The sequence below is a fragment of the Micropterus salmoides genome, unplaced genomic scaffold (genome assembly GCF_014851395.1).
Source record: "Micropterus salmoides isolate LMB-PRFRI ecotype aquatic unplaced genomic scaffold, ASM1485139v1 Ms_hic_scaffold_3, whole genome shotgun sequence".
In the NCBI taxonomy this organism is placed as follows: Eukaryota; Metazoa; Chordata; class Actinopteri; order Centrarchiformes; family Centrarchidae; genus Micropterus; species Micropterus salmoides.
Genome location: NW_024042261.1, coordinates 26,273,902 through 26,394,317, shown reverse-complemented (window position 1 = coordinate 26,394,317; position 120,416 = coordinate 26,273,902). Strand labels below are relative to the sequence as shown.

General features: G+C 40.6%; 3 protein-coding genes across 3 annotated transcripts; 2 read left to right on the top strand and 1 right to left on the bottom strand.

The window, feature by feature from the left end:
• Positions 1-17,066: 17,066 nt before the first annotated feature.
• Positions 17,067-33,584, top strand: LOC119883463 (probable G-protein coupled receptor 149). Its single transcript, XM_038694111.1, has 5 exons — positions 17,067-18,462; positions 19,851-20,031; positions 20,195-20,697; positions 24,279-24,422; positions 31,546-33,584. Exons 1-5 carry the CDS (start codon positions 17,494-17,496, stop codon positions 32,056-32,058), a joined length of 2,310 nt encoding a protein of 769 aa, XP_038550039.1. The 5' UTR covers positions 17,067-17,493; the 3' UTR covers positions 32,059-33,584.
• Positions 33,585-37,045: 3,461 nt separating this feature from the next.
• Positions 37,046-65,061, top strand: dhx36 (DEAH (Asp-Glu-Ala-His) box polypeptide 36). Its single transcript, XM_038692292.1, has 26 exons — positions 37,046-37,574; positions 38,146-38,303; positions 38,514-38,627; positions 38,783-38,990; positions 39,774-39,812; positions 39,969-40,139; positions 40,835-40,914; positions 47,547-47,621; positions 48,487-48,653; positions 48,776-48,857; positions 48,991-49,131; positions 51,011-51,116; positions 55,669-55,756; positions 56,761-56,816; positions 56,934-56,998; positions 57,555-57,698; positions 58,080-58,197; positions 59,223-59,321; positions 60,105-60,278; positions 60,435-60,521; positions 60,600-60,683; positions 60,831-60,930; positions 61,082-61,172; positions 62,435-62,555; positions 63,922-64,074; positions 64,153-65,061. The coding sequence occupies exons 1-26, from the start codon at positions 37,326-37,328 to the stop codon at positions 64,384-64,386; spliced, it is 3,204 nt and encodes a 1,067-aa protein (XP_038548220.1). The 5' UTR covers positions 37,046-37,325; the 3' UTR covers positions 64,387-65,061.
• LOC119882292 (rho guanine nucleotide exchange factor 26-like) lies at positions 64,863-94,767 on the bottom strand. The gene is made up of 15 exons (XM_038692294.1): positions 94,541-94,767; positions 92,589-94,122; positions 91,854-91,905; positions 91,573-91,715; positions 89,373-89,429; positions 88,677-88,837; positions 84,439-84,591; positions 84,109-84,238; positions 83,512-83,586; positions 83,123-83,212; positions 81,847-82,001; positions 76,735-76,944; positions 67,099-67,169; positions 66,798-66,902; positions 64,863-66,457 (listed from the first exon to the last, which is right to left on the bottom strand). The coding sequence occupies exons 2-15, from the start codon at positions 94,023-94,025 to the stop codon at positions 66,315-66,317; spliced, it is 2,982 nt and encodes a 993-aa protein (XP_038548222.1). The 5' UTR covers positions 94,026-94,122; positions 94,541-94,767; the 3' UTR covers positions 64,863-66,314.
• Positions 94,768-120,416: the final 25,649 nt, after the last annotated feature.

Sequence of the window (120,416 nt, the reverse complement as noted above, 5' to 3'; positions counted from 1 at the left end):
CTGCAGAGAATAAATGACCTAATTCCAGTAGATTCAAGGGAGTTTGGCAGACAAGAAGTTATTGTCCTTGTTTTCAGTGGCTGATCGTATTCATGCACTAAGCTGATGTTCATTCATATATTTAGGTACAAAACATTTTGTTACATATAGTTATGTTTTACTGTAAGTGGGGTGTGGTACACATGTGGTAAAAGATACATTGTTTGATGACACCTACATAGGCTGTTATTGGGAGACTGCAAACCATGTCATGTGACCCTTAGACTCCATCTCTGCATATGCTCTCATTACAGCTTTATTGTCAATTATCTACTCTAAACTTAAAAGATAAATGCTTATGCAAGCCTCTTACTGTCACCCCATCATATCATCCATGTTTCGTTGCTTCTGATAATGAACAGCATGATTCCCCTCCAAGAAATTTCCATCTGTGTGTTTATCTTTTGAATATCTGTGAAGTTGAACTGACAGCAGTTTTCACAGTGGCTGCCTGTCACTGTATCTAAAGGATGTTCACATTTGCCGCTAGTGCAACATCTGTGATCATATTTTCCATCATTTTGTTGCTGGGCCCTTCAAATAAAACCCCTCACCCCTTGGTTGTTGGCCATTTTAACTCTGTTCACTGTCAGTAAACCTGGCATGTTATGGACTCCTGGAGAGTATTGGATTTTAATTTTTCTGTGCCTGGGGTGACAAAGGTATTAAACAATCCTTTTTTGCAAAAGTAGGGTCATTTTTGCAAACATAGACACATATACAGACTTGAATGCACTCGAATGCAATATTTCTCAGTGAAACCAACCAGTGCCAAACATCGTTACACAGATACACCGGCCAGTTCTCTTTCCCAGGTTGTCAAATTCTGATGTTTTGCCACACCCCTCTGTGTCTAATACAGACACACTGTTTAGCGTCTGTATTAGATGCAACAGGCTTTCTACTAACTCCAATTTAACACATCCTCGTCAGGTGACAAAGTGCACATAAGAAGGATGATAGGGTGCATGGATGGGTCAAAAAAACACAGGATTTTCACCCATGTGAAACCAAAGTCAATAATGACCAATAATAAGTTTTAAGTTACGTAACGTTATGTAAGTAATATAATGTAAAGGAGAGTTACTCCCCTGACAGTTCCTGAAGGAGGATAGTGATAGAAAAGCCCAGCTGAATGACCTTAAACCTTCAGTTGAATTTATCCTCTGATAAAAAAATAACGTCCTGAAATTGTGACACACTTGCTGTTCTGTGTTATTCACAAGCATATGTGGACCAAATGCAGAACTGCTTATTAGTCATGGTATTTTCTTCCTTGCAATGCCAATCCTCTGGAACACATTGTTCATGTCTTGGAAAATGGTATTCAGCAGTGGATCCATTAATAACTTGTGTCACATACGGAACGTCACCACTTGCATGAACCCAACCTATGATCTTTTCCTAAACCTAACCAAGCAGTTTTGGTGCCTATACCTAACAAAACTGCGACCGTTTCACAAAACTAACCTTGTGTAAAAAAAGCATCTCATATAGACGCACAAGGTACTCTTGAGCTGAGAGGAGTGACAAAGCAACCTTGGTATTTGATGAACTGGGATGAAAACATGTTGCATACACACATGCATCAAGTAGCAACATACACATTGCAACATTTATATTTAAACCATGCCTCTCAGAATTACAAGATGTGGTTTAAATTGTACCTTAGTACACTGTAAAAAATGAAAATTTATCGTAAAAAAATGGTGAAATGGCTGCCAAACAAAAAACGTAAAATTAGTGTAAAATATCCTAATTCAATTAAAGCTTACAGACACTTTTCATTAAAGGATTCACAGAGAAACAGAAATACAGATTTTTCCTGAATTATTCCGATCTAACACCTTCAATAAAAGCACATGCTCAAGATTTTAAAATCAGCTTCATTTCATCATTTCATTTGAAAAATAAAGTAATTGTTAAAATTTTACAGAATTACAGTACAAACCTTAAATAAAGTAACAGTTAATATAAACTAGTGCACCAATTAGCAGTAAAAGAGATTCTTCATATTGTCATAAAATATAAACTTAATAATAAATACAAATACAAATAAAGTACATACCACTATTGATTCTGAAACAATTGTATTTAAAGGTCCAGTGTGTAAGTTTTAGTGACATCTAGTGTTGAGGGGTGCGAATTGCAAAAAAAATGTTGAAATATGTATTGTAATAGGGTGTATATTAACTTATTGGGAGAAAACTGGTAGATCTATGTAAAATCAGATGCTGAGCACCCCCATATCGCATAAATGGCCCGATCCTTGTTTCGCTGCGAAGCTTTGACTGTGAGATTGACAGTCGAATCAGTCTCCGCCCATCGAAGCATCGAATCTTTGACTATTTGTCAGTTTTTTTACATTAATGTTACTTGTTCATTAATAAACAACAGCCACATTAAGAAATGAAGTGCTACAGGATGTTTCATACTCCTGTAATACATTATTTTACAACTTGGGAGGGTTGGCTCATCTGGACTAACATACCAAAGTAAATGAAGAACATCTCAAAAACTATCACATCTAGTGCGTCAAGTATGACCACTGACAGATAACAGGACAATGTAAGCCTCACTGTTTCTGCACCACAGTCCATTATAAACCACATAATACATGAAGTTTACAAATGCATTGTCTGGTGAGGATCAAGGCTCCTCTCATTAGATAAGCAATCTGCAAATCTTACCAAAATATCTTTTTTAATTTTTTTAAAATACAACAGAAACACAAAGTAGGACAGCCATAATTTCAGCTTGTGGTAAAACGGTGCAACGTTTTTAAAGGGCATTTAGCACGTGAATGTACAAATTACACATTTGTGTGCACAGTGGCAAATCAATATCCAAAAATAATTCAGAAAGTAGTCATTATTGGTCACTTGATGGGCACAGGGTCTTGTTACATATCACCATTAGCAGTAAAAAGAAATACATGTTTTCCACCAGAGCAGTAAAATGTAAAGGTTTAGCTGGCTGATCTGAACTTCCAGCTGTAAGCTACCGTTTTAATTGCAAAGCCAAATCAGAGCGCTGGAGAGAGGGTAACTACATGAAATTAATCCAAGTAAAAGTTTAGTTGGATGATGCTTCCATGTTCTAAACTAATGTTACGGTTTTACTGCCAATTAACGTTACTGATCAGCTGATTGTCTCACTAACATAACCAGCAAAGCCAACCCATAGGCTGGAGAATAAGTAGGTGACATGAAATTAATGCAACTACATTTTGACAGGGGAAACACCTCACCCCTCTCAGTGATTATAGCCAGCTTCTAGCTAAAGCTATCAAACAACAGCTTTCATTTGCATCGCTAAAGTCTGACAAACTTAAATTAATTACCTGACCAGCAAAAAACATTCAACTTCAGCACCGCTTTGAAAACATCTGTCCCACATTATAGCCTTCAATCTGGGAAAATCCACAGCATGCGTGATTTCTGCCGTCAGCTATCTGTATCTGTCCCAGTCTGGCTTCATGGTATAAAGATCCACAGGCTGTCAGCTCTCCTGCTAAATAACACGTGTGTGCTCGTTCATTTGTCCAAATGTCACTTCTCTTCTTACTTCTAATAAACCAGAAGACTACTCAGAGAATATTATTATTGTTGTTGTTGTTGTTGTTGTTGTCATTATTATTTCCTCTTCTTCTTCTATGGGCGCATTTAATGTAGTGACAGGCGTCGACACTGCCGAAATTAAACAAGGAGAAGAAGAACGCAGTGATGACGAAATGCGCTCTGTAGCACTGTTTGTCCATTGTCGGCTATTGTAGAAACATGACGACAAAATACGGTGACCTCCATAGAAGGGTAATAAAAACATAATGGTCTTTATACAACACTGAAAGCATAGTTATATTAATACATATAGTAATATACATATATTAATATTATATTGTATTTCTGTCTGTAGATCCTCAGAAATATTACACAATGAACCTTTAATGTATTCAGATGTAAGTTTACAATATTAACAGATTATCCACAAGCAGTTCTTCAGAGCCCCCAGGAGGAAGTGAAAAACTAAAAGTGTCACTCCTCAATGTGTCTAGCTTGTCTGTTGGGGTTTCTGTGATGATGAGGTCATGAATTAACCCTAGAAACAGAATGTACAGTATCTCTTCAAAGAACAAACATTTCCGTGCTTACGTTAGATATGATTTATTGTAAGAGTTTTGAGTGACACCCTTGTGTTGTAATTAACAGATTTACTGTTGACTACCACCTTCTAAGACATGATTAATGTGTTCCAGATAACTGGTACTGCAAGGAAGCAAACACCATGACTAATAAGCAGTTCTGTATTTAGTCCACATATGCTTGTGAATCACACAGAACAGCAAGTTTGTCACAATTCCAAGAAGTATTTTTTTTTTTTTTTATCAGATTGTAAATTCAGCAGAAATATAATTGTTAGGGGGTTGAAGGTTAGATCAAGGTCAGGCTCATAAGGGCTGTTCTATCAGCACCCCTCTTCAGGAACTGTCAGTGGAATAACTCTCCTATCAGCAACATATGGCCTGTCCAGTTCTGCTCAAAGTCTGCTTGCAATGCACATAAACACACACATACATACACAATCTAACACCAAAGTACAGAACCATACAGACACATCCACACAGGCGAGGATTCAGATATACTACACACACATTAATAACCTCACTGCTGTCACTCAGAGAGATGGGCTTTCAGACCGAGGTTTGTGCCGGTCATGGGGCAGCAAGAAGAGGAACACAGACAGAGAGATAAGGAGAGGAAAATGGTTAAAAGTGCCAATTTACCCAACATTCCCGGACTGGCACAGACAGTTCAGGAGATTTTTTTATGTACTTTTGTTATCTGTGAGGAATTGGATGTAGGAATATAATCTTTTTTACCACAAAGGTATTTCATTGATACTTGTGATAATGCTCTTTGTATTCACTTGTTTTATGTGACTTAGTATGAAATACAATGAGTGATAAAACATTAGCTAAGTGTACACATGCGAGTCGGTCTCAACATTGAAGCAAGGCTGGATGATCAATTGCTTTTTTTTTTTTACACACATACACACACAAACTTGACTTTGTCACTTGACACTGGCAGCTTTTTGTACCCACATGGGACTTGAGTCCCTGTATTGTACTATGCAGCTGTTTGTCCCCAAAAGGTGATTAATACATTTTACACACACACACACACACACACACATAAATACATAAACTTTCTAATATACACCTGCGTTAATGATTTCATGATTATCAGTTTAGTAGCTGTCATGAACAAACTGACACTGAAGAGTTCGGTTACTATCCTCTTCTCTTGCCTACATTTACTTTACCATAGTGAGTTGGTATCTGTAGGAATCTGCTGATGTGGAGAGAAATGGCAAGTGATGTAGATAGCCTGGTTGGAGAATTTTCCATGTAAAAAAATATTTATTACTAAAATATCAATAATTCTACATTGAGATGTATTTTGAGATACATTATACATGTACAATGCTGTGCCCTCATCATGCTCATTGTGCTGTGTCACACACTTGTCCATTCTCCTGAAATGTTTCTTCTAACAGTCCACTCCACTGCCCTCTCCTTTCATCTTACGCATGCCAGTACACTTCATTCAGAAAGACAATGTATTTCTTTACCCGGCATAAAGTTTTCATGTCTTGTGTATCCACCCAGCAAATGCTGCTATATTCTTTGCAGTAACACCTAAATAATAATACCTTATTCCATCATACCTTTTATTTAAAACTGCACTAATGGATGTTTTTATAATAACACTGGATCAACTATGAGTAATGTAAAAGAGGTCACTTGTAGTGATGAATGCACAGAGAATTATCACCCACTCTATACATGGTGTTTTAGCATCTTTCAGTTTACTGTTTGATTTACACAGCCATTAGTTTATTTGTTCACTCTGAGAACTCTCATCTGCCCGATTTCTAACCTCTGCAGGCTTTTTCAGCAAAAAAAAAAACAAACTCTGATAAACCCATTGGATGCTACCTGCCCAGCACCAAACAGCACACAGACAAGGTTAGTGATTAGTAGATGAACATACTGCAGCATTTATAAGCTAAAAATGCCAAATATTTTTCTCAGAAGTTGGTGAAGACCAAAACAGAGCTAAAAAAGAGTGAACAGTGGACTTCAGGAGACCAGAAACATGACAATGAATGCTAATGTTGATCTGTGTCTGCTGTATGTGTAAATAGGCAACTCTTTGCTAACACAGTAGCCATAAAAACTTCATAGGAGGATTATTAAGAGGAATGGGTAGAAATAGGGGTGTCACAATATACCGGTATTGATGATAACCGTGTTATTTAAAAAAAAAAAAAGATATTGTCTTAATAATACACATACAGTTAATATCGTGTAAATAATCCAGAGCTTTTTAAATTGTTTTGGGTTTTTTTTGTTTAACATAGTAGGTGGCGCTAATGCAACACTGGTTGCCATCTACCATAAAAAAAGAAGAAGAAACATAGTAAATATCTAGCAGACTAGTACCACACAATGTGTGGCGACTACCGATGCTCAAATTACATCATGGCGGAGCCAGAGGACATGGCAGACAAGAGACACTCTACCCACATCCAAAAAAAGTTAACTCGTCAGTTTAGGAGTTTTTTGGATTTCGTAAAAAGGACAGGTTGTTGGTAGACACCCCAGTCTGCAAGAAGTGCCATCATCACTAACCACAAAAGGGGTCGATACCAATATCACAAACCTGTTCACCCACCTTCACCTCCATCATCCTGCAGATTTTACTACGGTAGCAGTTAGCTTGCTAGCCCTGACACAGGAAACATTTAGGTTACAGTAAGTTCTTAGCTAGTTGTGTTGTTTAGTTGTTAAAGCTATGTCATGGCATGACAGTATTTTCTGTCTCCTCCTTATTAAGGCAGCGTCAAATAAGCAAGAGAGACCCAGGGATTCAGGTCAGCTAGATCACATAATCGTGAATTCTTTTGGCCATGATAATCTTGAAGTGAAAATCTGATATCGTGACAGACCTATAATAAAAGCAACACATACAGCAACGATTTTCACCAGGACTGCCTCATTTTTCTACAAACGAAAACTTTTCCCATCACAATAATTTTAAAATTCTACATGTAGTAGTAGTAGCTGTCTTTCTTTCGATACATGAGAAGCATCATAGCACTCACTCACAAACTAACTCATTCACATTTAGCAGGCTGCAGACTCTCCACAGGGGGAGATTTTTTGCACAAGTCAATCTAGCAAGCTGCTGCTGATGTTGTTTTTCTCGCCAATTGGGGGCACAGGTTGGACTGGATTTTCAGGTCTAAAACTGAGGCTCTGAAATTGCCGCTCTGTGGTTGGGTGACATAGGGGTGGCCAGGTGCTAAACATCAATGACAGTGAGTGTCTTTGTTTATTCCAATTCTGAGTTTCACACACACATCCACAGAAATGTAAACAAACACTTATACACATACTCCTCTCCCTCCAAAGACTCTCACTTGCTGACAGCTGAAATTCAAGTAGATCAAGTTGATTTCTTTGATCTGAGACTTAGAGTGATAATATGTCCTGGACTGAGGTCTGCTTGCTGTACCAGGGACAAGACTGCTCTGCTTTGAAGAATGTGTCAGTTCCAGTTGTATTTATGTGTAATTGGTCCCAAATCTGGTCCCTGCCATACTTGTGGTGAAACATTAAAACTTATGAATAGCTCTCTTGGTCTTAATTGTTTTCGATAGGACACTTCAATGTGTGTGCATTTTCTTGTGTGTTGTTGTGTTCATTCATGTGTTCGCCATTCTCAGTTGGTACGATCTACAACTACAAGAATGCTCTTTGATGGTTCATCTGTCATGGCCACTTAGCATGCCTTCTCTTGAGTGTGTGCTTTTATCCCCTTGAACCTTTGTGCCAACTTTTCGGTTGGCAAATTGTGAAAAATATCTGATTGGCTGATGACCACTAACCACCCAGAAAAGAGTACCTGAACCGTATTTCATTCATTAACAAGTTTGTTGGATTATCAACATTTATAATAGCATTATAACAGAAAGGAACACACAAGCTAAAGGGATTTTTCACAACCTTGCAACCAAAAAATTAGTTCTTATTATTCTGATTAATGGGCAATGTGTTTTCGGTAAGCGTTAATAAAATAATTATGAACCACAAATTAGTTACAAATTATAAACCCATGTGAAATGGTACTTAAAAGACAGTGGTACCAAACCAAAGTGACTGTATATACTACATCCTGACCATAAGCATTTCATTATGAATATCCGCCAATGTAGTTCAGTGACGTCTAAAGCGATGCTGTCTAAAGTATGTTTTCTTTGTAAGAAAAACATCTACCTCTTTTATACCTTCCCTTACAAGGAAAGGAGATAACAGCAGGATGACATGCACAAACTTCCTGATGTAGACGTAGCAGCACAATCTATATGCTACACTACAATGCTTCTCTTTTCAAGTATAACTGATTTTAGAATAAACTCTATGTACATGTAAGTAAAAAGAAATCATCATTTGAACACAGATTCTGTTCTTTGTCTTTTGTCTTTTGTATTTGTTGTGTCATCACACCACATGTTTCAGCAGGAATCTGGGCACGGCATTATGTGGGCGCATAACAATGCAGATGCAACAGTGGGATTCATCCTAATCTTGGTACTAAAGGCAAATATCACTGAAATCAGCCACTGATCAAAATGTAAGTAAGGATCACAGTGCAGTTTTTTTCCTTAAGTGACACTGTGGTATTTGGGTTTTGGCTGTGTGACTAACTACTGCACTTTGTGACAAATGTGAACAGCATTAGCTCATGTGGTCACCTTTGTGTGGTATTCTGTTTTCTGTGAGCAGACATCAGCTGTTTCAAGCACCTCTATTTGGGTTTATACCCCCCCCACACACACACACACACCTTGTCTTCCCTATGTCCTAAATAGTCTGACAGGAAATGTTTTACTCTATTTGACTTTGAACAGTCAGCACAGACACAGACATATTGTCCATCTTTTCTTAATTTGAATGCATCAGAGGACTACTCCTATTTCCTTCCTGTCTTTCTCAAAGTTTCAGCAGCAAGAGGCCACATGATGAGTAGAGAAAATTATGCAGTAAATAAGGTCAAGGCAACATGAAGGTGAAACAGAGCAGACTGCACACATAGACTTCTTAACACCAACTACTAAGAGCTCCCTACCTCTCCGATTTTTTTCAAAGGGTTCTGGTTGATCTGGAAGCCACTTTGGTGCTTTATGTAAAGCCACTGCCCTCTAATGTTCTGTAATGAAAGCACAGCAGCGTCCACTAGAAGTTGCAAACCCCTGTGGTGAAACACGCTTGTTATGTTTAGAGATGTTCAAAAGAAAGATTTTTTACACCAGTCAAATTTTTCAATCTGCTCATCTCTGTCTGAGATGTGCACTGGATTGGAAACACCAAGATTGAAAACATACTTTCCCAAGATAAAATCTTCTGCCAGTTGACTTGCCAGGGAGTTGCAACACTTCCACAGTACAGTTTTGAAGAGCGCTCTGGTGTGATGACATGCTTGCTTGAAAGGTTTTTAAAAGTTTGCCCAGCCATGCTTGTCAGCACTGTGTGGATGGTGGTCAAGCTAGTACACAGATGTCAGTCAAGAAAACCTTCAGACCAGGACTCAATCCAACATGATCTGTTTGTTTTGGATAATTCAGATAATACACTCTTAACTCAAAATGCCTAATGCACAAATGTTTATTTAATGATAATGATATTTCATAATTTACTTCAACCACTTTGGCTTTCTGCCTCATTTCAAGTTGATGTCTTTTCTGAACATCCTATTTGATGGTTGAGTTCAAAAGAGTCAGTTTATTCTAAAAGTGATGCCAGACATATTTCAATTTGCTAAATTCCTGTGACAGTGAGCCATGTCTGTTGCCACTCTCTGTCTGCCTCACTATAGTTATTGCATCAAAGGAATGAATGAGAGTGCAGTGGGGAGATGGGGCCCTGAGGGAAAAAGAGGTACTAATGGGGCCTTAATGAAAATCTCTAGTCTGCTCATTAATGTAGAAATATACACACATCATGCACATGGGCTGGGAATGGAAAACAAGACTCAGCGGTTGCACACACACACGCACAGACACACACAAACATGCAAAAAGACACACACACACAAGCAGATGTGTTTGTCATGTCACCTCCTTATTATGCTGTCCTTTTATCTCCTCTCTCCTCTGTCACATGATGCTATATGTATTTCACTCTAACAACAAAGAAAACAGATGATAGATTATCATCATCGGTTTCTATGTATTTATACTCAGACACACTACACAGGTTTGCTTCAATGTGCTCACTGTAAACATCAAGGTAAATTGCTCTGCGCTAGTGGTTTTCTTGCCAGATCTTTTCTTCTTCTACAAGTAATTGATTCCATTAAGCCAGGCATGCTGGAGGAATTCATTATGTTGATTAGTGTGGTGCAGGTTGTTGGGATGAAGGTTTGGAGTTCATGATGAGACATGGTTAAAAAAACAGAGAGCTAATTTGTCACATTTCTTCACAATAAGATGCGGTGATGACTTATTTTCCTGTAGGGCTGTGACAGTGACCCACCTGAAGTCGCAATGGATCGTCTGCAGTCAGGAGTTGCAAAGCGACGGTGTCCCCACTTAACACTAGCAGGGTTATAAACCTCCAGGAAAGCAAATGTGAGCTTAGGGAACAAACACATTGTTGTCTATCTCTGTTTCGGCTTACTGGCTTGGGGTAATACTGTTTCCTCCTGAGAGATCTATTATCCAGGGCTATGTGTGACTCTGGTCCAGTGTACAGTCCAGCTTTTGCCGCAGTACAATAGGTCCATCTGGTGGACAAATTAGAAACTTTTTGTGACCTGCTAATACATACAGGATAGGTTCACAATAGTCAGGTGCACAGAAAAGGTTTAGGCTTGCTGTAATAATTCCTCCTTTTCATAGTGGCCCTTAAGAGACCTCTTCCTGATGTACTACGTTAGTGACTGGGGACAAAATCCATTCCTTGTTCTGTGCAAAAATATATTCAACATATGAAGCTAACATGGGGTTTCAGCAGCCTGACTTAGACAAATTAAGCAAATATCTCACAATATTTATAGTAAGAAATGTATTTTTTGTGTTACTGTCCCTCCACTGCAGATCAGCAAGGAAATACAACCCAGAAAAGACAAAAAGGGAATTCTGAACTCAGCGGTTACACACAATGTTTAGCGCATTATGAAATGTAATGTACGACAAAGGAGACCCTGAAAACATTCAACTTAAAAGATTACAGCAGTTGGTCTCTTCAGGTCCCAGAAGCTTACAGAGTGCTGTTAAAAGAAGAGGTGATGCAACCGAGTGGTAAACATGACCCTGTCCCAATCTTTTTGAAATGTGTTGCTGTCATCAAATTCGAAATGGGCATGTAATTTTCCAAATACAATAACATTATCAGTTTCAAGATTTGGTAAGTGGTCTTTGTGCTATTTTCAATTAAATATGGGTTTCAATTTTATACACATCATCACATTTTGTTTTTATTTACATTTTACACATCATGCTTTTTCTAGAAACAGGGTTGAGAACAGACTTTCACATTTTGTGTCAATGTGACTAAATGGGACAACATTTGATAGCACTTGCTTAGAGACTTAAAGTCTGACTGCTGTAGCCTCACATTAGCGTTTTTAAACTTTCAAAAATCCTCGTATTGTGGACTGTGGATTACATCTAATGCATGGTAGGAAAAGTGCTTTAATTAAAATACTTACAAATTAATAAGTTAAGTATTGATACATTCTTAGAAACGGAAACGAGCAAGTGCAGTCTGAGGGGTCCTGAGGTGGTTTACTGGATATGAAAGCAGAAAACATATTTCCAAAAGTTGACATTGGTTTGTTTAAAGGAGTCATTTTTCCTTGCTTTAATCATTCCCCATGTTCATTCAGGCCATTAAAGCCCATTCCACACATATTTACATGATATATTCATTAAGCCAGGGTGACCATGGCTCAGGAATGACATGTTGTCCTTGTTTTCACCATCTTAATCTTTAACAGCAGCATGACAGTTATTTCAACTCAATGATGAGGAAAAGGCAAATGCAAATCACTGCAAAACTAAATCTGAAATTTTTTTACTTACTTGTAAAGTGTTACTTGTTATAACTTCACCTCAGTTAAATTTGCATAAAAGTATTTATGGGAGGTAGGCAGTGAGTCATCATTCCCGTGAGTACTGACATTTTTTGGAAAAGGTGTAAAATAAATATTCACACTGAACATTAGTATGGAGGGGGGTGCCTGTGTCAGAGAGAGAAATAGAGAAGGCAAAAGGTGTTTGTGCATGTCATGACAATAAACTCCAGTCAGTGGAAACAAGCGCTGTGATATACATGTGGCCTGATGTAACTTTCTGAAGGCTAGCTTTGACTTGGTTTGGAATTGCACACATAAAAAGAAACAGATTATTACACTCAGCACCACTGTGTTAACTTCATCTGCCATATACAAAAAATAAAAATATCCGTACATACTGGAAACATGCTCAAAGGTATGGCCTTCAAACATGTTGCCTCATGTATTATAGATAATAACTATTGATGTGCACAAAGACATGTGCTAACTCACACACACTTTCACAGACACTATCAGTTACAAAGCAGGTGCATGCAGACTTGTGCTCATCTGTGCACCTAAGAATTCATGCCCAAACGTATTGTGGAAGAGTTGCCAAATGTGTTCAAATCTTATGCTCTGAATTTGAATTATGCATTCAGAATTTGTACATACATCTGTGAAATTAAACATGCTTATTTATTTAATATTCAGTGACTTAACTGAAATTTAGATGCTGTAACATTTGGGTGTCCTGGTATCTTGGTTGGTTACAATTCAAATGTGACTGCAACATCCCCAGGTTAGATTCCCTGAGGGGACCTTCATTGCATGTCAATCCCCTCTCCCTCTCCTTGGAATTTATGCCTTTATCTCTACTGTATCCATCAAATAAAGAAAACAAATTCCAAAAAAATTGTATACAGTACAATATAGATTCCATGTCCCTGAGAGAGAATATAGCAACTTGAAAATGCATCAGTCAACGTTTAGCCACTAGGGGGCAGGAGACATCTAAACAAGCTGGCAGACACATAGGCACCATGTCTGTGGCTTACAGAAGAAGTTGTTTGCAAACAGCTGTTTACTTTCACATCCAGCAGACACAGAGGCACATTTATTGTGGTGGTTAGTTTTGTCTAATGAATTTAAGTCAAGTATTCACTCTCCTACACAGGCAGAGACAATTAAGAGGCTAATGCATTTATTATATACTCACATTATTTATATATGCATTTATGAATAGGCATATACATTAGGCTATATATTTATATAGCCTATATTATAAAAAACAGTTTGCGATGTGTTATCACACAAAGACAACATCCTTCTATAAGCAAGGAATGTCTGTATGTTTGTATGTATATTAGCTGTTAAGGTCAGTGGAGGTGATGCAGAGAGACAGGGTGATGATGACCCCAGTCATGTTGATGACGAGGGAGAGAAGAAACCGGAGGAGCTGCAGAAGGAGGATGAGGAAGTCAATGGAACCAGAAACAACAGTGACGGGTACAGGGGCAGTGTGCAGGACTGGGTAGGCAATCATATTATTCATAGATAGAATTAGAAATGGATTATTGTTAGTCAAATATATTACTGATGTTTTTCTCCTGCATATGTAGCTGTACAATCAGTTAAAGCAGAGTGGGGCCCAGCACAAAGTTGAGCCAGGGAGAGGCCTACTCAGAACTGAATATGAGAGAGTTGATTTTTATGCACACACATACATACACACTGCTGTATTTTATGGGAATGCATTGTAGTTTTTGAGTATATTGAAGTATTTTAGCACTCTAACTGACTCAGGCTTGCCTGACCTGGTCTTGTTCAGTGCAGTGGTGCCTTGTTTATACAAACTGAGGAGGCAGGTGTCATCCTGAAGTTTCATGAAGATCTTCAGCATAATCTGACTAACTGTATACAACAAAAACACTGATGTATTAAAATAACTGCAAAAAATATTTCTGCGCACCCCCAAAGGGCACTCGCATAAAAGGCCTCTCCGTCGCAAAGTCCTGGGCTAAATTTCAGTCGCTGTATACCCCTGTATGGCACTAACTATTCGCCCACCTTTTCTCATCCAGTTTTACCTCTCTCTTTTATGCAAATATAATCTTCCATTCTGTCGCTGTATGTCTGTGTCAAGTGCTGCCTCATTAATATTTGATGTGACTTAGGATAATGATGCACTTAGACTCTGCATACACATGCGTGTGTGGGAGAGAGGGATTGGGGGGAGGGGTAACCCAGCAGTTCTGCAATTTAAAGTTATAAACTGTGCTGTGCTGAATTTAAGATGCACCACCAGGGGCCAGCAAGCACCAGAGTAATGGCAGTGTAATATGTGCAAATATGTATGTAGATAAATGAGCATAATGTACAACACAGTACATTACTAATGTACTTGAAGGAACGTGAACATATTACAGTCATCTATCATTGATTAGCTTCTTCCATTTCATGGTCCAGATGAATTGTGACAGAGACACAATGAGGTTTTCCTTCATAGCACTCTCATGGTATCATTTTAATTTAAGCCAATAATACAAACGAATGATTTATTAGATGTTGTAAGATGGCTGTTATTCTCAAATCAAACTCGCGCTTCATTAGTTTTAATGTAATTGCGTTTGACTTCATGAGAGTCCATTAAATGTTTGTTGAAGTAGACAGGAATACAAGTAGACAGTGTAATGGAAAGGTCAGGTTTTAGCAAACACCTTTTCTTTGTTAACACAAGAACAATATCAGTCATCATAACAGGCCTAATTTAACCGATTTGATGTACCATAACTCCCTGCAAAACACTCCGCAATCTAAAAGGAATGGACAATTCTGTTAGTGTTTACCAAACAGGTTTGCACAGGGTAAACTCTGTTTATCATTAGAGCTTTGTGTATCAGCAGACAGGAATATCTGATGTGTGTCAGTGTGCAGTTGGAGAAATATATTTCTTTGATCTAATTTTATTTAGGTTGTGATTCTGCTGCTGACATGTGATCAATGTCTAGAATTTTGCATTTAAATGGGACACGTCTTAGGACTACCTAGAGGACCTTCATTTAATCATTAGGCTTACAGCCATGGCAAATTGGCCACAACTGTAATAAAATTAAATGCAAATTCTGTTTAATAATTTCACTATGCATTTTTATAACATGAATTGCTAAATCTGTTTATACTGTAAGAAATATTCAAATATGTGCTTTTTGTGTTTTGTTTTGACAGTGCTCATCTAAACTGACACTTTCTGTATATGGGGGATTTTAACAACTTACACACTTATTTGTCTGTGATTTTGTACCTCATCCTTTCCTTCTCACTGTCTACCTACCTTGATATAAAATGTATTTTCAGTCTTTCCTCCGTGATGATGGGATGCGTTTTGACAGGAAGTTAGCTTTTCATATTTTCAGATCCCGTTTCATTACACTTACTCCATTCCTTACCAGTGCACCTTTACAGAGCTGCACTCTCACCTTGTGCCTGTTCACATGCACACATAGACAAACTATTGCACGCAGCACACACAAAGTAGGTCACCTTGATGTGTGACGCCGAGCTCAGCTGGTGTATCTGTGTGTATGTTTTTTGTGTTTATACACCCTCGTGGATTGTGTTTTGTCCTCTTATGATCCTCTCTGTGTCCTCTTAGCTCCATAGAGAGTCTAGTCATTAGATTGGCTGTAAGTCACTTAGCCCAAACTCTAATTCAATTACAAAACCTGTAGTCAGATGCACTTACAGTCATGTTTGCATTCACATATGTGAGATGTGTTGCACAAAGTAGAAAGAGGTAAGCCTCCAAAGATATATTATATTTTAGATATGGTGAGGGAGAACATAATAGAGTAGGGTGTAAATTAATAAGCATGGGCTGCTATCATGTAGATTCATGTTTGCATTTACATAAAGGGCATTTACATTCAGAGTCCAGAAATCTATCAAAAGTAATAAACAACACATGGAGTATTATTTCTATCAATGGGCCTCTGTGGAGATAAATGAACACCCATGAACCATCTAAACAAACTGTGGAGTCCTTCAGCTTGAAAATCCTTGAACACAACAGTAGAAGGACGAGACAAGGCCAATTCCACACCAGGATATAGGATTTGCACACACATAAAGACATGGGCACACACATCAGCCTCTGTCCAGCCACAGGGTCATATACTGTTTAATTGGCTTTTTTCTCTAGTTAGTTGCATCTGCAAATGTTGTCCCTGTAACCTGATTTACTGTGACATCTAATAAAACAATCAGACTGTTTCAAATACAACTTAATCATTAAATATAATCACTTAAAACTCATGCCTCCGGTGACAAATAAGTGTCCCTTTGGATGAGTCAAGCAAGGATTTTCTTTCTTTTAAAGTACTTCATTGCCATGAATGTGTCCTTTGCCCCCCTTCTCATCGCTCATGAGAGCTGCTCCACTCAGTAGTGTGACATGCAGGGCTAAATGCAAAGAGACACCATGCACAGTAAAATAGCCTTACTCTGTTTTCAGTCTGTCTTAGTGAGCAGCTAGCATACACAATCACAAGATACCACTCAAATATTATCTATTTATTTTCTCTTATTATTTCATTCCTGGCATATAGTTTCCTGACTCAATTAAGCAGGGGCTTTTAAAACAGAACAATGAAAGCCAATCTGCTGAAACTGCCTGTGGATGGACATTTTGGTTTCCAAATGGAATTAACCACAAAGTGATGGGCCCCTTACACAAACACAAATTAGCATTGGCAGGAAACAATCCATAAAAGGTTATTCTTTTCTCATTTGTATTCAGTTGTAACGGTTGAGTTGAGTTGGGGCGGGGTGGGGGTAGAGCAGTGGGAGAAGGGATAGGGAGTGTTAGTATTTGGACCGAGGAAAGGGTCTATCCAAACGAAAACGCAGCCTGATGTATCGGAACAGTTCTACACAGAGAGAGTAGTAGTAAGCTGCGTTTGGCCCAACCCCAAATAACTACTGTGAGAGGAAACTATGATGACGACAGCTCGTAAATCGGCAGCTGGAACCTAGAGGTGCCCTGGTTGCGCGATCTGAACGGTGAGCACAAGTGCCTGCCAGTACTGTAACCGGAGGCTCCACATTCAAGGTACTGGAAAGCTTGAGTTACGCGTGCGTTTACAGTTGGATCGGAGAAGGATATTGTCCTATGTCTCTCTCATCATCTGTACTGTCTGATTTTTTTGGAGATGCCGCGCATCTTGTGCCATCCTCAGATCTGAGCAGCGTGGTAAACTTTAAAGGCTAATGGGTCAGATTTGACCATTTAAAAGTCCCAAAAAGAGACAGAGAAGTTAATTCACAGAAAATGTCCACGACGCACCTCAGCTCTCCGGCACCCAACCAGAGCTACCTTTCCACGGCCACCTACGACAAGACAGAACCCGCGGGGGTGGAGAGGCAAATACGCCTGCTACTTTTCGGCTTGTGCGTAACCATCGCCACTGCTACCTTTGTCGGAGGTGTGTATTCGCTGCTCTCTTTCCTCCGGATGAGGAGAAAAACCTCCCTGTGTCTCATTGTGGCTTCCATGTCGGTGGACGACCTGCTCAGCGTGGTCCCTCTCTCCTTGTTCATGCTCCTACAGTGGGAGACAGATGGAGGTGGAGGGTCCGGCAGCCTGTGCACTTTATCTGGACTTCTGTACGTGTTCCAGGGTGTTTCCAGCAATATGAAGGCTTGCCTTATAGCAGCCTACACTTTTTATGTCACTAAGAGATTTGGAGTGCTTCAGTCTGTCCGCCGGCCCCTAAGAGTGATGTGGGCCATTGCCGGTGTGTGGGCGGTCAGCCTAGCCGTCAGTGTGTTGCCTTTGTGCGGATGGGGCAGCTTTACGCCGGCCTCTCTCGGGTGTTTCCCAGGGAGCGACAGTTTTTACATCATGCTGCTTTTCTCTTTATATTCCCTGTGTTTCTGCGGCTTGTTATTCTTCTTCATCCCCCTCACCTACCAGCTGCTGTGCTCCAGAGAGCCCCAGAGGACTTTACTGTACCCCGACTATTTGGAGATGGCGAGGGGACTGAGTGGCTCCGCTCCCCTCTGTGACCTCAAATCCTTTTCAAGGGACAGTCTTAACAAAAGTTTCGGTGCCTACAACGAGCTGACCCCAAGTTCATGCGGGACCGAGCTCAGGGAGAAAGAGGACAGCTGCATGTCCCCAGTGTCTGTCAACGGGCAGAGGACGACTGCAGTCGAGGACACACCAGTGGTGTTTGCACAAAAACGCTTCTCCATGATCCTGGCAGTTGTCCGAGTTATTTTATGGATGCCAATAATGGTAAGCAACGTGATAAAAGGAAATGCTACAGTAGTTGAAGCCAAAAACAACAGCACAATGTCTCCTTTCACTTCCAAACACCATGAAAAATCATTTAATCTAATTGGTTCGAAATGATTTCCTTGTTTTCAGAAAACACTTGCTATCCTTGAGTTTTGTTTGTAGGCCTACTTATTTCCAACTTGTTTCCAGATCCAAGAGTTATTTAGTTGAAATGGTTTGACCTATTTTGCACTGATCTAGCAAGTTGTCTCACCTTAGGGAGCAACAAAGAGATGCCAAATAAGCACCAGAAAAGTGCTTAACAGCCAACTAGAAAGTCATGTATGGGTCTCTAATGTAGTAATGTAAATGCAAAACATCCCCAAATCAAACCAACATTTCTGTTGTGATCTGTTTCTGTTTGTTCTTATCTGTCAAAATAGAAGTGTATTATTCTCTTAAAACCATTTCCTGTGAGGAAAAATAAAACATTACTTCAGGAAACACTTCATAAGTTTACAGGATGTATTCAATTAATTAATAATATACGTTTAGACATCACATGCACATGTCATGGTTTGTGGTCTCATTATGTGTATATACACACACAATTTTTGTTTTGAATATATATATATATATTTTATAAATAATACAAGCAATTGTTAAGCTACAGCCAGTGTCCTATTACAGTAGCATTTCCTAAAGGCCTGGAGGCAGGTTTTATTGCATGGGTTGCATTGTAAAACACGGTAGGCCTACATGATTGCCACACAATGAGTTTTGCTGTTACAATATTTGTCCGTGCTCAAAGAAAATAGGTGATATATAGCTGATAATGATAGGCAAACAGAACTGGCATTACAAACTTGACATTGTGTAGTACAAAATTTCACAGATCAGAAGTAAAATTCACAATGAGTTTTGTTTCTGTGGATGTGAATTTGTTTTGAATTTAAGAAACAAACCAGTCCGAATAAACATGTCTTGCCTAAGGTTGTTTCTCTTTAGGTATATATTATTTGTATCTGTGTTTGTATTTACTAATGTAATGTATAAAAATGTAAAGATGAATATCAGCAAAATGCTGAACTTGTTGCTGGGCCACAATGGAGTCATTCAACACTTTTTTTTGAATATGCAAAAAGAATGGATACGTTTAGTTACAATTTAGTATACCCATACATGGAACAATAATGCAACTCTCTCGTAATGTTGCAGTTTGGCTCGAACTGCATTGACATGTTTTAATAACAAAGCAAAAGACAAGAAGAGCAAAAAGGCTCAGAATGGGTCAAGGATCTTTGTAATTATTTTCCATTCATGTGTCCTCCTTCTCCCCACTTTCTCGTGCGTACTGAATCACTGACTCCCCAGTGAATTAATTTCCCCTTTCCCTTCATTCACAGACTTTGGTGCTGGTACGCCACGCACTGAATGCACGCAGCTCATCCCTGGAGACTCTGAGCTTCTTTCTCACTCTGCTTGCCCCTGCGGTCACTCCATTGTTCGTGCTGTCTGAGCGCTGGATCCACATGCCATGTGGCTGCTTCATTAACTGCGAAAGGGATCCAGCGCAGCAGCCCTCAGGTAAACCATGACAATATACAAATTGACCAACAATGTACTATAATGTGTGTTTCTACATAATGAACTCCAGTACAAGTTTCCCCAATGTGATATAGAGGGTACTTTTTATTCTTTTCTGGCGTGAGGGTGTTATAAAATCATTCTCAATTACGTTTTTTCACAGTGATGAAAAGAAGATTTGAGTTCAACCTTTCCTTCCAACAAGGCTATGGAGTGTACAAATTGTCACATGCCACAATGTCTCATAACAGTCTGCCCCTTGAGAATCCTGCCTATCATAGCCTCTTTAATTGTGACTTCCCAAATACCCGCCTTGATGCACTAGAAAGTGGCGGGCCCTCCAGCCTGGGGCCCGATCTTGATCTCAGCACCACCTGCCCTGTGGACAGCTCCTCGCATGCCGACCTTCTGTTGGAAGCAGTAGCCGGTGGAGGAGAGGCGCTGGCTGATTGTCCTTCACTCCCTCATGAGAACCATGGGGACGAAGGTGACTTCCGCTGTGTCCCTTCGCTGCCTTCTCATCACCGGGAGCAGGATCACAATCTCACTGACACATCGTCTGTGTTCGAGGGGACAGAGAGGAGGCTGTCGCACGAGGAGTGTCGGAAAATCGAGCTGACAGACTGGGAGTGGTGCAGAAGTAAATCAGAGAGAACACCCAGACAGGTACACCACTGTCCAGGGTATTCAGTTTATTAGCCTGATTTTGGTCAAATTAAGTCATTAGTATCTGTCATTCTGTGATTCATGGCTGCCATTAATTGATGTTCCACATTTGCACTCTGTTGTTTTCCTAAGCTAGTCAAACAACTGCTGCATTTGCATGCAACATATGGTAATGTTCTCTAGAGATGATCGTTTTAATGAGATTAGTGTCTCGGGCTCATAGAATGGATGTATTTTCAATCTCCCTTTCTGTGTTTACATTTTCTACAAAAGGAAATGAAATGCTATCTTATTGCAGTGCACATGTGCATAGATACAGAGACATACAGCTGCACTAGAATGCAGTTTTTACATAGCCAGGCCTTAAAGACGTGAGTGAGTATTTGCACGTTTTTGTCTGTCTGACTGCCTTTCAGACTCTCTGTTTGTTGGTCTCTGTGGGGAGGGGTTCTGCATCTTTGAATGTGCCTTTTTGCAATCAAGCTGACAGACTGGAAGCTGTGCATGTGATTTAGATAAAATGGTTAAAATTGCCTCTCCCTTAGCCTCTCGCCTCTCCTCCCCTCCTCTCTCTCTGCATATCTTTATTTGTGCTAAGCCTCAATGGACAATAGAGCAATTGATCAAGATACTATCAGCTGCATACCATTTTAGTAACAAATGTCAGCCTGTCTTTTAAAAGCAAATATTCATTCATTGTTGCTGCACAGACTCTCTAAAATCAGACCAACTCTCAAGGCTCAGCTCTATTCATTGATTTGGTCTTGTGGTTAGAGGGTGTTTACAGTTTCAGATCAGTATTAATGAAATTATTCACTGATAGGTAGCTCCCTTTTGTGTGTCTATGAATGTCTTTTCTGCATACCCGTGATTTGGTATGAATTTGGAATGAAATTTTAATGACAAATTCTTCACAATCCATTTTTGATTAATGTTTTAGTTCAAGTACAATCAAATCATAGTGTATGTATATATAATGCAAGACCCAAAATTGTGCTCATAAATGTATTATTTGCTCAATAGTTGCAAAGTCAACTATTGAGCAAATAATAGTAATGTAAACAATGGTGCTCAAGACAGTTTGCTACAGGTCCATGAACGGCAATCCACTAATCCATTTTTAATCCATTTCTTTCTTTGTTGTTGACATCCTGTGCTCTTGTAATACCAAAAGCTTAATTCTCTCTGTGTTTGGTTGGACCCAATTGAATTCTTAAACAAGGACAAAACAGTAAAGGCTTAATGATTAATGTATCCTACCCTTAGAGATACCAAACACAGACGAGAGAACAGCCTCACAGCCACAGGCATTACTTTTTATACTCAGAACTAACTGGGACATGAACAGATGCAGGGCCATGTATGCATACATGTGTACACTCACAAACACATGCACACACTTAATTGCTGTCTCGCTTCCTCTCTGTCTCTGCTCTACTTATAAGTCTGAAATGTTTTGGTTTGAAATTCACCAGAGGGTGGAAAATCCATGGAGCATGAATCTACAGCTTGGCTTTGGCACTCACTTTGCATCATGGATAAGTCTGAGATGCTCACTGCTAGCTGCTGGCTTGTGTATGTGTGTGTGTCCTACTTCTCAGCTTCTAAGTAGCAAACTCTGTATATTATGCTCCCTTAGACCTCATTCATGGATTGGAATAAGAATATACAAGCATAATAGCTGTATTTATATGAAGTGACACACAACATCTACAAACAAACAGTAAAGACAAGCTAAATAATATCAAGATCCCAAACACAGTCACAAAAGATCAAAATTTGCTCACAAACACATATACATACTGTATACACACAAGAGATGAAAGCAAAGCCTAAATAGTTTGCGATTTATAGCATTTCCTGGCTATTTTTTATTTCCTTGTTAGCAGGCTAGATGTCATTATCCAGCATCTGTCCTCCTTACTGTCAGCCCTTCTGGCCTTCAGCATCCACTGGGAGAGGTGGAATTAGAGCTTAAAGACATCTTTACCCTCTCTGTGACTTTATACTCTCTGTTAGCAAGCACAGAGCTGGCAGTGCATTCACAAGCCTTCTCCCAGAGGGGAAATCTAATTCGCATTAAGATGTAGGGAAGTGAAACCTGTTCACCCTTCTGAGAACACATCCAAAACTGTAAATTAGTGTTTGAAAACAAACAATGATATTTAACTATTGATTTGGAATGGACATAGAACATGCTAGGATCTGTAGGCATCAGTAACATGTGCCATGTGTGTTGGCATACTAATATTTGGTACTAAGTACATCTAAGGCTGATGGGAATGTCAGTAGTGTTGCAGGTATTTGGTCACAAATCACAGTTTTGACTGAATGATAGCGCTAGATAAAAAGGGAATCACCAATTCATCCTGAGGGGAATATCTGTACCAAATTTCATGCCAATGCATTATCAAGATTTCTCTGTCTGGACCAAAGTAGGCAACCGGCTTACTGACATTGCCATCTTTAGAACCATTCCTGTGTACTGCAGAATACTGTAAAAGCAAGGCAGAATGGAAATGCTTGCATTCATGTCATGCAGGTTTAAATGCTTTATATTGAAATAAATAAGATAATTGCAACACATGCATGTAGGTTTAATAAATAAGTCATCTGAATATACCCAGAACACACACACCATCTGTCAATGTACTTCCCACAGTGATGGGTTCTGAGCATCATTTGAATTACTTGACAATGTGTTTTCAGCTCAACATTGTGGCCTCTCTCTCTCTCCCTCTGTGTCTACCTCCATTCACAAAGATGCAACGACAATGGCAGGAAAACAGACAGAGTCAGGGAGGACAAGAGATTGACATCCTCTTTGTTGCTATTTTGCGTCATATTCACAATCAGATCATTACATTGAACTAATCTAGGGTTTAATGAGACCTGCCACAGTCTCCCCACTCTCACACAGCAGGATGCTTTTCCTTTCCCCTGCCAGCAATATGCATTTTCTCAAACACATCATGTTAACAGAGGCTCACTTTGATGTTCTGTTTGGTGAAATCATCTCTATAAAAAAAAATATAAAAATATGACTGGAAAACATGAAAAGTGACTAAAAATGTGAGTGATATGAAAGAGCCCAGTAATTGAAAAAAAGATGTCAAAATTATACGACATCTAGAACAAACTTGACTGATGCTTTATACACGGAAAATATCCAGATTAAATTAGTACATAGAAAATCCTGATAACAGCTAAATAGCTTATAGATCATACTTCTATGTTTTCTCTCTGGTGGCTTCTAGATTCACAGAGCCTCATGAACATGTGACAGGGCTCTGACAGGTAAACGTCATTTACTCTTAAAGTGGAAATGGTTGGTCAACACATCTCCCTGTTCTTGACATCACGGACACAATCTAAGCTCACAAAGTTTGAACTAAGGGAGCGAGACACAAAAAGACCTTGTGTGCTTTGTACTTCTTGTCAATAACACGATATGGAGCCAAGATGGAATATTTATTATGGTATTCTCATAAGACCTGCTAAGTTTATATGTAAATAAATATATTGTGCTAGATGGCCGTTGACTCAACATTATTTGCTCTTTCTTTGGTTTTCCTATGCAGCGGTCATCAGGTGGACTGTCAGTCCCCCTGTGCGCCTTTCAGGGCACTGTATCATTGCACGCACCCACAGGGAAGACCCTCTCCCTCTCTACCTATGAGGTCAGCAGTGACGGACTCAAAATCTCCCCCAACAATGCTAAGAAGGTAATAGTGCAGTCTCTGTCTTTAGGGTTCAAGTCCAGATAATTTTAAGCAATTCATCAAATGAATTGTGAGACATTTTTGGCAATAAACTTACTGCTTCCTTGCTGTGAGTTAGATGAAAAGATTGATATCACTTTCATGTCTGTGCATTAATGAAGCTTGAGTTAGGACACAGTTATCTTAAAAAGACTGGAAGCAGCAGGAAGCAGCCTTGCTCAAAAAATACACAAAAAAACCTACAGGAGGTGGTTTTACACTGAGGTATACGTGCTGTAACTTTTTTGTTGGCCAGTGGTGCCTGTAAAACCACAACTTGTTTTATATATATCAGTTTGCACATGAATTAAAGAAACAACATATAACATGTTAACTGTGCTGTTAAGATGCTGGTAGATGGACGTTTTAGCACTGGACACAGCCAGACTAGCCGTTTCCCCTAGCCTCCAGTCTTTATGCTAAAATAAGCTAATCTCATCCTGGCTCTAGCTTTATCTCATCTCATCAACTCTGCAAAAAAAGCAAATAATTATAATACCCAAATGGTTCAGTTTGTAATATTTAGGAGGATCAATTGACAGAAATGCATTATAATATACATAACTATGTTGCATAAAGTGATGCATAAAGACCCTACATAATAGAACCATTATGTTTTTATTGCCTTAGAATGAGTCATTTCTATCTAAATAGACCATTGGTCCCCTTTACATGGAAGTCATCATGTTGTGCTGCCATGTTTCTACAGTACCCCAAACGGACAACCTGCTCTAGAGAGCGCATTTTGTCACTATGTTGAATACATATGAAAAGAGTAAGAAGAAGTAACAGTAGAAGTAATGGTTGTCTGGTTTATTAGAAGTAAGAAGAGACGTGAAATTTTGACAAATGGAGGACCATACGTATTATTCACTAACAAAGACCACACCTACGAACGTAGAAGGTTAACAATGGTTTATTGCTTGTAATGGAGCCGAGATAGATTGTATGAAAAGAACGGATCGAGTGCCCGAAGGGTGGGCTGAGGGATGTAGGGATGGGGGAGAGGGTTGAGGAATGAGTGGTAGGGGTCGAGGTGTGATGGATGAAGGGTTGATGGGAAGACAGGTGGGGGATGAAGGGGAGGAGTCGGATCCGCGCCAATTAATGCATGAGTGAAGAGCAGACCGGTGTCTACTGGCGAGAAGGTGTGCGGGAACTGGTGGAGTCGAGACTCGGGGTGGGGGAGCTGTCTCTTAGTCCGTCGACGTGCGGAAACCCCCAAAAGAACTTCAGATGAAAGGTGTGCGTGAGCGTTTCTGATATCGTTCGGTCATAACGGATGTAAGTGAGGTATGCTGGTGAGGACCAACGGCCGAGGATTTGGTTATGTTGGCTGGGATTCCCTGCCTGGAGATGGGGGAGGCGGCTCTGATGCGGAATGGATGCCCAAGTAGAGTTTGGGGGTAATGCTGGATTTGGATAGAATTTGGCGGAGGAGTTGGTGACACCAGAAGAGTGGCTACTTCCCTGTCTCTGTGACGAACAGAGGATCTTGGGGGGACTACGTAGAGTTGTATGGTTCGTATGGACTGAGGTAAGAAATCGAGTCGGAAGAGGTAGATGGGTTGCGGCAGACCGGATTGGTTAGTTTCGCTGCGTTTGGTGTGATGACGGAGTGTGTCTGCGGATGGTATGGAGACGCGGGCCATGTGGCGTATAGACTCGGATGGTAGTTGAGGCTGGAGGTGGTGGACTCCGGGCAGCGTGAGAAGCCAAAAATGTCAGTAGGAATGTGGATTCTAGGACTCTGCCCGCGTATGGAGTAAGGTGGCCTGATCTGAGCGAGAAAAAGAGTGTTGGCGATAGTGTTTTCGTGGCCTGGGATATGAGAGGCTTGGATGACGAATGGCACTATGCTGAACCAAGGTGCATGGATTGCATTATGTCTGGACAATGGGATCATCCTCTGTTAATTGTGTCTACCACTGCACTAAGTCTGAGTATATTGTGATAGTTTTCTTAGACAGTTTAGACCCCCAAAGAATGGCTGTGATAAACTGGGTAGGTGTCGTCGATGGTAGGGGAAGGAGGGAGGGCTAGAAATTCAGGTGGCCAGTCCGCTGCGAACCGACTACCGCCGTAGTAGCCGAAGACGACAGGAGGGGCAGCGTCTGTGGAGGGCTCGATGACTTCTTGCTTGGTGAAGTGGAGAGGGAGATGCCGTTCCAGAATGAAAGAAAACGTAACTGTGTGGAGGCTTCATGTATGCGGCGTCTGGTTTGATGTGGTGATGGAGAGATGGGACGGAAGCGGCTATGGAAAGGAGATGTGACGGGAAGGACAGACCTTGTGGGATGGTCCTGGTGGTGTAGGTAAGTGGCCCAGTAATGAGAGAAGACGGCGTTTGGTGCAACGGTGGCCAGAAGGAAATTTGAAATTAGCAAGGAAATGCGATGGGTTTTCTCGGGGGTGAGGATGCCTGAGTGACCCTGGGACTCCGGGTTGGAGGTGTGCGGAAGTCGAGATGTTGAGGCCATAAGATGGTGGCGTAGAGGGTGGCAAAAAGGTGAGGAAGTCATCTGTGACGTTAATATATGTTAAATATATATTATTCAATATATTTATTAATTAATTTAAGCAATCTAGTTACAAGAGAAGGCGTACGTGTCGACTTAAGTACTGTATTGACTGGAGACGTTATGATTATGTATGATGCCGGGCTCCGCCCTCTACTGGACTCTATGGGTACTACCTCTCCTCCTATCACACGCACGTACTCACCCACTGAAATTTTGAATACTGTAAGTAGCCGACCAATTGGACGTCGCTACTGTACGTGCGTACCGTATAAATGCCCTCACTGCTCAGCATCCTTTTTCTTCAGACAGACAGCGAACCGCCCACTGACTTTCACCTCCACGGATGGAGTCGCCGCTCCTTGAAGCTCGCCTTTGCCTGTCGTGCCCCGGTCTGATCGCCGGGGTAGACACTCATCGCTTCTGCTTTGAATGCCTCGGCAGGGACCACGCCAGAGATGGCATCCGCCAACCGCCAGCAGCGCTGGGAGCATTTCTGGCAGTGTGAGCTCTCCCTCATCTGCGAGGAGAGTGAGGAAGACGCCGGCCCGGATCCCCTCCCTGCCGAGGAGGATGCTCCGGCCCCCGATCTACCGCTTCAGTCGGCTTCACGCTCCCTGCCGTCCCTGCCGCCGCCGCTGATCGACGATGATGCTGACAGCCTGTCATTTGCATCAGCCACCTCTACTGCGGCCATATCGGCCGTGTCTAAAGTGCAAATTAATTCCTCTTCAGTCCATTACGACTTCCCCGCGGTTATGGCTATAGCGGCGGGGCGCGTCGGGCTAGCACTGCCCCCCCCCCCATCCTGCCTAAGCTGGTAAGTCGGCTCCGGGAAGGGTTCTACGGGCTGCGACACACTCCGCTTCCGCGCCATGACGGCCGAGAAACGAGCCGCTCTTGCCGTAGAAGCGGCACAATGCAGCTATCTGATCCTAGCTTGCATTCCTAGCGCGCCTACGTGAACCCGCTCGGGCGCACTGCTAGCTCGGCAGTGTTTTCGTGCCACACAGACATACACGCTAAGCTGCCGAAAACTGCTCCAACGAGAGGTCGCAGCGCATCACGGAGTATCCGTGGTAGTAGCAGCCTAGCCCGCTATTGCCGGAGAGATGCTGTCACTAACCACGTCTCTCCCGTCATAGCAAAGCAGGGAAGATTGCTCGTTGCCTCTGCGAGCGGCTCGCTGCGCCGTTTGGCCGCAGAGGGAGAAGAGAGCTCCCCGGCCCGTCACTGCTCCTCTCGACAGTTCTGCTGATAATGAACGCATCACCGTAGACGCTACGACAACACTGTCGCAGGCAATGACGTCAACGGAGCGACCGGCCGTGGTGCGTTCAGGACACCACAATCCACTCGGGTTTTTCGAGACTTTGGCCGTGGTGCGTTCATGGTCACCACGGCCGGTTTGGCCCTTTCGATTGCGGCCCCCTTTGGGCCAAACTCCCATTTATGGAGGGTTTGGCGGCGGTGAGGGCCGAGGAAGCTTTCCAGCATTTCATCCACAACGCTCCTCAGCTAACAGCACGTCCCCTGACTCATTTCCACACGGAATGGAGACGCTGCTGCAAGCCAACAGACTGGATGGACGGCACATTGAGGCGGGGTTACTCCCTACAATTTTGCCGTATCCCACCGTCTTTCCAGGGCATCAAGGAAGCCAACCTGTCCTCTCAGGAGGAGGTGGACTTCCTGGCCACAGAGATTCAACAGCTCCTGCAGAAACAGGCTATCTCTGTCGTTCCAACCCATGACACGTACAAGGGTCTTTACTCCACGTACTTCCTGGTCCCCAAGAAGACTGGAGACTTCAGACCCATCCTGGATCTTCGCTACCTGAACCAGCATATTGCACGGAAACCGTTCCGCATGCTGACACTCAGGAAACTGCTAGAGCTAGTGCATGTCGAGACTGCACCCCGATATAATACAGCAGATCTGGTCTCGCTTCGGGACGGCGCAGGTGGACCTGTTTGCCAGACGGCACAACACCCACTGCCCGCTGTGGTTCGCGATCCTACCACAGGACAGCCCGCCCTTGGACGTGGACGCGTTTGCACACGTGCCATGGCCAAAAGGGCTGCTGTATGCTCCCCCCCCACTCCATCTCATCCCCCCCCTGCTGGAGAGGGTGAGACAGGAAGGGTTGTCAGTCATCCTGGTAGCCCCCAGCCGCAGATCGGCGGGGTGGTACGCAGAGGTGACGCAGCTGGCAGTGACGGAGCCCTGGCCTGTGCCTCAGGTCTGGGGGGCTCTGTCACAGGAGTCAGGCACCATAGGCACACTGCCGGTGCTCGGCCAACCTCTCCAGGTTTGGCTCCTGAAAGGGAGAGGTTGAGACAGGCTGGGCTGTCCGCAGAGGTGGTACATACCATCCAGGCGGTGAGGGCAGGCTCCACCACTTCCTGCTACAAAGCTAAGTGGCTGGGCTTTTGTATCTCACAGGTCTACGTGCAGGTGGGGAAAGACCCACCCTCGGTGGTCTGGGCTCACTCCACACGAGGTGTGGCTGTGTCAACGGCCCTCATCAACAGGGTGAGCGTCGAGGTGATTTGCACAACGGCATCGTGGTCTTCACCATGTCCATTTGTGCGTTTTTACCTCTTGTATGTGTCGGGCTCCTTCTCAGGATCTGTGCTCGCAGGTGCGACTCAGGATCTCTGAGGAAGGAGACTGGTGTCTTCCATAGACTACCATTTTTACACTGACTGTGATGTCCCCTGTAAGGGGTCAGGACAGTTCAGGTGTTGGATCTGACTGGATCAGATCCATCTGGTCATGCCAAACCCCTAGCGGTCTAGTGACCTTTCTGAGGGGTGGCCCACTGCCCCATCACTTAGGATGGAGGCAGCTTAGGGCCTGTGGCTGGTGACCTGTGGCCGATCGTGTCAGTGAGGTGAGCTGTGGCTTGTCGCGGCTGGGCGGACAGTCATCGGGCTCCACCCACTGTACCCATAGAGTCCAGTAGAGGGCCGAGCCTGTGTGAGATAGAACGAAGGTTACGATATGGTAACCCTAGTTCTATTAGCACAGGCGGAGCCCTCTACGATGGAGCCCTGCCGCTCCACCGCCGTCTGCTGAAGGGTTGGTTGTATGCTGAGCAGTGAGGACACCACTATTTATACTGTACGCACGTACAGTAGCAACGTCCAATTGGTCGGCTACTTACAGTATTCAAAATTTCAGTGGGTGAGTACGTGCGTGTGATAGGAGGAGAGATAGTACCCATAGAGTCCAGTAGACGGCTCCGCCTGTGCTAATAGAACTAGGGTTACCATATCGTAACCTTCGTTTCTGCTGTACGTGACCAGCGGCTTGAGACGAAAAGAGGACGTGGTAGATGTGCCGGCAAACCGCGAGGCCAGGTCTAAGATTGGGGACAGGTAATCGCCCAGCTCTGACCTGCGGTCGGGGAAGATTGAACTTGTATTGTCGAGGTACAAAGAAAAAGGGGAGCGAAATCCTGCTGGTGTAAGTACTTTGGATCGGGTAGAAGGTGGTTGCTTGAGTTTGGTAGGGCTGAGAACAGTTGCGTTTCCCTTCTCTGTGGAGAAAAGGGATTGCGTTAGAAGAGAGAAAAGTCACATTTGATTTATTTGGAAATGGGGAGGGGGTAGGGGGATGGAGGGATGCATGTGTTGATAGTGATGCTTGAGAAGTAGAAAATGGATGAAAAAAGAGGTTGGGGTGTGTTAGAAGAGAGAAAAATTGCATTTGATGCGTTTGGGATATGGGGAGAGGGAGGAGGGGAGGGGAGGGGAGAAGGGAGGAGGGGAGGGGGAAGGGAGGAGGGGAGGGGGAAGGGAGGGGGAAAAATATAGACAGGAGGAATAGTCTGGTCGATGGCGTTTTCGTATATCTCGCTGTGGTTGCCGCTGGTATCAGGGTAGGAAGGACCGATGGTGCCAGAGGAGATGGGATAGGGAAAGGGAAGAAGAAAGGATGCGGGGATGGAGAGATGCATGTGCTCTGGTTGATAGTGACATTTGAGAAATAGAAAACGAATGAGAAAGAGATTGGGGTGTATCTGAATTTGATACGACCTGGCTCTGTGTGGGGGCTGATGTGGGGTTGTCTTGCTTCAGCAAACGGCGGCTAGTCGAGGCTGGTTGCTCGGAGTGCCGAAGCCGGGATCTTCCCCCTGGAGCTGCTGGCGGGCGAAGGCCCGACAATATTCGAATTGTCGGGGATCGTAGGCTGAGATCGCCGGGGAATATAGTATGTTGCAAAGGGAGGTGTGAGCTGTGAGTGAGTAGTTGGTTGCAATTTGCAACCCTCACCACTAGATTCCACTAAAACTTACACACTGAACCTTGTCTTCAGTTATAACATTTACTGTAAAAAAAACAACAACTATTGACTCACAGCAACTGTATATGTTTTATATGTCTTTTAGTTTCAGAAACATATGTAATGTGGAATTACATTTGACCCTGTATTATTTATTACATTCACATTTACTTATTTAGCTGATCTTCCCACACAAAAGGCACATGTCTTATTCACTGCAACATTACCACACCACAGGTACTAATAACTTTAATGATAAATCTCCCTCTGCTTCAAAGGTGGAAGTGTACCGCTCCAAATCAGTTGGCCACGAGCCCAGTGCAGATGACAAAGCATCAGGAGGTCAGGCTGGAGACGTGAATGTCAGCAGCATAGAGATGGGCATGGAGATCGGGATGGAAATGGGCATACGAGCTGGTGTGGGTGACACCAATGTCAAGATCCACCTTGAGGTTCTGGAGATCTGTGACAACGAGGAGGCCATGGACAGTGTCTCCATCATCTCCAATATCAGCCAGTCCTCCACCCACGCCCGCTCGCCGTCGCTGCGTTACTCACGTAGGGAGAACCGCTTTGTCTCCTGTGACCTGGGCGAGACAGCCTCCTACTCTCTGCTCATCCCCAGCGGTGGCAACCCAGAGGCAGAGACCATCAACATCACTATACCTGACACTGTGGAGGCTCACCGGCAGAACAGCCGAAGGCAGACGCAGGAGAGCTCAGGATATCGTGAGGAGATACAGTTGCTCAATGAGGCCTACAGAAAGCAAGCTGGGGAGAGGGAAGAGTGACATACATTAATGCGAAAGTGTCTTCGAGGAGGAGGTTGAAAGAGTGACAGCAAAGGATGAAAGACAAATTTCCTAATCATTCCATATTTACTTCTTTCTGATCACCACTCTAATAGAACTGACAGGTGACCCAAATAGAGACTTAGCTCAAGACTGTTATAACAATATGTTTGCCTACTCTTGTACTTAGATAGCATCATGAGAGCACACGCATCACCTGTCTGTAGAGTACACAGAGATAGATTCATCTGTAAAGGAAGAGGGATAGCAGTACATTGTGGTAAACAAGCGCGAGAGAGAGACAGAGACAAAGAAAGGGGAGGGTAGGAGAGCGAAAGAGTATTCTAGCAGAGCATCTGTATTCCTTGCAAGACTTTCACCATATGGCAGCCTGTCATCATAAAATAGATACAGCCAGAGAGAAATTCACTTAGACGTGGAAAGGAGGGGCCACAGTCTGGTCACATGTCTGATAAGAAGCTGATCCTGTAGAGTACGTCAGCGGTGACTCAGCTGTGAGGGGAGGGGTCACCTGGCCTATGTGTCTGACTCATCCCAGTGTGTTGTTGTGCATTTTTGTGTGTGAGAAGTAGCCTTGCCCTACAAGGATGGAGCTCTATGTATGAGAGTAATGCTTTGTGATGTTAGCTGCCAAAAGTATTTAGATGTTTCCCCTATATGAATGTGTCTGTTCTGCATACATTTCTTTAAATTAAGGAGTGTTTTCCTTTGCTTCCAGCTGCCAGGTCCGCCATGTATTACACAATTAATGCTGCTCCTGTCAAATGAGAGAGGGAATACTATCCATGCTAAAAATCTGAAACAGGTGGAGAGAAAAAGGAAAGGAGAGGCTAGCATCTGAGGGAGCGTGCAAGTGATTATTGGAGAAGGGGTCAATAGAATACTTATGCCAAGCAGTTTCCTGCCTAGTGCAGATTCAGTACAATCTAATATTTGTGCATATTTGACTCCAGTATAGGCAGCATATGAATGTACATTCCAGAGCCACTTTGGGGGAACATCTCTCTGCCTGCTTCGTTCACTACCCATCCAATCAGTGAGCCACCGGGCCTCTCACTTTCTCTTGAATACATGCATAAATTCAGGACTGGAATAACATTTACATGGATAGTATTGTGTATTTCAGTGCAGTTTTTGAATAGTTACATGGGATATGGACATAGATCAGAAGCATATAAATCTTTATTCTCTTTCACAAATAATATGAGTATATCCTTTCCTATATGCACATTTACATATACATGTGTGTGTATACAATTGCAGTAACATAGTAAAATAGGTATTTTAGAGTGACTTTAGAATATTTATTATTTTTAATATTTATTTAGGTTTGTTTTATGATGGTGTCCTTTATGTGCTTGGTTGCTTGATCTGCAGAACAACATTGGCACTTTGTAGACTTCATTTGCAGCTTTTTGAATTGTCCTTTGGCAAGCCCACTTCATCAGCTGTGACACGTTCCATCCCCCTGAAGAATGTTGTCATTAAAGATTCATACCAGAAAATTGCCTCCAACAGGATTGCTATGCATTTCGATTTTCAATGCTCCTGGGCAAAATGTAAAAGGAAATAATGGACAGGCGTATGAATCATAATGAATGTAAAGTTGTATTCAGTGTCAACCATTTCAGCTGTTAATGGTGCCTGAGCTTCCACTCTGCAGACTAATAGAGTGTGAGAAATTCGCTCAACTGCTTATTCTCTCTTTTAAATTTGACAACCGTTCAGCTTCTGGTCAAGCGTTCTCTTTAAAATAGTGATCAATAAATTGTGATTTGCCTTGTTTGTGAGAAATTGGGAATTGCACGTCAGCTTCACAAGTGTTTGCATATTACTTATTCATGTCAACAATCTGGACCGATTCGTAACACAAAAATTACTCAAATGGAATTCTCTATTACAGAAGAAAAGCAAAGAAAGCACAATAATTAACTACTTAAGGGACTGACCTAGATAGTAGTCCTCATTGGTTGTTTTACCCCTAGGATGACAGTAATGTGACTAATCCACAATAGCTGTATGGTATTTTTCATGTGATCTTATCAGTGCTTGAGCTGACATGAAATCATGTTATTGTGTTTTAGGACGTTTTCTCAAATTATTCATTATATTTTATCTGCATATACATGCAGATATTTAGAGGTGTAGTCTTTGAGGGAGAAAGACCAAAAGAAGAAGAAAAGTAGAAAAAATGTAGCATCACTGCCACTGCTTGAGATCTCTTGTTCAACACATGCACCATCAATGAGTACAGCATGCATTACTGAAAATGTAATCAGAAAAAAACATATGTTAAAATGTTGAACTAAAACAGCAGATTTTCATCTTGGTTAAATTATTTAATGATGTAGCCCTGGGGGTATAAAAACAAGGTGTACAGAAGAATCATTTTCACAACCCCTTCACTACTCAGGGTTATCTCATATTTCTCCTCTTTCTCACACATCTCAGCTTCCTTCTCAGCATTTTTTTTATACTTTCCTTCCCTAGATTCTTGCTATTTTCCTGCATTGCTTACTCTCTGATTCCAGCTCATTTCCAATCATTCACCTGTTTCCTTCAGAGCTGCCTGCTGAGATATTGATAGTGCTCAGATATTTCAAACTAATGACAGAGATAAATGTATTGGCAGTTCAGGCGAAATCCTTTGAGGCCCTCCTAATTCACAGTTGAGCCCTACTTAAAGACGAGACTAAATACATTTCTGTCATTAAAACATTAAAAAAAACAACAGCGCCAGAAATTGATTTGATAGGAGAAAGCTGATGAAAACAAACTCCTCAACATACAGACTGAAAAAAATCAATAATTAATTTCATTCATATGAATGAATTTCTGGAGCTCTTCTTCTGTTTTGTCTGTTTGGTTGTCTGTGTGGAGAGCTGGATTTCCTTCGTTACAAAATGGTTGATGATGAACAATGAATGTTGACATGCGGCACACATTTCAATTTCACATTTTATAAAATGAGACATATCACATCCTCGAATATATCACTGCTATGATGACGTCAGCACAGGGGATGCATGATATTGCATGGCAGCCAAACCGAGCTGAGGGTAGGATCTACTCTGCAACCTCTCATCATCCACAAACGCCATGAATGACTCCCTCACATCTCTTGTCTCTGCAAATTAATTCATGGTACTAATTGGGTGAATATTCCTTTTATTTTGTAAGACAAAGGCAGAAGGGTGTGCGGGTAGAGAGGGAGAGTATTAACATTGCAAAACACAGAATCAGTGAAGGGTGAAGTACTGAAATGAGAAAACAGCGTGATTGCAAACCGCCACATAATTCAGAAATAAGAACAAAGCAGGACCAATTATTGATTGAAAGGAGTCTGTTACCTGCTAATTGTGTCTCGCTGACTTTAAGATTGCCATGTTGTTTTCAGACTAAATATTAAAATATATTCAGCCCTACGTGAAGCAAATCATGGCATGTCAAGGTTATAATAAAATGCAAGAGAAAGGCTGTGCTTTAATGTTATTAATCCAGTGAATTTTCAGTTAGAGGGTGACAGATTGCCATTATTTATTAAACTTAATTGGAGTAGATACATCACCATCATATATTAGAATGGAATAGATAAAAGTGTTAAAAGAATAAATGTAAATGTTAAATGCTTTGATTCTGCTGATAGATGATGTTCACCACAATACCCAGAGTACAGCAGAGCCAGAACTGTTAAGGTGATGCGGTCTATAGTAGTCATGGTAGATCTTTTTCATTTGGCTGTAACCTTTAAGGCCCAGACAACAGGTAATTCCCTGAGGTTCCTTTGAGCTGGGAGCAGGATGAGCCAGTTACAGCAGTTACAATGACAGCAAAGACAGTCTCTGCATATATTAGAGCTTTAGGATGCTCCCCTCCAATCCTTGCTTCTTCAGGGACACAAAATGGACTTGCTCCTAACTGCTGACTAGGTCCCAAGGGTAAACTGAAATGTCAGGGGTTAGGGAATAAATAGCCAGAGGTTCCTCACATTTTGCTTTTCTTTTTTGCCTGAACTATTTACAGAAATCAAACAGTCACCACAATACAGTCGCATAATAAAATAAACCAGAGCAACATGACTCATAGAAAATTCATGTTAAATGAGGAGAACATAAAATATGAAAATAATACAAAATGAATTGGGTACACCTAATTAAACTAATTAAAATACCTTTATAAGGAAGTTCATTTTCAATCATTTCAAATGCAGGTGACTTAGTAAAGTGATATTTAAGTAAAAAAAAGGTATTGTTACATTTATTGTCACTTATCGTTTACAAGACATTTTATGAGCCATATTTAAAGGAATTGTAAGCAACGTTCACAGCCACTTAATTACTATTAATTACTATTAAATTACTCTACTATCTTTAGTGGTTTGCTGCTATAGCCTATTAATATTCAGAATATCATATAAAGAACCTTTAAGGTGTCGACATAACATCAGACTAGAGTTAATCCTTTTTTTCTAATGGAGATCCTTTCCTTTTGAAGTAAAAGGAAATAGTAAACATTTGGCCACAATTTTGATAATGTCACAGCAGCTCTAATTACCATCTTAGCTACATTGTTTGTCAGCAATGCTGACAAACAATGTAGCTAGTAATATAGTATAGTATAGTATACAGTATATACTATATAGTATAGTAGGTTGTCGTTACTATACTTTACGTTTTATTTGCACACAAAACAAGAACCTAACCTACAACAACTCCAAAGCAAATGAGTTGGGGCTGTCCTATGAATACGAATATGCTATTACACAATGCTGAAAGATTAACTTTTCAGCAGAATGTTTCCATTGTTCATAATAGCTTCTACCACGGACTGTAAAACGTCTCTGTGTATAAAAAGGATAAAGGTTTTTATGTAGCCTTCTGATAACTGCACAGAGGATTTGAGATGGGCGAACAACCAATCACAGAGCACGACGACAAAATCAGGCGACTGAAAAACTCTGACGTCGTTACTGTGCGACTTTCCGGATGGAAATGAGAAAGCTACAGCAGCACCACCTGAATGTATCTGTTTTATGAGTTAATTACTTAGTGGGCCACGATTTAAGTATCACATGCAGCTATCCAGAAACCAGCTGTCACGAGCTACGGGAGTGTAACCTAATCTAGTATCTTTAACTTAAGCCTCTGGTCCACGAATCCGTCCAGCACGTCTAGTGTAACGTTACCGGTTGACGGATATTCTGACAGAGTTTGGTGTCACCACCACCGCTTGTTTCTGACGGGGAGATGAGTTATGGATATGGCGGTGGGGGTGGGAGAGGCAGGAGAGGAGGTCGAGGGTACAGGGATGGAAGCAAAGAAAGATGGGACAGGGGAGGTGGAGGAGGCTCGAGAGGACAGAGTTCCGACTTTGACCAGGACCGAGGAGGAGGTGGACAGCGGGACCGTCCTCCTCCACACCTAAAGGGCCGTGAGATAGGTCTGTGGTACGCAAGATACGGAGCCGTGAGGAGGAAACAGGCTGACCGGAGATCGGTAGGGTTCTGTTTGGTTGCATGCTCTTGCACACTGTGTTGAGCAGGGTAGTTTGTCTGCAGCGTGCCAGTCTATTAACGTTAGAAACTTAAATCAGGACATTCAGTACGTATATGAGAGATGGCTAGGTGAGAATTCCTTCCTCACTGAGATATTCTGCTAGAAAATACGTCTGCCCTCTGAACTTAACTGCAAAGTTAGCTGCTGATCTGTGGGCACAATCTTGCACATAGGTGGTAAGGCACCAATTTCCTGACACATCTCATAGCCTCATAAATTTAGTGGGTAGGTAGACATTGGTCTAAAAACAATAGATACAATGTCCCTGATCCCTCAGCTGTCACTAAAATGCAACAACGACCAAACTTGAAATTACATGACAGAAGCAATGTGTATCTCTGGTACATGGATTTCACTGTTTCAGTGAGATTTTTATAGTTGGACAAAAATAAAATAATAAAAACATTTGGTACAACACCAGGAAAAATTGCTTCAAGTCAAACTCCAGTGTCACAATTGGTTAGGTTAACTGCCAGGTTATGACTGAACTTTCCCCTTTCCATGTGCGCAGCGGGCAGTGGTCCAGATGGATGAAGCCAGAGAGCAGCACATTACCAAGCTGCTTAACTCGGTCCAAAATGATCAGCCAGATCCATGGAGAGACGGCAGGGATGCAAGAGCTTCTACATCTGGAAACTGGTCGACATCTGCCAATAGAGGCGGTCATTGGTAAGAACAACTAGCATAGCCTTTCCGTTTGAGTAGAAAACTACAAGAAAGTGGCAAAAGCGTGATAGGATCAAAGTTCCTGAAGTGTAAGTAATTTTTCCAGCTGTGACTACTGAAACAACCAAGTCCAGTTGCCCTTGATTTTAACTTTCGTTGGACTGCTGAAACAAGTGTGACTCTAATTAACGTATTTTTGATCCGTTTATGCAGTTACTTTGATGGGGATGAACCTGAAGAGGATAAACAGAAGATCGAGGTCAAATCTGTGGAAGAGGAGGAAACCATTAGTCCGGGCCAGGAGAAAGCAATTCACAAATCTCAACGGTACCTTTGCAAGCAAATCAGAGGCATGCTATGAAATATGTGACCTGCTCCAGAAATATAGGTTAACATTTGATGGTTTAACCACAGAACAACCAAGTTTTGTCTGGTGACCCACTACATTGAGCATATTAACAATTTTGAACCTTTTTGTTTAGTTACTTCTCTCCAGCAGTCGCTAAAGATGAGCCTCCAGACACATGGGATGAAGAGGAGCAGCAGGAGGAGGGGAAAGAGAAACTGAGGAAGACAGACAAGGATCTTGAGTTCTTATTTCAGGAAGTAGTCAGAGACAGTTCATTGGATGACTCCTTAAAGAGAGATCTGCGGAGCAAGAAATCAGATCCAAAGTACAAAGAAATGTTGGTTAGTATAATGCTTCAACAAGCCTACTTAAATAAGCCAAATGACCTTGGTGGTTCCTGGGTTGTATTTCTCTGACAGTTCATTATGTTGAATGAAATTATTATATCATTTGTCTACATGTATCACAATGCCAACTTTGCCATACATTTATTGTTGATTTATTTATTTTTTTATAAAATTTCTTTAAATAAGATGATATGATCAATGTTGCGTGGTGATTTTTGTGGGGAAATTTGATTACTTAAGCACTGAAGAGTGGAGTTTAAATAATGATACTACAAAAGGGAGATTGAATTGGAGATGATGCATCTGTGTTTTGATAAATTATAAACACATGCCACTTGGTTTGCGAGAATGTGTTGCTATATTGGTTACTCTGAGATTCACTGGTCAGCAGATGTTTATGTTTACAGATCTAAATAGGTTAGTACAAGGCCTTAATGCAGAATACGGTTCTGTAATGTAGTGAATTAATATCTCAGTAATCTCATGGATATTGTCCCAGTGATACTTACATATGCAAAATAACGTTAAATATTTTAAACATTCATTTAAAGAGCAGATTAGTCACAGTGTCGCAATATTATAATGTCATATTATTCCACTGAGTGAATATTGAGCACTTACTGAATTATTGCTAAACCATTACACAGAATCTGTTATTATAAGAATGAAATAAAATGTTTTGGTATGTTGAAACTGTACCCATTATCAAGTTATGAAGATAAAAGATCTTTCATTTTATTCAGTGTTTACAAATGTTTGCTCTTTGTTTGTCTTTAGAAATTCAGGGAAAAACTACCATCTTATGGGAAAAAAGAGGTACATTTTTGATTTCATACACTCTATTCACAACATTTCTGCTGAAATGAATTATTTGTATTTTAAATCTTATTATCCTCTATCATCACCCTTCTCTTCCTCATCTCGTAATCCTTCCATTTCCTCTCACCTGCTTCCATCCATTTCTGTCCTCAGGAGCTGGTGGAGCTGATCAACTCGAACCGTGTCGTGGTGGTGAGTGGAGAAACGGGGTGTGGAAAGACCACTCAGGTCACCCAATTCATCCTAGATGACTATATCAACAGAGGCATGGGCTCGATGTGTCGGGTGGTCTGCACGCAGCCTCGTCGCATCAGTGCCATCTCAGTATGTACTCTTTGTTTTTTCGGGTCTGACTGTGTTGGATTTAGGGATGGGCAATAAAACAATAACGATAATTATCGCAATATTATTTTTCTCAATGACAATATAACACATGTACAATAAATGTTCAATAAATATTTGATTTCATTTATCTTAATAATGAACAAATTAGTCTTCTATTAAGATATTTATTTTGTTGAGGAAAAGGGACTGAAAAAGGATTTTAGTTTATTTTACTGCATATTTGTTGACAAAAGATTTTATCATATTTTTTATCTTAACATTGAATGTTCTGAAAGTGATCCACTGTTTGGCATTAAGTGTTTGTCTTGTTCAGACCATAAAGAATAGTTTAAAACCACAATTAACCATCTACTTTCTTCAACTTTCACTCGAGCAAAAATCAGCCTTTAAACTTGAAAGAAATAATAATTTGACATTTATCGTGATAATTATTGATATTGTGTGATATGAATTTTTTTTATCGTGATAACATTTTTGGCCAAATCGCTCAGCCTTAGTTGGATTGTATGTTGCTGTGTGCACACTGATGATAGATTTGGTTTCTAAGGTGTGTGATATGATGTTTAGGCATTGCATGTGTCTTTTCCTGCATCAGTCATGTAAATGTGATGGCAATTTTTTTTCACCAGGCTGATTGTGTTCTTAAAACTTTTTGTATGCATGTGCTTCCTCAGGTAGCAGAGCGTGTAGCATCAGAGAGGGCAGAAAGTGTGGGGAATGGAAATTCTTGTGGTTACCAAATCCGCCTGCAGAGGTAAAAAAGACTTTTTCAAACATATTGTTGTATAAAATGAAATTACAGTGTGTTTAAATAGCTATTAGCAGTTGGTTTAGTGGTGAAGGAACCAACAGAAATGCTGTATGATTTGTGGTCAAGGAATGACATAAATCTGAACATCCGCATTAAGACAATTACAAATTTAGCCTACCATCTTAAGAATGTATCATAACTCTGGGGCTTAAAAATATATATAATATACTATAAAATAGTATATGTTCAGTAGGTTGTCTTTACAGGTCTCTAAAAAGTCGATCAGACCGATTCAGAACGCTACTGCTGCTACCTTAGTTTTTTTTTTTGTTGTTTTTTTTACTTATTTATTTATTTATTTCATAGGACCTAAGCCTACATTTCGAGTGGTTATGAAGCTGGTGGAACTGACTTTGGGGGGCCATTGGTCTGGCCGCACCGGCAGTTCAGCGGTGCGCACGGTGATTAGTCGATAGACACCTGTTGGCGAGCCGCAGGTGTGTTATACTTTTGTCGTCCACATGCTGGCACGCTGTGTGTCGTGTGGCTGTCCTGCCACGATTGCTTTATCCATCAAGAGAGCCCTGGGTCAGGGCGGGGTCAGGGCGGGGTCTGGCCGCAGCATAGCAGGTATGCTGTTACGAGGAGAGCCCCATGTAACGTTAGGGGTAGGCTAACTGCGTAGTTGATGGGATTTCTATTTCTTTTATACGTACATGTGTTCAAAATAATATGAATGCAACAACTGAATAGAGTTGTGATTTGTTTTGTTTGGGTTGCATGTAGTGAGTCACTGTCTTGGTGGTTTTCTTTTCCTTGTTTTGTTCTGTTCTGATGGTCTGGCTTAGTGCTCATCCTGTGTGTGGGATAAACTTGCTCATTGACTGCGAGCTCCCCTTGCCCTGGGTTAACGTGTCTGCTGGCATGTCAGCTAGTGGGTGTTTTATGGGCTCACTGATATCTCAGCCACCCTGTGTCTTTGTGCTTCACATTGTTTTAATACCTTTCTGATTAATATAGGTTTAGATTTTAACGTAAATGCTTTCCAGTCATACTTGCCTTCAGGGTTCAATGACATGTTTGTGGCTCCAAGGGGGGCTTACACTATCTTCCAGTTTCTTAGCTGTCCATCCATTTATTGTATTTCACCTCCATGCACCTCCATTTATTGTATTTCACCTATTTAACCATGAATGATAGAGCTAGAGACTGATGTAATGAATTTCTTGGGGCCACTGGGTAGTAGGATTAGGGTAGTTTGCTCTTAGGGTTTTCTGAATGTAGGTTAGAAATTATACTGTAGATTGCATGTGCTTCATTTATTTATAGTATTTATTTAGACAATGTGTTAGTACTTCAAATATATATTTTCTTAGTTTTTGGGCCCCTATGTACAAGCTTCAGATAGCTTAAAAAGGGTGTCCCTTTTCACAAATCTGCATTATTTCTAATGATTGTACTTGTAGTTTAATGTTTTGTGAAAAAACTAAACTTAACTGTGCTTGGCATTCTGCAGCATCAAATACTAAAACTGAAACTTATAAAAACTAAACTAAAAGTAAGCATTTTCAGAAAATAAAATCTATACAAATAGCAAACCCACGTTAAAAAAAATAAATAAAACGCAACAAAATTGAAAACGAAAAGTCAAAACAAAATAAAAATAAAAACCAATGAAAAATCCAAAACTATAATAACCTTTGTTGCGGCAAGCAGAGACATTGTTTTCCTTCCCTGATTCTGTCTTTCTTAGACTGGTTCCAGATTTCTGAATTCTCAGATGTTTACTAGTGATTGACAAAGCTCTGGTGTTTCCAGGTTTCATGCATGGCTTTCCAAGGGTTAGACTGAAGTTGGTGGTGTTACCTGGCTTTGTCAGAGGCAGATGGGTTTGTACATCTTAAAAATAGATTTAGTTACAGTAGTAACACGGTAACACTTTAGTTACCGTAGTTATACACATGAGGTCATCTGCCTGATCCATGTATCAAGACTGTGCATAGTCTTATTTTCTTATTTAAGGGAGTTTCTTGATGGATGGGCTGAATTAAGATGGATAAGTGTATGAGATGAATTAGTACCACAGGATATCAAATGTTTTTGAAGGACAGGAGATATAAGGGTGAGTAGATGGGAATAATTATGTGAGACCATGCACATGGAAAAAAAAATGGACAAAGGTGGGGTGAAAGGCACTTGAGTGGTATGCAGACTGAGCGAGCGGCGATGAGAGGGTGCAGTAATCTAAAGTGAAGTATACACTATGGATTATGAGATTGGATGAGATGTACAGTCCCCTCCAAAAGTATTGGAACGGTAAGGCAAATTCCTTTGGTTTTTGTTGTTCACTGAAGACATTTGGGTTTAAGATGAGTATGAGACAAGAGTTCAGAATTTCAGCTCTCATTTCCTGGTATTCACATCTAGCTGTGTTAAACAACTCAGCACATACCACCCTTTGTTTGAACCCCCCCCATTTTTCAAGTGAGCAAACCTATTGGAACATGTGACTGACAGATGTTTCTTGTTGCCCAGGTGTTGCCTTTTAGGTTGATTGTCCAAACATTAAATAGCTCTGCATGACTAAGTTTTCATTCTTGGTTCAGACCTATAAAGACTGCATTTCCTGTTAAAGAGGATAAACCAACATGAAGACCAGAGAGCTGTCTATGGGAGAAAAGCAAGCCATTGTCAAGCTGAGAAAAGATCGAAAATCGACCAGAGCCATTGGACAAACACTGGGCATAGCAAGCACAACAATTTAGAATGTCCTGAAAAAGAAAGAAACTACTGGTGTACTGAGCAACAGACGTCGACCAGGTCGGCCAAGGAAAACAACAGTAGTTGATGACAGAAATATCGTGAGAGCTGTGAAGAAAACCCCCAAAACATCAGTAAGTGACATCACTAACGACCTCCACAGTGCAGGGGTGAAGGTAGGGCTGGGCGATATGGCCAAAAAGTTATGTCCCGGTACTGTTAAAAAAATAAATAAAATATATATCGGTATTTTCTGCTAAGCGGGCTGTCTCTTGATTTAAGTTAAAACTTTTCAACATTACTCAGAATGTAAAGACAGATAAGACGGAGGTCATACGAAATAAATACCTGGTAGCAGGTACAAGTACAAATTTTACACAATGGAAAACAAAAAGAAGGCAAGTCGAGCTGGTACCGTGCAGTGGAAAAGGGGCTTTATGGTCTCTCTCTCCCTGTATGTCGGCTTCGGTGACTTTCTCCATCAGTAGTAGGCTAGGCTGTATAAAGTCACCGAAAAAAAAACCAGAACTTGTCTTCTGGACTTTTCCTCCAGTGATTCCGTTCACAGCAGAAGCTGAGCTGCATGTTGAGGAGGCGTGTTGACGACGTAGCCTATCAAAACAAAACCAACGTGGTAGCTAACTAATAACATCTGACTAGTGTGTATCCAGTGTCGTGACTTGTAACGTCTCTGATAAATGCTATAATGTGTCGCCTAACCTGGGCGGCCCGCTGAAGTAAGGCGTATGTGTGGGAAACACTGAATGAACCGTGCTTTTGTTTTTACAAGCCAGTTCTTTAACAGTGTCAACCAGCACGCTCTCCCTCCATCTTGTTGAGAGTTTTTGAGTAGACTGCTGCGTGCAGACGCAGACGGAGGGGTGGGGCTACGCGGTGAGGAAGGGAGAGAGAGGAGCAAACGCTGGCAGGACTTTACGGAAACATGTTAATTATCTAAACATCAAACTATACCGGTATAAACGGTTTTGTCAAATTTCATATCTCTTTTGAAATTATATTGGTATACATTATTAAATACCGATATACCACCCAGCCCTAGGTGAAGGTATCACAATCCACTGTTCGAAGAAGACTCGGAGAGCAGAAATATGGAGGCCACACCACAAGATGCAAACCACTCGTCAGCAGGAAGAATCGGAAGGCCAGATTGAAATTTGCAAAGAAGTACAGAGATGAGCCGCAGAAGTTCTGGAACACAATCTTATGGACTGAGACCAAGATTAATCTCTACCAAAGTGATGGAAAGGCCAAAGTTTGGAGAAAGAAAGGAACTGCTTATGATCCGAAGCATACAAGCTCATCTGTGAAGCATGGTGGAGGTAATGTCATGGCTTGGGCCTGCATCGCTGCTTCTGGAACAGGCTCATTAATATTTATTGATGATGTAACTGATGATGTTAGCAGCAGAATGAATTCAGAAGTGTACAGAAACATTTTATCTTTTTTTTTTTTTTGACCTTGAGGTCATCAATTTAGGGAGAAATTCATTGAAACTAATTGGGAGGAAGTTTATCATGCAGCAGGACAATGATGCAAAGCACACAAAACAAAGGACTTCATCAGGGGGAAAAAGTGGAAGGTTTTAGAGTGGCCAAGTCAATCACCTGATCTTAACCCAATAGAGCATGCATTTCACCTCATTAAGAGGAGACTGAAGGGAGAAACACCCCAAAACAAACAAGAACTGAAAGAAGCTGCGGTGATATGAATGGAGACTGCAGCAGGGGATGAGAAAGTAAAAACATGGACTGAAAAATGATTACTGAATGTTGAATTGTAAGATCACTTTTCACACTTAATTTGGTGCTTTTCTCGTTGATGAAGTTACTGCAGTTGTGAGTCACAGCTCTCCTTAAGGGAGAAAAACAATACCCATGTTTGTATCAAATAACTTCAATAAAGTTTAGACAGTTAAAGGGAAACAGTGTATTACTTCTAATACTAGTCTACACAACTCAGACAGTTATGATCTAAATGTTTTCTTTCTGGTGCTGATATTGTGCAGCAAATGGTGGTTATAACGAATGTAAAGTAGGAAACCGTTTACAGCCAATAAAGTTAATAGACAAAACTGTCAAACAGCCAGAGGCAATGGTGAAATTGTTTGGATATCTGGAGAAAATCACCTTATAGACCATATTCTGGTTACCTCTCGCCTCGATTATTGCAATGCCCTCCTAGTGGATCTTCCAGCTTGTGTGGTGAAACCCCTACAAATGGTTCAGAACGCAGCAGCGCATCTGGTTTTTGATCAGCTCAAAAGGACACATGTCACTCCACTGCTGTGTGAACAAGCTACCACACGCCATCAGAGCAGAGGCGTCCCTCTCTAACTTCTAGGAACTCTTGAAAACTCATCTCATCCGAGAACACTTCCTCTTATAACACCTCTAACTCCTAACCTCTAACATGCACTTCCTGTGCTCTTCTTCTTATATCCCCTACAATTATCTTGTATTGATTGCACTTTTTGTTAACTCTAACTTCTTTCCCTAGGTATTTACCCCATTGATGCAATATGTGCCATTAGCGCTTACTAGTATTTACTGCTGCTTTTATTATGTATTGTCAGTTGTAGATCTCGTGATGTATTTTATGCTCTGTTAATGATTGTATGTTGTTCCTCAAATGTAAGTCGCTTTGGATAAAAGTGTCTGCCAAATGAGTAAATGTAGTTTTTAGCTTCTCAAATCTTGGATTTCAGAATTTATGAAGTGCTACTGATCACTGATCACTGACTGAATTGTACTGAATGAAAGCCTACATACACCTTTTAATCTCTTATGAGTTAACACAACCTGAGATTCTCAGCCTCAATCCAGTTAATTATTAACTATCTACTTGAAAATGAAAGGTGATTGGACCCTCTCAGTATGTACAAGGTTGGATTACCAACCAGGCAATGCAGGCAAAGTTTCTGGGAGCCCGGAAGCTCAATCCTTACAGAGTGTCTACAGTTTTTTCCTAATTTGATTGAAAATTTGTAAGTGGATATGCACTGCTGAAGTACAACATGGTGTTGCTTTATTACCTGACCTCCAGACAGTGTCTTAATCCAATAACCACTCTGCAAATCTATCCCCAGGTAGTACTGCAGTATAGAAAAACTGTACATGTTGCACAGAGAGTGTGAGAGATCAGTTAATGGAGGCCCTGCAGCTCCTATTTGCCCCAACTTTTTATCAGGGTTAATACAGCCCACTCTTTATTAGTTTGTTTCACTGCTCTGCTTATTTACTTTGTTTACATTGTGTGTCTATGTTGTAAAATACTTTGTAACCTTAAAGTCCTTCATACATTTATAATTTTATTGATATTAGTGTTATTTCTCCCAAAATACGGTGAAGCCTTTAATGTGGTTCCGTTGTCAATGAAATGCATTTTTGAGATGTCATAAAAGATAAGTTTCTGCTGGGATTATTTGGGATGAAAATAAATGAGAATTAATTTCATGGTTTGGTATTTCATGGAGAAACATTTCATCACTAACTAATGCCTATGCAAAGTATGAAATAAAGATTTGTGTGAACACAAGTGACTTATGAACCAATTACATTACTACATCAGCAGCAACATCAGTCTCTGCTTTATGTACACTCCTCTGTACAGGCTGAGCATTAAGATATTGCTGCTATGAAATAATCTTAGAGCAACCAACTTTAAAATAAAAGAAATGTGTGTGTTGAATCCTCAAATGGAACGTGGAAATATCTGTAAGAAAATGGAGTCTTTAACAGTAGCATACCCAAATGTAGGAAGAAACCCAAGACGACCTCTGTTTTCACGTTATTCTGTCCTTGGTTAATTTGTGTCATTTGAGAAATGTAATTTTTTTTCTCTTTCCCATTTCTCAGCCGGTTACCACGGAGACAAGGTTCGGTCCTGTATTGCACAACAGGCATTATTCTTCAGTGGCTTCGCTCAGACCCGTGAGTCCTCCATCCCCCCAATCCCTGCTTCCTCATCCTCATCACATCTTCTCCCAGCATTTCTTCTTCTCTGCTTTTCCTTTCTGTGTCTCTGTTCCAGCTTTCCTTCCTGCGCTCTCATATTCCCCCTGTGTTTAATCCTCTTTGATTTGTGGTTAACTCCACTGTCTGTGGAAGATGCATTAGTATGGGTCCCCATTCTCATAGGCAGAGAAATGAAGACACAGACACACACACGCACGCACACACAGCTTATGTTGACTCATCCCTGCGTGCTCATCCTTGCATTCTGAGTGAAAACCACAGAGACCAAGTGAGTGTGCCAGCTTTTCCTGTTGTCTTCTTCTCTTTCAGAATTGGCACAGCTGTAGTTAGTCATTTTAGGACCACAGTTGTCTGACAAAATGCTGCAACTTACAGTCGACTTACAAGCTCACAGTCTGTATGAACTGCAGCTGTATACATTTGTCAGTGTTGGTGTGACTGTTTGTCTCCAGCCACCACATTTGTGATGCATTAACCTTTTCACTCCCACAGACCCTTTCAACTCATCATTACAGACTTCTGCTGTACAGATGAGTCGTAACAGTATTGTGGATTTTTGTTAATTTCTAGTTTAGATCTCAAAGATAGTGAGGAAAAACAAATATTAAAATTAGTGGCAAGTCTCATTAGGTAGAAATGGGTGTGGCCTCTAATTAAAGCTACGACTTGAACTTAAGACTGCGAAAATGCAGCAAATTGTTTTTTCTTCTTAGCAGAGGTAGCAAATACAGCCAAAATAGACACATAATTGCCATTTTCTTTGGACTAGTGAGGACATAATAAATCTATATAATTTTGTTGTTTTTTTCTTGGGTGTCAGATTTTTGTCCAGTATCAGCCACCTGGTGCTGGACGAGATCCATGAGAGGAACCTGCAATCTGATGTTTTGCTCGTCATTGTGAAGGACCTACTCAACCTCCGAGATGACCTCAAGGTCATCCTCATGAGTGCCACGCTCAACGCAGAGAAGTTTTCAAGATATTTTGGTATACAACCCACAAATGATATACTTAATCAGTTTTGTTCGGCATAAATCTTGCAGTTTAATTGGTTAAGATTGTTTCCCCTTCTCACCCCTGCCCCTTTTCTTGTGTCAATCTCCCTTTAGACAATTGTCCAATGATCCACATCCCTGGTTTGACTTTCCCAGTGGAAGAGTTCCTCCTTGAGGACATTGTGGAGATGACCAGGTAGAACACACACACACACACATACAAAAACAGTCACATCCTTAATATGCACAGACACAAATATAAATGGAATCACTGTATCCCTTTTGTTTTAAAAGGGTGTCATATAAACTAGTTGATGTGTGTCTGCCAGGTATCGTCCCCAGAATCCGGACCGTCGGCCCTCGTGGAAAAGAGGCTTTTTGCAAGGGCGCAACTCCAGACCTGAGAAGGAGGAGAAAGAGGCTGAATACAAGGAGAGCTGGCCTTGTTATGCACGCACACTGCAGGGCAGGTGAGTTGGTGAAAATCAGGGTAGTTAAAGGTGGGGAATGCGATTCTGGTGAAAACTTGTTGATATTTGACAGCCAAATAAATACACTCATCCCTTCAGTGCTCCTTCAGAATCATCAAACAAACAACATGCTAACGCGCAAACACAGCATCCAAAGTGTATTGGATTGGCTTTCTCCAGAATCGCATATACCGCCTTTTAAATTGGTGGAGGAGCTGCCAGGTTGATAGATGTGTTGCTTAGGTGGGAAATGGGAGGATTTGGCTATGCGACACATTTTAAAATAAATAACTCCCATTTCTTTGAGAATTTGGACTTCCAAGTTAACACCCGTGTGTGTGTGTGTGTGTGTGTGTGTGTGTGTGTGTGTGTGTGTGTGTGTGTGTGTTAAAAAAAACAACAAGCTGAATATAGAGCATGGTGATTGCTTTGAAACATCTGACCCGTTGATAGATTTGTCATGTAAACACTGATTTATACAGTTGCACTGAAACCGATGGCTAGTGTCTCCTAAAGTACAAAAAGGCAATGTTGTTGTTTAGTTGCTCCTCTTCAAATATATAATTGCATAACGGTAACATGAACTAGACAAACACTGGAACTGCCACTTTGCACTAAACCTTTTTGATGCAGTTTTCCCTGCTGCAACTGCTTCAACCATTTTGAGGGGACCAGCTCCATTTAATATGTCATCGTCTTCTCAATAACACTCAACAAACATTCTTCTTAATTTAGTACAGCTATTTACAGTGCAGTCCCTCGTCTTTACCACCATTATTACTGCTCTGTGTCACAAAGTGAATGCAGGAGAATGTAAACATGATTACTTCTGCTGTACTGTACCTGTAGAAAGTGTATTCAAGCACTACGTGATGGCACAGCACTACGATCATGTTATGACAGCACCACAAAAATCAATTTGGCAAAGCTCTCGGCAGAACTGTAGATCACTTCCTACACTGCTCCTACACTGTCTTCCCACACTGTATGCAAGTACAGTAAGTCCTTGATGCTGAAATATAATTAAGGTAAGGGCCCATTTAGCGCAAGTTTTTCTTAAAACAGTAGTTGGGTAGTTGAACATTGAAACAGGTTTTTCTTCATATGATTCCTCCTGTTGCTGCAGTCTGAATTGGTATGTTCCAAAGTTACAGTCTTTTTAGAACATCCCTCTATGTGTTTCTTTGGACAGTGCTTCCTCGCTGAGATGCTTTGGAGGGATAATGGCACAAAGAGAGAATTCTGTACAAAAAGACAGTAACTTTGGAAGCTATATGCGCTTGATTTGTCTATCTTGGACAGCTGAAGCTCTATATTTTAGCTTCAGATAATAAATTTTTTCACAGAAAGAGGGCTGTGGATTTTTATCCCCCATCACTTACATTGAAAGCACATTAAGAATTAGGATGAATGATTACAGCATGCAAAAGTGGTTTCATTGCTCAAATGGGCACGCACTATTGTTTTAAGACAGACTTGATCAAAACATATGCAAATTCTATTTTAATGATATTTAATTTGGTGTTATGTGCAGTGCATTTTTGTTTGTGCTGATCCCTGACTGACTTATGCTTCACATGCACTAAAATGATTCAAAAGGAAACACCAATTTTGTTTTGTATTTGTCAAAATATGAGTCAAAGCAGTTTTCTGCAAAAAACATCTTCAACATCATACAGAATTATGCTTTGATCCTTTACACAACATCAGGAGAAAAACATCTGTTTGTATAAATATATAAATCTCTTACAGCCAGTACCCCGGAGTGACAGCCAAAGCAACAAGTAAGGGAACAGTTGGAAACTTGGGAAGTTTGTTGCTGTGTTAAAGCTCGGAAGATGCTGTATTTATTTGTTTGTCTGTGTCCCATGTTTTACAGATACTCTGACAACACCATTGAGGTACTAGAGATGTTGGACAATGATGAGAAGATTGACCTGGAGCTTATCCTGGCACTGATTCGCCATATTGTGCTTAAGGATGAGGTGAGTTTAACCTTGAATGTGCAGGGCAGCTGTCTGAAAGTGGCCAAATTCAGGTTTCTTTGCCATTTTAATGAAGTACATTTGGACTTGGGAAAATGGGATTCCAGGGAACATGTTCTGTGGGTCTGAACAGTCTAAAACCACTGAGTCCTTGTGTCACTGTGTCAGATCAAATAAAAGTTGATAAACAGACGAAGGTAGTTCATTCCTAGGTAGAGCAGATGGAAAGAACAGGAAGGCTGGCTTCCAAAAACAGAGTGACATTAAATCAGAGGAAATAACCCAGGTCCTGGCAGCAGATCTGTGCTAATGAGTGGCAGAACAGATGCTCTTCCAACGCACGCCTCTTCCCTTTTTTCTCTTTCCAGTTCTTGTTAAATTTCTTAATTTAAGTTTTCTGATTTTTGTGAATTAACTTTTTCAGTTGACCATAACTATGCCCATACCAGGAGCTAGTGCGCACGAAATGAAGGCAGAGCAAACATTTTTATATATATATATAGTCAGTCACTATTTCAGTAACGTTACCTGTTCGAATTTGTGTGTGCCGTATTTTACAACTGTTTCTGGTCACACAGTCACAAAGCCAAAATGTGTGAAACAGAGCTGCACAGTGGGATAGAATATCATAATCAATATCATTCATTGCAGCTTATTGTCACTGTTAAAAGGAGATTAATGAGGTGAGGACACTTTTGGAAATTAAGTGCTAGATTAGAAGGGTGAGGGGAAATAATTGACACACTTTGCCTCACTTGTCTTGATGAATAATGGAAGTGGAACTAGTTTAACTTATTTGTTAGTTTGTGGCTATCTGTGAGGAACACAAGGCCCAGAATGAGGTGTCAAATGTAGATAGACAGAATAATTATCCCTTCCCATATGAAGCCGTATCTCTATCAGTCATGGCCACCCTGAGCCAGTCGCCCAGCTGATTCGCCACGGTATTGTGAAACTGCCGAGAGGGAACTGGCTGATTTGCCGTGACGGCATTCTGAACTGAGGATACGGGCTGTCTGCCAGGCTTTCAACTGTGATGATTGGTTAATTATGTTGCAGGGGTCTGTGATTAGACACCTAGGGGGCTGACATGCAGGCATTAATGAACACCTGCTGGGTGTAACTGTGTGTGTGTGGGCTTGTGTGTGGGTGGTTTGGTGTGTGTGCGTGCTAAATCATAGGCCAAAAGAGCTTACTGTACTGTTACTTGATTTTTAGTTGGAATTAATCGTAGCCTCTTTCTTTATTGCATGTGTGTGTGAATATGCATTTCTGTCATGCTCTAAGTAGGCACACTGCCTGCATCTCTCCCCGTCTCCTCTCTCTTCTACATACACATGCACAAACATTAACACACATATACAGTCCCATGTGGGTGCCAGTGGTTGACCACTGGTAATAATAATTAGCTTTAATTAAAAGGCAGTGATGCTCAAGGCCCAGAAGCTACTTTTTATGGCTGTTCTTCATCTCCCATTCATTCCTCTCAGTAAATGAACAATGAGCACAGTTATTTTTAAAGAGTGGGTTATATTATACCAGCATAATATTATCCTAAATTTAGGTCTTTGATTTTGTAAAATAGCATTACATTACAGTTGGATTTTGCTCAGGTTTCCAAAGTTTAGAGCTTTTTGAATAATTTTTAGTCTGTAGTTGATATATATGCCTTTAAAAAAATCATCAAAGACACATTTGCCATTTTATCTATCTCTGACCCTTTCAGCATGGTGTATACAACATTCTTCTTAGATGCTGCTCTGGACAGCTTTGTACAATCTGATCTGCACATGTATGTCATAAATTGCAGCCTTCATATTTCTGTCAAAGGTTAGGCTCATATTTCTTAACACCTTTCAAGATACCCTGTTGCTTTTGTTTTTTTACTTTTATTATATGAGTTAATAATTCTAGAGCCTGGCATCAAACCTCACTACATTTTGAGTACTGATTGAAATATCTTTGTAGCATTGACTATTAAAAACTGCCAGCATTGGCATCAGAATCCTGATCTTGATCAGATAGACCCTGCCCTAAATCACGAAATGAGAAAACTCTTATAATTTTAGACAACATTTTATAGTGATGCACTGATTAATCAGGTCGATATCTAATATTTTGAGATAATCTGCATTGGCTGACACCTGCAATCACAATATACAAAAAATGTCTGCAGAAACAGCTGCAGGCAGCCATGTCAGTGTGGCTGCTGTGGAATGATGTTAGCACTCCCCTAGTTTTGGGAAGGTGGTGGAAAAAGTTGGTTTGAAGCTCTAAATTTCCTCAGTCACCACTATCATATTTTCTAAATGCTAACACTAAGCATTACTTACTAGCGTTCAATATATATTGTTATACTGTAGAGAATAATGCAGTAATTACCAGCTATGTTCAGCATGCTAACCTCGACAAATATATATACTGTATATATATATTTTTTTTAAACACACACAAACACACACACGCTTACTGTTTTATTTATTTTTAATATATTTTTATTTTTTAACACACACTCAAACACACACGCTTACTGTTTTATTTTTATTTTTTAACACACACAAACACACACGCTTACCGTTTTATTTATTTATTTTATTTTTAATATATTTTTATTTTTTAATAAACACACACAAATACACATGCTTACTATTTTATTTATTTATTTTTTTTAATATCATTTTATTTTTTAACACACACACAAAAACACACACGCTTACTGTTTTATTTATTTATTTTATTAAAATTTTTAATATTTCTTTTTTTTTTCTTTTTTTTTTAACACAAACACACATACGCTTTGATTACTTGTTTAATGAAATGTATGGGGCTGATTGTTCTTATGTTGTATGTATGATGCTTTGGCAATGTTGTTGTTACATTCATGCCGAGAGAGAGAGAGAGGGAGAGAGAGAGAATATATATGAGCTGTGTGCAGCTCTGCAGTCAAATACAATTTTAAATAGGCCTAGTAGGGAAAAAAAATGAAAATCAATATGTGGTGGTCAGCGTTGACATTGTGGTGTGTCGCCACAAATAATTCAATGTATGGAAAAACCCAAATCAGTCAACCTCTAGTATTTTATTTAAAGTTATTGGCTGCTTGTGTTAAGACAAACAATGATGCTTTGATAATAATTTGCATTTGTAAATCTGTTCTGTATATCTGATAATGTGGATGCCTGTTATGGTAGTTGAATATAAAAGAGGTCATATTATGCTTTTTCCCCTTTCCTTTATTGTGTTCTATATCTCTTTTTGTGCTTAATAGGTGTGCAAAGTGAGAAGTAGTAGTGTAATCGAAGTGCAGCCGTTACTTCCGTAACCTATTTGCGTCACTTTGTAACCCGCATCATAATGCTCGCCTAGCAGCTAGTCAGGCACCCTGTCAAAAACACCAGTGGAGAAACACGCCGAACTGCCCTACCGAACATTAGGCAGTCAATGGACATGAAGTTGTTACCGTTTTGTTGTGACAGTGCACAGTTAAAATGTTACTTACAAAAGATGAATTTGTTACAAATTAATAACTTATCACACACAAGCTGGTTCGGAACCATGTACAGCTGAATCAAAGCCATGGTTATGGGCTTGTTAGGACCCGCCCTACTCAGCTTCTGATTGGCTTAGTAGCCTTTACAAGGTACTGCGCATGTGCAACTCCAAACAAAGATCAAATTGAAGTGAGATGCTTCACTCTGTAGCTAAAACGGAGCGGCCAAGACACAGGGTGAAAAGAGATACTGCAACAATGTGCAGTATGACAAAAATATGGTGGTTTTGAACCTATTCTGGTATAACCCCTAAATAAAATTAGGAACCTGAAAATGAGAAGAATATGACCACTCTAAAAGCATCCATTGAAACCTGTAAACATCTTTTTAAAATATTCTGTTTAGCAGTCTAGTTCGATTCATTGTATTATTATCTCCATCCTATTCTTTGCTCTTCATTAGTCATTAAATGTTTCTTTATTTTATTTTACCATTGTCGTTTTCTGTGGCTTACACACACTGTACGTTAAGTGGTCAGCCATTAAAAGCCATTGTCTGACAGCTGATATGCTCAGACTGGAATACCACCAACTCCATTAGCCACCATCATCTGTTATCCTGCTGATGTTTTCTCAGCTTGCATTTGTGTGTCTCTGTATTTTCCAGGTGACTAATTGGTTTTCTTTTTCTTTTCTTTTTTTTACTGCTTTGAGAGAATCAAGTCTGTCCTTGTATAAATGTGAAGCAGAGGCTGTGCTGTAATTGAAAGATGTTGTTGTCATAATGATGTTGGCAGGCAGTGTCAGGGCATATCGTGCGGGCTGAATGTGGAGGTCGGGAGCTCAGGGCAAGTCGTCTCTATCTGCCTCAGCTCAGCTACTCCAAGGACACAGGCACCCTGCTTGCTTGGCTCAGTTGTGGCTGAGGCTCCTCCGGCTAATGGCTGTTTGTTTCTTTTGGCAGCTTGTTTCTTGTTGTGTTTTTTTTTTTTTTCTTCTGAAGCCCTGCTGGTTTATGTGACTTTCAGCAGCTAAGTGTTGTGTCATGTCTTTGTCTGACAGGAAGGAGCAATCTTGGTCTTCCTGCCTGGCTGGGACAACATCAGCAGTCTCAATGACCTGCTCATGGCTCAGCAGATGTTCCGATCAGGTATGCACACGGCGACACACAGAGAGGATGAGTTACATGGAAGTGCATAACAGTGACTTGCAGGTTAACATACCACTCATTCACTTTGGGTTGTGCTGTTTTTGTGATTTTAAAGTCCTCCTCCACTTAGAAATATGGCTTACTTATTGGTACCTCACTTGGCCTTCACTGTGCAGATTGATGTATGCGCAGAGTTCAACATTAGAAGGCATTTTTCACATTCAGCTGCTGAGTGGAGAAAGTTTCTCTGTGCTCAACTTAAACCTGAGTTTTAACATGTATATGTATAAGCTTGATTTTGTTGCATTGCAAGAAGTTTGTAACTCAATTCTGATAGAAAATTCATTGGGTTTTAGAAAATTCTGATGGGCAATTCCACCATTGTGACATTTTATCATCTTAGCAATTAATTGATAAATCAATAACATGTTCTACAGATGAACTTACAAAATGCTGAGAATGGACTTAGGTCCAAGTAGAATACATCTTGTATTTAGTAGTTAAACTTTTTAAATGAATAATTTTTGCATTCAGAAATGCTGTTTTTTTGTTTTTTTATTAAATTGATTGTTATACAGTGTATGTACTTAATAGTAGTAGATTAGCTTTTTAGATTTTTGTTTGTGGAAAAACATATCAAAGAGAAATTATTATTGCGAGCAGTATTTTTATATATCATTAAACAAGATGGAGGGGATCTTTAATTGTATTGGATTGTTCAGAAATGATTAAGTATTTGGTTTGAGGTCCCTTCTGGCCTTTCATTAAGTGCTGTGTCAAAGTGAAGTCTGTGTTCTGTCCATATTGAATAACAATATAATAAGATTTCTGGCCAAGGATGAATAAATAATGCTGATGAATTATTGCATTCTTGATATTTACCCGGAGATCAAAGGTTGACTTTCCAGACATTATCATGCAGCCTCAAGCACTAGCTGTAGTATCTTATGTTTGCAAATGGTGCTTTGTTTGAGTTTTTCTTTTGTGTCCTTGTTGTGTTTCAGACCGGTTTGTTATCATCCCTTTGCACTCCCTCATGCCTACCGTTAATCAGACGCAGGTCAGCACTTTCGGTTTCTCTCTTTGGCCATCTCTCTGACTGTCTGTCTCTGCTGATTTTGCCCTACAGAAAAGTCCAATCTCATCTTTCTCTCTCTCTCTCTCGCGCTCTTCTTAGGTGTTCAAAAGGCCTCCTCCTGGAGTTAGAAAGATTGTGATTGCTACCAATATAGCTGAGACCAGGTGTGTGTATTTGAATGGGTTGTCCAGCATTTGCACTTACTCCTTTTGAAACTGTATTTTTAGCTGTTAACTTTCTGGTAAGTTTGGGAAAAAGTAAGAAAAGAAAAATAGTCCTTATCAGTTGTCTAATCAGTCTGTGTTTGTGTGTAGTGTGCTGCAGTAGGTCATTAATACAAACAGCAGATTTAGGGCTAATTAGCATACATTTCTTGGATTGATTATAAATACCATCATATTGGCTTGGAGGGAACACACTGAGCCTCTGACAGGCAATTTGTTAATGCATTCACAGAGCCTCGTGCGCACACAAACTGAGCAAATTAAGAATCTGCCTGCACTCGCCTCACATCACTTTGCTAAATATAGACTTTAAACATACCAAAGGGGTAAATGTTATTTTTAATTCTCAATGATTGTGTGTGTGAGTCTTAGCTAAGGATTCTTGACAGACTGCTTTGAAGTGTTTCGTCTGTATGATTTGTTTTTTATTTATTCCAGCCTCTTTAATTTCTGTCTCTTCCTCTTTTATTTTTCTCTCTCCACCACTTTCTCGCAGCATCACCATAGATGACGTTGTTTATGTGATAGATGGAGGCAAGATTAAGGAGACCAACTTTGACACCAACAACAACATCAGCACTATGACAGCAGAGTGGGTTAGCCTGGCCAATGCCAAACAGAGGAAAGGACGTGCCGGCAGGTGTGTGTGTGTGTGTTTGTGGATATTTCTACAATGAGGGCATGGTGTACGTTAGTGCTAATCTGGGAGGATTATTTTTCCTTCTATTTATCATCTCAGCTCTCTGTCAGTCTTCCCCAGCAGCCCACTCCTTCCTGCCTTCCCATCTGTAAACACTGAGAAAGTCAAAGCGAAGTCACTCCCAGGTTGTTTCCAGTCTGTGACTCGAGACGTCTGTTCTGTTAGCTAGCTCTGACATCAAAGTGGAGCAAGGCCCAATTAGCAGGAGATGCTTGCCGAGAGCAGTTTAATCTCACAGACTTTTAGATTAAGCTCTAGTCACAGGACTGACATTACACATAACCCCCCCGCCCCTCTCTCTTCTTCTGTGCATATGTCCAGAGTGCGTCCAGGGAAGTGCTATCATCTGTACAACGGTCTCAGGGCCAGCCTGCTGGATGCCTATCAATTACCTGAAATCATGAGGACACCACTGGAGGAGCTCTGCCTGCAGATCAAGGTTGTGTATGTGCAGAGAAAGAGGGAGACAGACTTGACAGAGAGAGACAAATGGGTGCTGACTTGGGAGTTGAGATGAGGACAAGATTGCTGTGAATGAGTTTTGTGAGTGTGGGAGGGGGGCATTGCTGCTGCTTTTGGTCTTTGGCGTTGTATTTACAGCCTTTCCTGCCTAATCAGAAGCAAGGGTGAAAAATCTGGGCTGACTCATGCCCCTTGCTCTCCCGTCTCTTTCTCTCTTGTTGTGTATGTTGCCGGCAAAATAATCGCTCCTCTCCTGGGCCTTGTTCTCTGACATGAACAGTCACTTTCTTCTTTGGTTGCTTACTATTTTTCCCACTCCTATTTTTTGCTTTCTCTTTTTAAATCGTCATACTCCACTCAGACATATTTCAACCCATGCTAATGGAACATTAAGCCAAAGTTCATTCAGATCTAGTGTTTGCAATTATTGTTCTCACTAGTGGCTTTATTGGATGTGCGTTTAAGTGTGTGTTCCACTAGTTCAGATGGAGATATGTGTGTAATGTGGGGGTTTTTTTTGGAGCTAGTGGGTGAGAGGCGGACTAATGCATCAGGCTGTCCTTAAAGTGAGAGAAACACTGACAACATGCTAACCCAGCAGAGCAGGCACTCTAATAACGCACAAACACTCTAACACTGCCCTCTTAGTCAGACATAGAACTTCCTTACCCTTCATTTTGTCACAAGTATATGTTTGGTGTATTTAGAAATGTCGTTTTGAGAATGTGGATATTCATAGAATCAGCTTTTATCATCACATTAATTACGTGCTCAGTGTAAGCACTTAGAGAAGCGTGTGTGTGTGTCTACGCAGTGTTGGTTTTGTCACATATATCTTGTAAACAGCCATATATGGAAAGATACACACAAGGCTTATTGCAATAGACCTGACTATATCTATGTATTGCACACAGTTCAGTGTTTGCCATAAATGAAGTGGAATTTTATGTAAAAATAATTTACTTTTGCTGATAAATGTGTAATGTGATGTGTGCTGCCTAGATACTGAAGCTTGGGTTTATAGCTCATTTCCTGGAGAAGGCCCTGGACCCTCCCTCTGAAAAGGCCGTTAACCTGGCCATCAAGAACCTCATAGACCTGGTAAGAAAGAGCTAACATCATAAAAAAAATAAAAAGATAGATTAAAACAGGAACAACAATAACTTCAGGGTTGCAACTAACAATTTGTTTCGCTACTGACTAAACAGAATATTATTTTAATTTATCATTTGCTCCGTAAAATGTAGAATTGTTTAAAAAAATGCCCCTTACAATTTTGTAATGGAAGTTAATGTCCTCAAATAGCTTGTTTTGTCCAGTCAACACTCTAAAAATGTTCAATTCAGTATCATATAAGACACAGCATAAGACATAAGAAACATAGCAAACGTGCAAAGCTGGAACTTGGGAATGTTTGATCATTTTGCCTAAAAAGATGACTGAAGCGATTCATTGATTATCAAAATAGCTAAGTATTAATTTTTTGCCAATCACCCAGGTAATTAATTGACTAATTGTGTAAGCTTTAATTAGCTGTTAAAATCTATAGTACCAGCAACAACAGTGCAATAGCCATTTGGGAACCAGTAGCATTTTAGGAAGAGAGATCTTTTTTTAACCTGAACATGTGGTTTCAAGGTCTCCTGTCTGGAAAAGAAAATTGAGGACCAACAGAGAATACAGTACTTATTACAAGAACATAAAACATGAGCAATATGTCATGCTAACAAGGTTGAATCACAGTGAAAATCAATATTGGAAGCAGTATTTGATTCTGACAGTAATTAAAATGTCTACATGATTAAAAGCAAGGGCAGCCTGTAACCTTAATGTTAATAAAGGCTTTTTATGGATGTTTCTAAATGTGTGCATGATGTGTGTTAGAACGCCCTGGACCGTGCCGAGAATCTGACCGCTCTGGGTGTCCACCTGGCTCGTCTGCCTGTGGAGCCTCACATTGGCAAACTCATCCTTTTTGGGGCTCTGCTGGGCTGCCTCGACCCAGTACTCACCATTGCTGCTTCACTCAGCTTCAAAGACCCCTTCTTCATACCCCTGGTAGGGCACTGAGTTCACAGACATAAAAGCTTATGTTGGCAGCGACACACACGCACACTTCACCACATTGCTGCATTCTACCTTTCGGCTTTTTTTTTTTTTCATTTCAAAGTAGGTCTTAAATCAGTTTTCTTTTATGCGGCTGTATTTCCTCAGGGTAAAGAGAAGATGGCAGACATGAGAAGAAAGGTCCTTTCTAGAAACTCCAAGAGTGACCACCTCACTATTGTCAATGCCTTCCAGGTAAAACAGCCCCTGTCTGTCGATTTTCTTCATCTCTGTCTGCTGTGTGAAATAACTTATCATTCATTGATTGGCCAGGGCTGGGAAGAAGCAAAACAGCGAGGTGCCAGGTATGAGAGGGAGTACTGCTGGGACAACTTCTTGTCTGCCAATACACTCCAGGTGAGCCAGACTGATTGTGAATGCTGTGCTGAGCTTGACACTGATAAAATCAGGGGTAGGCCGTGATTACATTTTTAAGTTGACTTCTGTCTGGGCAGATTAGGACATGTAGCCTTTTTAGAAGTAATTTGTCCTTTTATCGTTCAGATGCTGCACAACATGAAGGGTCAGTTTGCTGAGCATCTAATGCATGCAGGCTTTGTCAGCAGCAGGGACCCCAAAGACCCCAAATCTAACGTCAACTCGGGTAACTAAGGAGTTTTTGGTTGATTTCCAGCTATCAGAAAATGTTATATGAATCTTAAAATCATGCTGTGGAGCAGTAACACAATATTTTGTGCAATGTGTAAATGTAGCAGAGCTAACTGGTTCTTTCTCTAACTCACTTCCTTCCTCAGACAATGAGAAGTTAATCAAGGCGGTGATTGTAGCTGGTCTGTACCCAAAGGTGGCCATGATCAGACCATCTCATAGCAAAAAGAGGCCAGGGTGAGTCTGCTAAATCAAAGAGTGAGATGAACAAAGACAGACTGGAAAGGACTGCACAGCACACAATGGAGAAGCACGCAACCATTCTTATTGATCTTTAGACAGAAAAATGGCCTTCACACTGCAATAGCTCATCAGACCTCTCAGGTATAATGCTCTGTAAATGTCCTGTGACAATTACCTCAGTCTGTGCAGACACCACGTTAGGAAAATTGCCAAAAACAGAGGCGCTTTTGCTGCTGAAGATCAATCCAGTCATGATACATTTGCCTTCAGGCAGCTGTCATGCGCAGCGGCTGTGACCTGTGTGCAAGAGAGACGCACACAACAGGGAGACGGACACTCTCAGAGTAGGGCTGCCACTTTCATTTGTTGGTCTCAGTGACCGCTTTAGACCAAGTTGCACAGTGAAATTGCCAGGGTCGTTTCCTCTGCATAACTTATTTTCTACAGTTGTGATGCTAAGCAGGCTGCAAGTTTTGATATGTTTCACACGACAGCTTTGCAGTATTTAATGAATCCGTTGCTCGATGAAGCACTTTTGTTTGTTTTGCTGCTAAATCAGACTGCTGTCTGGTACAAGCAGCTTGTTCCCTGCAGTCAAGCAGTCGGTTTTGTCTGGCTGCGACGCAAGAGCTTGGAACCCAGTGTTACTTTCATGTTGGAGATGATTTGCAGTCTGCCTCACAATTTCTCTTTGGTACCCTCCGTGCCTGAATGGCAAGAGGCATTCGTTGTGCATTGTATTAACAAGCCAAAAACACATGGTAGGTTGTTTCTAAAATTACTGTCTGATTCATTTTAACAACATGTTTTCTGGTGATGAGGAATTTAGCAGTCAACATGTGCATACAAACACACACTCATAGTAAGCACGTGTAGATGTGAAATATTTAGACTAAAATCATACAATACAGTAAGATTGCTGTTATTAGTGGAATTCTCTGTACAATTTTTAGCTTTGATTTCAACAGTTTCAACAATTCTTAGTCACCTTTTTATAAATCTGAAATGTTTCAGAATTTCTTTTTTGTCTGCTAACAAAATTACTTTTTTTTCAGCTATGATAAATGCTTCTTCTTGTGTTCTTTTGTCAGTTATGAGAGACCATGTTGATAAATACATTATATTTCTTTATTACCAAGTGTTAGGGATGTCACTCTTGCCATTAAAACTAACCCTAACACCCCCCCTTTTCACACACACACACACACGCACACACACACACACACACACACTCTCTAACATCTTATCTTTCTCAGGGTTAAAGTGTACACCCAGGCTGACGGAAAGGTGTGTATCCACCCAAAATCTGTCAATGCTGAAGAGACAGAATTCAACTATACATGGCTCATCTACCACCTCAAGATGAGAACAAGCAGCGTGAGTAGGCGAGGGGACATGGGGAACGCATTTTGCTGTGTTTCACCACTGCTGCATGAATGTTGTGTGTCTACATTTGAGTGTGTGTTGCCGTATCCTTTTGATTTAGTACACAAGTGAAAAGAAGGACCAGTGGCTAAAGGTTGGCCATGGTGCCACGCCAGCTTCACACTGAATGAATATTTGATTAAAACGCGGCCTTTCAACTATCTCTCAAAGGCTCTTGTGCTTCAAAGCTTGCATACACAATGTGTGTGGGGGGTGCAAAACAGTCAGTAAGGCTCCCTGACTGCCGCCCTCTCGTCTCTCCCTCTTTCCATCGTTTTCTCTTTTTCCTTTTTTGTCCCTGTTCACACTCCCATTTTCCCCTCCCTTCCATATGTCTTTGTTGTTTGTGCTGTCTCTCTTTGTGAATGTTACCATTCTGCAGAAAAACACCTTTCATGTCCTCTTTGATTACTGCCCATGCCTCTTACTTTGCTGCCTTCGTCTTTATGAAGAAAAGTGTTGTGCTAGATTTCACCAACATTATTGCCACTGATAAATGTTTTTTTAGTGTGTGTACTGTGTAAGTGGTTTTGTGCACACTGCTATGTGTGTCTATTATAAAAGTAAGGTATACTGAGTGGGAGATTGTCAAGGCCATTTGTTTACTGAGAGAGAGAAGGAAGCAGAAGACCTGGGCCGTAGAAGAAAGGAAAAAAGGGAAATAAAGTGAAGGATGACGTTAAACTTTATCTCTCTGACGCACTTGCCCCTGGTGGTCCATTACATTACACATTCATGGGGCGAATGCAGTTTTCCATGCGATCTCCTTGCTTCTCTTTTTGTCCTCGTCCCCTACCCACTCCCTCCACCTTCCTCTAACTTTCTCTGACACTGAATTTCACCACTTCCATCTGTTACCTTCAAAGATGAAATAGGTTTTGTGTGACCTCAGACTGCTGCTTATGTAGTCTTTGACCATAGATGTAAGCAGTTTTGAGTGAGTGAGTGTGCACACAGATCAGTAGAGGATTGCTTCCATTTTCTGTCTGCAATATTCAGTCATTTGTGAGAAATATATACAATAGTTAAACTACTCTACATAAGCAGCTGTCAGTTTAGCGCAAGGATGGGAAAGACTGCATTTGTTAGATTCACAGACAGGGCAAGATGACATTTTCAACACGGAAGGGACTGAAACACATTTCAAACTCGCACAGCCTCTCCTCACTAATGGGACACTTTCAGCCCACACCACAGAATAGCTGCTGGGCACGTTGTGTCATAATGATGCCGCTCCCTGTCACTGTGTGCGTGAGCGTATTTGTTGTAATAGTCCTGTCGTTGTGTGTTAGCGACATCTCTCTGTGTGTGTCCTCAGATCTTCCTGTACGATTGCACCGAGGTGTCCCCGTTCTCACTGCTGTTCTTTGGAGGAGACATCACAATCCAGAAAGACGAAGACCAGGAGACTATCGCAGTGGACCAGTGGATCGTCTTCAGATCCCCAGCACGCATCGCTCACCTTGTCAAGGTAAATTAGGGACACACTCATCAATAAAGCACAGTCATGATGAGATTATAATTTTTTACTAACTTCTCTTTTCTGCAGAGTTTAAAGAAAGAGTTGGATTCTCTGCTGGAGGAGAAAATTCGTAACCCTGCTCCTGTGGACTGGCAAAACCGTCAGTCTAAAGACTGTGCTGTCATCACAGCCATCATAGACCTCATCACCACCCAGGAGAAGCCTACAGGCAGCACTAAGGGCTATGGCAGAACATGGGAGTCTGCCCCAAGAGGACGACACATGTACTTCAATGATGACGAAGACGACGACGATGATTAGAAGTGGTCAGGTTTTTTGCTGGCAATGAAAAGAAGAGCCTCTGACTTCTGACTCTGAATCCTTGGACACAGAGGTTAGTTGGGGTATTTACGATAACCAGCTGGCCTCCTTGATAGTGCTCCTGAAGGACAAACCCAGGACCCAAGAGCCCTGGAAAATGTTATACACTTGAATGAATGATTTTTTTTTTTTGCCTATTCGATCATTATTTTGCAAGGACCAATCCATGTTCAAATAAACTCCGTCGCTGTTTAGTTTAGTTTGCACATTACTGGTTTGGATACATCTTGCTCTTGTTTGAGCAATGTCACATAATGGACTGTGCAATAAAAGGATGTAGCATGAAATGTCTAGCTCACTGAAATTCCAAATGTTACATGAATAAAAGTGGAGTAATTTTATTTGGTCTATCTAGCAGAGGTCCCTAGGGAAAAGAGATGTCATATTTGATCATTGAGAATACATGACAGGCCCCAAGCAATTAAGCTTTTATTTATAGTGGCTGATTAAAATATAAGGTTGAATAACCAAGTTTCTGCAATATAAATCTGTATTTTTGGAAAACATACATGTTACAGTTCAGGCTGTTTTACATATTTACATGTACATCGATGATTTACAATAGTTACAGGAAGTGCAGGAAGTGATTGAAATAAAGATCAGTTCATGCTTGGACGTGTGGTATTGCATAGATTATTTTCCCTGAGTGCAAATGCAAAGCTTCATCTGTTTTTTTCAGATTCTGGATACTCGGGTCTCTCCTGCTGGGTGCTCTGCTCCACTACTGTCATACCTTTCTTCGTGTAGCTCAACAGTTGTGGTCGTCATTTGGGCTGGAGCCAGGACAGTGGGCTTGATAGATGATGTTATCGCCACACTCTGTCCAAGCCATTCATTTCCTTTGGCTGGTCATGGCAACACTAAAAATATGACTCACACAGGACAATCACATTAAAAGCAGGGCTGCTCTTCTCTTCTGGTCTCAGCATCAGCACACACAAATTAATCTCAGCTTGCCTCTGTAACCTCACATATATAAATCCTAAAGGGGGGGTATTTATATATCCACCTCTGGCTGGCATCAAGTGTGTGCGATATTTCAGGATGTCCAAATCATTGAGTGAGTGACACAAATTTCTGATTCATGGAGTTGACATTAACTGATGATAAACAGCAAAGTAGAGAATGGACACTTGCCCCTTCTGCTTAGCCAATAGATGACATCTAAGATTATACCTCCCTTCATCGGAGTTCTACACTAACCCACACACGGTAAAGAAGCTGCCAATCCCACCCTCTTGCCTTATTACTTTAACAATCAGCATCTTCATAGTTGTATGATTACTGGCAATACTCCTAATCACATGGCCTGAGCCTCATTAACAGAGTACATATCAAGCTGTTGTCATTTTCACTTTACCTCCTATAGCGGTACTGTAGTGTCAGTTATTACATTGCACATCACTTATACTCAATATGTTTTAAAAAAAACAACACCACAATTTACAAATTTCACACCAACGGTTATGTAGCAGGGTGTTGAAAGCAGTGGCTCTGGCAATGGGTGTGAAGTTTTCTAACCGACCGGGGAATTAATGAATGCGACAGGTCCCACCGTTGAGCCATGCCACCCACACAGGGACCGATCAGTAATTAAGGAAATCTCTGTTCTTTCATCGTGGTTGTTCTGAACAGTCAACAGTTTGCTTTGGAACTATTTAGTGGACTCTGAGCTGAACTATGGCTTCATCTTTATCCCTGTGTAAAAAGTTCAGCTGCCACACTGGTCCTTGAAGGCAGGCCACTGATGCTGTTACTGAAGTCATTTGTCTGGGTACACTGCTTAAAAAGGCAGGTCATGGTCTGTCAAAAGGTCTCTTAACAGCTGAGAAAAGCCCTCTGTGGGTTGAGCGGCTAGCTCGTCCTGCTCACACATTAGTCTCCAACCCCTGTAGGCGGTCCATCCTCTGCATGTTGCGCTCAATGGTGGCCTGGCACGTGATTGGTTGGGCACACTCCGCAAGGAACCATCCCCTTTCTCCGTCGCGCAGTCGCTCCCCTTCATACCAGCCTAAGAGGAGAAATTGTATTGATACATGAAACCAAAGCATGTTTTTTTTCTTTGTGCTATCACTGCTTCTGATGTTCAATACTGTCTGCACTTTAACATGAAAGCCTTTGGCCTCTGTATTTGTGTTGATTTTCAAACCACATCTTCAAACAAGTATAAGGCCCATTACGGGAGACGTGATGTGTATTGAAAAGGAGAGCGTACAAAAGTGCACGATGAAAGAACGCAGTTAAAACAGGTCACTGAGAGGAATACTAAAGAAGGTGAGTGCAGCAACAGAAAGAGCTGGAGAACAAAATGGAGCCTATGAAGGCAAGAGAGGCACTGAGAGCTAACATACCGTCGTCTACAGTCTGCGAGACCAGCACCACGTCAGCTACCTGCAGGGACAGCTCATCTGGCTGCTTGGCTGTGTAAGTTCTGATCACCTCCATCTGCATGACATCTAAAACAACACAACTCAAATAAATAACTTCAGATAAGCTGCACACTGGCTGCATATGAAGATGTGAATTAAGAAGCCAGTTGCCTTGCAAACAATCTGAGGAAAAAAAAAAAACTGTTTCATCAGATGACCACATGGTGGTGCAACAGGCTAAAAGGAGGGGTGTCAACGTAAATAACTGTGTGTGGGAACTTACTGGTTCTGTCCTGACTCTTGTTGTTGTTGACATTCTGACCCAGAGCACTGATCCATCGAGCACGCTCATTCCTAAAAGCACATGACAGCACATGGACAATTTATTAAACTGTTCTGGCACTGAATGGAGTTCTGAATATGAGACTTTTATCAACTTCTCAACTCCCAAAACATGACAGTGCTTTGTCAGTTGCTCAAACCCTAAATTGTTAAATCTTCAATTAAGGGAGTTTAATTCTTTTGATTTTGTATTAGCACCCGCTATGTCACAGCTGTTTGGACAACATAAGCAGCTACAAAGTGAGAATCCATTTAAACCAAGCAACAGCAATAGGCTACTGAGGCAAATGGATAACTTAATTGCCCAGGAAGTTTTGCCTTCCCTCCCTCCTTTCTGTCCTTCTCCTCTGTCAATGTGAGAACAGAGGTGTGTTTTCAGTGGGAGAGAACAAACACAAAGGCTGATCTCAGGATGGGAAAGACCTGCTTTTGCTTTCTCTCTTGTGTGTTTTCATTGAAAAAAAAAAAATGGGTGGAGTGGTGCAGGTCAGATTCCGAGAAACGTTCATCTGCTCTCGTCTTCTACTGAATGGAGACAAGGCTTTTGAAAAGAGCGAGAGAGGGGGAGCAAGAGGAGGTTTAGGAAATGAACCAAATGGGGTTACTGAGGCCCTCTGTGACTCAGCACCGTTTGCCTACATCATGTAGGTGGGTACGACATGCACAGACAGAATTTGTGGGGACACTCTTCACAAGGGCCTCAAAAGGAAACTCGAACAGACAAATCCCTTGAGCCAGACCTCATTATTGTGTTCCCATTGTACACATGCTGTTTGGTACTTTTCAGGACACATAAGCTGTAAAATATGAGGTCATGTCATCTCTAGCTACTAATTGGACTGTATGAAATCACCATCTAAACCTTTATAACCATTACTTTGAATACAATCATCAATTTATAGACTCTCAATGTGCACCGACAATGCAATATTATGACAAAGAGTGAACTTTGAGACTGTAAAATGCATCGTTATCAACTCCAATCGACACCTATCAGACCAGTCACCTCCAGGGCTTTCGAGTCTCACGCATTCACCTTGAGACACACGCATTTCAGCCAGTTCACACTCTCACACCTTGTATTTCTCATGCTGAGAAGTTAGTTAAGAGATAACATCCTCAAAGTTGTTAATTAATGGACGATCATTTCTGTGCCGAGTTCATAGCCATCTCTGTAACCTACTAAATGCCGGATCCATTTAGCTGATCAGAAATTAAAATGTGTTGTTTCCGGGTAAACTCCGGCTGGTTCGTGGTTCGTTACCAGGCAACATGGATGCGCATGCACCATGGCATGCAAACACGGAGTGGAAGTCAGAAGACCCGATGAATGCGGTAACTGTAGTTTTTTTTTTTAGCATTTTGATTTTACGATTCCTGGACAAAATCACTTGTCTGTGATCAAAGATAGTGAGAGCGGCTGATGTTGGGGAGTACAGTCAAATGCATTATAAATTATTATGGATGCAGTCAAAAACTCTCCAACCTCTTTGCAACCTGCAGCTTAGGCTTTTTTATCCAGTGGCGAGCAAAGTAACTTAGGCCTATTCAGATCCTTTAAAAAAAATAAAAGTACCAATATGTCACTGTAAAAATGCTCTGCAAGTACTGCACTGAAAAAGTTAAGTAAAAGTATGTAAGTTGGCTATAATCAGGAAAACGTAGAAGTAGGCAATTAAAGACAAAAGTATGGCCAACTCAAAACAGAAAGAAAAATGTCCCGTATGACCATTATATATTATATTGTTAGATTATGATTCCTCATGCATTAATGTAGTTGGTTGAGGTTGAACAATTTTGTATCAGACTGCAATTAATTATTTTTATTATGTATTACATTATTTTCCTTTGAGATGTGGTGAAGTAGAACTAGAAAGTGGCATGAAAAGAAAATACTCAAGGTTCAGTACAAAGACGTCGTGTACTTAAGTACCCACCACTGGGCTTAGCTTTGGCTACCTGAAACTAAGGAAAGGACTAGAGATATTTTTCTATATTTTGGCTCTGGACGGAAAGCTATCATCCATCACGATAGTGAAAATGGCTGGCCTTGAGCCATAGTGCTTTAAGTGGGAGCCCGCTACCCCTGTCATCAAGGCATTTAAATGTGCAACAAACAATTACAACACAAAACACCATTCATAAGCTTGGCACACAGCTTGGCATACATGTGTAGGTTCTGCCATCCTACTGTAGGCCTATGTGTACAGCACTGCTGTTCATTGGGCTCGTTTGGGGCCAAATTTCTTTAGTTTTGATACATTTGTATTTTTGAAATACAAGTTTATATATAAATAGTCTTTTATCAGATTTACCTATTGTTCTAATTTCTATTCGTTCGGGTCCGTTATTAACTATAGGTAAAATCTAACTGCTAGTAAAAACTTGAGAGAACTGGCTAGGGCCGAGGGTCCGCTGCTGCAAATAATTGAGTGGCTCCTCCTCTAACACGTTATCTCACTCCAAATGTTTGACAAAACTTGAGAGCCCTGCACCACTCTTTGATACCTTTCAATATGTTCAATTGCACCACTGCCTTTTTAAACATTTCCTGGGGCCAATAGTAGGCCTATAGGTGGTAAATAACACTCACCAGTACAGTGACGTCAATCATTTTTTTGTTTATTTTTTCTCATTCATATGTGGTGTTTGCATCAAGCTTTCCTGCTCTACTGATTTGGGAGGTTAACTCAACTTTAATTTTTGCTGTCTTATTCCCTACCTGTTTACAAGTTGTTCCTTTTGCGAGCCCTTGCATTCAACAATAATGTAGCAACGCATGTTTATATCCAAATAAAAGAAAACAGGCTACTGCATACTAGCAGCTCTGTAAGGCTGTACTGAGGAATCTAACTAAATGCTTACTAAAGCATGCTAATAATAAAAATGCTAACTGCTACCTTGCTCAGTCTTACTTTAGCATGTTAATCTTCTAACATTTGCTAATTAGCACCAAACTAAGAACAGCTGAGTGTAGAACCATACCACTAGCGTGTTTAAAACAAAAAGAAAACATTGTTGTCAGGCACCATCATATCCACATTAGCTGTTGACGAGTAGGTGCAGCCAATCTTTATGTACATTTTAAGCTTATAATAGTCCAGGAATGGCAAAGCATCAACATGATAAAAAGGGAAAAGATGTAAAAATGGAATTTAATTTCATTACTGAAACACGCACACTACCAATTAAATTATCTTATTTAAAGCCAGTCAGGAAGTTTTATTCTAACATGTTGGGTGATAGAGTGACAGTCACCAATCAGTTTGGGGATTCACTTTCCTCTGTAATTTCTTCAGTCATCCCTGCCTCCTATACATACCAAAGGTCTGGAAACTATACTGGACATTCCATGAGAACAAACTTGCATAAGACCAATAATATTGCTTCTCTGTACTCAATGCGCAAGTTCTTCTAACATCCAAGCCGCTCTGTGGGAAAGGCAGCTGTTAGTTGTTGCGTTTGACAGCTGGACACACACATGTGCACATGCACAACACACCGACATGACAGGTTGCTTTCTCATGCTTAAACAGGTGAAATACTTTATCAAAGCTATGAATGTACACATATTCAACATAACGTGCAACAGGCAACCACTTGTGGTTCAGAGGCACTTAATGGTTATCTGTGTAATGTGAGGCACATATCAAAAGTTCAGGTAAAAAACAAAAAAAAACAGCCTTAAACTATGACTATGAGTGTGTTTACATGCAGGCATGTGATTACTGCATATGCATGAACTGCAGGTGCTTTCCATCGTCCCCTATAGATGATTACTAGCCTGTGCAGGATCAGTCTATTCACGGTAGTAAAGCGGCCTTTGCCTTTAACCATTCATCCCAACGTGTAGAAGAATGGAATGCCAAGAATCATAAATCTATTGTCAGAGGTTCCTGTGTCACCTCTGAAAAGAACAGAGGCCTTGCTGCTGCAACATAAAACCTCTTTCACACACAGATAAAAAGCGATGACAGCCTCTTTGTAACCTTCCTTCCTCTGCCAACTTAAAATCACCAGCAGACCACTGTATTCTCCTTTCATTTTCATCTCTAATCCTTTCTTCTTAATCCTATCAGTTTGTTTACTCTCAACCAAGTCCCTCCCTTGTTTCCACTAAACCACAGGTTTGAATGGTATTCGGGTACAATTCCTACTCCTCCGACAAAAACATGACATCTCTCTGCCAGGGGCTGACCAGCCAGGGAAAATCCCAGGCAGAAGGAACAATTCCCATCAGCAAGTTTGTTGTTATCATAAACGAAACCAGACTTAGTGAGAAAATCACAAACAATGACATAAACGAAAAGCAGAGACAGTAAAAAATTAAATAAAAAACAATGTGTGAGTGTAACTGAAGTACAGATTCACTCCTCCGGTTTGGGGCTGTTGCGTAATCGGTGCTGCTTTGTGTTATAGCTGCGTGTCTGACTAACAGAACTGTTTTGCTGCAACCTTCTGTAGCTGCTCTGTTCCACTAATAGAGAAGCACTATTCACTGACTCTGGACAGGACACAACATCAGGGTCATGGGGTAGGCTAGCTGGCATGTGCACACCAAACAAAAGGATACAGAGAAAAGGAAGAGGACACAGACAGAAAAGAAGAGAATTACAAACGATGCCAGATAGACTGTCCAAGACCAGCCACACTGGCTTCCTTGTACCATCTCCAATCCAGCTGTCTGTCTGAATTCCTGACGTATTATGTCACTGCTGCGGTCAAAGGTCAGTCTACTGCCTGTAGATGGTCTAAGATTAAACCACAAATCAACAGGCATATATTTTCATTTAGTTCTTTTCAGGTTGAGGTGAGTTTGCTGTTTATTTGTATACAAATCATCCATTCATGTTATGTAAGGTAAACCATGGTGAATATCCCCATAATAATAAATGTTCATAAAAGGCATTCCTTTGAAGTTCGTAAAATATGTACAAAGCATCAACAGTAGGAAATGTGTTTAGTTGAACGTAGTGAGAAATTTAACAAAAACAGTTTAGCATTGTGCAGCCCTGATTCGTGGTTATTACATAGAAACTACCACAGGCGTTTCCAGAGAAGAAGGCAAATCACATAAATTGTACACTATAACCCTGAAACAAAATGGAATGTTTGGAACATAGGGTCCCATATGTTATATATGTGTATAATATAGTAATTACCAATTTTGACTTCCAAGTATTTTCATTTGATTTTGAAGGTATTATGCTGATATTAGCCTATAATAACTATATATAGTAACCTATATTACCTCATTATTATCAGGTTATTACCTCATTAATGTCACCATATTACCATTTTTTTAAATCAAAACACTGAACTGATATAACCATTTTACTGTTAGCAGGTTACTATATTGTTACCAAAATATTAAAATAATATTCCTTTGGAAATTACATATTACTTAATAACATATTTATTAGCAACCTATTACCCCACTTTTCCCATGTTATTACTAAGCTGTAATGTAAAGTGTGTACCTATTTAAGGTAATTATCTTGCCTCTTAAATAATTCTGCATTTATTTGCATTTTTTCTACATTTTTTTATTATCTTGAAATGACAAAACTATGCTTCATTGTTAGCAAGTACAATGACAATAAAGTTTAATTGAATAAATCACCTGGTTTCATGACATTCTAAGTTATCTTTAGTAATAATATTTCACAAAGCAACACAGGGTATAGTATACACATTTTTAAAGTTGTAACACCACTACTTAACCTCTCCACATGAAATGATTAGTCAATTATTAATTATTAATTATTTTGATAATCCATTAATTGTTGGTCATTTATAAAGCAAAAATGATAAAAACATTTTATAGTTCCACTTCTCACGATTTTCTCTAATTTAATTAATTGCAAATTGAATATTTATGAGTTTTGGACAAGTAGTCTAAATTTGACACCTATAGCTCTGAAAAACTAGTTGTTTTTCAAACTTTTCTGGCATTTTATTGACTAAACATCAATCCACCTATTGAAAAAAGAACGAGACTAACCAGATGGAGGAAAAAAAATATATAAGTATTTATTTCCATATATATATATATATATATATATGGAAATAAATACTTAGTTGACTGTTCAAAATCAAAATAAGCAATTTGGTGAAGTGTTGCGATAGGCATTTTTTTTTTTTTTACTATTTTCTGACATTTTATAGATTTAGTGAGTAATCAAAATAGTATGTAGTTCAACGGATTATGAAAATAATCAGTAGTTGTAGCTCTACTCTGCACTCTTTAGCAATTTCTGAGAAAGCCTCAATACTCCTTATTGTCCTCTGTACTTCATTTAACTCTGATAGAAGACCAAAATAGGCTGACTAATGTAACACCACTTCCACGTGTCATGTTGGGTTAAATCACTAAACTGGGATGAATGGCCAGAGGAAGAGGAAGTTATTCTCTGGTCATGGAAAACAAAGAGCAGACAGTGGCTGCTGTCTAAAAGATGAGATACGGGACTGTGAAGAAGAGTCAGGGAGAGTAAAATAACAGGCGGGGGGAGGGATGGCGGGGAGGGACAGTCGTGGGAAAGAGCCCACTTAACAATAGGCCGCTGCTAGGCAACAGCTTAAGTGATGCCTAGCAACCACTGTAACAACGGATAGTTGCCAAGGTCTCCTTTCCACAGCTCATTCAGTGCTACAGTGAGCGGAGTGGTGCCTTCATACTCTCTCACACATGTTTGTTCCTCTACCCTGTAGGGACATCTCATTGATATAATGCATTCCCTAGCCTTACCCTCAAGTCATACATGAATTATTAAATCACAAAATATTTATTTTCCAAATGTGTCCACCCTTTGGGCATAACATCCACTGGAGTGGAGAGATGTATTTTCAGTCACAGAACAAAATGTACAAGAAATATAAATTAAATTTGGCTAAAAGTATTTCTAACATCCTATTTATTTGAAAAATTGTTTTTTTTTTACTAATTCTCTGAGAATAATGCAATTTTTCAGTTGTTGCTCCCGTATTTTGAATTTATGATTCAATTCAATTCAAATTAGCTTTATTGGCATGAATGTGTAACAACAACATTGCCAAAGCATCATAAATACAACATCAGAACAATCAACCCCATACATTTCATGATGTAAAAGACTACAATCAAATGGAATTTTAGACAATGCTTTGGGGGTCCACCACGTGATGGTTGGGACATGGTACTATAACTTAGCTCAGAATGGCTTCTAAATACAGTATATGTCCACTGTAGTGGACATCATGCATTAAAGGGTTAAACATCACAACTAACGTTAACCTAATTCTTACCCTCACCCTAAAACCAAGTCTAAACCCTCAAAGCCCTTTAAACTTGTGAGGTCCAGCATTTTGGTCCTCACAAAACTGTCAGACCCCCAAATATAGTAAAACCTATCCCTGTGTGGGTATCTCGTTGAAATAATGCATTCCCTAGACTCTTACCTTAACCATCACAACTACACGCCTAACCTTAACCCTAACCTCAACCTTAAAACCAAGTGTTAACCCTCAAAAAGTCTCAACCCATGGAGACATCAATTTTTGTCCCCACAATGACACGAGTCCCTATTGGTTAGTGTGCATTCAGGTTAAAGTCCCCACCGGGATATAAAAACATGAAACGCACACGCACATACACACATTATTACAACTAAGCCGAGGGCCCCAATCCCAAGCTATAAAAGGAGGGAGTCTAGGGGATTTCCACGGCAACACACACACAGTAGACAGTGAGGGCAGTTAGACAAGGAGACCCCCTCATGCAGTATATAAGGCTCAGCGGGCACCGAATTAAAGTTATGTCACTAAGATTCCCTCCTACACAGGCCCATAGCGGTCACACTTAACACTATTACCACAATCGCTTTGTCAGGTGTTTCACTTAGTAAGAGCATGGGGGATACTATCAGTGGTCCACACTACTATTCAACAAGAAACAGGGAACAAAGTGGAGATGTACAGTAGTTCAGTGTTTCCCAACCTGGGAGTCGGGACCCTACAAGGATCACAGAGTGAATTGAAGGGGTCACAAGATAAGTAGAAAATAAAAAAATTTACTTCTTCTACATAAAATTATGTTTCCTTTAATATTTGCTTTCTTCCTTTTTTTGTGTATCTAGTTTTACACATTTGGGCCTCTAAAAATAATTCAAATAAAAGAATGACACACAAAGTTTTACAACGGGTCACAAGAAGCCACAGCGTGGATAAATGGATCACAGGCAAAATAGTTTGACATCCACTACAGGAGGTGACGTGGAAGGGTTGGCTCGAAAAACTGCATCAATTTCTACAGTTATCACATTAAAGTGTTTATTTTCATAAAAATGAAGTGACTACTGTCACTTTGACATGTTATGAGATGTAATGGCAGGTCATTGACTTAATCATTTTTATTGCCTTTAAGAATTTAGATTTTAAAGCTGTAGATAATAACACAATATGTACTTGTGGAATAAAGATACTAGAAAAAGGCTTTAAATGACCTATGAGCCATTTAAAAACAGTGTTTTGTGAAAACCACACATTCTATACAGAGAATAAAAAGGAAAGCTCTATAACTACACAGGAATGAGGAGGAACAGGCCCTGTGCATATAAAAACACTCCTTAACAAAGCCTGGAACCACAGCAAATAATTACAGTGAAAACAGAGTGCTTGCACATTTGTGTACAATGTGTGCACATGGAATTATATTGCTAACTAGAACAAATAAACCCTGTATGAAGCCCAATATATGACAGATCCCCTTTGTTTGTATGGATTATATAATCTATCTATACAAACTAGGTTTTCAATCTGTTTGCTGTACAACAAGAAAAGAGAGAGAATTTACCGACACCGCTTCAAACCACCTGACTCTATTTCTAGGTCAGATGTGTGAGTAATCATTCATGCAACACATGCGACACATGCAACACATTTCCACTACAACCAGTAGACTTTAAACAAAGACAGTTGCTTTCCCCAGAATAGATGGCTGGGTGGGAAGACACTTAGTCAACAAAACAATTATCTGGTACAGCCGTTCTGTGTTACAGTATGACTGCAGACAGTATGACTGTAGAACAGACTTATAAACTTAATTTCCTAGGTTAACATAAACAACAAGCAGTAAGGCTCAGGCTGTGTCATCAGAATGGATGTAACAAAATATCCCTGTGACCTGTAATGGTCCAAAAAGAGACTAAGAAATCAGAGCTAAGGAGAGTGACAGAACCAGATTGTCTTACCTCAAGTTAAAAAGCATATTAGAGCACATAAAGGAAAGATAAGGTGTAGGAGTTTGTCCCAGGGAGGAGTGAAGGAGTTATTTCTTTTAGAGACAAGCCTTCAACCATAGGAAAAAATAATGATTTTTGCTTTCTTAACTGGAAATCAATATATCAAACCTTATGACTAACCTGGCTATATGAATATGTAATATATAATATATGAATGTAATGTTATGTCAGAGGAAAAAATGATTCATCAGTTGCTTATCAACAGATCTTGTAAATATGTACTGTAACTGAAATGCAAGCAAAACTAAAACAGCACAATGGAAAGGGACAAATGGTTACAAACGAATAGCACTCACAGCAACTCTGCCCCCAGAATCATGGGCACTTTTTCTCCGGAGTGGTTGCTTCTGAAACATAGACGGAAAAGATGGTTGGCGCCACCTTGCCGTGAGCTCAGCATGCTGGCGGTACTTCGGACCGGTGACAGGTTGAGATCCTCGGGCAGGCAGGAACCCACCCAGATCTGGTCCCTCAGAGCGTAGTCTATCACAGTATAACTCTCCTCGCTGAAAGAGACAGAGAGAGAGAGAGATTTTAATATGATTTCCACTTACTGTACTGTAAAGGTATAGGCCTAGCTGCTCGTAATTGAGGGGCATCACATCATGCAACAACCACCATTAAAGTGCTCTTGAACAAGCAAGTTGATACAGATATATATAGAGAAAGATAAATCAACAGTTCTACTACACGAAAGCGCACCACACAAACCAACACATACAAACAGAGTTGTACAGATACATACAGTTACTGTATGTATTATGAAATGACTTTAATGTCATCTTACATACTCGAACACATATTGTTGCTTCAGTGGAGAAACATTTTTCCTGAAAGTGTATCCCTCTAGCCAATGCACAAAAAAAGAAAATTTCATTATTCAATTTGTAATTTCAAGATAAAACTGTAACTGTTTACTTTGAGTTACATATAAATAAATAAAAAAGTAACCATTATATATATACCAAAATAAATAATAAAGGCTATAAATATCCAGATATTCTGATACTCTTCTGGCAGGATAGTATTCAAACATAAATGTGGATTCAGTAGCTTCTCTCCCCTTGGTACATAACATTTCTAATAAACATTTAGACAAGATACTTGGTCCTCATTTTGAATTTTTGGAATTACATTTTGTGTTTCTCTGTTCCCATATGGTAACTTTTCTGCTCCACTCCACAATTGGTGTAATATACCCTTCAGCCAGAGACAGGAATGCAGACTGTAACATTTAACACCAGTCACCGACTGGAGCTTTAATAAAAAAAGTATTCCATGTTGTTGTTAAATCAAATGAAAAATCAAAATGTTTATATAGAACGAGTACAAAATTACATGTGAAACACATAATATTTGTAGATTTTCATCCTTCCATTCACTACCTCTCACACACCAAATTTAAGCTCACTGTTTTCAGTAAAGATCTAATTTCATGGTACCTCAGCTTAAAAACCCCTGAGAGGCTAAAGGCTGTGTAGCTAATGGAATTCACCTGGATTACTAAAATCAAAGGTCGCATTATGTCTCAGATTTGGTGCCAGTCAAAAGTCCGAACATTCAGCTGGCTACATATCCTTACATTAAATCAGCTGCCCCCTGGTTTCTTTCGTTCATGCCTACATTTCCCATGAGTACCTTTACCTAGGCATGACCCAGTGTCTAGCAGTACACCGCTAGAAACATCTGGAGTTGATTGTGAAACATGGTAGGTTAACTCTAATGCAGCACTGAACCTGGAGAAAAAGTGTATGTGTATGTGTGTGCGCGTTTGTTTTCATTGTGTTCTGATAAACAGGAGCTCAAGTCCAGCCCACATACGTTATCAACCTCAGACTAAAACAGAAGCCAAGCTTACTGGACAGGAAACCACCTTCTTATAGGCCAGCATATCCATTAGTGTTCACATTCATGCTGCGCACGCACACACACACACACACACACACACACACACACAGTTGGGGGCATTCTGGGGTTGACTGGTTGGAGAATCCATGGACATGGTTGAGAGGCTCTCAACAAGGTTCAACTGTTACTCATCAACCCCTATTGGCTACTAATCAATCAAGCTCAATCCTGTTGGCCACAAACCACTTAGACTTCTTAGAATAGGAGAAAGAAAGTACAGGGAGAGACAAATCAGATAAAAGCAGTGGGAGTGGGCAGGAAAGCGAGCAAAATATTTGCGCTAAAGCTGCATCCAACTGTAACCACAAGCTGCTCATAATGGAGTTTTACTCCTTAACCCCTAATCCTTTTTAAAAACCTATAATAATCCATGAATTAACCTATTAGTTTACCCAAATGTGAAGCATAAACATCTGAATGCTGTTTAGAATACAACTTCTTCAAAACATTAATTTTTACCTGAAAACATTTCAACTTCATGTAAACCAGAATCCTAATGATCCCACATGAGTTCCTAAAATAAAATACCAGATCATCATTTGTTAGCTGAATTTTAGGGTCATTACCATTTTGGGTACTGACAGCCTTACAGGTAAATTGCCTGGAATGCCATTTACATGACAATGGAGAATGGGATGGTTAGGGAATCTGCATGTTTGTGGGGAGAGTTTTCTCATTTGTGTGGGTGGGTGGGTGTACAGTGTTGGATTATTGCTAAATAGATGAATGATGGTGGTAAATAGTTGAGACATCCAATGTAGAAATGTGGGAGAAGGGTGTTAGAAACTGAAATAATAGAAGAAAGAAATCCTATCTGCTGCTTGGCCATCTCATGAGCTACTTACACGGAAGCGAACACACACGCTCACTGGACAGAAAATCACTCTGGCCAAATAGATAGCACAGGCATCTACCACACATCATCACAACTGTGCCAGCTACCATCTTAGTAGTGTACAACCAGTTCTTCAACACACAAGCAGAATTAACAAATCTTCTGAGAAATGTTGAGATAAGACTCCTAGTGGAGCGTTCGCACACACACACACACACGGTTCAAAGTAGGAGTGTTGAGACTATGGCATAGTCAAACAAACAGAAGGAGGGGGAAAAAACTAGAACAGAATGTGTTGGGATTATACACTTGCACGCATACACAGAAAGGATAGGATAGACAAAAAAAACACAAGTCCATGACTACTAAAAAGAAAGGATAGGATAGAGAAAGAAAAAAGCTGAGAAGAGGTAGAGATGGAAACCTTAACAATACTGAATGTTTATATGATGCCCAGCATCATACTGGAAAAATGGTGGGGAAGTGAAGATGAGAGAGGAGCCAGCTGGTGTGGACTCGGTGTTATGTAAGTGTTCCTGTGAGTTCCAGAGTGCAGCAGATCAACACTTTCCCTGCTGCGTGACAATAGCTCAGTCTTACTCAGGGTTGGTTTCCAATAACCAGTTCCATTTTGGATCCAATTCAAAGCTGATAAAATAAGTAGATCTGTTAAGCTAAGAGTTGAACAAATCTTTTATTGACACTTTTATTTTTCTCCTTTCATAACCAGCAAAGAGGAAAGTACAAACAATATCAAATAAGTAAGCAAAACCAGACATTTCAATGTCAAACTTTAATTTTGTGTTAGTCAATAATTGTTATAGGGCTGGAACTAACACAGCAAATCCTCACATTGGAGAAACTGGAAGCAGAGAATGTTTAGCGTTTGTGCTTAAAATGCCTTTAACAAATCAAAATAGTTGCCCGTTATGTCAATCTAATACATGTTACAGCTCAGATATAGAACCTTTTGTTACTTAAAATTGTTAAAAGCAGAACCAATTCAGATTTGATAAGAGATCTGAAAGTGGATATGATACTAGATTCACTTTCACTTAAACACTATTAAACCCCAACCGCAGGCAGCAGTGTGCGCTCTGTATTAAGAAATATAGGCCTATAAAACTGAAAACATTCTAAAGGTCATGAGTATGTTTTCTTCCTACTGTGTAGGCTAAGTGCTGTGGCTTTGACCTTTCAAACCTTCCTTCTGGTGATCATGGTATTCTTATTGATGAGAAAAGAAGAAGCCGAAAGGATACACAACATTATTGCATTTGGCAACTAAGCGCAGTGAACTGCTTGTAAGCTACCCCACACCCCCACTACTACCCAGCTACACACACTTGGAGTCATGAAGATATGTCTAGGAGGGTTTGTGACCTGGCTGCGCATGGCTCCTGTACCCCTCGTGTATTTTTGTTTTGATTACTGCAGATGGAGAGCAGTAGAGTACCGTGCCACAGCAGGGCTCCAGCGCTCCCCGCAGCACAAACCAATATTATAACAGCTTCTCCCATTCAAACGCACGCACAAATACACACTCCGATTCTGGAGCACTCCCTTTCCCAAATCCCTCTTCCAAACACTGCCTGACACCACACACTGGTGGAGTCTGCCATCCCTGATCAGATTCCCAGAACAATATCATATGGAATGCCTCTTTTCTTTTTTCAGTGATTTTTAGGAATTCTTAAGTCTGTGAGTGGCGGTAAAATCAGTTCCAGACACAGAGGGAGACGGACGGGAAAGGATATTTCTTTGGCACAAATAGACACAGTGCAAGCGCACACCCACAGTACACACACGCAAATGAAAACCACATCATTTCAAGGAAGTCCTCTTTATGGCCTGCTTCATGGTGCTGCATAAAACTAGGAAGAACAGTGGAGGGGTGAGCAGGCTCACTGACAGGCCTGACAATGAGCAGGTCTGCCTAGCTCCACATGAGTCATGGCACCAAGACATGTTGAAACTCTAACAACATTCAGAAAAACAGATTCATAATGCCAAGTCGTAGCAGGTTCAGGTAACTGCACCTGTTCAGCGTAATAAACAAACCTATTAAGGAGGGGTGGGGGGGTAGTGTGGATAATCAATCTGTTTCTACAGTGACATCTGCAGATGCCAATCCCTCTTGACTTTCTCAACCCTGCCGGTAATGACGGTGGGATAATACACTTAGATCGCAAGACAAGACAATAAATGATATTGGGTTCACGAGAGCAAAACCAGATGAGATGTTAACACCATTTTTAAGAAAGCTTCAATGATGAAAAATATGAAAATGAATGTCTTTTATTTGACCAAAAGTCACAAAATGGAAAACATTTAAAAGTAGCGGGGCCTCGAGATCTCGTCACACCCCTACTTCACACAGTTTTGTTTTCATTTCAGCTCAATAATTGTTCTTCAACTTAACGGCTTTCCCAGGACAAGTTAAAACATGGAGAAAACCATATTACACGCCGTGCACTCAAGGTCTTCGCCATATGCGGTTCTGCACTCACACAGTGAAAAACAAAGGCTTTTGGTTACACTTTCACCCTCAACATGTCAGAACAGGTGAGTCATGAGCAAATCCTGCACAACAAGGCCACACTTAGATCAGCTAAATACAACAAAGAACAGTCTAACAGTTACACGCAGTCTTAGACAGACTCACCTCTTCTTCCTGGTGACGATGAGGACGTCATTGAAGAGGAAGAAATAGACCTGTTGCCGTGACATCCGCTTGTGGAAGATGCCGTTTTCCTCCACAAATGCAGTCAGCTCTCCTCTCTTTACCATCCACCTGGAGGATGAGACCAGGGGGAAAGGCTGGAGGAAAAGAAGAAAGAGAATGTGATTAACAGGAAAAGGCAACAATTCTAACCAATAAAGCATTTTAAAATGTCCGTAATGTTGGTGCTGTCAGGAAATGCTAAATCACAGTTTGTGTGTTCCTGTGTGAACAGCTGGCTTTGCAGACTGAGAATATGTTTCGCTAGACATCTGTGAATCCCAATTGCGCCAACAGCTATTTCCCACATTACTTAGACACACTTGAGCCTGCCAAGCCTTGTGTGCATTATGTGCATTGATACTCGCCAAGTGAGTTACGGTGGTGTGTAGTCTCTGTATTGCTGTCTGCATGTGTGTACATGTCGGTGCATGACTGCATAAGCCTATGATTTAAATATTTAATAAATAGACAAGAAATAGTCCAACATTTTAGGAAATACACTTATTTGCTTTATTGCCCAGAGGTAGATGAGGAGATCAATACCACTGCGTAAATTTGAAGCGATAACTAGTAGCCAGTTAACTTAGCTTAGAATGAAGATTAGAAATGGGGGGAAACAGCTAACAAGGTTCTCTCTATTAGTAATGAAATCCACCCAATATCACCAGCTCATCTGAGCTTTATTGGACACAGTGACTCCAGCTCAGGAAACAGTCTGACAGTAAAGGTGCAACTTTTTATACTTTGGAAGAAATTAGATATAACATGTTATGGTGCCCTGTGACGTTTACATTCAGTTTTACTTACCACAATGCATTGTTGTGTCTAACAATTGCCTGCCTCAGTTCAACAAAATGTGGACCTAATAATCTGCTCTACAGCACTACTGAAGGTCAAAAACTCCACTGGATTAATTAGTGAGCTTCAGTTGTGCTGGTGGGAGGATTTTGCTACCTTTAGACAGAGTCAGGCTATGTGTTTCCCCCTTTTTTCCAGTCTTGATGCTAAACTAAGCTTACTGGCTGGCTGTAGCTTCATGTTTAAAAGGACACATATGGTGGTTATCTCTTAACAAGAAAAGGAATAAGCGCATTACCCAAAATGTCGAACTATGATGTTAAGCTTGTCATGTCAGTTCTTAACCAGAATTATCTTGTCAACAGAAACGCTCCCTCAACTGTGTAACAATTTGAGGTATTTTACGCCATGTTCCTACCTTGATCTTGAACTCCAGCTGAGAGTTGATGGTATACATCATCTCTGTTCTCTCCATTGTGCGAGCTCCTTCATTACACTTTCTTACCACCTGCTCTCACACACAAATGTACACAGTGTCTGTTAATCAATGTACTTGTACTCATTTGTCGTAAAATACCTGCATACTATGATTCTCTCTCTCTCTCTCTCTCTCTCTCTCTCTCTCTCTCTCTCTCTCTCTCTCTCTCTCTCTCTCTCTCTCTCTCTCTCTCTCTCTCTATATATATATATATATATATATATATATACATACATATACATACACACACACACACACACACACACACACACACACACACGCAACAACATAAAATCCAGAATGAGTTTGTATAACATTTCACCACACACCTTGCTAACTGCTTGTAAAGCCCTCTTACACTCTTCATATTGGTCCAAGTCTTTTTGTGTCTTCTGACAAATTGTCTGCAACACAGGGAGTCAGAGCTCAAATGACTTGAACAAATGTATAATGTAAACACGTTCATGAGCAAATGTCCACAACAATTCACTGTACCCATGCACACCACACTCTATCAAAGGCCTGATAAAACATTAATGCCTAAAGGAAGCTGTGGGAAGAAATTAATTGAAACCAAACTTTCTCAGGATCCAAAAGCCTCTGAGTGTACAAGCACAAACCCCAGAGTCCCTAGGGAGACACTGACAGAAGACAGGGGAGAGGGGATGAAAGCAGGGACAGGGAGGCGCAGTAGGAACAGAATAATAAGAAGCATAAAACTGAAGAAGAAAAGAACCAATAAAAGGAAGAGAGAGAAGTTAAATTAGTTAAGAGAGTGAGGGAATGATGTAAGGCCACACAAACATCTTTGAGGTTAGAATCCATCCCATGTAGAGTCAGTCAGGCCCAAATGAATAAACAAACTGTTGAGCAAAAGTCAAAGTCTTGAAATTCCAAAGCTCATGCTACTATATGCCTGCACTCACATCCATGAGCAGGGGCAAGCGAGTGATCCTCTGCATGGGCAGGATGAGGAAGGAGATCATGGGGAGGTTCCTGCAATCTGGGTGGCCCTCTATCCTGGTCAGCACCTCCTTCAAAACTGGATTCTTGGACCTGCAAGAGAGGACAGAGAGCGACTGGGTGTTCAGATGGAGCAGGAACTGATGATACACAGAGAAAGAAGAAAAAGTGAGTGGGAGGAAGAGCAAATTCCCTTGTTCAAAGTCTTAGAACAGTTATGTTGGCTCATATCCATAAGATATATGATAAGAACAACAGATGTTATATTTATGTGTGTTTGCTCGGTCACTCACACCAGCCTCTGCAGGGTTCGCTGCTGGTAGACCTCATTGGAGCAGTATGTGATGTAGGGATCAAAGTTCGCCTGGGCATGCTTGCAAACAATGTCGCTGATGTCATCGATCACTATGTTCTGTTGGTGTCTTTCTTCCAGTTCCTTAAAGAACCTGAACACAGGATGAACACGGGTCAGTATGTCGGGGATTCATATGGTACATGAGTCAGAAGCATCAAATCATAAGTCATCCCGCACTGAGGAAAATATAGGATGCACTGACAGATACAAAGTCAGGAAGCACCGCCAACACCTTTCGTCTAAACCCACTGTAGGATCACAAGAGAGGAACTCCCTGCCTTTTAAAATAGACATAGCCTACCATTAACCATAACACAGAGGCTTTTCCTCTTCCTGAGCACCACCAGATGGCCGGTTTTAACGGCACGCCACATGGCCAGCTTCAAGAGAATAAGTGTTTGTGCATGCACAATCCATGGTGACAAACAGGAAGGTGTTCACAGACACAGGACGCTGACCTTGACCAGTTGGACTGAGTTTGAGCTCCCTACCCATCCCTACAACCTCCACACGCAGATGCAAAAAAACAATGCTTCTTGTGACCGCGTAGCCTGACCTTGTACTCTCTGAACTATACCTTTTCTAATCAGGGCATGAGCACACAGGAAAACAGAAAACACACACACACACACACACACACACACACACGTTGCCCTGTCCTCTGGCCCATGTCCTAAAGGTGCATTAAGGTATTTAACAGGTCAAAGCTGCTCGAGTTCAGGCTGAGCTCCCACCTGGGGCAAAACTCACTGACCCCAATAACAGCATGCTGTGCTGAGGGAAGAGGTCAAAGAAGGGGAGTTAAAACAGGGTGAAAGGGACATGCCCAAAATTAGTCTGCAAACTAAGAATTATAAATGAAAATGTAAGAGTTCTACCAGCAGAAGAATATACTTTTTTGAATCAGCATTCAGAATATGGTACGGGAATGAATGAGGTATGTCATATCCCTGGGCTGCAAGTGAAATACAACCACACACCACCTGCGTTTAAAATACTAAACAGTCCTCCCACTCACCATCACACACAGACTACACAGGAGCCTGCAGGTGGTGCAATATTTCTGCTATTTTCTTTGAGAGGCTGACTATCTGTTCCAAGCATAATATCTTGCTTAACCAGTGCAACAAGTCATTTTTTTTATAATAAGAGCTACTGTCTCTCCGTCTCTGTGCCCTCCACTCTCCTCCCTGGGGATATACAGGTTTAAGTATTTAAGTGGGGAGGGTAAAGTATTGCTTTAATGTGTGTGGCCTGTGTATAGGAATGAGAAAGGGGAGTGAGATGGGATGCAGCATGTTTGAATACAGTAAGAAATTGTTGAGGGATTTTTATCCCAATGTACCTAATAAGTAGGGATGCACTGATCCAAAACTGATATCACATATCGGCCCGATACTGACTGAAATCGCTGGATGGGGTATCAGTGACAAGGGGGGTGATTTATGTGGCTGATCTGCGCCGGTGGACCTGAACAATTTGCCTAGAGAGCCAACATCGCATTTATTTTACAAAGTTAGGAAGCAATGCTTAAGTCAAGCCTGATGTTGCCTTGGACATAAAAGAATGATTCCCAGTCTCTTCTTCACAGTAAGGAATCCAGCTTAATAATGTTACACTGGTATTGGATTGGTACTTTGCATGGGCTGATACCCAAAGCCCAGGTATAGGTATTGGGACTGAAAAAGTCAGATCGGTTATATATCGGTTATTAATAAGCTGCAGAAAGTGAGGAGTAATGTTTGTTCACTCAAATGTAGATGGTATGCTGTATGCAATAAAAAATGTGAAATATTTCTGTCTGTGGAGGGAGCCACAGTCCTGACATTGAATCGTTGAGCAAATGTCATGAACAGTTGCACAGGGGAGGCAGTGAATGCTCTGCAAGTATGCGCACACACACACACACACACACACACACACACACACACACACCACACACCACACACACACACACACACACACACACACACACACACACACACACACACACACACACACACACACACACACACACACACACACACACACACGATAAACTAAAACTCAGTAAAATGTCTTAAAAAGGCTTATGACACAGCCTAGGCAACAGAAAGACTACGGCTGGCTTAACCTAATTTCACGCTTAGATTTATGAGCCCAGAGCTTCCAGCAAGCCTCTGGTTAAGAGGTCACACATGAAAACAAAAGCCCAGGGTTAACATATTCAGAGCACTCATTGCATTTGACTTGGCACATCAGAATAATCTGATTGGACGTCGACATGTCACACTGCTGTGGTGTTAGCCTTGGTTTAGAGTGTGATATTAACACTGGTTTTTTAAAAAATATAACCTTGAAAACTTGGTTACAACGTGTTGGCAGAGCAGGCTCAGTGGGGCTAAGGGAGGGAAGTGTGAAAAAACCTTGGACCTTGGACTAAATGTGGAGTCTTTAGTCTCTATAGTAGGCTTGTAGACTGACAATCAATGCAGCATTAATTTTACAGAAGGATACGTGACGGCAGCCACGGGGAACAGTTTCAGACCAGCTGTTATCATAATGACTACTGACCTAGGAATTTTCACACATTAAACAGTTTATCATAGTGAATAGTAATTTTATAAAAATAATAAAAACACATGGCACAACAACATATGGGGTCAGAAATTCTTCTATCAATTACTTGTAGAAATAATGGTGCAGAGGGAGCAAGTTCATGGTTACCTGGCCTATAACATCATTACACAGTTCACACGAATGCACTGTAAATCATAACAGATAGGTAAACTCAGAGGGCTCATAGCAGCAAATTTTGTTTCTTGTTGTTCCACTCAATGTGCCCCTTGCTTCTTCTCAGGCTCTGTTTTCTGTCTATCAGCATGTGACCTCACATATGCACAGGAAACAGCTCAGTGCTGCTTACTGGAGCTAGAACGTCAGGCTAAAGGAATGGTATCACCGTACAATTAATAGTGTTTACAGACACACATCACATGGAATGAGTGCGGTCCACCAGCTCTTAAGTGCTATTAAATAAGAAAATGATTTAGCTCTTTTGCCAAAACCACAAACCACTGATAGACATTTCAGGAATATGTAAGAGGAGCCTAAAACAGCATGTAAACACAAACACTTTTTAAAAGGTTTTTGATATTACAGTTTTTCTCAGTCACTTTGGTATTTATCAGATCAGAATTGAAATTCTCAAAACATCTCATCACTTGTGTACATCCTGAAAGGAATTACTCATTCTTTTGAACAAATTGGAAATGCTTAAATGATTATGTACAATTGTCTGCTGTTTCCTACATTATCAATCGCTTATGTCATGTTGATCACAATGTATTATACTAGTTCTCTGTTGAATATTTTTACATCCCCATAACATCTAGGCATTAGCTCATTGCACTGTCTATTAGACTTTTTTTTTGTAAAGGTGTCCTGAATTGGTGAAGATATTCGTTGTGATGAGAATGAGTATCTGTGGCCAAACCGACAGGAATGACAGCCTAAGGGTTTCCCATGTTTACATTCCTAATTTTGTAATTTTTTCCATTGTGCTCTGCAGTGCTGTAAAAGTGCTGTCTTTTTCTTTTCTGTATCACATTTCATGACATGCTCTGTCAACAAATTACAGTTTAACTATGAATCCTGTCCAACCTCTTGCAATGTATAACTTTGTACTGCTGAAACAGATATTTGCCATACTCAACAAGCGCAGCCTTGTGCATTTTCAATTATTGTCATCCAAACTTTAGCCATAGTTTATATCAGCAAATACTTCCAGAGAACTTCTGTTATATTGACAATATAATAATATAGCTATGGCTAATAATATAACATGGCTAAACATTTTGACTGTCTTGTTTACAATCAATGTCACAAGGGGTTGTCATTCTGAAGGCACTGACATGTTCACTGACATTAATATTTACTTTTGAGAGACAGACTAAGGATTTTGAGCATGTAATCCACTGTGTTATGATGTTTGTGCAATCTGTTTAGAGAAATGCACTTATTGGTTAGCAAATGTTAAAGATGATTCGAGAAATGCACCAAAGTGACTGAGACAAACTGTCAAAAAAAGTTCTACAAACATGCAAGAGCACCAAAGATGAAAACACAAAACAATATACATCTGATAAGATATGTCTAGAAAAGATACACATTACAACAACGCAACCACACACTTACTTTTTGCTAGCTTCACAGACATCGGCAATGTTGGAGAAGAGGTGGTGGTGTTCGGTCTTGGTCATGGCCTCGCTGAGCTCTGCAGAGTTCTTGAACATGCGGATCAGGATCTCCAGACTGTGCAGATAAGAGTGCTCTGACGAAATCACCTCAAAAATGGCCTGATGAAGAGCAACAGAGAGAAGGGGAAACAAGAGTGTGAGACTGAAAAGAGGGGACTATTCATGTGTGTGTGTGTCTGTGTGTGTGTCTGTGTGTGTGTGTGTGTCTGTATTTATTACATTCTATTGAGACTTTGCATGCTTTTGTCATCCGACTAGGTCTGACTCACTCACTGCTGTATGAGATGGGCTCTGTCATGAACATGCTTGACATACCTATACTCTACATTCGTGCTTGGAATACTTTTTAACAATACCATGCACGTCTAAGCACTTTCAAGTATTTGTCCAACAACTTAATGTTTCATCTCATCGGTCTCCAAAGGTAAATATTTACCGGAACATGTCTTTCTCCTTCTATTTACAATGCGTCTGCTTTAAAGATATAATAGTCCATGATGCATGTTTCCTGCTGTGCTCCTTTAACAGCTTTTGAATGGTCTAGAGGAGTTTACAGAGACCAAGTGGAGTACCAGACTCCCTCAGTGCTTGGTAACTCATCTAGCCCAGAATTGGTTTATACTGTGATTCCTACCTCTTGCCTTTTGCGTTCCTCCTGAGTCATCTGGTCACAGAGACCACGTTTCTTGACCTAAATAGAAAACACAATTTGTTTAAAAAATAAATGAATAAACAACTTCTGAATAATGATTTTAAAGTTATGAAAAGATTTCAAAAACAAAGTCACACTTGTTTGACTACTGACTTTGTTTCATTTCAAGGGCCCTTTGAATTTATAGCAGATATGTGTGCATGTATGTGTTTGTGTGCAACTGTTGTCCTCACACACAAACAAAGGAGCATTTTGCATACCACACTGAAAAGAAAGCCAAATGAAAAGAAAGATCTTCACTGAATTAAGAGCCTCAGGGCAAGTGCAAAAATAGAAAAAACTGAAGGTAAAATGTCATTTGGCCGCATATGGTTAACAGGAAAGTATATGTGCGTGTTGGTATGTGACTGCCAAGATTTGGTCCAGAAATATTTAAATAAGACTGAAACAAAGCAATCTTCTTGAATTAACTGGATGTGGAGTGCCACTGAATTAAGCAGCCTGTGGCTTTGCCAAACTGGAGGCAAGGTTGAATAAAAAGCATGCCTCCATCTCATGTTTCACCACGTATAACCAGTATGATCTAGGGCGCATTCACATTACACCAGATCACACATGCAGGCAGGAATTCCAAGAGGCCATCTTTCCTTATTTCCACTAGCTTCTCATCCTGTTTCGGCACAAACAGGGAAGTGATAATGATCCTGGAGGAGCCTTCCTTCTCTCCGGTATCTGCCCTTCAGCCCTCAGCAAACACAGAGGACAAACAAACCTGCAGCAGACCAAATATCTCTTGCAGCACTTTCTTTCTATTCCGTTCACACATCATGTTTATTACTTCTCTTGCTATAACTTTCCCTTCTGCTAAACCTTCAACACTCTATATCAGCAAAACCAGCTATTGATGTAAGGCTTTAAGGTTTTAGTGTGCTATCAACCATGCGCCATGTCGTGCCAACTGAACTTCAACCTGTTTTACAGTTCGACTGGGTGTACTGAAACACAGTTTGGAATTAGGCATTAATCAATAGTAAATGATAAGATCTCTTTTTAAAGCTTTTATCTATGTTTCCGTGTTTGAAGCTGAATAAAACAAACAAAACTTCAGGCAACATGGGGTCATTGGAGTATTAAGCTACAGGACAGCTCCACCTTCTGAAAGTACAGGTGGTGATTTCTGGAAATATGAAAATTCTGAGGTGTGACATTTCATGGAAACCTCGTTAGGTGCTACGGGGACAGTAAGAGAAGGGAGGAGCGGAGTGAGAAAATGTGTTGGAAATGCAAAACTCACACAATGAAAACTTGTATATCTGGTTCTTGGCTTCACTGGAACTAAACTCATCATTGATGTCACATCAGGACAGCTGTGTGTCATCAACAACGTGCCAGCATATTCACCAAAATGCGAAAGAATCCTGCAGTGTTACATCATGTATTGTCTGGCCAAACACATTCACACTAACAGATCCAAAGCTGTAAAGCAGCTATGATGGAAGAAGAGAGCTACATCCTGTCAGCCTGGTAAAATCCAACTCAGCTCAATTAAAAAAAAACGAAAAACAGCCAGATCATCTGAATATAGTATACTTTGAATCCAATTTCCCATTCATTACAGTCCAAGTGCATATCGTTCTCTGCTAATACTAATTGGCTCCGCCTATGCCCTCGCCTGTTTTTGCTGCTGCACAAGTAAACAAGTAAACTGATGAGAATGATGGGAAGTAGAAAACTAAATTAGCTCAATCCTTTCCTCTGTATTCCTCTATCCCTCCATTCCAATCCTTAACTATATTACGTAATGCAGAGTCACCGCACTTCTCTGTAGAGGCAACATTTTAAGCATATTTGCAGTCTGACAAGGCTGTAGAGTTTGCCAACCCACTGGCACTAGGCCCAGCAGTGCTTCCAAAACTTCCTGTGGGTCTGGCTGACTCTGCCTCCCTGCCCACCCGAGTCCTAGAAGATATGCTCCTGTACTCCCTGATAAACAGAGTGAGGGGCAGAGGAACGCAGAAACAGTGGGAGGATGAGTACGGACTGTGGCCAAACTGGAGACGACAGCATTCTTCAGAGCACTAGCATTCCAAGACTCCACAGCCACAGCACAGTGTATACTGTATGTATGTCCGTATACTGGATATAGAGAAATAGTGAAAAAGATGTAAGAATTATGTCTGACCACACTGAGTTGACTCCAGGAGATACGTATAGGTCTGTACTGCACCACAATGCCGTTATCAGGTTTGGGTTCTCTCGAATCTGCATCCTCATCTGAGTCATCATGTAATGCCTTCTCCTGGTAATTCTGGTACAGCTCCTCTTCTGAAACACAGTTTTTTTGGACAGATGTTGAAGGAAGGTATTGTTCGTTTGAGAGCGAGGCAGAAAGGGCAAAGAGAACAGACACTAAAAAGAGTAAAATGGAGAGAAAAGTGTGGCGGAAACAAAACAGATTCTTACCCTCACTGTCAAACGTCCGCTGACTGGTCAAAATTTTCTTCTTATCTGGACTCTGACAGAGAAACACAACAAAAAGGTAATGACTTAGACAACTCTAAGGGACCAAGCAGGCGCACGCACACACACACACACACACACACACACAAACTTTCAATGAAATAGACGTGAGGACCTCTATCACCTGTCTATGCTCTTTCTGTTGATCTCCTTCATTGACCCCTGTCTCATTACAGAGCCACTGTGTATATAAGTGTGTATGTGAGGACATGGTGTCACATTATGTCATGTTTCCAAACAACCACATTAATTGTGTCCTTGTAAGGCCTTGTACGGACTTCTGCTGCTGCTAAGTTTGTTCCACAATACTGGCCTATGTTGTAATTTTACCATTCAGACTGTACCCCTCCAATACTGAAGTCCATGTTGAAGCTATCTTTGTGCACAATCAAATATAAATCCATCAGATGGACTGATTAACTGAGTTAAGAGATGGCTGCTAAAAAGTAACTGCAATGCCAAATTTCACAGGGTAACAGGGTTGTATATGTAATTTCTTTTGGCATTAATATTTTGTTATATAGAGCCAGTCGAGTATGTTTAGCTGAGTTTAGTATACTCTTTATGAGAAACACAAATTAACCCAAAAATGTACAACATGGCAAAATTCAGATCGCAAGACATTCAGTCAAAACTTGACAGTTTATAATTGTTTATTTTTGGGACAGTTTTACTCACCTTGTTTTTCCCTGTGCTGGTAGGCTTTTCTATCCCACGGCTAGCAGGATTAGAGATTCTGGGGCTGACAGATTTGGGTGTCCCAGGGCTGGAAAGTGTGGGTGACACAGGGCTCGCAGGCTTGGCTGTTCCTGGGATAGTGAGGCTTACAGTGCCAGGACTTGATGGGGTGACTGGTGAATCTGGTTTATCCCCATCTAGCCCTTTGATGACAGGGTGGGACAACCGATGGGCCTTTGGATCTACCGACGGGACTTCTAAGTCTACTCCACTCACAACGGCCCTCCTGTAGGACGTACTCCTCAGGCCTCTTCTTAGTGTCCCTGTGCTTTCACTTTCCCCATCCATCTCACCGTGGCCCCCTACTGTAGAAAAGTAGGTTCCTGTTTCCACCATGCTGAGGGCTTTCAACGCTCGCTTGGAATGATCCAACCCCAGCAGCCCTGCCAAACCATGGCCTTGCTGCCCAGAGGGAGGCACCTTGTTCTGCCGAATATCAGATGCTAAGCCCTTGGGGATGAGCTGCTGAGTGCCCATCTTCAGGGCAGCAGGACTGTGGGTGCTGAGAACAATGGAGGGAGGGGGAGAGATAGACGGTGAAAGTGAAGGAGAGGGTGAGGTGGACGAAATGGAGGAAGAAGAGGAAGAGGCATGCCTGGTGTCCTGTGAAGATGCGGGCGAAGATGAGGACTGTCTAAGGATTGCCTGGCCTCTGTCTGCCGGCGACGGGGAGCGTGGGGTTGGAGGGTCTGAGGAGGTAAGGGAAGAGAGGGAGGGGATGCTGGAGGTGGAGCTGTGGGAGGGAGTGCGCCGGGCTGGAGGAGAGGGGCTTGATGCAGATGAAAAGGAGGAGAGCTCAGGGTGGTTGTAGTTAGGAGTACGTGGAGACAGGACAGGAGAGGAACGCTGAAGACGAACAGCTTCGGGTGAGGACGAGCTCGTCCCAAATGCTATCTGGTCTTTCTGTGAGCTCAGACTGAATGGACTGGACATGCCTTTCTGGGGGTCCTGAAGACCCTTTTCCGGCCATACTGTCACTTTTCTACCGTCACAGTTTCCATTACACACTCTATTGTCCAGTGAAGCGGATCTGCTATCCTCAGACCTAAATTTGGACAGTGAGAAGAGTCCGTTGGAGAGGTGCCCGATGCTGATGCTTCGAACTACTCGGGATTTCCGGGAGGGCTTGTGCAGAACGTGCTTCAACACAACAGTATTTTTGCCCCAACACGGAGGAGTGACCACCAGTCTCTCAGCAGGCTGGCTCAAGGTGAAGGAAGTCTCGCTGTCCTCCGTCATGTCCCCATTTATGTGGTAACTGACAGGTCGCGGTTTGGGTTTGCTTGAGTCCTCTGGTTTTTTATAATAGTCTGTGCGGCGTTTCCACAATGGGGTGATGTTTTTATTGGACAAATCCACATCATTGCCGATATCCATGATCCTAAAGTGTCTGTGTCCACTTCACTATCTGTGTCCAAAACTACAGGTCACAGTGCAAAAACACTGCAGCCCTGCAGAAAACTGGGTCTCACTCCTAAGGGTAAACAAAAGAGAATAATCACAGTCAGTATCAGAGCTCAGTGCAGTTTCCAAATTCCCAAAGTTTACTCATTAACAGGGAGTCAGTGCAGTAGTGGCAGCTAAACTTAAGAAACACATGAGTGAAAAAGTTGTTGAATTGCCAAAACAGAAGCCAAGACAGCAGAGACAGCTGATAATCCTTTTGTATATGTTCGCACAATCCTGTTGTATATGAGCAATCACTCTAATATTCCAAAAGGAAAGCAACAGAGTGTTTAGTGTTTTTATCTTGTGTCACTTGAACCAAACAAATTTGCTCTTTTGTTTGTGTGTATCTGTACAAACATCGCTACATGAAAAAGATAAGAGAAGCAATAAACAGATCGTTTCTGAATCAGCTGTAGAAGAAAAAAGTTTTGGGTCCAACTTACCCCTAATCAGTCGATCTGCTGCAGAATGCGGTCATTGTACCTGCGCTGTCGTGAAAAAAAAAACTTCTTTGGACGAATAACAAAAGTTTATGGGCTTAATCCAGCAGGGTATCGAAACCAAATGAGTTATGTGGAACAAAAGTTGGAGCCGCAGAGTCATTTGCAGTGAAGTTTGTGAGCGACTGGAAACGCGGCAGTGAGGAGTTCCTATGAGCAGCAGTAGAAGGAGGAGGAGGAGGAGGAAGAAGACGAGGAGGGAGGGGAGCTGAACACAAGTGAGAGGGAAAGAACATCACTCCCAGGTTCACAGGACTTCAACTCGGGAATTACTTGAGTTATCGAAGTGGAGGGAGGCATTTTCATTTTACATTTAGTGTTTAATAAAGTTGCACGATGAGATGAGAAGAATATTCTTTTTAGTGTCATTAACTTTCTTATATTAGCATATTGTGCTATGCATAGTCTGTATACTCGTAAAGGACAAGAACAGTCCATATTAAAACATACTTACATGTTTTGTACACAAATAATCCCTGCAGCATTCATTTTGGGCTACTCAAATGACACGTTGATGTTGTGCGCCATCGGGTGTTTTGTTGAGTAATTGCAACAGTACCACACATTAGTGAGAAACACTGTCTTTTTCATCTAATTTTACAAAAAAATGTCCCAAAGTAGCCAACTTGTGAGAGCACTGCTAGTTAGTAAGAGTGGAGGCAGTGGCAGGAAATAGCAATCCACTTTTTTTTTTATACTAATGACAAACCACAGAACGTTTTCCCCAAAATATTTCAGTACAGACTTCACTACAGTCTAGCTATGTCTTTATAATAACCTCATCCTGCCCGATATCTATATTTGGTACATACAATAGGCTACCATATAGCCATTTTTCTGTTTGTTTTTGTAGTGACATCTGCAGATGCTTCAAAAATGTAGGCCTATTGAGTAATTAGAGGATCTGGGAGGATTTATAGCTTTTAATTCATGCGCCAATAAAAAGCTTTGTTGAGCAGTTTGAGGCTGTAGTTAATTCTTGCATCATTGGAAATGTAAGATTGCGAAATACTGTGTGACAAAGTATTTTCTCATTAAATCCACACTTATAATAACCCTCTTTCAATTTCTCAACCATGAGACACGAAAACTCCAAAGTGGATGACAACTTTTACAATGGGTTTAACTGGAAATAACTGGTCAGGCTGACAGAATGTGTGTTGTATGGATTGTATCCTGTATCCCACCGCGTGGCTCTTGTGCGCCAGTATTTGACCTGTTTGACCGCTAAGGGGCGCAATCGTAATGTTTACTAATCAGCACTGAGAGCACAGAGGAGACTTATGAGAGTCAAAGGTCATTCAACTAAGTACATCATAGGCTATATACAAAGTGTTGAAGTGACAGATGGTTAAAGGCAGTCAAAGTTCAGGATGAAACAAATGTCACCTACAGTACAAACATACAGACATAATTACAGATAGCAAGAAAGAGATCAGACAAAACTTTACACAGCTTCTGCTTGCAGTTAGCTGACAGCATTGTGAAAATAGCTCAAGAGGTGTAGATGGGAATTTTAATTGACAGTAAAACACAGGTCAGGATGTTTGGCATGTGTAATCACTGCTTTATTCTGTGACTTCTGAAACACGTAATAATTAAATAATTTTAAACATGTCCTTCCTTCCTGATGTTTATGACTTGTGTATGCAACATTGCCAAATCACTCCCACATAAATCCACAGCAGTATTAAAGGGATAGTTTGGGTACAACTCTTTGCTTCTCCAAACCTGGGTTGTGCTTACCGCCATCTACTGCAGGTAATACACTGACTGTGGACCAGTACCTTACACAGCGACACATACAAAATCAGGAAGTATCCCTTTAAAGTCATCAACAGAAACATTTCCACCACTGCATTCATCAGGAAAACTCGAATTAACATAATTTCCATCATCATTTACCGCAACAATATTTTCATGATAGTATTTGTCATGTCACTCATTATGTTCTATAGTGGAAGTGCAGCAGCCCATCCTGTTGTATTGTTTAAAGTAGCTATATGTTTCCTCATGTTGTTTGGTTAAAAAAATAGATGCTTCCTCTTCCAATAGACAAGATACTCACCTCCAACTCAAAGGCCTGAATGCAAGCCCCCTGAGCCAGTGAACATCCGCCCTGATGAAGAGCTCTTGAGCAAGACAGTAAATCTCCAAGCTGTTCTGCAACCAAACCTGACCCTGGCTCTTTGTGAGGGGATCAGTGGAGTAGAACATTAAAAAAAATGGAAGACAGGGGAAACTGGCTGAAAATCTAAGGAGCTATCATTGGTATCTTCTTAAGCATTAAAAGAAAGAAAAAAACTTCTACGGAGCAGGAACTCAAAGCTCTTAAAAAGACTAAGCTCATACCTGCAGCTTCTCTAGATATTTGTCTTTATTTTTCCACACATCAAACACTGATGTGAGAGAGCAGCTTTGTCTGTCTGTGTGGGGTCTTGCTTGTCTGAACAAAGTCTGCTTCAAAACAGTTTTTATGGGCAAAGTTAAGTTGAATAGGTGTGAAAGTAGTGAAAGTGACAGGGCAACCTGACAGGGAACACAAAACTGATATGATTAATATGAATGGAAGAGAAATTATCCTAGAACAGCAAATCATCTCATAAGTTACTTTATGATTGCTATAAAACAGCACATCCTCATACCTAAATGACAAAACAGGTCGCTTGTCAATTGTCTCAAAACAACATATATGTCCGTACAACAACATATATGACCGTTCCCCAAAAAGGCATGTACAAGCATTGGCAAGTACCAGTCCAGCTACAGGTGCGCCAAACCTTAAGTACGTTATGTATGTCACGTGACATACATGACGTTTAACACAGTCATGTGACATAAGTAATCTACAAAACGTTATTTAACTTAAAACATGTGAACTTTGACTCTTTTTTTTACACAGGACACAAACATTGGTGTCCTAAGGTAAAGTCCTTACTTTATTTGACACATTCATCCACCCCATCACCTTGTTGCTTTTTATACTACATCACCTGACTTCTTCCACCACTGGGTTGCAGCCTAACCAAAAAAGTAAAAATGGGTCGTATAATCGACCTTTATGGTCGTTTTTCTGGTGAGAACGGGCTAGAAAATAAAGTGGACGACTTGATTTTGTTATTGTTTTTTTTTGCTGGAGTTTGCAGCCAATCAACAAGAAATAAAAAGTCAAATTCTGAGAAACAGATTGTACTGAAGAATCTAAACGTCTTCTTGAATCATTGTTGTCTGTGAAGAATGCTGGTTAGAAGTATTGACATATGGGATTTAATTGCATCATTTTCTACACAGTCATGGATTAGGTCTTTAGTTAAAGCAAACATTTGTTGTTGAGATGTGCTGCTCTGAAAGCTGAGTTCAATGCCAGTGGTTAGAGCAGATGAACCAGTTTTTCTTGTTATGTTATGTTTCTGGATAAATAGGCAAAGAGCAGAGAGGAAAAAGCTACTATTGAGAAACCTTGCATCTCTCATTTAAAAAACTGCATCAAGATAACTAGTCTACATATGTAAGTGGTCTGGTTTATCACAAAATGAGAGATCTACTGTAGGTATAAACTAGCTACCCTGCTGAAGCTCTATGAATAGATCTCAAATGAACATTCAGTCCAGCATTCCCTGCAGGTTTGTTTCCTCTTTAACACAGCCCTGCTCCACTGATAAGTGTCTCTATGTTCATTAAGTTCATTAAGTTCATCGTGAAGAGAATTCTCAGAAAATATATTAATTGCTAATGTATTTCTTAAATGCTGTAAAAATCTAAGTCAAAAAGCAGCAGATTCTGATTCAGATCCTTCTAAAGAAAACAATAAATAAGTAAATGCTAAAAAACCTCAAATTAATTAAAAAAACTCACTCACAATACACCTTCATATAACTTATAGCCTAAATGTAGTGAACATTACAGGAAAAACATAATATCTTGTTATACAAAGTGCCAAGGATTACTGCCAAGGCCTCCATTCTTTTGTAATTAAGCTGCAGGGTTTAACCTAAAGTGTTCACTGCTGTTCTGTGCATTTGCATTACACTGTGTCAGATCCCGCTGGAAAAACATCTCTGTAGCCCTTTGCTGCAAGTATTACGTTTTGAAATCGTATTTTAGATACATTAACTATTAACAGTTTGAAATACTTTGTGGTTAAGATTCCGGTTTACAATGTTTTCAGGATTTTATTATATTTCAGAATTTACAAGAACTTTAATGTAAACAGTTGCGTTTGTCTCAGTCCAAGAGAAAAAGTTTTTCACTTGTTTTAGGACTGTGAAGTCCATTTCACCCAAATTACAAAAACAAACAAATAAACAAAAACGCTAACCTCTGATGAAAAAAACACATTTAAGACAGACCAGAGACCAGTGACAGGGTCCTCTGGACAATCTACATATCACACTTTCAACAGTTTTTATAGGTGCTATTTCTTTGATAAAAATGAAAAATCTAATTCAAGTCACTAATGCTTACATACATGGTGACCTAAACTCCATAATACCAGCTTTCGTTCCTTCTCGGCCACTGCGCTCCTCCAACGAATGTCGCCTGGCTCTGCCATCCCTACACACAAAGCAATCTCAGTCTCAGCTGTTCTCATCTGTGACACCACGATGGTGGAACAAGCTACCACACACCATCAGAGCAGGGGTGTCCCTCGCTAACTTCAAGAAGCTCTTGAAAACTCACCTCTTCCGAGAACACTTTCTCTTATAACACCTCTAACCCCTAACCCCTAACCTCTAACATGCCCTTCCTGTGCTCTTCTTGATTGCACTTTTTTGTTAACTCTTACTTCTTTCTCTAGGTATTTACCCCATTGATGCCATACAAGCTATGTTTTTATTAGTATTTATTGCTGCTCTTACTAGTATGTATTGTCACTTGTAGACTTCATGCGGTTTTGATGCTTGTATGTTGTTCCTCAAATGTAAGTTGCGTTGGATAAAAGGGTCAGCCAAATGAGTAAATGTAAATGTAATGGATTCCCCAGAGCAACAGGAACACTGTTTCTAAAAAGACAAGTATCTGTTGAATTTTAAATGTATTTTCCCCATGCAGCGAGCGCCACAAATGAAATCCCATTCATCTTCATCCACTGGGCTATCTGGATGGTAAAATACCATAAGACTTAACCATTTATCCCTCCTACAGAGTACTTAACACAGTGCAAATACATCAGTAAAGCTCTTGATAAAGGCACATGTATGATCATCATATATGATAGTATCTAATCAGAATGAACTCAGACCAGGACTGTGGTCAGCTCTGATATTGAACGGTCTTTTGTGAGTACCACTCTGGTCCAGAATGTGCTCCTCTGATAGACCAAAATGAATCTGTGTTTGATAAAAATGTGAGATGAGAACTGAGAGCAACACATACACCGCACCGCACTAGCCTAACAGGGGGAAGATGTTGAAAAAGAACAATCCGAGCTGTACGTATGAATAGCTTGGATGACTGTGGTGTCTGTTTTATTGCTTGGTGTGCAAAGCAGAGTAGCATATGATTCAGACAATTCAGTCCAAGACAATGGGGATAACAACAGTGTGTGAGTCAGCAATGCAGGGATCAAATGATTCCTCATCATAAAGATGGTTTGGCAGAAGAAATCAACGGATGAGAAAGTGGGAGCAACAAGAGATCAAACGTTTTTATTTTGGAGCAAATTAAAATGTCCATTACCTGACAAACATAACCTATTTGAATGTATTCTAGGAACAGAAATTCATAGTTGTATGTATGATTAATTTTGATGTTGAGTCTCGATTGAGAATGACCCCCACCCTCTCTCCTCTGTGCATCGTGAGTCACCTGCTCAAGTCCAACCTAGCCAGATATGAATATTAAAGCCATAAAAACAAAGATATGAGCACAACATTCCTTAGCTTTCTCAATCTTCTGGCATTTTTTAAAAAAAGCCCTCCACACACTGACCTTTTCTCAGCATACCTACCTCTTTTTTCTCACTTCTCTCTCCTCTTTTTCCTCTGACTCACAGCCCATTGTACTTCTCCTACTCAGCAGTGCTGTTTGCTCGCTGTCCTTGCCTCCCCTCCCCTCAGCCTTCACTGCCACCCACACGTCTCCTCATCCATCCTCTCGGAGAACAATACAGAGGAGAGCTAACGACTGTAATTACCATATCTGTAAGTTGCAACGGGTTGAAAGACAAGTGTGTACCAAACAGGAAATACATGTAGATGCTGGAGGGAAAACCATGTCTGATATATGGATCATATTATGAATGCATAAGCCATATGTTGCAAAACTAGGACAACAGCTCTTTATTGCATGTGTGGTGGTGTGAGTGAGTTCACCTCAGTGTCCCATGAGAAGCTCTGTGCCACATCATGCATATACCCACCCACAGTATAGGATTAATGCAACAGGCTCGTTTCAGTTAGCAAGCGCATATGGAACCAACACAGGGGACATCTGCCAAACATACATGTATTTGAACCCAGGCTAATCACCATGGTTACAGGCCGTTCGGCTTTCGGCACACACACACACACACACACACACACATGGGTTCTCATTGGCTGTTTGCCCCAGGTTGATGATGTCATCATTTGTGGCATCACTGGCATGTTGCAGTAGATGTGGCATTGAGACATGCGCTACACTGGGCAGAATTAGATCAAAGCTGGAGGTGATGGTTGTGTTTATTTAATTCACTGGAGTTTTAGCTTCCTGACAGAAGTGTAAGCCCACAGGTGCATGATTCTCACAGACCTGTTATGGTAGCTTTTTGTTTGGATCCTAATTTCCTGACATTAGTAGGAAGGTTTAAAAATACAGTGTTGCCCAGCCGACTGAAACAACGGCAATTATAACCAGTAGAGGGCATGTTTAGAGAGCGAGAAAGACAACAAAACTGGCAAGGTAGAAGTGACAGTAGCACATACAGATGCTTGACTTTACACTTTCTGATGGTGCATTTTTTCCTTTTTCACTGACCTATTTACCCAAAGCCCATGTGTTCCTGTCACTGTAGAGTGTTGCATAAAATCACATCAATAAATAGGCCTACTTTTAAAATTTTGCATTTACGAGTCCACCTGATCCATGTATAATGTAATATTGTATTTGCATAAAAGCTTCACTGGTTTTATAGTGTATGGAACTGTTTCTGTAGTGACTAAATTGTGCTCACTGAGCAGCCCTGTTCCTGTGATCAACAAAAGAAAACATCCATTTGCTCTGAAGCTATTCAAAGTAGAAATTAATAAATAAATGAAGTATAGCCCACTGACCACTGTATTTCATGAATGAAAATGAAGATGGAATTAGTATAAGCACCTTTGAAGGTTATTATGTTGTCGTGGATTTTGCTATTTTTGAAGTACAGTAGTACTGCTAGTAGTAATCATGATAATGAGACGCTGCTGAATCTAAAGAAAACATCTCAATAACCCAAGAGGCATACAGGTACTAAAAGTTAGGATATCTCACAAACATTTTGTACAAATAAATGGTCAGAAATTACATGAAAATCATTGCAGGAGAAATTTGTGAAAGTTTTGAATGTTTTGCTTTTCTTATAAAAGCACAGATTGCTGTTTTCATCCATCGTTAAGACTGGTAGGAATGGAATTAGTTTAGCAGGTATTTGGTCATAGAAATTTTAATTTTGACCCGATAATGATGCTAAATGAAAAGTTAAGGGATCACCAAAGTTATTACAATTTACCCCAAGGGGGTCTTTACCAAATTTCATGGCAATGTTTTTTTTTGTGCTCCACAACTGTTCTCAAATTAATTTTAAATCAGTGTTTTTAGCCTTGATATTTTGTTTTGTATATATTGGATCTATTTGGCCCAGGACCTTGCTGTAAAACTTTTAATCAGATGAGGCTCTTTCTTGGTTAAATAAAGGTATAAATCCTGAGTTTATTTATGAGAAGAAGAAAAAACAAAAACTAATAGAGGAGCAAAGTTTCCACCCATCAATCTGTCTTGCATCAATCGTAATAATGCTGACGAAGGTCAATAAAGAGGATTTCATTCAAATGTCATACTGAGACATACTAACATAAGCACATATGCACACACATGCTCTGTGTACATACATCAGGAGGCCCAACAAACCCAAACTCCAACAGGAATGGGTGATATCATCACTTCCTCCCTGATAACTGTGGAGTGGCAACTGTAGTTTAGTTTGTGACTATGGGAAAGAAATTGTAAATGTGTGCATGCGTGTGTGTGTGTGTGTGTGTGTGTGCATGCGTGTGTGTGAGTCACAACCCCACTCGCATTACATTGCAGTTTCTTCACACGGCTGGAGAGACTGAGGGTGGTATAGAGCTTCACCAAAACTGCAAAGTGAATATGCTTTTATTGGTTCAGTGTGAAAATGGATTAACTCATGAATCCTGATATCTCTGCAATATTTCTCCTGCAGCTAATGATTCATCATTGCATTTTAGGTAAATAGCGGCAACAATTGAGACCCATTAGCAATATGTTGGTTGCAATTAGGGATAATTACCTACCTTTGGGATTTGCTACAGCCAACACACAAGTCCCAAGGTTCGCACCTCTCCGATCTTTCCACTCATAAACACTCATCAGCATTTACCCTGCTGGCAGAAAGTCTGATGTAGGAACTGAAGCAGAGCAAAAAGGACAGATGTTGAGATGGAAGGAGGGAGAATAGGATGCTCTTGTGCTACTCATCCCATCAGAGAATTTTTATTTGTGTAAGAGAAAGTATGGACAGAGGAAGCAGGAATGTAGGTGTATTGTAAAGTGATTGTGTGTGTGCGTGTGTGCAAATGGGCGGGAGGTCTCCAAACAGCATTTCACCCTCAGAGGATAGGAACAAAAAAGCATTGTTTAGATTGCAAACAGAGACACCACACACACACACACACACACACAAAAGCTCATAACCAGATGACAGGTGAATCAGGGAAGACATAGTCATGAAACAAATTTTCTCCAAACTGCATGATAAGCAATATCTTTGTATTGAAGATAAACAAGGAAACAGCTAAAACACACACACGCACACACACAATAGAGGGCCACATCTCTGTCCCTCTGCAATTAAAGCCTTAGTCATACTGCACCAAAGGCTATTTCAGTCCTCTTCCAGCCCAGTTTCCTCTGCATTGTCATGCATGTTTTTTTTCCTTCTTCCATGTTTCTTTTTTTCTTTCTTTCTGTCTCTTTTGTTTGGTGACACGGTAGTGAGTCAAAGTCTATTGATGCCCATCATTATTGGCGCATGCTACTAGGCCAATCTGAACTCACACAACTGGCTGAAGAAGCTGTGAAAGCCTGTGAGTGTATTTTGAGGGACAGGCAAAATTGCTCTTTTTTTTCCTGCCACAGCACACATGCACATTCTCACACATAAAATCATCCAGTTTGACAACTGTTATTTGCTTGACGCGAGCACACAACACTACAGTCTAAATCACTTGAATATACAGCCATCTCACACACACCTCACTGTCCTGTCACTCAGTCATAACACAGAGAGGCTCTCTAAATAGATCCCTCCTCTCCGTCTCTTGTCAGGCTTCCCTCCCACACTTCTCAGCTCGCCGTGGATCCACTGTTCCTGAGCGGCCCAGAATTCAGCTGAATGACAGTTCTGCCCAACATGCCACGTCTGCCGCTGACAAATTTGGCAGCATCCCTTTCTCTCTGATCTGTTCACATCGTCTTCCTCTTAGGCTAAATTCCGGTCCCTGTGTTTCAAGAGTTTTCTCTTTGTATACACTGACATTTTTTCCTCCCATATATCTGTGAGAGTCTATTTTTTCCTTGGTCAAAGTCGGAAAGCACACACATGTTTTTGTCACCTTGTGATTAAAAAAACAGCAATTGGAGGAGAGACATGACACTCCTCACGTCAATGCTCAACACTTGTGACACATTGTGAAAGCATTGCGGCAGAGATCTTCTCTGTCCTTCTCCAAACGTGATTTTCTGGAAATACCCTGCAGCATGTATTGACACAGCGCACGCTGAGGCAGTGGCATGAAGTCACTGTCACATAATCAAAATCCACAAGGTGCTGAAGACATTGACAATAAATGATTTAAAATGGCTTGCCTGCACAAAAACAATGATATCATCTGACTGACATCACTGACAAATTTACACCCTCCACTGCAGTGTAACTAAAACGATAGAGGGATATCTGTGAGGGTGAATGGTTGAAATTTTAAGTCGGCGTGGTGAGGAACAGAGGGGGGTCTTAAAAGAAGCAGTCTTGGCCATGAGTGAACAAAGACACTGCAGTATGAGCTCATCCGTTACAGAAGTGAGCTCAATCGTTAAAGTGGTGCTCCATGAGATTGTGATTTTGTTGTTGTTTTTGCAACATATTTGCTCCTTTGTTCACTCATTTGTTATTTCCTACAGAATAAACAGCAAATAACTTAATTGTGAACAGCAAAGGGAGATTTCTGGCACGAATTGTTGCACCATCACTGATGGGTGCCGTGTCACACTATCAGAGCTGAACCATTGCAAATGGGAGATATTAATGCCTCTGAAGGAATCTTAAGCCTGTTGAATGCTCCCTTTAGCTTGTAAGGTACAGAGGAATATATTTTTTGATTGCTCTATACCCAACACTGAGCTCCTGACAATCCTCCTAATGTATTAAAATAGAAAATTAAAGGGAGCTTTCCACAGTGTTGCAGAAACTGCACACTGATAGAACATTGGTCAGCCCAGAATTTGGACACAAAGATATGGTTGAATGAAAATATAGTGCACTACCGTAAATAAACAAATTTAGTGTTTTGCACTCCATGACCAAGTAACCAACTCACTGATACAAGAACAGATGCTGTCAATTTCTGTAGTAATATCGGCATTAACTCCTGTTTACCTCTTGGTGTGTTGAGCCAAGGTGGCTATCACCTTACATGCTAGGTACTTAATTCTTCCGTTATTTGTTCCAAACAAAGTGTAATCACTAAGCGTGAGACATAACATATTTGAATAAAAAACCTGTGTTACTAACTGGGGGTATGACGTTCGAAAGATTAACTGGTAATGGAATATGCTATTGAGTAGCATGATGGGAATTTTAGGACCATGGGCGTTTGAAGCTTGCCCCATACCAGGCACCAAAAGTCAGGATATCTCTGTCTCTGCTGCACCAATTATGACCATTTTAATCTGTCATTCAAAAGCACCCCAAGCAGCAAGAAAAGGTTGAAAATGATGCACCAGGGTTTATTTGTTTCAAACTAGCAAGTCCCTCCAGCACAGGAAATACATTATTCATGTATTGTTGTTATTCTTGATGTTTTCAAGGGTTGACTAATCCTCATGATTAGTGCCCCTTCAAGAACTACACATTTAAAAGCTGTCATGAGTTGAAAGAGCACTTTAGCAAATTTCAACAGTTCCATAAAGTTAGAAAAAAGAAATTCAATACAGCAGAGGCCAAGATACCCAGACTGTTAGTCCCTAATGTGGGTAACTTCCAACTTCCAATATTCATATCATAACACAGTATATGCCCACATCTTCACATCCAGTTTGAAATGCAGACTTTCTGTGTAAGTCACCTGTTTCAACTGAGTAACTTCCTTGGACTCTAGAAAGGTCCTTAATGGCATTATATAGTTTTCACAGTCTGTGCAGCACTCCATATGGAGCTAGAATTGTGTCTTTATTACATGCGAGAAAATAAATGATCTGAGAGAAAAAGTTATCACACTGATAGCAAAAAAGCATTTCATGAGAGAAAAAAGAATATTTGAGAGAAAAAGTTTTCATACCAATAGCAAAAAATAATAATATTTATGACTAAAAAAAGTTTTGAGAGAAAGTATTTTCTCATAGAACATAAAAAAATATAAATTTTAAATTTTTAAAATTATTTCTGAGAAAAAAAATCTCTCTCAAAATACTTTCTTGCTCTCGTGTCAGGATTTTGCTTTTGCTGTGAAAATTGTGTCATGGGAGGGGCCACGTTCCTATTGGCCAGTCGGTTGAGCATCGTCTTGTCTTGGGAATCGAACTGAACCATTACACCATTGTTCGGTTCACCTAGATAGATGTCGGTGTGACAGTTTAACTGGTGGCAAAATTAACTGGTGATAGTCCCAGATGTGCCGTAGGCACGGCTACAGGATCCATTGACTGCAAACAAGGAAATACGTTCTGATTACTTTGTTTATCTCCGTAATGTATCGTCATGTAGATATACGCTTCTGAGTGTAGTTTGCAGGCTACATCGTTAGCTGCACGATGATTCACAGGGACCTCTCCCACCTGCAAATGAGTTCAAAGCGAGGACTTTGAGCGTGATCATGGAGGCGACTGTGTCGCTGTTCAAAACACTAGAAAACCTTAATAAACCGTCCAAATCTTCATGTTGTCTGTCTGATTTGTGCCACGGCCGGTTTAAATGTGTTCTTACTTTCATAGGGAAACAGGCTGAGGTGTTTGATGTTCATGGACCGCTAAGTGGAGATGCTGTTAGCTGCAGCAACGCGCCCAGATTACCCTGTGACACAGCTTTGTACCATCGATCACCTTTATATTCCGCTATCTTCGCCATCGTTACCAACATCGGCTTGCCAGTCAACATTTGTATGATATATCGTTATTTACCTGACGTCGAGTTGCTGTGAGACAAACAGTTTGTCATTCAGCCTGTAAGTGAAACAGTCTGGATGTTCAGGCTGAGTTACACTCCGCCCGAACACAGTGTGCAGTCAGCTGTGGCCACGGTAAATGCTCAAGTTAACTTGTGATCCAACAGCTGTAGCTGTAGCTACCGTCACTCATTTCACTCACTCATTTAGCACACACACACAGAAGTTGGAAGCAGGGGTGGTGTAGGCTATTTACGATGTAGCATGGTCTGTGCTCACTACTGGTGTGTGAGTAGGTCTGCACAACACAAACCCAGGATAAATAGGTGTAGCACCTACCCCAAAGCAAATTCCTCATATGTGTAAACCATTACTTGGCAATAAAGCTCCTTTATTGGGTTTAGATATAGATTATTTTCTCGCATGTAATAAAGACACAATTCTAGCTCCATACACTCCCAGCTGGTAAATTTAGTTTGACATGTAAAATTGGTGAACTGGCCCTTTGATAAACCCATTATGTGATATCTGACAGCAACAAATCATATGAAAATATTGCAGATTTTCACATTAATTATCATCTTTGTCCTAGAACTTGCATATACTGTACCTCATCTGGTTTTATACCAGTCATGTAATGTGTTGCGCCATAAAGCAGATCTCAAAACAATGTTAAAGCTCTGATGACTGACACTTTACACGCCCACAGAGGAGTAGAGAGACAGATGAAGAGAGGCAGAAAACAAATATTTAAGAAAGATAGATAGATAGATGGATAGATAGATGTTTATGTCATATTGCTCCAAGCAAGCAACAGTCTTTCTCATCTTTATTTTTTTTTTATCTTTCGTTCAGTCTTTTGCAACACGAGATAAAATAAAAAGCCTGAGGGTCCAGAGGACTCTAATCTATTTTTCCTGCACCTACACACTGTGAGTCATCTATCCACTCTCGGCTAACCTCTCCTCTATCTCCCTCTCTGTAAGGATGGCACATTGGAAGAGAGCATCCTCTCCCAGACGAGTTTCACTGTGACCCCCGCAGACTAATGGAGCACTTTGGCATGACACCCTTTCGCATCTCAAACGGAATTAGAAAACTGTATGTAAAACAGGCCACAGGGTTCATTTTGCCTGCTGATACCCCTGGAATGCAGGTAGTAATGGATTCAATACACTCAGTGCTTGGTATTATTCCATATTTTTTAGGTTTGCACATGTGGTGAGGAGAAATCCTAGAACGAACTGTAGCTATCGACTCACACAGCATATCTAATGTCCCCACTTGGTTTGTCTGAATTTGGTTAGCTAGTCATAATACCAAGATCATAAGTAGGGCAGATTTTCTCTGTATAACTGAGTCATAATAATTGTGGTTTGATGTTTTGCAATAAATTCATTGGACATGTGGAACAACACCTGACCTTAGGAACGAGATTTTCACTCAGTCCTAGCATTCACAAATGCCTCAAATTATTGTATTCACTGTGGGATATTAAATAGCAGTGTTTTCTGAACTGACAACACTATCTGCAGGACGATATAATTTGTCTTTTTGTACTTATTAAAAAATGTTTTCAGTTCAACCTTCTTTTAGAGAGATTAAATAAAAAGAATTTATCTACTACATTAGTACATTAGTGCTTCTTATTATTAGATCATCACATCAGAATCAGAATCAGAAGGAGCTTTATTGCCAAGTAGTGTTTTACACATACAAGGAATTTGCTACACACAGACAGACATACAGCTGACATAAATAGATGATTCATGTGCTCCTTTATGTCACTTATCCTGTTAGATGTTTTGTGCTTACAGTCCATTGCCAGTTTATTAAGTGGCTAAAACTAATACTCTATTCTAATATTTTGTCCACTTCACTTATATCAATGTGGGTAAATATCTCTCAGTATAACACAATTGTTACAACAGCACCACAAACAACAGCCTCCAAAATTAAAGTGGAATCAACACCTCATACCACACAGTTTCACCAACATTATGACCTTCATGAAGTGAGGATTTATTGCAAGACTGCAGGATGTTGCATTAGACTGCATTAGTTTTAGCTAGCTGTACCTAATAAGCCAAAAACTGTGTATTGTTATACTGGTATGATATTTCATATGTGAAGCACACGTACCTATTTGTGAATGTATCACACATAATAGTACATGTGAAGTTCTTGTTTTCACATGTGACTGCTTACATTTTACAAGAGAAATATGTGAAAATCACATGTGCCTTTATCATTAATAATACACAACACAGCACTTGAACCCAATGACTTGAATAGAAAACAGAGCTAGGTCAGTGTGTTTATGGGTCTACGACAGGGCCTTCATTCAACAGAATACAATAGTGCCAGCAAGTACAGTCACCCCACTGTCCCGTCTGGTGGCCAAATGGCAGACTGCAGACTGACCTACAGTATGGCTCCTCTCTCTTTACTCCTTTTTTGGGGGGGGGGCATACACACTCATTCACACAGAGCACAAGAGCCCACTCAGACCATGAGTGAGAAGAAGCATTCATTGAGGGAAAACAGTGAATTTGGAAAAGCATTTGGCCGCTGTTTGACAGGAGGGGAGAGGTCAAATGTTCAAACAAGCACCACACACACATGGACACAAATCGGCATGTAGATATGGAGCCGCACCATCCCACCCTGTTTCAGTTTCCTGTCAACGGCCACAATAGTATCTGCCTGCAAGCTGTGCAACCCAACCCTATCTTATCAACTGCAGGCTCAGACACAGCCACAATACTCTGCAATATGTGTGTGTGAGTGTGTATGTGTGAGTGAGAGAGAGAGAGAGAGTGTGTATATGTGAGTAAGCGTGTTGGTGTGTGTGCCCCAGGAGGCATGGGGAATGAATTCACTTCACAGGAATGCACAGCTGAGTCTGGGTGTTTTTACATCAAAACACCTACTGTATGTTTTTGATAAACGGTCGCTGCTTTCTCCTTATTTTTCTATTAACCCCTGTTTTGTCGACTTTAGTTCCTTGTTGTTTGTCATCCCACAGGCTCCATGATTGAGTGTGTAAAATAATAATAATAATAATAATAATAATAACTAATCATCATCATCACCATTGCAAAATCATCTTTTATGTTTGTCAAATAGTTTCTTTCCCAAAATGTAGAAAAGTATTAAAGTTTGCACAAGCTGGGATTAAACATTTGAGAAAAGTGACAAAATGATGAAATGTACAGAACATTGTCATTACACAGGTTTTTAGGGACATTCACAGGCAAGGAAACGTGACCTTACTTCTGTTTGTGGTGATCATATCATGTTTATAAGCAATTCTTGTGAAATTAGGAAAAAACATGAAATATCAAGGTTATAAAAATATATCTATCCAGCCCTTGCAGTTTTGTCTTCTTTTTAACTATAAGGTATAATAGAACTGTTGATGGTTGTTTGTATTTATTTACACACAGGATACTCTTATCCTATATTACCACTTGAACTGTGATTTTAATCTGCTTATTGTTCTCTCCCCATGCATGTATTTCTCTGTCACTGCAGCTGTTACATTTAGAGAAAGAGAACATCTCTATCTTGTCCTGGCTTGAATACTTGCTCTTTACCGCCTACAGTTCTCTGAAAATAGACAAATAACCCGTGGGAGCCTATGAGACACATTCAGAGCTCTGCACCTTGAGAAACAGTAAATTGCCATTTGCCAGCCATGTTACCATCTTGCTTTTAATTCTCCCCCTCACTTTTCCCAAATGTTTCGGAGTGTGCACGCCTGAGAACAGTTATTAATACTGACACTGACACCTGAATTAAGAATCACTAGACAGAGACTAGACATGCTTTAAGCCAAATTTGTCAAAACCAAAAACACCCTTTTCTGTTTTAAGACTTGGATTTGTCCACAAGCCTGGAGCCTCACATCACCTACTCTACAAACGAGTTCCGACCTGAAAAACTGCAACAAAAACCTTTTTCGATTGCTTGGCTCTTCATTGTTACACTAGTCTATGTAAATTGTATGTGTCTGACAGAAGAGACAGGAAATTCTTTCAGCTGCTTTTCAGGAGTTAAATAGGACGTGAGATAAACATGAGACACCCGTTCTCTCATACGTGCAAGTATAAGCCGGTGTAAACACACCCTCCCTATCCTCACACAGAACCTGAATATATTTACTAACAATCTGCCATTTCTGACTTATATTATTATAATAATATAATAATAATATCACCTATCGTGTACTGACTCATGTATTCTCTCTCAGAAAACCTTTCACTCACAGTCGCTCTCCTACTGTAAATCTTCAACCTTTGTCTGGTAAAAGAAATGTTTGATTCAGTATACACAGTGAAGGCACCATATTCCTGACTTTTGCAGTTATCATTGTGCATTTTGGTGATCCAAAATCTTAAACATAATCTGATGTGGCAGTCACCATATTACAATTTTACATTACAAATTAAACGCAATAATATATGCCATATTGTAGACAGGTTTGTGCTGGTACATGATACCCACAAATCACAGCGTAATTATATACTGTATGCAGAGGGAGTGAATAGAGATACAACAGACAAGTGCAGACAGCACCAATTAAAAGCTGGTTTAAGTGTGTTGTTGTCATGGCGACTAAGCTAGTAGCTACCTCTGACATTCAGTTTCATATTAAATACCGTTGCTTTTGTTCCTGTGCCCATCTCTTTATCCTTAACCTCCCTCTGCAAGTGTCTGTCTCTCACTTCATCCCTGCCTGTATCCCTTCGACTGGCTGAGAAACGTCAAAAATAGTCAAAACTAGTCCCAGTTTGGACTGTCTTGTCTCCTTCTCCGCCCCTCTCCTTGATATATGTCTATTTCCATTTCTCTTCCAGCTGTGCCCTCATCCATGTTACCACATTCAACAGTTAGCAGACATTGTGGCACAAGATGCAGTGGGGGTGGAGGATTTGTGCCATGCCATGGGGGTTTACAATGTGTCTCTCCCCACATGTCTAAAGAAAACACTGTGTTTCATTGTTTACCCCCGGTGTTCAGAGAAACAGAGGTAAATGGTTTTATGTGATCTGTCTAATCTGAGAGAGAAAGGCTGACTAGAGGAGAAGCGTGGGAGCTTTGGAGGACTTTGATTTCAGTGACCTTCCCTCTTTGTGCAGTCTGGCTGTGCTGCAAGTCTACGCAGGTATAAAACACACGCACATACATCCGCACAAACAAGAACATACAAACATCAAACAGGTTAAGGGATCATAGCAGTGTTTTTGAAGTTTCCAAAGTGTGAGCTTCCTAACTTCAAATCATTTTTGCTTGCTTTTTTCAAATTTATGCTGTGTATTTAATTTTTTGGACTTTCTACACATTTCCATATTACAAGTCAAGTCTCAAGTCTTTGAGCTAGAGTCCTAGTCAAGACTCAAGTCTTTGAGCTACAGTCCAAGTCAAGTCTCAAGTCTTTGAGCTAGAGTCCTAGTCAAGTCTCAAGTCTTTGAGTTAGAGTACCAGTCAAGTCTCAAGTCTTTGAGCTAGAGTACTAGTCAAGTCTCAAGTCTTTGAGCTAGAGTCCAAGTCAAGTCTCAAGTCTTTGAGCTAGAGTCCAAGTCAAGCCTAAAGTCTTTGAGCTACAGTCCTAGTCAAGTCTCAAGTCTTTGAGCTAGAGTCCAAGTCAAGTCTCAAGTCTTTGAGCTAGAGTCCAAGTCAACTCTCAAGTCTTTGAGCTAGAGTACTAGTCAAGTCTCAAGTCTTTGAGCTAGAGTACTAGTCAAGTCTCAAGTCTTTAAACTAGAGTCCAAGGTATGTCTCTCGTGGTTATGATGAATGTTGTATCACCTGCTGTGTTCACTCCAGGCTGCTTACAAAACTTCATAGTTATAAGGAATTCTGTTTTTTTTCCACTTACAGAGCACAACCATGTAATGTGCAATGCAATTTACGACAGCTTGTTAACTACTATAAGTCAACACACTCCGCTGACTCTCTTAACCCCAGTGTAATGTTAAATAAAACTGTAATGTTACAGGATCAAGAATAAACCTGTAACCTGTTTTTCACTTACAGAACACAACCATATGGCCTAATGTACAATGCGTCTACAACTAACGACAGCTTATAAATTACTGTAAGTCAACACATCCCCCTGACTCTCAAACCAGTGTAACAATAACTAAATAAAACTGTAACGTTACATGATCAAAAATAAACCTTTAATCTGTTTGCAGCCAACAGTAATAATTAACATGATGACAGCCAGCGGGACATAAATGATTACATTACATTAATTACATTAATCGACCACCACAAGTTTAGCAAGTAAACAAATTATTCATTCATTCACTCATTCATATTTTCATAATGAACGTAGGTTGTAGCTAAAGCAAGAAGCAAGCTAACATCAGATGGCCAATGCTGAGCTAAACGTGTTTACTAACCTCAGGTTACCTATTTTGCGTTCAGCGCTTCTTTGTTTGGGTCTTGTTGTATGAAGTTTTAAAGCCAAAGTTTATGATGAATGGCTCTGCAGCTACTACGTGTTACGTAGGTAGGTTATAGGTAACACAGGAAAGGGAATAACAGTAAGCTCATCAGACATTTCCTAAAAATAAACATTGTTCACGAGTCCCGCACCTCGAGTCCGAGTCATGTCTGAAGTCTTTTGAAGATGAGTCTCAAGTCGAGTCTGAATTGACTGCGACTTGAGTCCAAGTCTCCAACTTGAGTCTCCATCTCTGCCTGAGGGTTTGTGAACTGTTTGTGTTATTGCCATGCTACACTTCTTTTTAACAATTAGAGCAGGTAGAAATGATGCCAAAACAAAACTGACCTGATCCTTGACTTGATTTTCAGAATGCTGCTTTATGCAAGTTTTTAGAGCCTGCTAATTTATTTTTATACCATACATAATTAAGGAAACCCAAATGATGCCTATGAACAGTTGCCTACGAACAGTCAGAATCATCAGAAATGCAGTACATTCAAACAACAGCGTAGTTTTCAGTATGGTTAGCTGTTATCTGTAACCTTATGTACACCTGGTTTGTAGTAAAGGGGCTAAAACATGCAAACCCGTGGTATTCTCCTATAAATAGTTAGGTTTATGCAATATGATCACCATATATAGTCAGGGAGATGAAGGTAGAGAAACAGTCAGAAGAGAAAAGAGAGAAAAAGGAGAGACAGAGCGAGAGTGTACAGCTCTCTGAACCGACAAACTTCCATATGGGTAGTTGGACGAGTGGGAAGAAGGTATGAGTTCACTTATACGTGCGTTAAGGCTCAGCAATGGCCTGATGACTCAGGTAGGCTGGGCAAGTTTCTTTGGAGAAATGTGGAAAGCGGCAAAGATGTAGACAAGTATAGGCAGGCAGGTAGAAACAGACAGAGAGGAGGAGGAGGAGGAGGAGGAAGAGGAGGGAAGAGAGCGAGGGGAGCAGAGAGACTGTCAGATGAACACAAGACAGGCCTGGTGGGTATTGCTGTTATACAACATCAGACGTGAAGGTGCAGACTAATTACAATGCACAATACAAGTACATGATACTGAGGTTGGGCTAGCTGTGTGGAGCATGTGTGTCTGTGTGTGTGTGTACTGGTGTCTCTGCTGGCTTTGCATGAGGGATTTATCTTTGCCCAGCAGGCAGTGTTGTACCATATGGTCCACAGAGTAGATATTCCTAAAACAACACACACACACTCACACTCAGACACAAAGATGCATAAGCTCACACATGAACACAGACATGTGCACACGAAGAAAAAAAAGTGATGGAGAGGAAGAAGAGGAAGAGAGAGACAGAGAGTCGTTGGTGAGCAAGATGGAGCCATCTGTCCATCCTGGATTGCAGAGATCCACAGATCACAAACCAAATAGTAATTGCACAAAAAACTAACACTTTGCAGTGGCAAGCAATGAATTATATTTGCTCACAAATATGCAGAAACCTCAGCTTAAATGAAATCAGACAGGCGGAGAAGAATAGGAGGGGGAAGAAAAATTACATAACAAAACGACAATAACCCCTCCATCTTCCAGACAGGAATTTTGAAGCAGCTGAAAAAGATGGCAAGATGCCCCTGAATTCCCCCCTCAAACAGCAGACCCTTCGGGGGGTGGTGGGGGTGTTCCACTAAGCTCCTCAGAGTCCATATGGTCTGCAGGGTTACACACCCCGAGATGACATGAGAAGGCAAGCCCAGAGGCTGGATGTATGGACAGGAAGAAGAAACAGGAACAGGTGGGGGGGCTGGTAGCATGTTATGAGCATTCAGAGATGTGCGCTCATGTTTGACACACTCTAGGAAAGGTGTAATTTGCCTGAGCCCATGTGCATGTGTGTATTTGAATAGCCATTTGTCTGGCTTTAAGGCTACAGGGATATGCAACATGGTGGCATTTATGTATGTGTTTTTGTGTCAGGGTAAATAAATAAAGAGTTATAATGACTCTGTGTCATATGATCCGCCTGCACTTTGACACTAATGGCATTAGCCTACATGAGAGACCTGCAGTGCAGCCTCTGTTGTTTTCTCCCGTCTGTCATCTCCAGCTTGTCTCCAACACATTCCCCTCTCTTGCATTCATTTGTTCCATCTTGTTCATTGATTTGTTTTAGATTGTTGTGGACAGACTTACTGCGAGGATTTGGCCTTCGCACCTTCTTAATTGGATGACAACTCATGACAGCTGCCGATTCAAACACACTCACAGTGATAAACCTCCCAGATTTCAATCAGTATTACCATGATTGGAGTCAACTCACAGTTCCAGATTGACAAGAGATCAATGGAGGATCTTATAATATTGAAGTAGAGATGTGCCTGTTTGAAGTCAAACATTTTCATTTAAATATAAAACATGTCTGTTATGTCACTATCTATCGCTGAATGAGGTAACACAATGGCAGTGGGGACATTCCTGGAAAAAAACACTGTTTTAAGTTACTGCTAATGCAAACCAAACATTTCCTACTGCTGCAGCTTCACATTAAAAGCATTTCACTGCCCTAACACGGGTTGACTTTTATTATGAAGTAGTCACAGGAAATACAATGTTTTTGTCAGTGACCTTTGCACTTACTGCAATGGTTAATCAAATATGTGTCTACAAAACAAGTCATTTTCTGCATTTTTGACAGTGAATCAGTTTGAAACATTGCAGGGAGTAATGGAATAAGGAGCAGCCACAGTGAGCTGTTAGATGAAGAGCTGCAGGCCACAGGCTCCACATCTCCAACTTCTCAGCGAGAAAAACAACTCCTCTTACTGTGCCTGGCTGTATGCAGATTCATGCTGCGTGCAGCATATAATCATATCATGGTTGCTTACAGAATGATGGAAAATGAGCAATTACTGCCTGACGTCTTTATTAAAACCACACCGAATTCTGTGATCTGTAGTATTCAACCTCATTTGCTGTTACCTCCATTTTATGAAGTCCTTCAACTAATACAGAGCACAAATTAAAGGAATAATTGAATTTTGGGAAGTATGCTTATTCGCTTCTTGCCAAAAGTTAGATGAGAAAATACCACTCTGGTACAGTAAATATGAAGCTACTGCCTGCAACTGGTTACCTAAGCTTAGCATAAAGTCTACTAACAGAGGGAAACAGCTGGCTCTGTCCACAGGTAAGAAATTCTATCTACCAGCACCTTTCAAGCTCACAAAACAAAGTGTAAAAATTATTATGTGTTTTTGTTTTATGGGGTGTTTGTGCTGGAATATTGGCAGGGCACAGTGACTTCCTGGGGTATAGAAGCTCTTGGTAAAAAAGCAAAAAATTGTGTTTCTCAAAAAGTTCCTGTAAAGCAGGGGTCAGAAAATAAGGCTGGCATTGGACCAAATTTTTTTTAGGTCATTAGATGGCAGGCCAGAACATTGTCAATTGACCATTTATATTCCAACATTTACTGTGTGTGCGATTAGCTCAGTTAATAGTGCACAGGGCTCCTGTTAGGAGGGTTGTGTGTTTAATCTTCACTTGCTGTTAGTGTTTTTTTCTTCCTTTTTCAACGAATTGATTAAGAGATCGTATTACATATCACAATTAAGCATATGCAGGAGTGTGTACAGGAGTGTGTAGAGGTCCACATCAACCTATGGACGCTTATTTTCATATCCCCAGTATCTCCAGGCAGAGGAAATTCCTGCGTTTCTCATTCAGGGGAATCTGATCTCACGTTTTCTGAAGGCTTTTTCAAAGGTGTGTCAAGAAAGCCAGAGACTCTTTTGAATTTCCTTCAGAACTTTTCAAAGTAAAAGCTCTCAATTAAACACAACACGAAACATGACAAGTACTGCTGCTGCAAAAATGCCGCTACAATTATTTTTTGTTTTTACCGCTATCAAAGTAACCTGGCCACGGGCCAGATATTATTGCTAGCGGGCCAGCTTTGGTGCGGGTCGGCTATTGCCAACCACTGCTGTAAAGGATAAACAGGCTAAAAAACCTTGAGGTGCAAGATATAAAAAATGACTCTTGCAGCAGGCAGCTAGTCAATAACATGTTGACTTTTCAAAACCTTGACAGATGGTCCAACGAAAGCTAATACAGTAAATGAAGAAAAATGTGAGAGAGAGAAGCCAGTGAGGATAGGCTTAGGCATGCCCTGGGGGTGGGAGGAAGAGAAGAGTGAGGGGAAAAGGAAAACAGCAGCACAAGGACCAGCACTGAGTCACATAGCAGGACAGGAAGTCTTAGATGGAGACACCCTTCCTTCCTGTCAGTGTACTGATCACCAACACTGGACACCATTCAGTCTCACATCACATGAGACATGTATTACGGTGGACAGTTCCATGGGTTGTACTTTGAGCAGTTTATATGGACTTGCAGTCAAGACTATGTGTTGCCCATAGTAACTTGGTTTAGTAAAACTGCTGCATCGATTCCAAGACTCTGGCTCCACGTGAAGCCCGTCAGGGTGCAATCTTCTCAGGGAGCAGTGGGTTTTTTCCCACCTTCTGCATTTGATTTCAGTGCCTGTGATGATAAAAAATTGATCTCTGGGGAGTTTGTATTTATCTACCCTAGTGGAGTTTTCTTTTTGGTCAAACCCCACAGGCAGAAGGATTAAGACACACTGAAATATCAGCAGCCAAACCATGAATTTGAGCACACCCATTGATCAGCAAATTACTGTGTAACCAGGCACGGGGTGCCAAAGACAGAAAGGAGCAGTGAGCTCCAGATTTATGTGCAGCTCCCATCTGTTAACATGCTTTTCAGTTATCTTATCGTGCCTGTAGAACAGCAAAATATTTGCATATGAGCACAAACAGACTCCGAATATCATGTTGACACCTTTAAAAAAAGCAAACAGTATTAGATGTAATTTTCACAGTAAGACACTAGCTAAGTTGGATCAAACCACTAAGAGTGTGATCTGCTGTAATGGAGGAAAATAGCAAATCACTACAGTGATCTCAAATTGGATAATACACACTCACCATACCATTGCTCCACTATTGTACCCAATCTGGTTTGAGATGTTGGCACTGAGGGACTTAAATTGACCTTGAGAGTTATTCCACATTAACATTGTATTGTTCAGAGCGTTATTATATGCATCAGAGTGGGGAAACCGCATCATGTCGGTGTGAACTACAAATATATAACACAACAAAACAAGCTCATTTTAATCTGGTGTTAAATCTGGTCCAAAACAGGCTTAACAGGAAGTTGTCTTGTTCTTTTCGTTGTGCTAACATTATATGAATGCAGAATTAAGCACCTAAATGATGCCTGTTTTTGACCACTACTGGCACTATGTAGTTGTTTGTATCTCATGCTCTAGCCTAATAGCATGCACACAAGGACATGTTTGTACACAAACATGCAGGTGTGCTATTCCAGTGATCAAAACACAGTGGCAATGCCAACAAATGTGGAAATGCATGAGCAAAAGGGAGGGAAGTGCACTTGATAGGCATCAAGTGTCCAAATAATATGATTTGCAGAGAAAATGCTGAATATAAACGTAACCGTTGGTTTACAAGAAAACTTCACAGGGCATCTTTATGTATTGCAGTTCTAAACTAAAGTATATACTTTATATACTGCAAAGCAGTGCTGGTAACCATAATGCAGCGCAGGGTCAAGAGCTGACTGGAGATTCCCAGTGTCACAGGAGACTTCCTCTTCCACAGCTCCACACAGGATATGAGCAATTTCCTCAGAGCCTAGTCTCTCCAAAATTCCCAAAAATGTATTCAGTGTAGAGGGTCATATCTTGGGAATCAGCTACATCTTAAAGATGGCACATAGTGACAGTTTCATGTATGACCATTATGCTCCTGCAAGCGGGAATAGTAGAGCAAGCGTACACGACTGCCCTGTGTACCTCGTAAGCTAAGTATCACAGTGGTTTCAACGAAAGTGAAAGAGGATCATGTGTGGCTCATGTCGTAATAACCTGGTGTTATGTGTGAACAGTGATTTGACTGTAGCGGTATGAATGTTTGATTTTGACTACCGCATTGTCACACTCACTTCCTGCTGCAATGTGCTGGTATGTGAGACAGATACTCTGGCATTCTGGGTGGGGCTCCTGACTAATTTTAAGTTAACTAAGTGAAGAGTCAGCTGTGCCAGACACTTATTTGCCTGTGCACACTTCCTGTCAGGACCATATTTGGAAAATGTTTCCTAAAGGTAAACAAACATGCCTTGACACCTTGGCCACTACTTGTGTAATTGTTAAAAATATTGATAAAACTTGTAAAAAGATATAAAAACAATCCACAAATTACATTTTCCCACAGTGACTAACTCTTTTCAAAGTTCCCAGAGATATTTTTTTAAGGGCAAACTTTATCTAAGTGTTACATGTACTGAATGGAATGTGCTCCCATGAATCCAAAAAAGACACCCATGAGAATAAAAACTAGGCCACAAATAGTGAAGAAATAATATTACGTTTTCCTTGAAGTGTAAGGTTAGTTAATTTCCTGGTTGGTTAGCAGACAAAATCCAGGATCATTTAAAGACAATAAGATGAGTTAAATATTATCGGAAAATCAGCCTCCAAAATAAGAGCCTTTTTGGAGGCCAGAGGGTTTTTTACTGTGTGGATGAGTCAATTTGTTGTTTTTGGCAGTGTGATGGTTATAAGGAAATTATGAACATGACGTGTTGTGGGAGACATTCTAACTAAATGTTCCTACCAAATGACAGGAAGCTAGAGAAGGACAAGATGACGAGTATATACAGTACTGTCCAAAGGTTTCAGGCAGGTGTGGAAACATGCTGTAAAGTAATA

Bases quoted from the DNA above. Each gene is read 5' to 3' on its own strand.
- LOC119883463 (XM_038694111.1), top strand. From the start codon at position 17,494: ATGTCCACGACGCACCTCAGCTCTCCGGCACCCAACCAGAGCTACCTT. The intron at 20,032-20,194 runs GTAAACCATGAC...GTTTTTTCACAG, and splicing joins TCCAGCGCAGCAGCCCTCAG to TGATGAAAAGAAGATTTGAG. The intron at 20,698-24,278 runs GTACACCACTGT...TTTCCTATGCAG, and splicing joins CAGAGAGAACACCCAGACAG to CGGTCATCAGGTGGACTGTC.
- dhx36 (XM_038692292.1), top strand. From the start codon at position 37,326: ATGAGTTATGGATATGGCGGTGGGGGTGGGAGAGGCAGGAGAGGAGGT. The intron at 56,999-57,554 runs GTGTGTGTATTT...ACTTTCTCGCAG, and splicing joins ACCAATATAGCTGAGACCAG to CATCACCATAGATGACGTTG. The intron at 61,173-62,434 runs GTGAGTCTGCTA...TATCTTTCTCAG, and splicing joins CATAGCAAAAAGAGGCCAGG to GGTTAAAGTGTACACCCAGG.
- LOC119882292 (XM_038692294.1), bottom strand. From the start codon at position 94,025: ATGGATATCGGCAATGATGTGGATTTGTCCAATAAAAACATCACCCCA. The intron at 84,239-84,438 runs GTGAGTGACCGA...CCTCTCTTGCAG, and splicing joins CGAACCCTGCAGAGGCTGGT to GTCCAAGAATCCAGTTTTGA. The intron at 66,903-67,098 runs GTAAGTTCCCAC...GTGTTGTTTTAG, and splicing joins CAAGAGTCAGGACAGAACCA to ATGTCATGCAGATGGAGGTG.